Source organism: Trichosurus vulpecula, chromosome 6, assembly GCF_011100635.1.
Source record: "Trichosurus vulpecula isolate mTriVul1 chromosome 6, mTriVul1.pri, whole genome shotgun sequence".
NCBI classification, from domain to species: Eukaryota; Metazoa; Chordata; class Mammalia; order Diprotodontia; family Phalangeridae; genus Trichosurus; species Trichosurus vulpecula.
The window spans coordinates 217,381,906-217,520,663 of NC_050578.1; the positions used below are offsets into that span (position 1 = coordinate 217,381,906).

Below are 138,758 nucleotides of genomic sequence, written 5' to 3' on the forward strand. Positions count from 1 at the left end.
TGCGTTTCTCACTCAGGGCGGGCGGCACCAGGAGGCACGAGGAGGAGCTATTTTCGCTTCCAGTGACACACCGCCCTCGGGAACTTATGGGGGGTGGGGGGAGGGAGGGAGGTTGTGATGTGCTGAGGGGTGCCCTGCTGCAGAGGGTAGATTCAGGCTCGTGGAAGCTGCTCAAGTGAGGGAACCTCAGGTTCACACTTGAGCCCCATGGTACAAGGGTCAGTAAGCCTAGATTTGGGTCCTGGCTCTGGTACTGATTCACTGTGTGACCTTGGGTAAGTCCCTTAATCTAGATGAGCCTCAGAGTCCTCTCCTGCAAAAGGGAGATAAGACCTCTTTACTTGCTTCCTGGATTTGTAGAGCTTTGTAAATATAAAGTGCTGTTCAAATGTAAGCCAAGGTAATGCTCATTGCCATACAGGGCTCTGATTGTTTCTCCAAGCCTTGTATCACCCCATTTTCATCCTGCAGAGGGCAGAGATTGTTACTTAATTCTAAAGAGGAAGAAACTATGGCCCAGAGGACTAGCTCAAGTCAGTCAATGATAGGACCAGAGCTGGTGGTCAAGGTCTTTCCCCTTTGCACTGGAATATTTTTAATGCATGTAGACTTCCCCAACTATCTCATAGAATCGTAATGTCATCTCAGAGGCCATGTAGTCCAACTCTTACCTGAACAGAATAGCCCTGAAATGTGACCATCTAGGCTTTGCTTAAATACCTCCAGTGATGGAGAACTTACTACCTTCCAAACCAGCCCATTCCATTTTTGGACAGCTTGGTTGTTAGTTTTTCCTTATATTTAGCTGGAATCTGCTTCCCTGTAATTTTCACTCTGCCCTCTGATACCAAGCAGAACATGAAAGCCCTGCAAGTACTTAAAGAATCCTGTTGTATCTCTAAGTCTCTTTTTCTCCGCAAGAAATATCTCTCTTTTCTTCTATCCAGTACTCTCCCTCTTGATTCTGATCATCCCTTTCTGCATGTCCCCTAGCTTGCCCATGTCCTTTCTCAAATGAAGCACACACATAGTCAATCTCCTTGAGTCCCAAGTCTTGGATACTCATTGAATCTCCAACCTAGAAGAGACCTCCAAGGTCTCCAGAACATCAAATACCTGATCATCCTCCATATAGTTACCAAAGGGATTTTCCTAAAGCATAGGTCTAAGCAGGTCACTTCCTACTCAATAAACTCCACTGGTTTCCTATCACGTCTAAGAACAAACCCTCTTTTTGGTGTTCACAATTTTCCATAATCTAGTCTTCCCCCCGCTTTCCACCACTTTTCTAGTCTCCTTACAATTCATTCCCTTCCATATACTCTTTGATCCAGTGGCACTGGTCTTGGCTCTGGGCATTTTCACCGGCTGTCCACCATACTGGGAATGAATTGGCAATTTAATGGGAGAGACAGCATGCAAACAATTAATTTATTTCTACATAGTTGTTTGCAAGTAGTTGCCTCCTACTAGATTGTGAGCTCCTTGAGGGCAGCACTGTCTTTGTATTCCCAAGACTTAGCACAGTGCCTGGCATGTAGTAGGGGCTTAATAAATGTTTATTGACTGATTGACTCATATCCATGTATCAATCAACAAGCATTTATTAAGCACCCATGTTGAGCCAGACACTATGCTAAGAACTAAGGATACACAGATAACAGCAAAACAGCCTGCCCTCAAGGAGCTTATATTCTAAAAAGGAAGACAGCCTATCCATATATGGGTATATAAACATATGTGAAAGGTAGATATAATACAATGGTGGGAGAGGCTCTAGTAATTAAGAGGTGGGCATGGTTCGGATGGGCCGAAGCTAGGCTTGAACTGAGTCTTGAAGTAAATGAGAGATTCCAAGAGATGAGGAAGGAGGGCATTCCACACATGGAGAAGAGCCAGTCCAAACACATTGAGGTGTGAAACTAGAGTGTCACATGTGAAGAATAGTAAAATGGTCAGTTTGGCTGCCCACAGAAAGGGAGTAACATGTAAGACTGGAAATGTTAGGCAGGACTGAAGCAGTTAGGTGTTACAGTAGATAGAGAGCTGGGCCTAGAGTCTGGAACACCTGAGTTCAAATTCAGCCTCAGATATTTACCAGCTGTGTGACCTTGGACAAGTCACTTAATCCTCTGCCTCAGTTTCCTTATCTGTAAAGTAAGGATGATAGTTGAACTTAGCTCCCAGGGTAGCTGTGAGAATCAAATGAGATAATATTTGTATAGCACTTTGCACAGTGCCTGGCACATAGTAGGTACTTAATAAATGCTTGTTTTCTTCCTTCCTTAAATGTTAGGTAGGAAGTTTGAATGGTACCTTTGAGATAATGTGAGAAGAATTGGGGATTTTAGTGGATTGTAAAATCTGTGTGAGTCAACTATGTATCATAACGGCCAATAAACTAATTTGATTTCTGGCAGCTTGAAGAGAAACAGTGACTGGAGCAAGGGAGATGTTTTTTTCTGCTCTCTTCTTTTTGGGCGAGAGCAAAAAAGCCTTTATTAAATCTATTTCCCTCACTTTCTTTGTCCCTAAAACAACTGGGATGGTATTGTGACCTTTCCATTCCTCTCTTTCTCTTGAAGGTCTGTAAAAGTCCTCAACTTCTTTGCTCCTAAAAAAATGTTTCATAAAAGTCTTTTGTTTTTATATATCAGAGTCACCTCCAAATGTACTCCACCCACCTGGTCTTGGTGGGTATGTTGTAATGATGATTCTTGTTCAGGTGTGGCTAGAGCTAGATAACCTCTAACTTTCAAGGCTTTGCTTGGGGAGTGACCTGCCACCCACAACGGCAGTCTGTTATATTTTTTACCTACAGCAAGTTCTTTACATCTAGGATAAATATACTTCTTTGTGACTTTCATCCTTTGCTCTTGGTTCTATCTTCAGGGACCAGGCAGAATAAATTGAATTTCTTTTCCAGGTGACAGTCCTTCAAAGTGTTGAATACAGCTACCATGTCTCCCTTAAGTTTCCTCTTCTCCAGGCTTAACATCCATGGGTCTTTCAAACAATTCTCATATACCTTGAACTTCACCATCCTCATTACTCATTATCTTTCCCCCTAAACCCTCCCCCTCTCCTACCTCCCCTATTACTGTCAAGGGCAACATCACCCTCCTAGTCCCTCAGGCTTGCAACTTAGGAGTCATCCAGGATTCCTCAGTACTTCTCACCTCCCATATCCAAGCTATTGCCAAGGCCTGTCGATTTTACCTTTGTGATGCCTCTTAAATATATCCCTTTCTCTTCTCTGACCCTGCCACCCCTCTGGTACAGGCCCTTATCACCTCACACCTGGATTATTGAAATAGCTGCTGGTAGGTCTGCCTGCCTCAAGTCTCTCCCTACTCCAACCCATCCTCCATTCAACTACTAAAGTGATGTCCTAAAGCACAGGTCCCATCAAATCATCCTCCTACTCAGTAAATTCCAGTGGCTCCCTATTGCCTCAGGGAATAAATATAAAATCCTCTGTTTGGCATTCAAAGCCCTTCATAGCCCAGTCCTCTCCTACTTTTCCAGTCTTCTTACACCTTACTCCTTGACTTGTACTCTTCGATCCAGTGACATTGGCCTCCTGGCTATTCCACGAACAAGACACTTCATTTCTCTTCTCCAGGCATTGTCTCTGGCTGTCCTCCATGCCTGGAATGTTCTTCCTCCTCCGGTCTGATTACTGACCTCCCTAGCTTCCCTTAAGTCCCAGTTAAAATCTCATCTTTTATAGAAGTCTTTCCCAACCCCTCTTAGTTCTAATAACTTCGCTCTGTTAATTATTTCTTATTTATCTTGTATATTGTTTGTATATATGTTAGTTTTCATGTCTTCTCCACGATAGATTGTAAGCTCCTTGAGGGAAGGTACTGTCTTTTGGCTCTTTTTGTATCTCCAGTCCTTAGCACAGTATTGTGCACATAGTAAGTGCTTAATAAATATTTATTGAGTGTTTGATTGCCTTTCTCTAAATGCTTTCCAGCTTATCAATTTCCTTTCTATAAGGTGGCACACAGAAATGAACACAATAGTCTAGATGTGGTCTGACCAGGGTAGAAAGCAGCAGGGTAGACCATTGTCTCCCTACTCCTAGACAACATACCTCTCCTAATGCAGCCTAAGATGACATGAGTTTCCTTGGCTGCCACTGTTGATTGTACTAAACTTTCAGTCTACTTCAAACCCAGGATCTTTTTCTGACAAGCTGCTATTTAGCCAAACTTTTCTTAGCTGAGACATGAAATTGACTTTTTGAACCCCAGCATAAGACTTTACATTTATCCTTACTTAAATTTAACCTTATTAGATCCAGCCCACTATTCTAGCCTGTCAAGATCCTTTCAGATCCTGATTGTTGCCATTCAACAGCTTTGCTGTCTTTCCCAGCATTGTGTCATCTGCAAATTTGATTAAAATACAATTCTGCTTTTATATATCATTGATAAAAAATGTTATATAGAATAGTGTCATGAAAAGATCCCTGAGGTACTCCATTAGAGACTTCCTTCCAAGTTTATACTAAACCATTAACTCTCTCAGGTTTGGCCATTCAACTCATTTCAAATCCACCTAACTGTATTATCATCTAGCCCTTGAGACTTCATCTTTTCCATAAGAACAGCATGAGTGACTGTCAAACTGCTAAAATCTAGGTAAACTATATCTTTACCATTTTTCCTATCTACTGATCTGGTAACCCTTTCAGAATGGGAAATATTATTAGTATGTTATGTCTTCTTCTTGATCAGTTTATGCTGATTTTTGTGATCGCTTCTTCCTTTTCATTTATCATTCCTTTAATAATACGTTCTAGATAATTTTATCAGGCATTGAGTCGAACACACTAGCCTCTAATTTGCAGACTGTTCTCTTCCCTTTTTTGAAACTCTAGACTTCTTCTTCTTCAGTCTTTTAGTACCTATGCCATTCTCTACAGTCTTTCAGAGATGACGGACAGTGGCTCAGCATTTACATGGACCCATTCTTTCAGTAACTCTCAATGTAGTTCTGGGTCTGGGAGCTTGAACTCATCAAGGTCACTTTGCTGTCTTCTTACTTTCTATTTACCAGGGATATCAACTCCTTATTAGCCAGTTTTTATTCTGTCCTTTCTAGTCCAAAGATCATTCACCTCGGTATGGAAAATAGAAGCAAGATAAGTTGACAGCTCTGTCCCCTCTCATCATCCCATCCCCATTCTCCCAGAGCCATCATCACAGAGAACTGACCTGAGAAAGGCACTGATAAAAATAGCTCACCCATAAGGTGAGAGTGACTGATAATGGCTTACTATATGACTTCCCCCTCTGAGAGGAATTTGCATTTAACCCTTGCCTAGGTGAGAAACTACTGAACCCAAAAGAATTATGTACCAATGGGATAATTTCTGGCACTGTGACAAGCTGCTAGGAAGATATTTGGGTTTGTGGCTTTCCTCAGCAGCTTCTGACTTCCTGTTCCCATAGATAAACCTGCAGATCTCAGTGTACCCTAGATCCAACCAGATTTTTTTCAAAACCATAAAAAGTCAGACTTAAGAGGAGCCATGGGACTGATAGATGAGGCTATGCTTAGTGGATCTGCCAGAACCTTCGAGACAATCTTTCTGACCTTGACCTCTTGACTCTCCAGACTTTTCCACCCCTGCCCCAGCTCTCACTCTAAAGATGTCTTCACCTCTGTGTTCAGCCTTCTCCTCCCATTGGTGAGTACCTGTCTGGAACCTCCATTTGAGGATGTGCCAGGGCCAGCCACAGTTGGGTGAGTAGATGGGAGTATAAACCTACAGTCTTCTCACCTCATCCTCTTTCTAGCTCCCTTTTCTTTGTTATTTTCTTCCGTTAGACTGGTAAGCTCCTGGAAGGTAGGGACTGTCTTTCTTTTTGCTTGTGTTTATATCCCCAGGGCTTGCTTAGCACAGTGCCTGACATATAGCAAGTGTTAATAAATATTCTATCTATCTATCTGTCTGTCTGTCTGTCTGTCTATCCATCTATCCATTGGATAACCCAAGACAATGTGCCCTAATAAAAGTCTGAGGAAAGTCTTCATTGTCTTGTTCAGTCAATTCTGGGGAGATGGACACCTAATGCTATGACATTTGAATTGAGTAGGAAAACACCTGAATCAAATGATTCTACCTCGTGGTACAAAATGAGCTTTGTGGACAAACACTGTCCTTCTACATACAAATACCAAATACCCACCTGGGGAAGGGTTTTCTTAAGCCAGGGCTGAATAACTCAGTAGGATGGGTTCCTGTTGTTAGTGAAATCTTAATGCCAAATTTTACATAAATGCTTTGAATTAATGATCATCTGAATGCATCTGCAGTGCCTGCCATATGTTTGCAGGGACGTGTGATTCAACATTGTAGGAAAGGAAGTCTTTTTTTGTTTCCAAAATATAGTTTCCTCAAACACTCCAAAGTATCAGCCTTAACAGACACAGCTTGTACCAAGGATGGAACGAGGTCCTGTGAGTGTCTCTAAGTGAGGAAGAACACAAATGGGTGGCATGATCCTGTGTTGTGAAGGGTGTCAGGAGCACTAAAACCAAGAGCAAGCTGAGGCTGGAAATGCATTGCAAAGACAGAGAGAACAAAAAGGGCTTTTAAAAAAAGCTATGTGGAGTTCTAGAGGAAAATAACAAGGATAGCCCTTCTGCTTTAGGTGCAATGGAAATAATGGAGGATAAAGAGAAGGCAAGGTACTCTAGCCTTATTTTGCTTCTGTTTTCTTTACCAAAGAAACTGGAAAAGATAGAACCGAAATGGGTAGCAGGGAGCTGAAACTCATAACAAGTGAGGAAATAATAAGAATGCCTAGCTTCCCTGAGCAAGTTCAAGTTGGTTGACCCAGATGAACTACATCCTACATGATGAAGGAAAAAAGGATCCTTGTATCACAATTCAGTTCAACAAATATTAAGTACCTACTGTGTGCAGAACTCTTCATACTAGGGGAGATGAAAAAGGTACTGAAATAATTGGGAGATATGAATGTAGAACCCCTCACTATCAACAGTCTGTGTAATAGGGAACAGAAAGTTCTCTATTCTAATTGAGGCCAGACTATTTCAGGTTCTCATCATGTAGCATCTGAACTATTTGCAAAAACCTTCAAACTGGCCCCTCTTGCTAGTCTCTCTTCACTCTGCTCTTCATAGAGTGCTTGAAGGATCTGCCTAATGTATGGGTCCAACCATATCATTCTTCCCCTTGATACTCCATTGTCCCCAAGATGAAGTCCACATTCTTTGGCATGGAATTCATGGCCTTCCACAACTTAGCACCAACCTATCTTGCCAGCTTCCTATCACACAGTCACAGGACTAGAAATGGGCAAATATTGTCCATTTTTTTTAAAAAAAAGGTAAAATATTCTGGAGCTTGTAGACCAGTGACCTTGCTATTAGCTCACTGTCAAATTCTAAAATGAATGTTAAAGAAATGGTTTGACACCACTTAGAGGAGCGGTGGCGATCTCTATGATCCAGTGTGGATTTACTGAGAAAAAAGCATGACAGCCAGACAAGATTTATCATCTCCTGTGTTGACAAGTGGAAGAAATAGAATAGGATAATAGTATGGCTAGATGAATTCAGGAATCCGTATCGACCTGGAGGGATGTCACTAGTCAGTAAGGACCTTCTCCTTGGGCCTGACACTTCACTTTTTATCTTTTCAAATGAAGTGATCATGTTTGTTGTGTACAATAGTCATCTGTGAATTATGTCATTAGTACTTTATCATTAGGATTACAGTTATTTGTGTGCATACATCATTATTGTGTGGTACAGTTATCTATGTTTGTATTATATTCTCCTACTAGAGACCCCATCTTCACTAAACTTTTTATCTCCTCCGATACACAGAGCTCTACACACAGTAGGTGCTTAATAATTGTTGAATAGAGATGCAAAGATCCTTTCTTCCTTCCCTCTCTCCTGCCCTCCCTGCCTTCCTTCTTCTCTCTCTCTTCCTTCCACAAACATTCTTTTGGCTCCTACACCATGCTAAGTGCTAGAGAAAAGACAAAGAATTTATAAGACATGTACACAAATAACTATTACACAAAACAGGATATGATCAGTATAACAGACATAATCATTTGTAGAAGGAAGAGATCACTTATGAATGGGTTATTTGGGCTCATATAGGTATCATGGAAGATTTCATAGAAAAGATAAAACCACATCCACCTTTTGTCTTGCAGATGAAACCTTCCATATGACATTACAATGTTAGTTCCTTGAGAACAGGAACTATCTTTTCTATTTGCATCACCATTGCTTAGCATAGTGCTTTGCGCATAGTGTATAATAAATGCTTCATTCATTTATTCTCATAGACATAAAAGATCATTAGAACAGGCAGAGAAAGGGGTTGGGGAAAATGTATTTCAGTCATAAGCAAGCAAAGGCATGAAGCCAGGAAAACATGGCAACTATCTGAGGATGGCAAGTAGTCTGCTTTGGCAGGAAGAAATCAGGTGAGGGTTGGTAGTTTGAGAGGAAGCTGGACAGACAAATTGGTACTAAATTGTGGAAGACCATGAATTCCATGCCAAGGAATATGGACTTTTCCTCGGGGACAATGGGAAATCAAAGGTCTTTGAACAAAATGACACGGTTGGACCTATGCATTAGGGAGATCCTTCAATCACTCTATGAAGAGCAGAGTGAGGAGGGACTGATAAGGGGCCAGTCTGAAAGTTTTTGCAATAGTTCAGATGCTACCTGATGAGAACCTGAAATAGTCTGGCCTCAATTGGAACAGAGAGAAGAGCCTGGGTGTGAAGAATACCATGAAGGTAGAATGGACAGGATGTGGTAACCAGATGTTAGGGGATAAAGGAGTGGGCAATTGGACTAGAAGACCACAGAGGTCATTTTCATCTCTGAGACCCTGCTACCCAATTAACTTTTTCTGTTTACATGGTAACTCTTAGAGAAGCATAGAGTTTTGATGTGAAGTGCACCTTAAAGGTCATTTAATCCAAACCTCTCATTTTATAGAGAAGAAAATTGAGGCATAAAGTGGACAGGGGACTTGCCCAAAGTCATCTGGGAAGTGGCAGTTAGAACTTGAGCCCAAGTCCTTGAACATCTAGAAACTGGACTGACTCCTCAGTCTCACTGAGTTGATGTTATGTTTGACTATATTTTGCCATCCCATAAAGCAGCATGCAACTCCATCTGTCTTTCCTCCTTCATCAAGACAGGGAGGCAAAACTGTCACAATATTCCCTCAATTCTGCCCCAACTGTGTTATTCATTCCTGTGTTTCCAGATTTATCAAAATTCAGATTAAAGAAGTGAGAGGAAGTTTCATGGGACAGTCCCTGAGAGAAATTGTCCTCTCATAACACCTTAAAGAAAGACTTGCTACAAGAATTGGAACTTGAGAGGATGACCATCAATTGGGGAATGGCTGAACAAGTTCTGGTATATATGAATGTAATGGAATACTATTGTTCCATAAAAAAGGGTGAGCAGGCGGACTTTAGAAAAACCTGGAAAGACTTACATGGACTGATGCTGAGTGAAGTGAGCAGAATCAGGAGAACACTGTACATAGTAACAACAACATTGTGTGGTGACTGACTTTGTTAGACTTAGTTCTTCTGAGTAACGCAGTGATCTAAGACAATTCCAAAAGACTCATGATGGAAAATGCCAAGAAAGAACTATGGAATCTGAATGCAGATCAAAGCATACCATTTTCTGTTTTTTGTTATTTTTTTGTGTTTTCTTTCTCACAGTTTTTCCTTTTTGTTCTGATTCTTTCACAACATGACAAATGTGGAAATATGTTTAATATGATCATACATGTATATCCTATATCAGATTGCATGCCATCTTGGGGAGGGGGGAGTAGAGAGAGAGGGGAAATTTTAGAACTCAAAATCTTATAAAAGTGAATACTGAAAACTAAAAATAAATAAATAAATTTTGAAAATAAATAAGTAAATAAATGAAAAAAGACTTGCTGAATTGAAATTTGGTTGGTTAGAGATGTTTTGATGTTTCTGAAGCTTTGACTAGTGGGAAGAAATTGCCACCCATGTAACTTTGTAGAGGAGTGTACCTGTGACAGATCCCATGTCAACACAATGTTTGGGACTGAAAAGAACTTCACTTATTAGGAGAAATTATCTCTACTGCAGCTCCTTGAAGGCAGGGCATAAGCCTGACAGCATAGCTATGTCACTCATCATCTACTATGATTAAGAAGGCATGATTCCAGTATGGGCAACTTAAAAGAAGATATGAGGCTTTCGGAGTTGGATAGGGAAGGGTTGGTAGGATGCAGGTTTGATATCAACCATGGGTTAGGCCAGGGGGAATGGAGAGATAAGGAAAAATGGCAGCCACATCTAGATCATGCTGAGAAGATTGACAAGGATTAAAGGGTCAAGTTGATTCAGGCAAAATCAGATACAAAGGGGCATTAGCCTGGCTCAGACATCCTAGTACTCTAGGTTCCAAAAGGGTGGAACTTGCTAGCACCATGCCAAGAAGCAAAGGGAAGCGATTAAAAAGAGATACTGTTTCAGAGGGGAATTTGAACTGATGTGTCAGGGAGCCAGAGGAATTAATTGGGGGAACATTTATATCTGATTCAGCTCTTATTATTTACCTTACGTTGTTTTAATTAAATGTCTTTTGCTCTGAATTCACTGTCATTCAATTCGGTCTCACAAAAAGTCGTTGGGTGGGAGTTAGAAGTTTAGGATTTGTATAGATGCCAACTTCCAATAGCATACCCAAACTGAGAAGTATTGGCAAATTCCAACCCTGCGTGGCAGAGTGGGGGTGGGATGGAGGTGAAGGAGCTGCACCACACATTTATTTTGAAGCATTAACATTACTTGTTTATAATATATGGTGTTTCTGTCATTCCCCCAAGATCTTTCATGCTGAATCCTTTCAACAAAAGCCATCCTCAGCCTCTTTTTATGTTTTCCTTTTCCCAGAGACATTCTGAAGACACTTTTAAGTGGTGTGTGAAATGAGGTGATGCCCTAATGGACAAATCTTGGTGTCCCTGAGGCTACAGGTTCCCCACCCCTGCAGTCTAGGGACCTGGCACAGCAAGTTCACAAGAAGGCATAAGTACCATTTCCACAAATGGAAGAAGACATATACAAAGGTGCCATGTGTTTATAGCTATATTTTTCCTTTTTTCTCTCAGCACCTGACTCAAGGAAGGGCAAACACAGACAGGGATCAGAAAAGACTCACTGAATTTGCTAAGACTATTTCTTATGCCTTGGACTGTCCTCTCTTCTCCTTCTCCTCCTACCCTTCCATAAAGGCCCAACTCAAACACTACCCCTATACAAAGCCCATAATGTGGAATCACCTTCCAATTGGATATCACATAGAACTTTGCAAGGTGTAGTCTCTCTATCTTGCTGTCTGTCTTTCTTTCTCATACACATATTCACACACATGTACTTATCATATAATGGTGTGTGTGCATTATGATTATCTGTGTTTGTGTCTTCCTCTCTCCTAGATTTCAGGGTTTATGAGCACAGTGACAATGTCTTATTGAAACTGAATGTAGGGCTGTGAACACAGTAGCCACTTAATAAATGTTTGGTTGAACAAACAAACGAATGCATGAATGGATCAGAAGGCATTGAGCCAGCACACCTCGATTGTTTGATGAGTAGATCTAGCTATGAATAAGGACAGGCCCTACTGCTTCTCTCTTGGTCACAAATGTAAAATCTTCCACTCAGATAAATCAATTTTGTTAAAGGGGTAGGGGTGTTTTGGTGGTGTAGGTGGTAGCATAACTTGCAGCCTTAAGGCCCTAGTAGCTAGATTCTCAGAGGCCACCTGACCTTCCCAGCTCACTGTTCTGTTTTACCCCAGTTCTGAGCACCATGTTTTATTTTATTAATTATATTTTATTGATATTTTTTAGTTTTTTATATCATCTTCTGCTCCAAATATATTCCTCATCCCTCCTCTTTCCAGAGAACCATCCCTTGTAAGGACAAAAAAGAGAGGGGGAAAGGGGGTTCAGTAAAGCTAAACAAATATATAAACCAAGTCTGACAGGACATCCTAAAAGTCTTAGTGCAATTTGAAGCATTTGGACCCCCTGTATGTACAATGTTCCAAACCCATAGTCGCCTACTTCTGTAAAAATGAAAAAGGAAGAAGGTACGTTTTCTCCTCTTTCCTTTGGGACTAAGCTTGTCAACTCAACAATCTTAAGTTAATAGCCAGGAATCCTTGGATGGATACTTCTAAGCTCTTTTGAATGAGGAGAGCCTTTGCCTGACGCATCAATCCCTATTCATTTGTTCCCTATTCTTTTCACTTTCATTATAGCTGGTCATCCTGGTCTGGCCTCTCCTCCCTGTGTCCCCTTTCTCTCCATCTCCACACATTTAAGTCCCCGTTTGTAGATATCACAGAATCATTTTAGAGATAGAAGGCACCTCAAAGGTCATGTAGTTGGTCTGGCCTCTACCCTCTGTGTTCTTTTTCTCTCCATCTTCACACATTTAAGTCCACATTTGTAGATATCATGGAATCATTTTAGAGATAGAAGACACCTCAAAGGTCATGTAGTTGGTCTGGCCTCTAACCTCTGTGTCCCCTTTCTCTCCATCTCCACACATTTAAGTCCCCGTTTGTAGATATCATGGAATCATTTTAGAGATAGAAGACACCTCAAAGGTCATGTAGTTGGTCTGGCCTCTAACCTCTGTGTTCCTTTTCTCTCCATCTTCACACATTTAAGTCCCCATTTGTAGATATCATGGAATCATTTTAGAGATAGAAGGCACCTCAAAGGTCATTTAGTTGCAACCTCCTCATTTTGTGAGGAAGCTGAGACTTAGGGAGGTAAAAAGACCTGCTTAGAGTCACACAGCTAATAAGAGACTGAGGTTGGATTTGAACCCAGGTCTTACTGACTCCAGGTCCAGTTCTCTGTCCGCTGGGCCATGCTTACTCTCATTCTATGCTCTATTATTCTGCTTTCTCATTCTATGTTCCAGGGCTTATTCAAAAAGGGAAAGAGAACATACTAATAATAATAGCACATATTTATGTGGCACTGTCTCATTTGATCCGGGAAAATCATTAAACATTTGCATGAAAGAAAACAATTAGGCTATCCGAGAGTGGAATGGGCCGCCTCAGGAGGTAGCTGGCTTCTTATCACAAGAGGTCTAGATGACAAATCTAATTCAGTTCAACAAACAGTTATTAAATGACTAGTATGGGAAAGGCACCATGCTAGTCACTGGGGTCACAAAGACATAAACAATGCGTGCTCTTAAGAAGCCTACATTATAATGACCAATTATCACAGATGCTGCAGAAAAGGTTCTTGTTCAGGTCTGAATTGGAGTAGATGGACTTTCAAGTTCTTTCCACATTTGAGATCCTATGACAAAAATACCAACCATGCTGTCCAAATACCAGTTGAGTTGCAGCCCCAGGTCATAGCATCAGAGGATTTTAGAGTTGGATGGGGCTTACATTCAGGCCACCCTTACCTTTGGATAAAGTACTTTGTCCTTTATTAATTTCTAAACTTCCCTTATCTCTGATCCCCAGCTAGAGGCGCTGAACCTAACACACAGCAAGCAAACTCCCAGAGTTCATAAAGTCAAACTATTCTTGACAGGTTCATTTCACCAACAGCTTCACTAAGAATTGCAAATTTGGAGGGTCTTTCTGCACTCAATACAAGCTGGGGAGCAAGGAAAGACTCTTGGTATGAGAACTTTGAGGATGTCCTATATATCAGGTTGAATTATTCTGATTTTTGAGGTGATGGTCTGGCCCTGAGTTGGTAATGGTAAGGGAATGACACAATGCAATTATTCTCCAGGTTGGTTTGCTGACACAGGCTTTATTGAAAGCTACATAGAGACAGAAACACATAACCTGTTTCTAAATGACACTAAGTAATCACAGTTATTTTGAATGCCATACCTCTCAACCTCATTAGTCCTTAACTCCAAGGGTGTGCCAGTTGATGCTTGGAGTTTGCTCTGCACAGATTAAGATTTCTTTTAGAGTTGAGGGACCCATCCTTTCAATAGGTTATTTAGGCAAAGGATCACATGTGAAAAGTTGGCTCCAGCTCAGCTTGTGGTTGGTGATTACTTTCAGAATGATTTCTCCAGCCTGGGGTCAAATACCAGACACATTGTCCAGGCCAGGGTTCTCATCAGATCTTGTGCAGCTGTTTGCTTATATTTCTTTAATGCATTTTGGAGGTGAGGGGAAAGAGGTAGTCTGGACCCGTGATTTCATTGGTGAAGGCAGCACTTTGATGAGGAAACTCTCTCTACCAATGCGAAACATCAGCTGGTCTGTAACTTATAGCCCTAGAGACTTATCTGGGGCACTGAGATGGGGGCACCCACACCTGGGTCTCCTTGGTCCATAGTCAGGATGCATCAAAGGAAGGACTTCGACCAAGGCTGTCCTGATTCCATGGCCAGTTCTCTATTTGCTATACGATTCTGCATCTTTCGATGCACTTATTGTGGAATATTATGTATTGTAGTTAGCTGTGTTTGTGGCTTATTTTTTTGCTGTGGGCTTCATGAAATGAAGTACCACATCTTACCTGAATTCTGTAACTCCCATAGCTCCTATCAGAGTACTTTGAAAACAATGTTGAATGCTGAATGTAGTATGTAAAATAGCATGTAAAAACATGTATGATTGGAAAAGGAGACAGAGCCCATGTAACATATATGAGACAAACATTATCCTGAATGCTGCATTGGTACCTGGAATATCCTGTCACTTCCTACCTTTGTGATCTTGGGTAAATCACTTCCCTTCTCTGGGTCTCATTTTCTTCACCTGTAAAATAAAGAGTTTAGAATAGATTCAGTGGCCTCCAAGGTCTCTTCCAGGTCCAGCTCCACAATCCTTTCAACTGTTTTGTGGTAGAACAGGAACTAGGAGTAATACTGCATGTTGGAACTACTTTAGGTAGATCTTTTGTGGAAGGCAAATGAGCAGACATGAATAAAGATCACCCTGATATTTGCCAGGTGATCTGTGCTGACAAGACCATAATCCAATGAAGCACATAGACCCCAAATCTTTATTTTTGAGCATGACAAATTCCAAAGACTTTGTGGGTGAATTGGAAGGAGGTTGAATTACTCTCCCTTTTGTATATAGAACAGAGCTGTTATTTTTCCTGAGAACTTTGTCTTCTCCCTGATTACTTAGGAATGTGGATAGAGCCCCCAAAACTCAACAGCAGCCAATAGATTTCCTAATGTGTTGAAGTGTATACTCAAAAATAAACCACTGTGGCCTAGAGTATGTAGAGTCAGGGGAGAAAATAGAAAGAAGGAGATGGAGCAAGAATCAAACATTCAATGCTAGAAATGGCAGAAGGGAAAAGATAACTAGAAAGCAGATGTAGTACATCTTTGAGCCAGGGGAACCAGACAGGTTAAGAAGCCACTCAGGAGATGGTATTTGAGATCCTAATGTGATTCAAGGATAGCTGAAGTTTAGAAATTAGTAAAGGAAAAAGCCCTAGAAACAAAAGTGAGGGTAACCTGAACTTGTTTGGGGGGACAATTGAAGTGTCCTAGAAGCTGATATGATCAGCAAGGCCTAAGACAGAGGGCAGGATACATACTGTACAAACTGCACAAACTATCTCTTACATCCCAGGAATGAATTTGTGGGCTATTAGCACTGTACTGTCTAAGGGGATCTCTCCATACACCAAAACCCTGGATTATAACTCCTTGAAGGAAGCAGTGAAAATGGCAAGATTTCTGCTCCTGATTTTTCTGTTTCATCAGAGATCAAAAAAAGATAGATTTAGAGCTGAAAGGGGCCTTAGAGGTCATCTAGTTCAACCCCTTCGTTTTACAGTTTAGGGAACTGCAGCCTAGAGGTATAAAGTGCTCTCCACTTCTATCTCTTGCTCTCCCCTTTGCTTCTTCTCACCTAAGCTTTCCTCTTTCCTCAATGGCTTTCTCTGCTTTGTTTCTGTCTCTTTCTCCCTTTTTTCTCCTCTGTCTTCTTTCCTTTCTCTGATTTTTTTTCTTTTTTCTTATTTTTCTTCTTATGTGTCTTCTCTCACAAATTTCTTTCATTCTCTTCTCCTTTTCTTTCAGTTTCCCTCTCTTCTCTTTTTTCATATGCCTCCCGGGTATATGTGTATACCCCCTCTCTGAGAATATGGTTCGACTCTCTCTCTCTGTCTATTCTCTCTCTTTTTCTCTGTTAGTCTCCCCTTCTGTCTTTTACTCCCTACTCCCTTCTCTCTCTTCCTTTTGTGTCCCTCCTGTTTTTCCTCGGAATAAATCTTTTCTTTCCTTTTACTCTTTTTTTTCTTTGTGCCTCTCTTTCTTTTTCTCTGTATGTGCTTCTTTTCTCCCTTTCTCTCCGTGTCTTTCCCTCTCCCTCATTGTCCCCTCCCCGGCCCCTCCTCCCTTCCTGTCATGCTCGGACGCGGGAGGAAGGAGGGCGATAACTTCATGTGACTGCTCCTTCCCTGAACGCCCTTCAGCATCGGCTGCGGCTCCGGAGACACCACATGGACCGGGCTCCCCGGAGAAAGCTCCGTCACTAGCAAGACCCACAAGGAGCCCCCAGCACCGCCCGGGAAGGTAACCGACTTTCCCTGTTTATTCCCTGTCTTTCCTTCCACAGTCTAGAGCTGTCCTCTGGCATGGTGCTGAATCCTGGAACCAGAGGAAGCTCTGCTTTCCTCCCGGTCCTGGGATTTCCTTTACCGCGCCCCCTGTACTCCAGGTCCCCTCTGACCACTCCCCTGAACCTGGGGTCCTCTCTTCCCCGCCTCGTCCATACCAAGATTTGCTCTGCTTATGCCTCCCCCAACCCAGCGTGAGCTTCGCCCACATCCCCCGTATCCTGGACCCCCTCTTTCAGCGCCCTCTGCACCCCCAGGGTTCGTTCTTCCAAGGGACCACCCTACCTACTTCCCTTGCACTTCCACCTCCTCTGCCCACCTGAGATCCACTCTTCCCGTGCCCCCACTATCCCGCGACCGCTCTGCTCACTACCCCTGTGTCCTGGGTCCACTCTACTCTTACTCTCAGTACCGTGATTACTTCTGCTCATTCCCCTCCCTACCTCGGGTCCTTCTGCCTTTTCACCACCCGTACCCAGGTCCCCTTTATCCACATCCCCCATGGCCGTGGTCACTTCACTAGGGTCCTCTGCACCCCGAGCTCCCTCTCCTCCACCGGAGTCCCCCATACTTATATCCCTCTCTGCTTGCACCCAGAGCAACCGGGTCTGCTCGTCCTGCTCCAAGTCCGCCCTGGAGAACAGAGAGCGTCTATGTGTGTGTGTGGGGGGGGGGGGGCGGTGTTAGAAGCTGGGGTGGAAATATGCTGAGAGAAATATGAACAAATCGGTTCTGGTTTGTTCTGTTTGGGCAGCATGTTTTTGTTTTTATTTGGGCGGGGGGGGGGGATTGGGGGTCGTTTGTGCCAAGCAGATTCCTTGTCCCTGGGCCGAGAAGCTCAGTAGAAGGCTGTTTGGAAGTGGCTACTCGCGGGTTCTCTGCTTCCCAGAGGACATGAAAGCAGCGGGATCGAAGAAGTTTGGGAAGAAAAATACTGGACTGCAGCATAGGGCACGCGTACTGTGTGTGCGCGCGCACGTGTGCCTCTGTAGCGCGTGCGTGTGCACGAGCGCGAGCCAGAGCGCGCTGCGGTCCGCTTCTGTCCCCGCGGTTCTCTGTTGGCTGGTGTAGGGATGCGACTGCAGGGAGCCCACGTTCAGCCAATCTCCCATTTCTTCCTTCTTCTCCGTTAGAGGAGTCTCTGCAGGAGGGAAGCCGCCCCAGTAGTACTTCCATGCCCCAAGCACACACATCTTGAGGTTGGGGTCTGCCAGCCAGGTTGGATAGAGTCAGGGACCCAAGGACGGGGTCCATTTAGGAGCAGGGTCAAGGAAGAGTTGGTTGGGAAGAGAGTTTGGAACAGCGTCAGGACAAAGGCAGAGTCAGAGCAGGGAAGGGTAGGGACCCAAGTCTGCAGAGACTGGGCTGCAGAGTCCAAGCTCGGGGGTGTTGGGATTCCACGACCCCACCCGCCCCGGACCCGGAGGATGCAGACCCCAGTATTGCACCCCCAACCCCCTATGCTTCCCCCTCCTCCAGCACAGAGCCCCAGAGTGAGGCAGAGAGCTTCAGTGAAGGGGATGCCCGGGCGGGGCTACTGGGAGTCGGTACTTCCCAGGACTCTAACGCCCACGTTTGTGGAGAGGGTCGCCAACGCGTGCTGTCCACCAGCTGTGGGACTCGGGTCTGCGGCCTGCCCCAGCTCTTGCCCCTAACTCGGCTCCCCAGATCGCCCTGGAGACTGAACGACCCTAGAGCTTCCGGAACCCGCTGCGTTTCCCCAAGCGCAGCGCGAGTCACCTTCAAACGCCCCTTTCGGCACTTCCTCCCTGCTCGCTGCTGCCTCTGTCAAGCGGGAGCGCGCTCCTCGCTCCCTGCGCAGCCCCCGCCCCAAAGTTTCCTCTCCCAGTTCAATTCCCTAATCAATGACCCTGAAGGACAGAACACTTGCATGTGAAGCCAAAGGGCCTTTCAGGAAAATTGACATCCAATAAACCTGATCTTGCGGGTAGTTTCTGCAGCACTGAGAAGCCCCGCTCCCGACCCTCCGCTGGTCCCGCCCCGCCCAGGACTCCTCAGAATACCCTTCTTCCATCGGCCGTCACTAGTGATGTCCCCCCTTTCTAATCACCTTAACCAGAACTCGAGTGCCCGCACTCCTCTCATCCCTCCCCACCAAACCTGAGCCCACTGTCCTCTTCTGCCTACTCCCTTCAAACCATAGGTTCGTGAATGACCTCTTCTTTCTTACCCCCAAACCAGAATTCATCGAGCGATTCCTTCCACTCTGCCCCCAAAACTCTGGATTTGGAGTTAGAGGAACCTAACTGAATCCTGACTCTTCCACTTGCTGCCTTCTTGACCTTGGGCACGTGAATTAACTTCTTTCATCTCAGTTTCCACATCTGAAAAATAAGGAATTTGAATAGATGACCTCTGAAGTATCTAAATCTATGGTCCTATGATCCTTAGATACTGTACCCCTAGGCAGAGAAACGCCTCTCCAGTGACATCTTCTTTCTGATTCCCCAAACCAGAGCCTGACATTGACGCCCACCTCTCTGACTTGTCCAAACCCACAGAGACAAATTAGTATGTCAAAATGAAGTCAATGCCTTAACCTGTTCTCCAACCCGCAACAAACAGCGACCCCAGTGGCCAACCAATGGCTGACTGACTGCTGCTCTCTACCTTGTCACTGAGCCTGTTCGTTCGCTTAGTGACAGAGCCAGAGGGAAGGGATCTCAAGCTAGACATCTGACTTCCCAGCTTTGTCTGGGTCAGTTAACCAGGCGGAAGCTAGTTGACCCTTGTCCTTTGTTCCGGGGCTTTATTCTTTCTCTATTTTCTAAACCTTTTCCTACTTCTTTGCAACCTCTAAAGCTTGCAGGCCTTTCTAAGCTCAGGTCTGACACTCCTTAATTACCCTGATTACAATTACTTCTCCCCTTCCGCTGCAGCTTAGATCACTGAATACCAATCCTGATATCTGCTCCCTCTTTCTCTTTGTCCCTTTGTGATATATACCCTAGTATTGAGTTTTCAAAGGTTTATTCACGGGAAAAGAGAGTAAATGGATTCAAGAATAACAAGGGAATATCATTAGACGGGCATATAAAGGCAGGATGGTGGAGTGGATAGTTTATTAACCTAGCAGTCAAAAAGGTGTGGATTCTAGTCTGGCTCATTCTGGTCTATGTCGTTGTGGGCAAATCTTTTAATCTCTTAGTGTCTTAGGCAACTTTCTAAAAATCATAGATCATAGCCTCCTCTTCTCCCCCCCGTCAAAAGAAGTCCACTCCATCTTAGACTAGGTAACCCTTAAAATTCCCAGGCTATTCTATTGAATTTTTGCTTCCCAGATCTAGCTTGGCTTCATGTAAATCCCTTTACGTCCAGAGATTCCAAATCTTTCATGGTCCCTGAAGAGTTCTTCCCCAGCCCTGTAAATTGGTCCATTCAACAATGCTAGAGGACTTCTGAGTCAATCAGAAGTGGTGTGACAAGTTTTGTCCTTTATTCATATTACTGTGTAATCAATGGCTAGCTAGAACCCCTCCTCTCCCTGCCAAAGTGGAGAGGGAAACAAAGACCTGTCACCCCAACTGTAGGCTTGTACCATCACCTCAAATGTAGAACCCAGTACCCTATGAAAGAAAGAAAAGCTGGTGCATCCTCCTATGTCACCTATCCCCTTCCTTTTATGATGGCCTTCTCCTTTCCTCCTCACAGGGAACAATCCAGGACCAGTGACCTGTGAAACTTGCATGTAAAGTCTGAACCAGCCTCACACGGAATCAAAGCCATCACCATGGACTTCGTTATGAAGCAAGCTCTGGGAGGTAAGGGGGACCAATTGGAACACCCATGGTCTGTGCTTATTTTCTCCTGAACAATTGGTGCAAGCATATCTCTGTCTGTCTGTCTGTCTCTCTCTCTGTGTCTCTCTCTGTATCTGTCTCTGTCTCTGTCTCTCTGTCTCTCTCTCTGTCTCTCTGTCTCTCTCTCTCTCTCTCTCTCTCTCTCCCCTTTTGGGGCACTCTCATACTTAAACATAGACATTTTTGATTATGATGTATTGGCACAAACATTCACACCCTCCCATCTTTTGTTAGAGTACACCACCAGCACACTCAGAATTACTTCCATTTTGTTTTGTCACTGTGCACTGGCACACTCATACCAACCTTCTCATGCTATTTGTCACACTGCATTGACAGGCACTCCCACCAACACCTACCTATGAAAGTTTATACTTGTGATTATAGTCCCTCGTTGCAATCCAGCTGGGCCTGCCTTATATTTGGAATAAATATTGACACAAAAGCCCTTGTCGGCCTGTGCTGTGCAGAGATGATGGGAAGACAGACACTCCCTGATCCATTCACAACAAGGAAGAGGCAGAGATGGAACATATCCTTGGGTCTCTTGGCTTCCCTTTATCAGTGTCTATGCAGTGGCAGAGGGTGGGAGTAGGACAGTGGGAAAAGGAGGTTTGGGGAGTATATGAGTGTGTGTTTGAAAGCATGTATGAATTGGAGGAGGTGGTAAAAACAAGAGACAGCCAAGTCTATGGACTCTGAAGAGCCACCTCCTTCCCAGGTTTGGGGTGGGGTGGAAGGGTTGATCTCAGCCTGAGGAAGGCTGGATAAGACTCTAACTGCCAGGCTAAGCACTGATAGGTGCTCTAACTGTTTAGGAGAGAAAGAAGTGAGAGGGGTGGGACCAGACCTCAGGCTATGGCTATGGGCGGGGGGAGGGGGGGGGAGGGGAGGACAAGGCTATGATCTGGTTATTAGAGCCCTCTAGAAAGATCAGTCAGCTGCGCTATACACTGCCCAGAAAGAGAACGGTTTGGGTAGTCACCAGTTGTGGGCTGGTAACATCTTCAGTTCCCACTGGGTTCACTCCCTAACCCACTCTTTCCTTACAAATCCCAGAAGGGTTTTCTGAAGATGAACTGTATCCCAGGCTCTGTGACCAAGTGGCGTCTCTGGTTCCCATGGTGTTTTCTCCCCTCTCCCCCTCTCCTAGCAAAACCCCCAAAGGATTTTATGAAAGTGAGAGCTGAATTGTTTCCCAGGGCTCAGTGACTCAGGAAAAGACACGACAATGGCCCTTGAAACACAACTCCCCCTCTCCTCCCAGTTCCTTACACAAGCTGATTAACATAATGACAAAAGGCCAGCTGCCTCTGGACCTCAAAGTTACATTTTTCCCTTTAAAGGGGGAAAAAAACTTTGTAATGGAAGAAGAGAATTGTCTCATTTTAAACTTTTTCTTTATTTTCGTGGTAAGTTTATTATTTTGACATTATTTTATATATTAATATGTGGTTATATTGGAGGGGGGCCCTTGTGAATGTATTAGCTCAGTAAGTCCCCAGTATATACACTATAACCATCCTCTCTTACAGTCTATTCCCTTTCCCAACCTCCAACCTCACCTGACACCCCCCAGCCAGGGCCTAGGATGCACAGTCACAAGACACCAGAACAGTTCATCCTCCCCCCTAGTGAATGCCCTGATTTTGAGCCATTCTTAAAATGTTCAGTGCAGCACTAGATTGTCCAGGCAGGAGGCCCAGAGAAGTATGGGAGGGACGAAGGCTTTGCTCCCCTTTCTGGAATGTTTTTTTTTTCCCTGCAGATTAGAATTTAGAGCTGGAAGAGATGGTAGAGACCACTGAGTATAACTGCCTTGTTTTACAGGGGAGGAAAGAGGCCCAGAGAGGGTAATTGACTTGTAGCAGGTCACACAAAGAGTAAATAGCAATGCCTGGATTTGAAGCCAGGTGCTTTGACTTCAAATTCCTTGACCTTTAGATAGTTTCTTGAGAATACTCTGGTGACAAGTGGCTAAAATCTGAGCGGCCTCTTCTAGTTTGCTCCAGTCTGAACTTAGACAATGTAGAAGTCCAAGTATCAGGTCATGGGTAAGAGAAACCAGGACTGCAATCAATCAGTCAGGCATTAAGCATTTATTCATCACCTACTATGTACTAGACACAATCCTAAGCTCTGAGGATACAAAGAAAGACAAAAGACAGTTCCTGACCTCAAAGAGGTCATGATCCAATGGGAACAAGTACTTTGTAAAAAAAAAAACTGAAAAGGGGAAGGGAGGAGAAGGGTAAGAAGGTTGCCAGGTGCCAGGGCATGATGAAGTCCTGAAGCCAGGTACGAAATGATGAGTTGTCTGTCCCAGGCTCCTTCCTTAAATAGAGGATGTAGGAGGAGTGCTCTTCTATACACCCTTCACCCTCTTCGATGAGAGTGAGGGCAGAGGGTACTAAGGAGATAGGAGCCTGTAACAAGGCTGACTCAGCCCTGCTTCTTCTCCCCAAACCCTGACTCTTCTCCAAGACCATTCCAGTTATGAGTTTGGAGTAGAAATATCCTGGTACTTGGGCCAAACTTGGGCCAGCTCCAGATGTAGAGAACTCTTGGGAACAAGGGGGAGATGGCTGAGGTTTGACTCCTGAACTTCAGTAGCATCCTGTTCTAGGAGGATCCTGATGAATCTTCCCTATTCCCTTCTCCCAAACCCAAGCAAGCCTCTATGAATTCAGAATATTCAAGGATGTTTAGAGCTTCCACCACCTCCTCCTAGAACATCCATCCTCCCTCTCTAACTCCAAAAAAAGTAATTATCTCCTAGAATTTTGCATAAATAGGACTGAAGATACAGATTAGCAAGATTAGTAAGAATCATGTGGTGGGGGAAGAGAAAGGGGCACAGCTGCAGGCACCTTCACCAATCAAATCTATAAAATGAGGGGATTGGGCTAAAGAGAAATCAACTTGGAGTGAAGAGACCCAAGTTCCAATTTCAAATCCACCACACTGTGTGATCTTGAGCAAGTCACTGAGCAGCCTATCATTTGTAAAATGGGAATAACTCTTCCAGAACCTACCACCACAACAACTCTAATGTTGTTGAGTCATTTTTCAGTCGTGTCTGACTCTACATGATCCCATTTGGAGTTTTCTTAGCAAAGACACTGGAGTAGTTTGCCATTTCCTTCTCCAGCTCATTTTATATCTGTAAAACCTGAGGCAAACAGGTTTAAGTAACTTGCCCAGGGTCACACAGTTAGTGTCTGAGGCTGGATTTGAACTCAGGAGGATGAGTTTTCTTGATGCCAGGCCCAGCACTCTGTGCACTATGCCACTTAGCCGCCCTAACAACAATAATAGCTAGTATTTATCTAGTACCTACAATGTGCCAGGCACTGTGCGAAGAGCTTTGCACATGTTACCTCATTTAATCCTCACAACAACCCTGGGAGGTAAATGGGGTATTATTCCCATTTTAGAATTAGGGAAAGTGTACAATACAGAATTATGGGAGGTGATGTGCTTTGTAGACCTTAGCATAATATTAAATGTGTGCTGTTATCTCTTTTTTCTTTTTGGAGTGGGGAAGGCAGGGCAATTGGGGTTAAGTGACTTGACCAAGGTCACATAGCTGGTAAGTGTGTCAAGTATCTGAGATCAGATTTGAACTCAGGTCCTCCTGACTCCAGGGCCAGTGCTCTACTCACTGAGCCACCTAGCTGCCCTGGAATGTTATCTCTTAAGGCCCTTTTCTGTTCTGACATAGGTACTTTCTAGGTCTAAGGAGCTGGGATTGGCCCTGAAGGATGGTACTTAGCCTACTTGCAGAGGGTATCTGTGATATGATTTGAGTAGAGTGAGGTAAGAGTCTGCACATCTCTAAATCGATGCCTGAAATGGGCTGGAATCATCATTCCATCCTACAGCTCAGCATTTACTGTGGACCAGCTCCAGGTGGGTGCCAGGCTCCACCATGCCCCAGGGATTGCCTAGTGATTGGCATTGATCTGCACTGTTCTCCCTCCAGCACTTCCAGCTCTTTGCCTGCCCTGGGGCTCTGCAGACTTCCTCTCGTGGTAGAAGGCCTGATGAAAGATTGACAGAGCCAGGGCTTCTCCATGGTCTTCAGGGATAGTTTGGTTCATCGGGAATAGTGGCATTGCTTATCTACTTAAATTAAGTCAGAAGATTTCAAACCTTATAACAGGACCTCCCTCCTCTGGAAATTTCCCCAGGCAAAAGGACATGGAGATTTCAGGCTAATTATGAGGACTTAGGATCAATTAGAATGTCAGAACTAGAAAGGACTTTAGAGAGCATCTAATCCAACTTCCTAATTTTGCAGATGAGTAAACTGAGGTCCAGAGTGGGGGCATGACTTACAAAGACTGAGCTGGGCTTTATCCTTCAGGTTTAAATCTGGTATGGTCAAGATCTGTCCTAATGAGGCTCAGACATTACACTTGTCATTCAAATGATACATAACCGAAGCTTCATTTGGAGGTTTTGAAAATCTGACTTTGGTTTCCACACTATGGAGATGAACAGGGTAATTGTCCAATGTTTTTTTCATCTTGTGTCCCAGCACCAAGGCTGTTTCTCCAAATTACCACAAAGGGACCCCATTCTCTGGAATTTCCAAGAAGGCAGTGTACATTCTGCATATGTTGACATATGTTCCAGGTATACTCTTTAATGCCAATCAATCATCAAAAGTATTTATTAAGCTCCTACTATATACCTTGAACTGTGCTAAGTGAAGGGGATGAAAAGACCAAAATGAAGCAGTTGCTTCCCTCAAGAAATTCACTTTGTACCATCGAGATACAATTTATACACTGATAAATAAATACAGTATACATATATATGTAAATATACACACATATATATGTATACACTCACACAAAGTAAATACAAAATTATTTGGGGCAGAGGTGTGTGTAGGGAGGGAGCAGAAATGGGACTACCAAAAGGGTGATGCCAGCAGGTAAATTCCAGGAAACTTTGAATCATTGATGCTGTTATGGGACACCAAGCACTCTCTGCTTTTGTTCCTGGGACATGAATTCAAATCCTAATTTGTCCTTGAGTTGCTTTGTGACCTTGGATGAATCATTTTTTTCCTTCTCTGGACTTGTTTTTCCATCTGTAAAATGGACAGGTGAGATCAACTGATCTGTCTCTAAGTCCCTTCCAGCTCTGATGTTCTGTGGTCAATACCCTATATTGGGATAATTGCTGATGTTGGTATTGCCTTGGTGTGTTGTGCACACCCATACCCTGTGGAAAGGGAGAGTCTGGGAAAGCTCAACTCTTTGCTTCAAGAGAATGAGGGTCTCCATTGTGGCCCTTACAAAGTCATCTGCCCTTCTGGTCTGCGTGTATTACCTAATGAGCAGGAGGGAGATCTATTACCGAAAAACAAACAGAAAAAAATATCCTTCCAAAAAATAGATGTTCCCTAACAGAATACCCATCCCTTCCAGTATCTTCTTCTTCTCAGTTCATTAGTCTGTCAATGAGCCATTAATTCATCCATCATTTAGGAGAATTGTTGCTAAGGAAATCTGAGTGCATAGGTCAGAGGTCTCTGGAAAAAAAAAACATAGCTGTGAACTGGTCTCTGGTATGGGCACCACCCCAACCTCTGCTCCCATTAGGGGGCAGCCATTTCTGCTAAGCCATCAGAGAGGAATTAAACAAATATTTCATTTAACAAGCATGTTTTAAGTGCTTCTTGTATGCATAGGCTTGGGAGAGGGAGTCTACAAAGTCTCTGACTCCACGGAGCTTATAGTATAGTAGTAAAAAGGGGTAAGACTCAAACATAACTCTAATATTATATAAGAGAGGCATAAACCAAATGCTCTTTGAGGTCTAAGGAAGAAGGTTAGGTTAGAAGGTGGATCTGATGCAGGTGCCAACTTGTGCATTGACTGAGATGGAAGGGGGCAGTGCAATGGGTGATGCATGGAGGTCCAAATTCTGGTCCCTTTCACTAAGAGGTCTTCAATTAAGGGTGAATGTCCATTGGTTGGAAAGGCTGAGGTGAGCATTCACACTTCAGGTGAGAGGTTTGGGTGTCTCAGGTTCCTTCCAGCTGTGTGACCCTGGGCAAGTCTGGGCCACCATTTCCCCTCTGTCAAATGAGGTCATAGAAGCTATATCTAGAAGGGACCTCTCATTTTATAGATGGGGAAACTGAGGCCTAGGGAGGGTAAGGGACTTGCCCAAGGTCAGGTAGGTAGTAAGCATCAGAGGGGGGATTTGAACCCAGATCTTCCCACTTCAGAGCCAGAGCTCTTTCCATTGTTTCATAGACCCTCATCAGACAGAAATATGCCCTGTTTATTTTATAGGGTCTTGTTGCTTGCCCCCAACCCTCCATCTCTGCCCTGCAAAGCAAACAAACAGAAACCCACCTTTTATTTAGTGTATAGGGATAGGATTGAACTCATGATTTTCTTTTAGCACAGGGAAATCTCTGGATAATGACACTCCCTCCACCAATCAAGACAACACCTTCTCCTATTGACCTATCTTTGTACTTGCTTTTTTGTGGGCAGCTAGGTGGCATAGTGGATTGAGCACCAGGCCTGGAGTCAGGAGGACCTGAGCTCAAATCCAGCCTCAAATACTTACTAGCTGTGTGACCCTGGGCAAGTTACTTAACCTTGTTTGCCTCAGTTTCCTTATCTGTAAAATAAGCTGGAGAGGGAAATAGCAAACCACTCCAGCATCTTTGCCAAGAAAACCCCAAATTGGGTAGTGAAGAGTCAGAAATGAATGAACAAATAATCATGTTCCTCCACCCGCCCCCCCGCCCCCGCCGTGGAATGTCTGTTTTTTTTGAGCATGTGGATTGTTTAGATTTTATCTCTGCATCCCCACCACCTAGCAGAGTGCCCAATGCATAGTAGCCATTTCATATATGGTTAGTGAATAAATGAATGAATGGCTGTTGTGAGGTTCATACAAAAGGATTATTCTTTCTCCTTTCAGTAGAGAGGTGGAGACTATGGGTGTGGAATGTTTCATTTTTCGTAACTGTTACAAGGAAAGATTCATAGGGGCAGAGGGGAGAGGGAATGATAAGAAATCACCATGATAGGAGAACAAAAGACCTAAACAAAACATTTTTAAAAGGGGAACAATTTTGTGCAAGCATTTTGAACAGTCAAGATGCAAAGGATGTGCCTGACCAGGCTCCACTTTGGGAGGGATGCAGACAGAATAAAGCTCTTGGCTTGCTCTCAGCTATAGCTGAAGAAGCCCATGGAGTTTTGCATAGCTCCATTCTCTTCCTCTGGATACATCTAAATGCCAGGGGCAATGTTCCCTCAGGGAGCCTGCTGGACAGCTCCCCCTAGTGCCTTAAAACTACTGGGTCCATGTCTGTCATGTTGAATTGAATTAAGTGGACTCGGACCCATGTAGAAAGTGAATCCCATCCACCCTTTTCTTCCTTAAAAACCGTGTTAGAATGTAAGCTTCTTGAGGGCAGGCCTGTTGCATTTTGGTTTTTGTATCTTCCGTGGCTAACACTGTGCCCGGCACATAACCGGCTCTTAATAATTGCCCATCGATGGGCTGTTCCTTTTTGGAGTCTGTAGCTGTTTAATCGTCTCAGTTGTGCATGTTGTTTGTGTAGGCACTGCGGCCTCTACCCTAGGCCAGCACTGTTGTATGAAGGAATAAGCTGAGGCCTCTAGGCATCAAAGCAACCTGCTTCTGCCGCAGCCCAGCCTGGCTCCTGTGCTATTTATTCAGTCTGTTTGTTGTTCTGAGGGGAGGCTTGGGCTGATCTTGTTGGATTACATCGGCAGAACCACAGCAAACATCCTATGGCCCACTGCTGGAATTTTCGGGCTGGATGGGCTGTTGTGTGCTTAAGCCAATTCATCCTGAGAGTTCCACCAAGAGAGGCAGGATGAGAGAGGGTAGAGGCTGAAGATGGAGTGGGGGGAGGCAGGGTCAGATCCTATGGAAGTATTGGTGGAGAGAAAGGGAAGAAAAGAAAGGAGGAAGGAAGGAAGGAAGGAAGGAAGGAAGGAAGGAAGGAAGGAAAGAAGGAAGAAAGGGAGAGAGGGAGGAAGGGAGGGAGGGAGGGAGGGAGAGAAGGGGGAAGGAAGGAAGAGAAGGAGGAAGGAAGGGAAGGAGGGAGGGAGGAAGGAAGGAAGGAAGGAAAGGAGGGAGGGAGGGAGGAAGAGAGAAAGGGAACGGGGCCCAGGAAGGAATCAGCAACAGGAACCAGGTTTGAATGGCCCTCACCTCAAATCCATAGGCCCCTCATGCAGTTCATATTCTCCAAAAACAAACCAGTATCTCTGGGAATGTGGGTTTAAAATTTCTTCCTAAAATAAATAGTTCTTCTAGAGATCTGAGGATCATAGGATTTAAAGCTGGAACAGACCTTAGAACTCATCTAGTCAAATCCTCTCATTTTACAGATGAAGAAACTGAGGCTAAAGAGCTTGTCCAAAGTCACACGTAGCTAAGTTGAGATTCCTTAAGATTTTTTTTCTTTGTGCCATATCATACTTCTATAAACATGCACACCTATGCACACAAACCAGACAGACACAAACAAGTAGGTCACCTGACAGGTCAGTCCTTGAGGTACTAGTTATTCCAACTCAGGTGTCAGGATGGCCAGACCTGTATAGGCCAGTCTGTTGATTTACGTCTTTTGTGGTCTGGTCATCTCAGAAGGGTCAGATGTCCCATCCAGTTGTCTGTCCAGCTGGTTATGGCTGCATGGGGACCAGCTGGTAGAAGGGAGGGCTAAGAAAGCCTCAAATCTAGGTTATTACAGCTGACTCAGATACAACTCCCCCCCAATTCTTGTGTGTTCTCTTTTGCTCCACTTCCTGGAGAAGTCTTGTTAGCACCTCTGGAGATTTGGAGAAATACCAGTTCTCGTGATTCTCCCACAGCCTGGACCAGTGACCCTTAATGGAACTGTTCATCTAGAAATGTACAAAAGGGCTGAAGGATGACATCTGCTGCTCTGACTGGCCTTTGGCAGACATCAAATTCTGTGGTGATTTCTGGGACTGTGGGATGAGCCCCTACCTATCTTCTCTGGGGGCTTTCACTGAGATATGGTATCCAGGTTTTATGGCTGGAGGGATTTTCAACTTGGTTTTTGCCAAGTAGATGAGGAAGATGGCAGACTTGAAGCTCATGGGATAGGTACCAAGAACAAGGCTTGGATACCCAGTTACTGCATCTACCCATGTCAGCCTGGCTTTTCTTCTGCCGGATTTAGCTACCTTACATTCTCTGGGTTTCCTTTTAAGAAAATTAACAGGCTCTACCTTGATGTATTAATGTCTGGGACTTTGTATCCCCTCCTGCTCCACCCCCCACCCCCCAGTCATGAGAGCTAAGAAGAGCAGCAGGGAGAGCTATCTCCTCACTGTCCCCTTTCAGGGCCTTTCTTCTAGCTTTCAGAATGGTGGAGCCAAAAGGAAAGGAGCCTAGGGTTGGGATTGACATCGGTAATTATGTACAGGGAACAAATATTTTACTTTTATTCAAATAATGTTTAAAATGCATAGACTTACAGGTATTGTTATTTTATAATGATTCATTTCAGAATTTTCTGATATATATATATATATATATATATATATATATATATATATATGGTAGTAGTAAGGCACAATAACACGAATATAAAATACACATGTATATATAGATAACCATCTATCATTAAAAAAAACAACATAGATAAAATATTTTATAGTGTCCCATCCTCTATAGGGCAAAAACCAGCAATTGCTTCTTGATTTAAGATCATTATGGGCACAAGTACAAGGGAACTTTCTGGCAGTGGGCATGGTGTTGTCAAAAGAATTCTGGCCTTGGAGTCTGACCAGAGTTTGAATTCTGCTTCTGATGCTTACTAGCTGTGTGACCTCAGGCAAGTGACTTAATGTCTCTGAGCTTCCGTTTCCTCATTTGTAAAATTCCATTCTATGTTTATTAAGTGTCTATTGTGTATAAGGCACTGTTACAGATTCTGTGGCTATAAACTCCATAGGGCTGTTATAAGGATCAAACAATATAAAAGAAAACATTTTGTAAATCTCAAAGCATTATATAAATATCAGCTATCATTCATCGTCTTCTGCCTGCCTAAATAATCTCCTGGACCATGTGCCTCTAGCATGCGGCATCAGGAATACTTTTGTCTCTTCTAGCCCTTTGCCCCTGCCAGCTCCTCCTACATCCCCAGCTCCTGTCTTTTCCTGGACAGCTGCCATTCTTTGCAGTAGTTTGCCTCTCACAGGCTCACCCATTGAGGCCTTCCCTCTGTCCGTCCATTCATGTGTTCAGGCTTCTCTGCTTCCCTTGAACCATGTCACCCTCAGGAGACTGGGCTGACTCAAAGCCACTTGACAGATGGTCAGATGGACCATTGGTCAGACTCTGTCTTGCCTCCAGGATCCCAAATCAGATTTATTTTCCTCGGCAACCCTTAGAGCACATCTTTCAGAAGCTCAATCAGGATGTGGCTTTACCATTTTTAAAAAATCGATTAGAATTTACTGATCCATAAGCAAAAGCTGGTTAATTTTCCATGGTACAAAATGACAGTTATCTCAAAAAATTGAGACAAATAATAAAGAATAATGGAAAGAAGTAAACCAGGATGTCAGCATCCAAACACTACTGAAAATGGCCTCTCTTTCCTGGGATGTGAGAACTTTTGAGGCTCCACTGGCCAGAAAAGAAGATCATAGAATCTTAGAATTGTCAGTGACTTCAGAGGTCATCTAGTCCAAGTCCCACCTGAATAGGAATCTCTACCACAACATCTCTGAGAAGTGGCTACTTGAAAGCCATTATCGATGGGGAACCCAATACCTTTCAAGGGATGCCCTTCCATTTTTTGGACAGCTCCCAAAGTGAGGAAATTGTTCCTTAAGTTAAGCTTCAGTTTGCCTTTCTGTACTTCCCTCTTTTCACTCACCTCCTTTACTCTTAGCCATCCTTATTTCTTTTAGTCTATTCTGGAGCTCCGCATAAATTAATGGGGACCTAGAACATGGAGTCGGTTTCCTCAGGATACTAGATGGCTAGGAAATGGGTCATCCCCTACTCAACCCTTTGACCATGGCCTTGACGCAGTGAGAATGTGCCAGGCACAACACTAAGGGAATTTAGGCAGAATTATGTTTTTGCCTTGAATTATACATGTAATTGCTATTATCTTAAATCAGGCTTGAGTCTAGAGCTGCTGAGAAATCTGAAATTCTTTTCCATGTCTGGTTTTGCTTGGACCTTAATGTTCATCTCATGTTTTTTTTCTTTTGTTAATTCCCTGTTCCCTTTTATATCCTTGCATTAAGTGCACAATTTTCTTCAAACCAGCCTAGCCCATCCTTAATGTTTGTAAAAGATTATTGTGAAAGGCCTGTCATCCAGGAGCTATTAAAACTAATGCTGTTTGCTTAATCCTGACTATAATTTCTTGCCAACCAACAAAGCAAAAAATAAATGACTTTATCAGTTGAAGTATTCCCATGTTGGAGCTAAAACATTCATAATTGAGTCGCAGTTTAATCAACTAATGCTCTATCTCTACAGGAGAAGTGCCATTCTTTAGGGTTTCACAAGAAATGATGGCTTCTTTGAAGTATCCTCCCACAAGAGGGATTCAAGGTTTTAGGTAAAAGCACTCACCTTCTTTCCCTTCCATTGCTGCTCACAAAGTTTCCTTTACAATGGACTGGTGTCTTGGCTTGTTCTCTAATATATATGTTCAAGTCAAAGAATTCTATTTGAAGAGTTTTCTAAAAGCTGTGAGGTTTTAATGAATTGCCTTATAAATCTTTTGTTGAGTTTCTTGTCTGCCCAGCTCTGTTCTCCATAGCAGACAAAACAGGAAGAGCAGGCCACCCTTAGAGGGGAGGCAGGAGGAGTGAACCCAGATCCTGCTCTCTGGGAACTCATAGCCTGGAAACTAGAGATGGGTAAATGCCTGGATTTTCCATACCAGGTAGCGATGGGTGCCTTTGTGGACGCCTGGCAGTATTTCAGAGTGTGTTATCAAAGGGATGGTTTCTGAGCTTTTAGAAAGGGAAGTGTCATTTACTAAGACCCATCAAGAACAGGTTATGCCACACTAATTTCATTTCTTTTTTTGACGGAGTTAGTAGATCCATGAATCAGGGCAATGCTATAAACACAATATGCCTGGCAAAGCACGTGACAAAGTGGCTCACAATATGGCAATGTGGGCTAGGTGACACAACACTTAGGTGGCTTCAAATTTGGATGAATGGCTGACTCAGAGAACAGCTATTAATGGACTGATTTCATCCTAGAAAGAGCATCTCTAGTGGAATGTCACAGGTATGTCTGTGACCCTGGGCTGTTTTTAATATTTTTATCATTGATTCAGATTAAGTCACAGATGGTACGTTTATCAAATTTATAAATGAAACAGTGGAGAGGGATAACTAATATGTATATTATCCAATAGACAGGATTCAAAAATATCTCAATGGATTAGAATGGCAAACTAGATTCATATGATGAGATAAATAGGGTGTCTCAAAGGTCTTAGTGCAGTTTAAAGCTTATTATAACTTTAATAGCCTAAATCGATGCTAAGATTTTGGGGAGTCACTGTGGTAATGATAACTGTAAGGTCAGGAACTATGATACAAAAAAAAACAAATCAAAGGCACAAGTTCAGAGCAGTAGCAATGAATTACATTACAGAGACCTAGTTTTGTCATTTGTAAAATAGGACTGATAATAATACCAAAGATACTTATCTCACAGAGCTGAAAAGTTTAAATGAGATAATATCTGTGAAGCACTTTGGAAATCTTAAAGTATTATATAAATGATCACCTAAGAATTTCACCTGTGGGATTCAGTATCAAATGCACTAAAATGCAAATTCATAAGATTAGCCTTCAAGCTAAATTGTAATAAATATGCTAACTCCTTATTATCAACATTTAACTGAATATTGAATGAAAGGATAAATGAATGGTTCTGAATTCATCAGATATATCTTTAATTATTTCTCTTAGTCTTACATGGAAGAGAGTTCATTTTAATTCAATTGGCAAGTTTTTTGAGAAAATGAATCATCCCTGAGCTGCTTAGGAACACTGTGGGAAAGTGACGTGTGGTCACAGTCATGGGTTGGGTGGAGTGGACAGTTTGAAGAATTGTCAGGGGAATTCCATCAGTGAAGAGCTTTTGGACCCAAGGCACAGAGACAAGCCTTAACATTTTTTTAAGCATTTGGACCAACTAGGTGGCACCTGGAGTCAAGAAGACCCAAGTTCAATTTTTACCTCAGACACTGGGCAAGTCACTTAAACCTCTGCATGCCTCAGTTTTCTCTATCAGAATGGAGACAATAGTAGAACCCACCTGGAAGGGTGATCATGAGGATCGAATGATATAATATTTGCAAAGTACCTGGCACTTAGGAGGTGCTAAATACTTATTCTCTTCACTTCCCCACACAAATGTAGACTGACCAAAGCATCTTAAGCTATTATGTGTGTGTATGTATGTGTGTGTGAGAGAGGGATATTATGTAATGTTTTAGAAGTAACATCTGGGCTTGATAGGTAATTTTTTTGAAGAAGTGCTATAGTTACTTGTACACATGCCATATTCTTCTTACTGGACAATAATCTCCTTGAAGGCAAGAACTATGTCTTATTCAGTCCTTAGTACATTGTCTTGCACTTAATAAATCTTAATTGAATTGCAGAATGTAGTAGAAAGATTTCACTCCTTCCACTCCTTCATCTGTCTTATAAAAGCGTCTTGTTGATCATCCTGCTGACAGAGGAAAAGAGGATATGGGTGCAGCCATAACTATGGTTGGTCATCCAGAGTTTTACCTCAGGGCACTGAATTTGGAAGACGTTGACAATGTGATATTCTCATTTTATCTAAACTGCACTGGAAAACCAGAACGGGATTCTGATTGCCAGCCTCAGGGTCCCCATGGAGCAGCCCATGATCTGAGTCACTGTAAGCAGCTGCCAGGTGAACTTATCTAAACCATGTCACTTCTGCTCTGTATGCCTTCTGCCCCATTGGGTGGGGGGGGGGGTTGGGAAATTAAAAGCAATTAGCTTATCAATGAAAGCACTTTGCACCAGTTCTCTGCCCACCACCTTCCCAATAAAAAAAGAAAAACTATTTTGAAAATGCTCAATGTCAAAACTGGAAAGAGGGCATCAGGTAGGGACTATTCTCTAGGCCATGCTTAATCTTGAATGAATTTAACTGCATTACCTACTATTACCCTACCACTGTCCAGATGGATCCACCCATCCACGAGGCAAGGGCACAGTTAAAGAAAATTGTTGATATATTTTGTTTTGGTACCAATTTCATTTCCAAATATAGTCCTATCCTTCCTCTGCCTAGCTAGCATGCTTTGTAATAAGGAATTTTTTTAAAAAAGGAAAGAAATAAAAGAGAATAAAACAGTTTAGCAAAACCAACCAATCCACCAACCATGTCTTTGACATACCCCTCCCCCTTTCTCCAAATAAGGGAAAGAGGTGCATTTTCCTAACTCTTCTCTCGGTCCGTGCTTGCTTATTGTAATTACATAGTCTGGAGTTTCATTGTTTCGTTCTTTCCATTTATGTTGTTATATTCATTGTGTATATCATTTTCCCACTTCTATTTATTTCACTCTTTACCAGTTCTATGCCCCTGCTGCCAGGACCCATTTATTGACAGGTACCAATTACTCTAGTCTGAACCACATGGACAGCTCTTTAGCCTCAGCTGAGTATGTTCCACAGGTGAGGAGTAATGGCACAAGGCTGTGAGTGTCATTCTCAATATCTTCCTGTACCCTGCTAACACCATCCTCCCTCATAGGCATGACCCACTTCAGATTCCTTGGTGTCTGCTGAAAAACCCCTTTCTCTGTAGTTTTGAGGGATGGCATCACCTTCAGAGACCTGGTGCTCTTGCCTTGAGGAGACAACTTTAGTCTTACAGAAACCATAGACCCAAGGTTGTTTCAAAGGTAGTCACTGAGTGGCAGGAGAGTATACAGGGTTTGTGCCCTCACTAGAAAGGACCTTTGGTGCCACTGAGTCCAGTCTATACTCTCACAAGAATTTCCATACTATGTCTTCCCATGCTTCTCTAAATTCCTCATATTGGTCACATTTCATGGCACAATAATGTTAAAGGCATAATTCTATTTTCTGTTTTTTTGTTTTTCATTCATCAGGCATTTATTAAGCACCTCCCATGAACCAATCATGGTGTCAGGCACTAGAGATACAAACAAAAAGAATTTACAGTCTATTAGGAGGAAACAACATGTATACAGATAAGTAATAGTAAATAGAATTCAATGGATCTGTGATCTCATGGATGTGGCCATTCCCTTCAGTGATTCACATCTCCTTAGCTCACCATACAGAGCATACCCAATATGCTTGGAGGGGTGGGGATGACTATGAGCAACTTCCAAGAAGTCTGCAGCCATCTTTATTGGCATTGCTTTCAGAAAGGGAGTTCTGACCCAGGCTACTCTGTTATATTTAGGGACAAAAGAAAGTTGGGGAAAATCAAATGTCCATGGCTGATCTATAATCTCAGAAATCCAAGATGCCCCAGGTTCACCAGGCTGGAGCCAGGTAATTGGCAAGGGGGTCAACAGTACCTGATGCTATTTCATACAGACGTGAATACCAGTAATTCTTAAACAGTTTTTTTACTTCTTTTTTTTTTTAGCACAGTGCCTGACACATAGTAAATATTTAATAAATGTTACCTAGAAACTGAAAAAAAAAAACACATTTCTCTTTCTTCCATGGTTAGGGAATGAGACACAAGAGCTATCTGAATTTCCCTTCCTCTCAGCAAGTTCCTTAATTGAAAAGAGAAAGTGTAAACAAAATAAAGACTTCTTTTTAATTTTGCTTTAAAATGTTTATTATTTTTAACATTCTTTTCTTTTTTGAATTTTGAGTTCTTAAGTCTCTCCTTCTCTCCCATCCCTCCCCCACCCATTGAAAAGGCAAGCAATGTGATATCAATTATGCATGTGAAATCATGCAAAACATCTCAATAAAGATTTCTAATGGATGTCTATAAAATCTGAGTGAGCAGCTAGGTGTGTAGTTGATAGAATGCCAGCCCTGGTGTCAGGAAGACTCATCTTCCTGAGCTCGAATCTTGCCTCAGACGCTTACTAGCTATGTGACCCTGGGAAAGTCACTTCACCCTGTTTGCCTCAGTTTATTCATCTGTAAAATGAGCTGGAGAAAGAAATGGCAAACCACTCCAGTATTTTTGCCAAGAAAACCCCAAATGGGGTCATGGAGAGTCAGACTCGACTGAAAAATGACCAAGCAACAACAACAAATCTGGTTACATTGATGAGGCTCCCCAGTAAAACTGCAAGGAGGGGCCAGGGTGAAACTTTTTTTTCAGAAAGAGGTGACCAAAAGAGAGATATTAATGAACACTTTGGCATGGAACTGCCCCTTTTCTGGCTGCTTCAGGACCCAAGAGCCAGTAGGTCACAATTAAAACCAATCATGGCAACTCCAGACTGTTACTTATCCAAATAGTTTCCAGGTGCTGTCATTTCTCTTCTCTGAATGATTTCACAGCATTCTTGAGTAATGGGGAACATAAAACGTTGATAAGAGCTCCGGAACATCAGTCTCTAATTGACCAAATGGATGTTTATTTTAGGCAGAGAAATTTTAGAATGTTTTTCTCACCAGGCATTTTTAAAGAGTCCTTTCAACTCAGTGAGTTCTCAGTATGTAAGACCTTGGTCTTTGGCAGTTGCTCTAGGAAGAAGGAGCACTTGTTTGGGCCTGAGATGAGAATTGACAGTTCCAGAACCAGCCTTTGTTTACCCCAAAGGAGGGTTATTTTGATTGGGTCCTGGAGCAAATGCAATTGTGTATCACCCTTTCACTCTCCAAGCATCTTGGAGAAAAATGGAGAAAATTGCTCTTCAACCAACCAATTCATTGTTCTTTTCTAACAATTACAACTTGAAATACTCCAACCCTTCTAACAGATATGAGCTTTTCCTCCAGTTGAGAGATCAAGTAACCTTAATTGGAGTTCTAGGTCTTCTTAAAGTCACTTTGAGACTATCTCAGTAACTGCAGGAGAAGAGAATCTTTGATTTGAAAAATTGAGATGACTGTGTCCTGTTTTAGGTGCCACACTTTAAAAAGGGCTTGGACAGACTGGAGCAAGTCTAGAGGAAGATGATCAAGTCCTACCCTCAAGGAGCTCATGGTCTAGAAATGGGATGAGAAGGCTAGAGACCAAACCCTATGGGAATCAGTTGCAATAACTAGCTATTTTTTAGTCCGAGAAAGAAAGCGCTTAGAGAGAAGATGATGTTTGTCTCCAAGTACTCAAATAGCTGCCACAGAGAAGATATTTAGACTTTGTTCTGTTTGACCCTAGAGGATAGAAGGAAGAGCCATGGGTAGAAATTGCAGTCTAATAGGGGAGACCACATGTAAATAACCATTTACAAACAAGACATGGATGATGAGATATTCTCAGAAGGAGGGTATTAGCATTAAAGAAAGTGAGATTTTCTTGTGTTTGTCCTTCATTTTCGAAGAGGACCATAACATCAGGGAAATGATGACATGACTAGCAGTTGACGTTGATTTGAGTGAGGGAGGACTGTGCAAGGTCACCAGGCTCACTTTCTCCTCCAGAACCATCTGGATCCAGTGACTAGGTATTCATCAGGATGACTGGAGGTGACCCAGGATGCAATGGGAGATTCTGGCCCTTTTAGGCTAAGGTCTTTTCATGTACTCACTTAGAGTGAGGTAACACCCATTCAGTGAGTCAAGGGATGGCCCCTTTAATTAGAAAAAAAGAAAAAAAATCAAGCTGGGAGGGGAAGACCCTCCGAGTTCCTGTTCCGAAGAGAAACAGTTACCATTGACATTCACTCTGAGCCAGGAGGGCCCAAAATACAGCCATTAATTAAGTGGAACTTGGGCAGGGACCTATTGTGGTCCAATCTATGAGCTTCAGAGTGAACTGGGTTTAAGGAAGGAAGGAAGAAAGAAAGAAAGAAAGAAAGAAAGAAGGAAAGGAAGAAGGAAAGGAAGAAGGAAAGGAAGAAGGAAAGGAAGAAAGGAAAGGAAGAAAGGAAGGAAGAAGGAAAGGAAGAAAGGAAGAAAGAAAAAAGGAAGTAAAGAAAGAAAAGAAGGAAGAAGAAAGAAAGAAATCTAGCCAGTAAACCCCAAGTTAAGGATTTTAGCTGAGATGTGAAAGAAGGAGCAGAGATGGGACAGATTCCCAAATATTCCAGATACAAGGTAAGAGCCAGTGAAAATGTCTGGGCATGGATTGTGTTTGAGGAACAGCTGCAAGGCTGACTACACCTTGACACCTTGCTTTGATAGCTTGATAACAAGCTCATTGTTTGCGCAGATGATCCAGATGAACTGAGCAAGAGTCCTATTCATGTTAAGCCTTTAGTGAGCAGTTTCATTATGTTTTTCAGGGACAACCAAGTATTGCATTTGAATAGTATCTTCCTGGTTTTCATGATGGTCAAGAGGACCCCCCCCCCCCGCATTGTCCATCCCTGCCTCTACCTCTCCAGGTGGGCAATTAATCACATTAAATTGAGGAAGAAGTTCAGCTGGATGGGATAGGATCCAGACGCATCACTCAGGCTTGACAATGTTTATCCTGCAGGAGAAAGCCCTTTCTCATTAGCACTGAATGCTTAATTCTTCCTTCAAACTGGGGCTCTCTCTCAGACTCTCATGATCCCAGAGCACTCCCCCTGTTCCAAAACCAGTGCGGACCCATCTCCTTGTAGGGTTGTGCCCCATTTAACAGGAAAATGAAGGTTTGGTTATGTGAAGTTCCTACCTCTAAGTCCTTGGGCTAGAAAAGAGATATATGGAATTCTAGGGAAGGAGAAAGAATCCCACATCAGAGTATGAGATGCTGTCATACAGTGATGATCAGGAAGCTATACAGACAGTTCTCAGTTTAGATTAATTTGCATTATGACTTTTTGTAAAGAATTCTGAAAGAAATCTGCATTCCCAAACAAACCTATGTTAATTTCTCTGTATAGTACTTTGCTTTTTTTGTTCCTGCCCCTCAAAGGGGTGCTCCCTGGACCTCCCCACTGCCCAGAAAAAACCCTAAAAAAACCCCTCCAAGTGAAAGCAGAAGAACGGATGTACAGAGAGACTACCACACATTGCTGGATAAGGAGCTTGGCTTGAGACCTCCAGTTCTGAGACAGGGGATCTTTGCCTGCTCTCCCCAACCATCAGTATGTCTGCTCCTGAGTGTCTGTCTTCTGTCCGTCTGCTGGGGTACTGTCCTCCCCTGTCTGTGTCCACTTCTCTGTCTCCGATCCCCATGTGTCCTTGAACTGAGTGCCGGCCTCTCCCTCCTCCGGTGCACTGCTCCCTTCCTGCCTCCTTCCTTCTCTCCCTTCCCCACATCCAAGGGCAAATTGGCGTGAAGTAAATCACTTTATGTGGAGGTCTGTGGAATGGTCCAGCTATGGCTTGCTGTGTGATCTTTGGTAAATTACTTCCTGTCTCTAGGCCTCAATTTCTTCATCTGTAAAAGCATGTGCATGCCATTGTGGTTCCAGGATTTTAGGATAACACATTAGCCAGTATGTCCTTGGGCAGATGCTCCCTGGCTGCCAGAAATCCCCTAGCTGGGGTGCTGATGTGAAAGGAGAGAAAGCATGCCAGGCTTTGTGGGCTGAAAGACTTTTCATCTTGTAATTGCACAATCTGGATAGGGATGATGAAAAGGGATGAAGGAATTAGAGGGAATCTAGATCCCCAATCTGCAATGCAAGAAGGGGCAAAGGGGAGAGAAATTCACCAACACTATCTATACCTCCTGTCCACAGTGATCTAATTATCTGGATAACTGCTAGTGCTCCTGGCCTGCCTAGGCAGATGCAGGCCACATTACCATGAGCCCATGTAGTCAAGGCTGCCATACATCTGTGACTCGGGAGTGGCTTGTGGTTGGCCCCAGGCCAGAATGTGCCAAATCAAATGTTTGAATTTCCTTCTCCCCAACAGTTTGATGCTGACTTCCTAAGACAGCTTGCCTGATGTGGCCTCCTATGCCCCCAGGTGTGCTAAGACCGTTCTTGACTTCATCATTGAGAAGAGAGACAACCCTTTTCCTCTCTGCTTCTCACCCCAGTCCTCCCTCCCTCACTCTTGCTAGTCCCCTGTGGCCCTTTTCCGATCTCCCTAAACATCGACCATGAGGGTCTGACCCCAATACATGTTCAAAGATGAAAAGGAGCTATGGGGGAGAGTCTCAAACAATCAATAAGCTTTTATTAGTCAAGTCAACAAACATATATTAAGTTCCTACTATGTTCCAGACACTATGCTAGGTGCTGGGGATATAGGTACAAAACAAAAAACAGCCTCTACTTGCAGGGAAGACCACAAGTACATATCTATATCTATCTACAGCTATACATATATACAGCCTAACTAGAAAGCCAGTAAATACAAATACATACAGAGTAGTGAAATACAAGATCGTTTGGCAGAGAGGGCACAGAAAGGTTGTCAGATAAGATGTACTTTGACTATGGCTAAAAGGAAGAGAACTCCTCTGGGAGGTGGAGGTCAGGAGGGAGGAAGAAGGACACTTTAGGCACAAGGTGAAAACCAGAATGATGAGAGATGGAGTGCAAAGGATCATTTGGCTGGGTCACAGAGTGCAGGAAAGCAAATGATGTCCGGTGAGGCTGCAAAGACAGGCTGAGGCCAAGTTGCGCAGTACTCTAACAGCTAGATGAAGGGGTTTCTATTTTGGTCCTAGAGGCAATAGGGAGCCACAGCATTGATTGATTAAAGGGGTGCCACAGCTAGAGGCCAGATCTTCACTTAAGGAAAGTTCTTTTGGCAGCCTTGTGTAAAGGGAGCTGGAGTGGGGAGAGATGAATTAGGGGGACCAATTAAGAGGCTACTGCAATCAACTAGGTGAGAGGTGATGAAGGCCTAAATTAAGGTGGTAGCGGTGTGAGTGGAGAGAAGGAATCAGATGTAAGGGATGTAATAAAGGTAGATTTGGTAACTGGTTTAAGAAAATTACCCATGTCCTACAGGTCACCAGGCAATCAATCGATAAATCAGTAAACAATTATTAAATGCTTATGTGTGCCAGGACTACCATGCTAGAGGCTGTGTATACAAAGACAAAGATAAAGCAGTCTCTGTCCTCAAAGAGCTTCTATTCTACAGAGGAAGACAACACCTCGTCAAGCACACCTCAAGGATGCTTCACCAGCCCATCCTTTCCTTTTTTACACTTCTATAGCCCCTACCCTAATTCAGGTCTTTCTCTTACCTTTCAAATACATTATTTTGACTGTTTCTTAAATGGTGTCTCTATCTCTAGTCTTTCCTTTTCCAGCCCATGCTCTAAAAGTTGCCCATACATTGTAACAATGATCATATCATTCCCCTGCTCAAAAATCTTTGATGGCTCCCATTGACACCATAACTCCTTGTCTTGCCATTCAAGGCCTTCCAGAATTTGGCCTTAACCTGCTTTTCCAACTTATCTAACACCTTTACTCTTCTTACACACTATTCTCCAGTCTGACCAGTTTCTTTACCATTCCTGAGTATGCTGGGCTCAATTCCCAACTCCGGACTTTGTCTCCTGCTAACTTCCCCAGGCTAGAAAGATTTCCCCTCTTCTTTACTACTATTCACATACCTGTCTTTCATGGCCCAACCTAAATCCCTGCCATTTTCCCAGGCTGCTTCAGCCAAACCTGATTGGTCCCTGCACAGTAAGTATCAAAAACACATTAGCTTCCTCCAGTTACACTCACACATACCAGCTTTTTTCTCCTTTTCTCTTGCTTTTCTAAGAGCTCCTAACAGTTGGCTTGAATGAAGACATAGAAGAAATTTTAAAAATTAAATTCTTGGATGGCATGAAGATTGGAGGGATATAATTAGCATGCTAGAGAACAGACTGGGAATCCGAAAAGACCTAGGCCAACTAGAATGATGAGAGGAATCTAAAAAGATGAAATGTAATTGAGATAAGTGCAAAGTTCTAGCATTGGGTTCAAAAACCAGGTACAACAAGAGGGAGGTGTGGTCAGATAAAAGTTTGGTTAGAAAGACCCGAGAGTTTTAGCAGATTGCAAGGTTAATGATGAGTCAATGGTAAGGTATAGCATCCAGCAACAACAACCAAAAAAAACCTCAACCCCCAAAACCCACAACAAACCAACACCCAAACCTCCAAATTTGTAATGATCATTTCTTAATAATGTTCATTTCTTAATTTATATAATTCTTAATAATTTCTTAATAACATTAAGGGAAACATAGTTTTTGGAACAAGGGATTTGGTAGTTCTGCTGTCCTCTGCCCTGGACCGCATCTTGAGTATTGTGTTTAGTTCTGGGCTCTACAGTTTAGAAAAGGCTGGAGTATGCCCAGAGAAGGATGATCAGAATGATAGGGGTGGTGAAAACATGATATACAAAGATTGGCTAAAGGAATGGAAGTATCTAACTTAAGATTTAGGGGAGATATCTTCAACTATCTTCAGTGCTGAAATGAATAGCTGTCATGTGGAAGAAGCATTAGATGTGTTCTTTTTGGCTCCAGAAGGCAGAACCAGGTGAAACAGTTGTGAGGTGGGGTGTGAGGGGCAGATTTCAGCTCAGTGTAAATTCCTAACAATTAGATTATCTCTCCAAGTGGAAGGTGGTGCCCCACAAGAAAGGGAGCTGCCATTACTGGAGTTTTTCGATCAGAATCCCGAAGACTGTTTTCAGAAGTGGGCATTATAAATAGGACAGGAAGGGTTGGACTAGATACCTCTGAGATTCCTTCCAATTCTCTGACTCCTAGATTTCACAGCTCATTCTACTCTACCGCAGTGCCTTGAAATGACTTCAGTCTTGTAGGGCAGTAGGGAAGGCAGATACTGAAATTGAGTCATCTGGAAAAGATGGCCGTAGGGGTAGCAGACGCTAAGGCTCAAAACTGCACTACTAAACCTTTGGGCTTCAGTCTGCTCTGGGTTTAGGATACTAATGAAGGGGTCAACCCAGCAATGAGACAACTTCTTCAGGACTGAAGATCCCCATTTCCCCCCGCCTTGAGACTAATACTGGAGCAGTCTATACCTCGGAGAAACCAAGGTTTTTCAGGCAGGTTCTACTTTGTTTTTTTACAGAAGTTAACTCCATTGCTCAGATTTGACACTTGGCCGACTTAGGGATTCTCCTCCCTGACTTCCTAGGTTGGACTAAACACCAAAGACCACCCTTAAGGTCACCTGGACTTCAAATTGAGGGCAACTGAGACTCATTAGGGTTCCTGGCCTTAGGAACATGTGCTCTACATCCCAGAGCAGCTTAGCAGACTGAGTCCCCTCACTGAGGACAATGTTGGTTTCATCATACACTGCTTTATAGAAGGTGTCCCGAAAGTCTTCGTGCTATTTTAAATGCTAATAAAATTTCAGAAGTACAAACTTACAAAAACATTCTTTGAAAGTTTAATAATTTAAATTTTTTACATCTATTGGTTTTGTGAATGTTAAATAATAAATGTTTAATTTTAATTTTAACAGTATGGAGTACCCTGTCATTACGCACTGTGTATGCAACAATTTTTGGATGACATTTTCTCGCACCCGTAGATTGGGAAGGGAGGTCCTCTTGTTTGGCCTCCTTGGTCTCCCTTCAAATGCTTGTGGGGTCACATCAAAACTCACGCATGAAATGAAACCTCATCCATTGTATCATCTTAAGGCTAGAATTACAAATGCAATCCTTTTAGTCACTGAGCAGCTGCTGAAATTTTTACAAAGTTAAAAAAAATCAGCCAGAGTAATGTATAGCACAAGATGTTGAATTTTAACAAGAAACACATCAATATTTTAAATAATGAACCTTTCAAATGTTGGTTTTGGGTAAGTCTGTAGCATTTATATTTCTGAAGTTATTAAAGCTTAAAACTCCATGACTTTGGGGACATGCAGAACAGAGAAATAACTGAGGCCTGGAAATCTGATATCATTTCCCTAAGTTCACACAGTGAGGTAGGGATGCAATCTAGACTATTTGCTTCAATAAAAACCCCTGCAGCAGGTCCTCATAGGCATGCAGGTAGACCAGACTCTCTTTAGGGGTACGCTGGTGGCCTTCTCAGGGATCCTTGGCATTGCCAAGTTCATTTTCAATATGAAAACACAAGAGAAAAAAGATCTAACAAAGCGAAGAGAAAAAATGATTTGTATCGGGAGTGTTGAAAAACGTGATACAGAGGAGGACGGGAGGATGTGCTATTAGATTTTCTTAATATATGGCAGGCTCTTCCCAAAGAGGAAGGACATAGACCCTTTGAGGAGGAAGCAAAGCATGGTGACCTGGATCTCCAGGTGCTGAGAGTGGGGACCATGCAGTAATGGTCAGCAGAAGACGCCAATAGTAGAATCTAGTGACTTCCTGCTGCTGGATATACTAAAGCAGCTATTTGTTGATCACATATTAACCAAAGAATAATCTCCTCCTTCTGCCCTGGACCGCATCTTGAATATTGTGTTTAGTTCTGGGCTACTATTTACTTCTAGAGAATTCACCTGGGTAGGAATGATACCGCCAAAAGAGATAAAAAAAACCCCACCGTTAAGGACTGCAGAGTCTTAGGCCAGAAGGAAAGTGAAGGCCTGAAGAGCACAGGTGGTATTTTCATTCCTATTATCAACTGAAGGCAAGAACTTCAGAAAAGCAGGAGATTTGGAAAGTGAATAACTATTTAAGAAGATGATGAATTTAAAATCAGGATGGAAATTTCTGTGCTGCTTAGAATGCAGGCATGACAGTCTTCAAACCAGGGATGGAGTGCTTCCAATAATTAATGGCAAGAATGTATTTGGCCTGGAATCTTGCAAATCTAATTAAGAGGGACATTTAATGAAAAGGAAGGAGTGGGATTAAAATTGCCGACACAAATACACTGGCAAATTTCCAGAGAGTAGTGTTAATGAAGGAAGAAGAATATTAGGAGAAATACCTATGAATTTAGAGTAGACACAGTCCAAGAGAGAAGCAGCAACAAAAACCATGGTCTTAAATGTCTGTATTCAAATGCACAAAACAGGGGTATAATGTAGTTTAAACTAAATATACTAATACAAAGGGGTAAATTTGACTTCGCAGATATGATTAAGCTTTGGTAAGATACAGACTCATGACTGGAATGTGGCCTTGGAAGCATACACCTTATTTGAAAGAAAGAGGAGGGATAAAAGGGAGAAAGGTACGGTAGCATTTTCTAACAAAATCTTTTCATTTGGACATTTATGTAGCACAAAGAGTACATGACTTGGAGTTTGAGTTTCTTATTCTCTCCAAAGTGAAGAAATTAATATTTTTTCTCTATGTTAGTTTAATCCTTCAAAGTATGAAGGAATCATCAACAGGCATGACTATTCCCAGATCTGATACCAAGGCTATGAAGGAGCCAGCTGAGCGGGCTCTTCTGAGAGCCACTTGCTAAATTTTCAATGTAAGTGTTTATACCTCCACAATTGGCAAATGCTACAAAGCAGGGTTTGATTTATTGTTTTGTTGATTGTCCAGACTTAAGATGCTGTTAATAATACAGATTATACTTAAAAGTGGGTCATGCTTATTTTTTTTCTGGAAATCCCAGTTGTTAAACATTTGCCAGCAGACCCCTGACTGATACCCACTGACAAAGAGGAGCTGGTTGCTAAGATAGAAGTGATGGGAATGTTGGAAGGGGGGTGTAGGAGGAACTCTCCATCTTAGAATTTGGAATAGAGGGGAACAATGCCAAGGCTAGTGTGGCATGAGTCCTAGACACTGGGAGAAGAGATATTAGTGAGTTCAGAGAAAGACTAGTTAATCTTATGGACTGTATGTCACTATCGTGAATCCTATGGACTAAATTCCACCTTTTGATTGAGTAACTATATTGATAGATAAGGGAAATCCTATAAGTATAATTTGCCTTGACTTTAGCAAAGGGTTTGATAGTATTTCATGTTTATTTTGTAGGCAAGATGAAGAGATGAGCTGGACAACAACGCAGCTAGGTGTTTTCAGGACTGGTTGAATGACTGGACTCAACGAACAGTAGTCAGTGGATTTATGTCAACTCAAAAGAAGTCACTCATAGAGGGATCTATGTTTGGACTTGTGCCGCTTAACATTTTTTAAAAATGACATAACACCCGTTCACTTGGCATTCTCACGATGCAGGTTGGGTTCCCAGGAAGGCAGTTGTTACTGCAGGTTCAGAGGTGCTCCTGAAGCTTTAGCTCATGAAGCCCTCCCCCATTCAATTTCCTTTAATGATCACCCAGTAGACAGGATTAGCTCAATTTACTCAATTAGCTCAAAATGTTTACCAAGATGTAGGTAAAAATACATTCCCTTGATAAAGTTGAGGTCTATTCTCCTGCACATATAAGTGGGAAGAATGGCCATAAACTCAGAGTGCACTAGTAATGAGGCATGTTTATAGGGAGCTCAAGTGGTCAAGGTAACTCATGCTCCCAGTGCTATCCTGTGCTTTCCCTTCCAGCAGTGTCTTCATACTGCTTCCCCTGGGGTGTAATATCTCTGCTGGGCAAGCCACTCAGCTGGGTTCCCAGCATGTGTTTTTCTCCACAGCTCCCAAAATGGCTTTCTTCTCTGTGACTGCAGGGATCACATGCTTTGGAGTCATCTTCTTCAGTTGTTCAGTCGTTCTACTTGTGTCTGACTCTTCGTGACCCCATTTGGTGTTTTGGTTTTTTTGGCAAAGATACTGGAGTGGTTTGCCATTTCCTTCTCCAGCTCATTTTACAGATGAGGAAACTGAGGTAAAAAGGCTTAAGTGACTTGCCCAGGGTGACACAGCTGTGTGAGCTGTATGAGGCTGGTTTTGAACTCAGGTCTTCCTGACTCCAGGTCTGGCACTCTATCCACTGAGCCACCTAGCTGCCCGGAGTTATCTTCACTGACCTTCATTTCTCTCTGTCTCTCTTTCTCTCATCCCCCACCCCCACCCTCACCAGCAAACTAACTTTTTTGCTGTTGTTGTTGTCACAGACCACTAGAGGTATGGCTAGCTACAGCCAGCTATGGCAAACTGACCTCCAACTCCATTAAGGAAAAATTTCACAACTTTAAAAAAAGGGAGGGGGGAACACCTATTTGTGCTTCACTTAAAACATTAAAATCTTTCTGTGATTTTGTCAGTTGAGCTGGGGGGAGCAGATGGGATCAATTGTTCAGGGGCATCTCTTGACCTCCCTCCTGTAAGCTCTTAGATAAAGCTGAGCATCAAATTTTCAGATGACACAAAGTAAGGAGGACTAGTAATGCATTAGATAACAGAAATAAGTATCCTTAAAAAATCTGTCCTGGCTAGTGTAGGGCTGGATCTAACAAGATGATATTTAAATAGTATTTTCAATTGGGTTAAAATAATTGCCTTCCTAAGTACAACATGGGTGAGGCATGGTTAGATGGCAGTTCATATGACCGAGATTTGAGGAGCTGAGTGGACCACAAGCTCCATGGGTCAGCAATATGATGTGACACCCCTAAATCCCAACACTCTATTAGTCTACACAAAGAAGCACAGTGTTCAAGTCTGAGGAAGGTACAGTCCCACTGTGCTCTGACCTGGTCAGACCACATAGGAAGCATTTTGTTCACTTCTGGACATCCAAATATAGGAAGGGTATTAAGAACCTGGAAAGCTTCCAGAGAAGTTAAGTTAGGATGGTGATGGGCCTCAAGCTCATGCTACAGGAGGACCTTTTGAAGGGGGTGCTCAGCTTGGAGAAGATTTATTTGTTTTTATGATTTTATCTTTTCCAATTACATGTAAAGATAATTTTCAGCATTCACTTTTATAAGACTTTGCATTCCAAATTTTTTTCTCCCTCTCTCCCCTTCCCCCATCTCCAAGACAGAAAGCAATCTGATATAGGCACTACATGTACAATCATGTTAAACATATTTCTACATTAGTCATGTTGTGAAAGAAGAATCAGAACAAAAGAGAAAAACCACAAGAAAGAAAAAAAGAGCAAATAGTCTGCTTCGATCTGCATTCAGACTCCATAGTTCTTTCTCTGGATGTGGCTAGCATTTCCATCGTGAGTCTTTTGGAATTGCCTTGGATCACTGTGTTGCTGAGAAAAGCTAAGTCTATCATAGTTGATCATTACACAATGTGGCTGTTACTGTGTACAATGTTCTCCTGGTTCTGCTTCCCTCACTCAGCATCAGTTAATCAAGTCTTTCCAGGTTTTTCTGAAGTCTGCCTGCCCATCATTTCTTATAGCACAATAGTATTCCGTTACAATCATATACCACCACTTGTTTAGCCATTCCTCAACTGATAGCCATCCGCTCCATTTCCAATTCTTTGCCATCACAAATATTTTTGTATATGTGGGTCCTTTTTCCCTTTTTATGATCTCTTTGGGATATAGACCTAGCAGTGGTATTGCTGGATCAAAGGGTATGACCAATTTTATAGCCCTTGGGCATAGTTCCAAATTGCTCTTGGAGATGATTTAGGTGGGACATGATAACTGTCTCCAAGTATTTGAAGGGCTCTTCTATAGGAAAGATATTAGATTGTTCCCTCACATTTAGAGGGCAGGACTAGGAATAGTGGATGGAAGTTGTAAGGGGGATGATTCAAGCTCAATTTGAGGATAAACTTCCTGCCCAGTGGATTCCGTTTCCCAAAGTGGAATGGCTTACTTCAGGTTGCTGGGGCTGTGCCCTCCCCGCAGAAGTCTTCCAATACAGGCTGAATGAATGTAGTAGAAGGGCATCTTGTTCAGATACGGACTAGTCCCAAAGTCCTCTGAGGTCCAGTCCCTTCCAGCTCAGAGATTCTGTCATCTGCAGGAAAGCACAGGGCTGGCTCACTGTAACTGGAGCCATGGGGTCACTGTGGAAAGCTCTGTTGGAAACCTCACAGGGTAATGAGACAAGTCCACCACATGCCAGTGGAAGCTTTGAAAAGTAACTGAGCCAGAAAGAAGAGTGTTGATTCAGAGCCTGGGAGGTCAGAGCACTAGGCAAAGCATTCTGCCGAATCTCTCCTCAGAGCTGTGTCCCCGTCCTCCAGATACAGCCTAAACAGGTTCGCTGGTGCAGGATGTGTACCCGATGCCATTTTAAAATATCTTTTAGTGGGAGACTATGTCTCCTTTTGGCCTCTCAGTTGGATATTTCAGGTTTTGGTGCTGGAAGGGACCTTAAAAATCATCTGAAGTTCAGAAAGGGGTTCAATGTCACATGGTACCAGGGGCAGGACTTGAACCCAGGTCCTCTGGCTCCAGATCCAATGTTCTTCCTGCTACATGGTCCTGCTACGAGATGCTGAAAGACCTGCTCATGGAGAGTGGTCTGAAATCTGCATTTCTAGCAACCGGCAGTGGCCTGGCATTTCATTTGAATGACATTATCAGAGAATTTGGTCATCAACTACATCTAAGTTGAAGTTCTTGCTGAAGGCCTGTTCTTGGCTTGGGGGGGCTCAGGTGGGTTGCAGGCAAATGCAGAAGGAAAATACAGTTCCATTTTAAAAATGCCCTTTCCACTAATGTTTAGACCTTGCTTTTAGTAGTTGGAAGAACCCCAGGCTGGATATCAGGGAACCTGAATTTGTAGCTGATATTCTGCCAATTACTAGCTGGAGAAAGGCACTCTGAGCCACAGATTCTCCGGCTGCAAAACGAGTGGTTTTCCTCCATGATCTCTCTGATCTCTTCCTGTTCAGACTCTTTGTGATGCCACATTTCTAGATGAATGGATTTCTCCCACCAGTAAAGTGACATTCCCAAAGCTTTGTAACTGCCCTTTACGCAATGGCTCCTGATGGGGGAGTGTAATGACAATTTAGATTTGAAGATCTTTCCCACCCATTAATAGGCACTGACATCAGGCAAACATCCTAGGCATTATAATGCAGAGGAGATGTCTAGTTTCCAGTCTGGTGCAGACATGGCCAATGCTCCAGATTCCTCCATTGCAAGGATAGCATTGGTGGATGGAATTCTTGGTAGAGGGAAGGGTGTGAGCAAAAGCAGGGAAACAGGAAGTCACTAGCTGTGTTTGGGTAAATGTCTAGTTGCCCTGTTAAGATGGAGCACAGAGTATGGAAGCAAGAGAAGTAATGTGAAATAAGGCTAGTAAATGAGTTGGAGGACCTTGGATGGAGGACCTTGGATGGACCTTGAATGTCAAGCTAAGGAGTCTGGATTTTACTTAGTAGAGAAAACTGAAAATTTTTGAGCAAAAGGGTAATGTAATCAGAGAAGTATTTAAAGAAAATTAATCCTGGCAGCCTAATGAAGGACAGACAGGAGAGGGGAGAGACCGAAGGTAGAAAAACAAATTCAGAAGCTGTTACAATAGGATGGGTAGAAGGTGAAGAAGACCTGAACAAAGGCAGTGCAGAGGAGGGCACAGATATGAGAACTACTGTAGTAGAACCAACAGGATGTGTTTACTGACTGATGGAATACAGTCTGTCAGATGTGCTGAATTAAGCCTGCAAAGAAATAGGGGCATGCAGAAAGGAAAGTAGGGTGGTGGAATCAGAGAGGAATTATGTATCACAGCTCAGTTCATCTTGTTTCATCTTCTCCCTTTTCTCAGCTGAATCTTCATGATTTTAGATGAAAGGAGATGTGAAAATGGCTCATAAAATATGTATTAACGGCAGCGTCACCATCACCCCCTCCCCCTACACCCATATAGCTCCTCTCTCTAAAACAATGCTCATTTATTTGGTCCACAGTTTTCAACATGGTTGTTTTCTACAAGTCCATGTCTGAGCTACAAAGGCTCCCAGAAGTCATTTAGTCCTGAACTAGGATCCCACAGAATTTCAGAGTTGGGAGGGACCCCAAAGGTCTCTATTTCAATGTATATCTGAACAGTTATCCCCTCTGCAATACCCTTGAGAGGAGGATCATACTGTCTCCCTTTGAATATTTCCAGTGATGGGAACTTGCTGCCTATTGAGTCAGCTCATTCTATTCTGGGACAGCTCTAACGAGGAGGATGTTCATACTTCCTCTGAACCTCTTTTGTGTTGTCTTGTCATAAGGGGAACTTTATACACTCTGCAAAGGGGGCCAAATATTCTGATGATACATCTCCCTTCTGGTCATCTTCCTGTCTCTTCATTTCTCTCAACAGCTTCTCTTCCTCCTCCTCCTCCTCCTCAAATGTGGACATTCCCCAAAGTCCAGTTCTCAACCCTCTGCTTTTCTCTGACTATACTACTTCTCATGGGAAACCCACTACTTCTCACCACTGTGGACTCATAAATAATCTCACATCTCTAGTTCTGGCCTCTCACCAGCATGTTTGTATAGCCCTTGCTATAAGGGTTATGAAGCTGGAATACCTACATTAGTAAGATAAAATTCAAGAGAGATCAATGTAAATATCTACCATCAGGGTTCAAAAAATCAACTGCATAAATTCAGGATAGAGGAGGTATGTCTTGATACCAGAGCATGTGAAAAAGAAATGAAGGCTTTAGGGTATCACATACTCAAGATGATTCAGCAGCAGTATGACTCAGAAGCCAAAAATAGATTTAAGGATAGCATTGAAAGATGCAAAATGTCCATAGCAAAGTGCTATTTTCTGCCCTGGTCAGTGCACATCTGAAGCATTGGGTTCAGTTTCGGGTGCCACATTTTAGGAATGACATTGATAGACCAAAGTTTGGTGGCCAAGATGACAAGGACTGGAAAACATGAGGAAAGGCTGAAGGGAGAAGGAATGCTTAACCTAGAAAAGAGAAGGCATAGAGGAGACATTCAATTCAACTAATAGTTATTAAATGCCTGCCATGTACAAGGTCCTGTTTTAGAACCTATAGCAGCAATGACAAAAATGCCTGCCCTCAAGAAACAGCTTGGTCTCAGAGGGTAGGACTAGGAGATTGGGTAGAAGTGGCGAAGAAGCAGATTTTGACTCCATGCAAGGAAAAACAATTAACAGCTGCCCAAGAGTGGAACGGAGGCATGAGGAGGTAGTGAGTCCTTATTACTAGAGGTCTTCCAGTAAAGGTTGGATGACTACTTTTCTTTTTTTTAATTTAATTTAATTATTTTTATATATTATATTTTTCCCAATTACATGTTAAAACAATATTTAACATTTTTTTAAAGTTTTGAGTTCCAAATTCTATCCCTCCTTCCTCTTTCCTTTCCCTCCTTCCTCCTTGAGATGGCAAGCAATCAGATATAGGTTATATATGTGCAATCATGTAAAACATGGATGGCTACTTTTCAAGGAGGAAATTCTGTATTCAGGAAAGGCTTGGATCAGCTCTCTTCCAGCTTGGAGAGTCAGTAGTTCAAAATGAAAACTTGCTTAGGAGGGAGGTGACAGGGCAAGTCATCCTTTCTTCAGCTTAGGGCTTCAAGAGGGATTTGAAATAAATGCACCTTCATTCATGGAGTGTGATCTTGGCCTTCCATAGCACACCCCTCAGTGCCCTTGAAAGAGGTAAGAAGCATCCTGGGCTGGAGAGACCAGTGGCTAACCAGAGGAATCTGATAGACACTACAGGTCTAGAGACCTACCAGTTACATTGACGGGGACCATCAGAACACCAGAATTCAATTAATCTTCCCAGGGAGCAAGAAGAGTTAATCCCGATTTTGTGCATAGGACAACAAATCCTTCAGAGGGGAGCTGAAGTGGCAGCATTTGCTTTCAGGAAGGAACAAAAGGCATCATTCTGTGAGTGTGAGTGGCAGAGAGAACTGTGACAGCTTTGCCTTGGGAGTGCAGATTCACATCGGGAAGAAATGGAATATCAGAACAGAGCCCTCTCTGCCATCTCTGGAGCTGCAGGGACCAGGGATTTCATCTGTCAAGCAGTTCTCTCTGCTAATCACGGCAAGGTCTTTCAAGCAGACCTTGTGGGGAGCTTTGATTAGCTCACATCTCATTTTCCTTTGAAGGCAAGCCTTCAGAAAAAGGGAGCATCGATGAGGGATTGTTAGCTCCCTCCTCCAGCAGGCCTTAGGCCCTAACAGCATTGTCTAGGAGTGATATCTTTGATTTTAGCCAATGGTCTTTGATGGACACAGCTGCTATCCCATTCGGTCAGATTAGTCTGTCCTTCCAGTCATCTGATATGATCACTATCAAACTTATTGGGATCCAAGCTGGTTCGTCTCCATATCTTACTCACCTTCTTGCCCAATGAAAGCCAGAAACACATCAAGGAGAAATAGGGTATTTCCAATATAGACAATTTGAGCCCTTGGTTACTGTAACTCCATCCACCCACCCACTCATCCACCCATCCATCCACTCATCTATCCATCTGCACATCCATATTTTATTCACTCATAAGATTGACATTTCACAGGCACTCATTAGATAAACATTAACTGAGTGCCTGTTGTATACAGACTTTTGCTGGGCTCTTCCTTTAATGAGCTCACAGTCTAGTGAGGGAGGGGATAAATAAGATATAGGGACAAGTAACTATAATACTTGGAAGGATGTGATAAATGACGTATTTGGAGGGCATGGATTGGACAGAGGGATATATAAAGTATTAGGAGGTTCTGAAGATAAGATAGGCTTCATGGATTAGGTGATATTTGATCTGGGCAGTGAAGAAAAGGCAGGATTACAACAGGTGGCTATGTTGGGGAGAGTACATGGAGTCTCATGAAAACTGTAAGCACTTTGAAAGAAGGAATTGTCTTCTGCCTTTGTATCTCCAGCACTGAGTACCATGCCTGGCATATAGTAGGCACTTAATAAATATTTATTGGATGATTGACAGAGTGCTCTAGGCATAGGAAATAGCATGGGCAAAAGCCAGGAGGCAGGAGAGTGTGGTTTGTAGTTCTCTTTGACTGTAGCACCGAGTATGCATACGGGAGCAGGGGAAAATAAGGCATGGAAGACAGATTAGAATCAAATTGTGGAGAACCTTGAAAAGCATTTAGACTTTATATGGTAAGCAATAAAGAGCCCTTGGTGATTTCTGAGCAAGGAAGCATATGATAACAACAATGAATAACTGTATTCATATAGATCCTACTATGTGCTAAGGGCTTTACAAATACTATCTCGTTTGATTTTCACAACAACCTGTGGGGTAGGTGCTATTATTATCCCATTTTATAGTTGAGGAAACTGAGACAAACAGAGGTTATGTGACTTGCCCAAGGACACATAGCAAGTCAATGTCTGAGGCTGGATTTGAACTCAGGACTGCTTGACTCCAGGCCCAGGGTTCTATCTACTGTACCACTTAGCTGCCTCAGGATATGGGCAAAGGTATGCTTTAGAAAGATTCATCTGACCAAGTATGAAAGGTGGATTGGAGGGAGGGGAGACTGGAGTCAAGAGGACCAGGTAGGAGGCTTTTGCAGTAGTACAGGGGAGAGGTGGCAAGGTCTGGGCTACTGGAGTTGGAATGGAAAGGAGGAGATAGATGATATGAGATACTGGAGAGGCAGAATCGACAAACTCTGGTAATTGATTGGATGTGGGGATGAGGGAGGGAGAGGGCAACATTAAACTCTCAGAGTCAGCCTGGTTGACTGGAAGGATGGTAATACTCTGCCTCCCAAATAGTAAAATATGAAAGTTTTGGGGGGAAAGATAAAGGCTTAAATGGGGAACATGTGGACTTTGAGGATCTGAACATCTCCAGGTGGAGGTGTCCAGGAAAGAGCTGAGGATGTGGAACTGGTGGTTCATGAGAGAGATTAGGATTAGAGATCATATTTGGGAGTATTTGCTTAGAGGGGACAGCTGAAGTCATGGCCATGAATACGAGACAAGAGCAGAAGGGTGTGTGTGTGTGTGTGTGTGTGTGTGTGTGTGTGTGTGTGTGTGTAGGTACATTAAGGGAATGGAAAGAGGATAAGGAGTCCAGCCCTGTGCTACACTTTACTGAGGAGGAGTTTGGGGAGAAGCTGACCTCAGAGACATCAAAGTCTGAGGAGAAAAGACTCACACAACTCTGAATCAATGCATGACAGATTGGGACTAAGTGCTGAATTCTATAGTCTGGAACATATTGAATATGGAAACTCAGACTAGAATTACTTTCCATTCCTCTATCACTAGTCATTGAAGGCTTCCTGGAAGCTCAACTATTCATTTGGTCAACTGTTGGACATGTAAGGTAATGAGTGCCCCTCCCAAATGGAAGTATTCACCTAGCAACTTGAAGGATATGGCAAATATTCTGGGCCTTTCATGGTCCCTCCTTTATTTTTGCCCATCTGAGTAAAATTCCATATATTTATTTGCTAATTAGATGGTTTATTACCTGTCAGTGCTCTGTATTTAACAGAATAATATGGTGGCTTAAAAATAATAGGATGTGTGGGAAAGACCATGAAGGAGACAGATTCGTGACATTACAGAGCAGACATGTTATTTGTCAATAGTGTGTGTACTAATTAGTGCTGAGTATTACAGAGAGGAGAGAAGGGGGGAGGAGGAGAGGGAGGGAGGGAGAGAGGAAGAGAGGTAGAGAGAAAGGGAGAGGGAGAGAGGGAGAGAGAGAGAAAGAGAGAGAGAGAGAGAGAGAGAGAGAGAGAGAGAGAGAGAGAGAGAGAGAGAGAGAGAGAGAGGAGGAGAGGGAGAGGGAGAGGAAGAGGGAGAGGAAGAGGGAGAGGGAGAGGGAGAGAAGCCCTACAATTGGTCATCCAGCCTTTATCTGAAGACCTTCGCTGAGAAGTAATCCTTTACCTCTTGAAGCAGCCCATTTCACTGTGAGACAATGTTAATTGTTAGGAGGTTTTTCCTGCTTTCAAGCCTGAATTTGCCTTTTGACAACTCTCCCTGTTGTTCCTAGTGCTGCCTTCTAGGGCCATCCCTTTAATGGCCTTTTCCAGAACCTTCCCAGGAATCAAAAGGATTTCCCATTCCCTCCCTCTCACTGGGCTCTCATCCATTCCCTTAGTTCCAATGATCATTTCTATACAGATGATACCCAGACCTTTAACTCTAGTCCTAACCTTTCCCCTCAGCTCCACTCCTGCCTCTTCAGCTAACCGCAGGACATCTCCACTTGTACACCCACCAGCACCTTAAAGTTAACATGTCTAAAACAAACTTATTGTCTTCCTCACTAGTCTGTGAGTTGAAGACTATTCTCTTTATTTTTGGGAGGCCAAATGTCCTTTTCTTCTGTAATGTATATGGAAATGCTTGCTTGATTTGGTTCAGAATGAAAAATAAAGTGAAATGGGAGAAAAAGCCCAAGAAGCAATGTAAAGCATAAACAAATAAACATAAAGTAAATGAAGGGCTGGACATACAAATGGATGACTGAATGAATAAATATACAAAAAGGTGGATGAATGGACAGATTGATAGATGGATAGGTAGATGGATGGATGGATGGATGGATGGATGGATAGGTAGGTAGATAGATAGATAGATAGATAGATAGATAGATAGATGATAGACAGATTATAGATGGATGAGGGGCTGGACTAGATGATCTCTAAAGACCCTTCCAGCTCTAAATCTAGGCTCCAATGATCATTCTTATTACATTTAGGAATTCATCCAATGGCAAGGATAATGCTGCTGTGCTCTAACACTTGAGTAATATGCTAATTGGACTCATGTGGCATGATGCTGTGGGATAGGGCCCTTGTGTAAGAACACTGTTCATGTGGTTGATTGAACATTCTCATTGAAGTAGTGGATGGCCCTCCTGTGCCATCCAAAGGTGACTAGTCCCAATGGGACACCAGGTATGTTCAAGTGACAATTGTGTGTTAAAGCCTCCATGTGGTGTGGAGGTTGGCTCACTTGCGTCAGAAGCTAAGGAAATATTGCAAATGGTGTGTTGGGCCATTTCCTGCACTTCCCATATGCATTCCTGGGCTATTCCCTTTCTGCTGGTTAACTACCAGAGGAACAATGAAGATTTAGTCAGTTAGTTACAAGAAGACCAGGGTCTGGCAAAGCACAGCTTGCCAGCTCATTGGTCTGTCAGGTTACTGCATGCTGATCCCCTTGGGGGCTTAATTAATACAATTATTTTAGTTGGGTCCAACAAGGATGGATGTGGAACAGATACATTCTGATCCGGCAGAATCCCTGAGCCTCAGAGCTCAGGAGGGTGCCACCTTGATATACAATTGGCTCTAGTCTTCTGCCCTGATTAAAAAGCATCATTTCTTTTGAGAAGATCTTGGTGGACCTTTACTTGGAACACTGCCTCAACCTTCACTCTCTCTTCAATGTCCTATGACTTGGCTTCTTCCCTCCTCTTTCTCCTTCTGCTCAAATTGTTTTCTTAATGACCTTGGGATTGCCAAGTCCTGTCATCTTTTTTTCTGCTTTTGTCCTCTATGACCTCTCTGTAATTCCTGCCACTGACTACACATCCTAGATCGGGGTGGGGAAGCTGTGTCCTTCTAGGTCCTTGGGTCCTAGGGCCTTTTCACTGAGCCCAAGTTTTACAGAACAAATCCTTTCATTAAGGGTATTTGTTCTGGGAAGGTTGGAGTCAGTCAAAGTGCTGCACTTGAGGACCTAGAAGGCCACATGTGGCCTTGAGGCTACAGATTCCCCACCCTTGTCCTAGATATTCTTTCTTCCTTTGGCTTCCATCACACTGTACTCTTAGGGTTCTCTTCCCAGGTCCATGAACACTCCCTTCTCTTTTACTAGCTATTCATCATTCATTCCTGAAATATTAGAGTCTCCAAAGATTTTGTCTTCAAATCTTCTCTTTCTCTCCTTAAACCCCCTTTCCCTGCCCCTTTCTCTCTCTTCTCCTTTTATTTCCCCTTCCTTTCCCTCTTACTCTTTCTTGTAGGGAAGAGAGAAGAATTGAGAGGAGCAGTGGGGTGGGAAAGAGAGGGGAACTGAATGAAAAGAGATATATGAGCAGTGGGGCAAAAGAAGCAGATTGGAAGAGAAAAGGGGTCGGGGGGAGATGAAAGGCACTGAGGAAAGACTAGAGGGTGGAGAGAATGGAGATGCTAAGGGCATGGAGGAGGGGGAAAGGGAAGGAGGGAGAGACAGAGGTCCAGGGGCAGATGAAGGGGACTGAGGAAAGACTAGAGGGCAGAGAGAGTGGAGATGCTAAGGGGATAGAGGAGGGGGAAAGGGAAGGAGAGAGAAAAGATGTCAAAGTGGAGAGATAAGAAAGGGACTGGGAGCAAAGGAGACAGAGATGAGAGAGAAGAGAAAGGAAGGGTAAGGGGAGTGATAGTGGAGATGGGGGAAGAGGGGAGACACAGGGCAGGGGAAAGGGTTGGAGAGAGAGAATAAAGTCAAGGAGAGAAAAGAGGAGAGACAGACAGGGCAAAGGAGGAAGGGAGGAGGAAGAAAGAAGGGAGAAGGGAAAAACACATGGATAGAGTTAGAAGAGAGGGTTAGAGAGAGGTCTAGGGGAGAGATGAGAAAGAGACTAGGAGCAGAGGAGAGGGGAAAGAGGGCAGTGGGAGAGGAAAGAAGGGAAGGATAAGAGGAGTGATAGTGGAGGTAGGGGAAAGGGTTAGAGAGAGAGAACCAAGTCAGGAAGAGAAAAGAAGAGAGACAGACTGAGGTAAAGGAGGAAGAGAGAAGAAAGAAAGAAGAGAAAGGGAGAAAGGAAAGATAGGGTTAGAAGATAGGGTGGGGGTGGAAGAGAGAGAGAGAGAGAGAGAGAGAGAGAGAGAGAGAGAGGGATCAGGGAAGAGATGAGAAAGGGCCTAGGAGAAGAGGAGAGGGGAGAGAGGGAGGGGATAGAGGAGAGAAGGGAAGGATAAGGGGGGAGGAGGTAGGGGGATAAGGAACAGGGAAAGGTTTGGAAAGAGAGAACAAGGTGAAGGAGAGAAAAGAGGAGAGACAGGCTGAGAGTAAAGGAGGGAGTGGGGGAAGAAAGAAGGGAGAAGGAGAAGAAAAAGGGAATGGATAGAGTTAGGAGAAAGGGTTGGAGAGAGATCAGAAGAGAAAAAAGATGAGAAAGGGACTGGGGGCAGAGGAAAGGAGGAGAAGAAAAGAAAGAAGAGAAGGAAAGAGGAAATGGGAGAGAGATAGGAAGATGAGAGGGGAAGGAAGGAGAAGGAAAGGGCAGAGGGCCAAGAGAAAGGATTAGAGAGAGAAGTCGGGGGAAGAGAGGAGGAGAAGGGGACAGAGAGAGGTACAGAGGAGAGGTGATAAGGCAAGATGGGGAGCGGGGAACAGAGTTAGCTATGAGTGTCCCAGCTCCTCTTCATATCTCTAAGAATCCCTTAAATTCCCTTTTTGTTCTTTCCCCACAAACCAAGAACCAGACAGATTCGTCTCCCAAACCTCAACATTAGGGTCCAATGATACTGTGACTCCCTAACACGCCCCACCCAGTCCAGGAAAATGAGCTTGGTCATTGTACCATAGGGAGGACAAGCACCCTAGAGAGGGGACAGCAAGGGGCTGAAGCATATAATTGTGAATGGAGGTTATAGAAGTGGGATTTATTCAAGATGGAAAAGAAATTTCCAGACAAGCTAACAAAGGATTTTCAAAAAGCCTGAGAAGAGTTAGTGAAAAGGGGTGAAGAAATGGTTTTTGTGCCTTTGACTGTTTTTAAAAGCAAGAAAAAAATAACACAGAGAACAGAGCTATTTCTTTTCCGAGGATTATCTGTCTGTGTAGGGAAGATGAGCCTAGCAAGGAGAAGGAAAGGTTTGGATCCCCACCCGAATGATAGAGGTTGGGGGAGGCGGAGCAGTCCTTAGCTGGGGGGATGGGGCAAGGTAGGACATAGCTTCATTCAGGGAGGAAAGGAGAACTGCACATCTTCCTATGGTGTGGTATCCCAGAAAGAGCTCCAAGCCAGAAATGACGAGACTTGGGTTTGGGTTCTGTCCTGTCACTTACCAGCTATACTATCTTGCCTCATGCAGCTATTGTTAAGAAAAGCTTTGTGATTTGAAAAGAACTATGTAAATGAGTTATCATCATCATCTCCTGGGTGAGAGGTAGACACCCTGACCTCAAGTAGTTTATACTCTGGCTTGGGATACAAGGCACACATTCCACCAATAGGAAATACATGCAGAATTTCCTACATAATTAAAGCATCTTTTTGCTCAGTCAGCCATTGAGCTAAAAGCCATGGTGAGGTAGCCATTGGTGACCGTAGTCTTCTCCCTTCCCACCCATACCCCCAACTGCATGGCACTGCAGATCCTATGGTGAGAGAGGCCAAGGGAGGGGAAGAACATTCACACTTTGGTTCCTGCAACAGCCTCCTTCCATTGAGATCCACATCACTTCCTGGGATCCTGGCTCCATTTCTTTATCTATCCAATTAGGAGGTTGGATTAGATGACCTCTGAGGTCTCTTCCAGCTTCAGATCTGTGCTCCTAGGCTTCTATTTAGCGTGACCAGGGTCTTAGAGGTCATCTGGTCCGACCTCATCATTTTACTGATAAGGAAGCCAATACCAGAGTTGGAATAACTTGTCCAAAGTCACATAGTGGCAGGGTTAGGATTTGAACCCTGCTCTTTTGATTCCAAACAAGTGAAGGTGCTGTAATACAGTAGCAAGAGCGTTGGAGGGATTGGATTTAATAATCTCTTAAGACTGATGCTGGCTCTAAGTAAGTAATCCTATGATTCTCTACTCACCACGATCCCTGCAAGGTCTTTCTAAATCTGAGGATTTGTGATACTGTGATTAGCAGACTATTTTCTTTAAGAGAAAGATAGAAGAACAGTATTTAAAGTCCTATTGTTCTTTGAAAGAAATAGAACATAGGCATCGTTTGGACCTTGCTAATTCAGCTGGTTTCAATCTCTGCCTAACTTTCTTCCAGTTTCCCCTTTATGAGAATAGATTCAGGACTGGGGTGGGGGACCTTAGAGGTCATGTAGTCCAATCCCCTCTTTTTACTCATGGAAAAATTGAGGTCCAGAGGTTGAGTAACTCACCTAGCTTCACATAGGTACTAAGTGGCAGAGCTGGGATTTGAACCCAGGTCCTCTATTGCCAAATTCAGGTCTCTGCACTTAAGTTCCATACACTTTGTCAGTCAGCAAATACTTATTAAGTTCTTATTATGTGCCAGACATTGTGCTAACTGCCCAATACACAAAAAGAGGCAAAAGACAGTTCCTGCTCTTAAGGAGCTTACAATCTAACGGGTGAGACAACATGCAAACATATATACAAAGCAAGATATCTCTCTCTCTCTCCCTTTCTCTCTCCCTCTCTCTCTCTCTCTCTCTCTGTATATATATATATATATATATATATATATATATGTATATATATATATATACACACACACACATATATATGTGTGTGTGAGTGTGTGTGTGTGTATCTGTATATATGAATATACATATGCATACACATACATATATACATACCCACACACATGGGCAAGACATTCTCCAAACCTCAACTTCCTCAACCTGAAAAATGGGGATAATCACACTTGCCCTTCAGACCTCACAAAGACCTCACAGAGTTGTCGTGACTGAGGCTCTTTGTAGAAATGGTCGCAGTTGCTATCTAATGACCGGTGGGGTAACTAGACTTCAGGTACTTCAGGGACCCCTGCTTAGCCTTCCGTCTTATGGCTCGTTTCTCTAACCACATTCCCTCCGAGGGGAACTGGGTGTTTTGGTTTCTTTCTTCTCCTTGGTTGGAGAAGAAAGAGCTGTGAGCCCCATCCCCACCCAACCCCACACGAGCTTCTTGCGCAGAGTGTTTCTGGGATGTTTTCTTTCTCTATTTCCTTATCAATTGTTCATTAACACTGAAGCCTCTCTGACAGCTCTGCAGCTTCCCCAGTGGGGGCTGACAGTACAATATCTTAACCAGTCTCTTTTTAAAGGGGCTAGTCTTCTTCCTGTTTTCCTTTCCAAACATTTCAAACCATCTGAAGTAACAAACGTTTTGTGACACCAAGCTTCCTCACAGACTCTCAAAGCAAGCAGAAACCTTGAAAATAGCTGGCTTTGAGGCCCTCTGACACTGAAGCTTCTACCTCCTTAATTAATTCCCTTGCCTAATGTGCTCTGCTCCATGACTGTCTTTTAAACATGGTGCTGAATCTTCTTTGCACATGTTATTTCTCATAGTAGCTGTTTGTGCTGTTCCCTTAGCTCTTGTCCCATCGGGGTCCACCAGAGGAGCCACCTCTGGCACAAAACTGATTATCATCCCTCCAGCCTCTGGGCACTCTAGCAGCCTGAGTGGGTGTGGATCCAGATGTTTGAACAGCTGTCACTAGTTCTACATAGTTCAATATAGTCTGTTCCCATTGGGTTCTATTCAATACATCTTTATCAAGTGCCTAATCTCTTGTATTTAGTCATATTGTGGGGAGAGAAAAAAAAGAAGTAACATAATCTGTTCCCTCAAAAAGCTCTCTGTTGTGTTTGCGAAACAAAACCTGCTCATATGAACATGTCAGTAATACCATCAGGACCCACCTCCCCAGGCCAACAAACCTGCTCTCTGTAGAGCTCTGAGCCAAAGGATCTCCAGTGGTACCTTCTAGCCCACTTGAATAATTTTGACTAATTTGAACTCTAGAATGACCCTGGGAAAGGGAAGTCACTAGCTGTCTAACATGGACATGTACATAATTGCACTGTTAACTAGGTGGGGCATGACAGGGCTTTGCTCCAAAGACACCAACATCAGGGAAGGGAGAGGTTCACTTTTTCTTATGGTGATCACATTTTGCATCTGTATCAGCCCAAAGCACAATGAATCCACTCCTTCTCCTGGTCCTGAAGGTACCACTCTGCAAGTGGCATTACTCCTTCTGACATTACCCCCTTCCACACACCCTCTCAGGAAAGGCGATACAGTCAAGGACCAATGGCTATAACACAGTATAGGGCTTGGAATCTCTGGGAGAAAAGGCTGCCCTTTCTCTCAGCACACCTGTGTCTTCCAACCACCAACTGAATTTTTCCCAAGTCCCACATTAAAAATCAAGTCTAAAATTCTGTTAGACAGTACATGCTGGGTTCCTTACTGACTTGATGATTCTTGTTTAAAAATCAGATCTAAAATGTTACACATTCTTATGTTAAGAAGCTTGCCTTAACAACAAACCATATTTCTACTGAACTTGAAGATTTGCAAAGATCTGTCCTCACAAAGATCCTAAGATTCGTGTCATGCAAATATATGTATTCCCATTTTATAGATGAGGAAATGAAGACTCCTAGAGGTACAGTTGACTTGCTCCAGGTCACTTAGCTAGTAAGCATCAGAACTTGGATTTGAACTGGCCTCTCCTAACACCCAGTCTAGGATTCTCTCTACCAGTTGGTGTCACTTCTACTTTCATTATGGTCTTCGTAATTCTTTCTCAAGATCATGTTCTGCCTACTTTTACTCATGTATGCCTCACAACAGCTTTTGGCCAGAAACAATGACATTCTGACCTGGAAATTTGCATTAGTAAATAGCAAGATGAGTTGTATGATGTTGTAAGATGAGTATATGCCTTTAGTGTGAGTGTGGGCTGAAGGGATAGGAGGTTGGAAGGGTGCAATGTCAATATGAATTGACAACAGCATGCCATGATTATCAACAAAGACCAGGGAGATTGCACATAGTCCTTCTGTCCTCCTCCCTAACCAGACAGGGAGTATTGATTGGGTAAAAGAGTTTCAGAATTAATCAGTAAATCAACGAGATGGATGTTGATAAGCCAAGAGGCAGCATTCGTAGCATACAAAGGGCTGACAGGGACATTGGGAAGACCTGAGTTCAAGTCCAACCTTTGATACATACTGGTTGTTTAACCCTAAGCAATCATTTAACCTCTCAGTGCCCTAGGTGACCCTTTAAGACCTAAGTTGCCAAGCTATTGCTGATCTGCATTGGCTGAGGGAGTTTGCTCACCAGAGAGATGCCTGCTCTAGTGACTACCAGGTAAGAGATTTCCACCTCATGCCCTCCACAGTCCCCAAATTATCAAGTTAGAAATCATCCAAAGGAGTATGACTGGGATGATGAGAACCTGGAGACCAGCCCATGTGGGGATCACCTGAAGAACTAGGGATGCTCCTTTTGAAAAAGAGAAGACTCAAGGACAAAGGAGCATAGATCAGAGACACCATAGAAAATATTTTTTTTCCACTCAGAAGGAGATTGAACTAGGCGACCTCTAGGGCCCTTCCATCTCTAAGAGTTTTCAATGCTATGAATAACTTCAGACTGGCATAACCTGGCCCCACATACTACCAGACTTGCCAGCAACGAGGTTTGTAAGATCCACTTGTGGACAAACCCAAAGGTAAAACAGTCACTCACTAAACCAGACGACGACTAGCGTGATTGATTAAATCACTGATAAAAACTGACCTCTGTCAAATCAGGAGCCCATATTCAGGAGAGTAGGACAGGACAATAGAAGAAACTGGGCATCAGGCAGGATCAGACAGACCTCTCGGGACTTCTCAATCCCAAGAGCACAGAAGTAGTAGCCCTAGGTCTGAGACAAGTGCCCACGGCTAGTCCTGGTGCTGAGAGAGGGGGAAATGATGGGGTGGAACTGCAGAACCTCAAAGCTTAAAAGGACCAAAGAATCTGTCTACTCTATCCTACATCTAAATAGGAATCTCTTTTACAATATCTCTGATAGTCACTTATTCATAACTTGAAGACCTTAAATGAATGATACAATATTAAAACTACAAAGGGTCTCAAAGAACATCTAGTGCAATGTCCTAATTTTACAAATGGGGAAACTGAGGCTCAGTGGACCTATCTTGCCTGATCTAGGGACAGATCTCATATATGTTGGTGATGAAAGTGCACACTTCAGAATGCAGGATAAGGACAATGTACTTGACCTTGTCGAGAGCAGGATTAATTCTGTCAAGATGCTGAATGGAAATGTGTCTGTGGATGACAGCATCAGCAGCACTGTGGTTTCAGGGAAAGGACAACAGCATCTCAGAGAGCCCATGGCTAATTAGATTGTCATCCAGCCAGGGCCAGGACTGAAGGCAAATTGCAGAGGGCTCCACGCCAAGGAAGGTGAAGTAGGCTTGGCTGGGCTGTGCTGATCCTGCTCCTTTTTGCCTCAGATGAAGTCTACCCAGGACCATGATACAGCAGCAGTATCACAAGCCAGCTTGAGTAGGAGACAATCCCTTTTTAATTTTATAGAAACCTGTCTCTTCTGAGGCTCTTTGTCCTTTCCCATCATGGAGTCATCATTAAGGCTGAGTAATGAATCAGCCTGATTTCTCCCTGGGGATGAATGAGCTGATTCTCCCTCAGGATTAATGATCTTAATTCTCCCCCAGGATTAATGAGCCTCATCTTCCCACCCCTTCTTCCCTTCTGCAATTAATGAACCTTATTTTCCTCCTCTTTCTCCCTCCCATTAATGACTCCGATTCTCCCCTGAAATTGAATAAGCCTGAATTGCAGAGATGTCGATTTTAGTTCAATTTAAGGAAAAACTTCCTAACCAGTCAAAATGCCCCCAAATAGAATAGATTGTCTTGTTAGGTAATAAGTTTTCCATCCCTGGGGGTCTTCAGGCAGAAAGATTTCTATTCAGGTACTGGTTGAACTAGAAACCTCTGAGGTACATTCTAGTGCTAAGATTCAATGATTTTATGAATCTCAAATCTGGGCATTATGGAAATGAAGCATGCATTCCCCGTGTCTTTGAGCCTCCGATTCCTCATGTATAACATAGATAATCATTTCAGCCTTAAATCTATTTTCCTATAATCTCATTTATGTAGATATGCACATTCCTATACATACAATCCCTTCCATATAGCATGTACGCACTACTGTACATATACACTCATATAGTTATGAGTACCTCTCTCCTCACATGAATGTTCTCACACACACAAATATACACCCCCACACATGCAATTCACACAGAGCCGTTATTCGGTTGCCAATGATAATTCACTTTGATTAGGACTTGTTTCTGAGATCTTCTATTTTGAAGCCAAAGAAAAAGAACTGTTTAAAAAATAGAATAGGCTTTTGAAGCAAGACTTTTTCCGCAGATGAGACCATCAGACCCTACTTGACTCCCTGACCCAGAAGCATTGGGACTTGTCTTCTGTTCCCAACCCAAGGATATCTCAGTGTGTCAGGGCATCCTGTCCCCAGCCCAGGGACAGCTCAGTATGTCCAGACATCCTGTCCCCAGTCCAAATACAGCTTAGGGTGTCAAGGCTTCTATCTGTCCCCAAGCCCAGCACAGTTCTCAGGACAATTGCAGGGAGGAGCTGTCCAGACTCAGAATGAAGCAGCTTTTATGAGCTGAGGTTGATGTGAACATTTGTCAGATTCCTTTCTATAGATCTGAAATGTCTAACTCTAGTCAGCCTGAAGTATTTAGAATATTAGATCGACAAAGCTCAAAGAAACCTTAGAGGTCACTGAGTCCAACCATGACATTTTACATATGGGGAAATGGGCCAGTTATGGAGAGTAAACCTGTGCCTGCCCTCAGGGAACTCATAGTGCGGAGAGACAGGAGAAGCACACTCAGACTCTGATATCAGCTAGCTTTCAGTCCAGGTTAGGCAAAAGAAAGGACTTAAACCCTGCTCTCATGGAGTGCACTATCTAGGGGTAGTTGACAAACTCCAACATAGGACAGTCAAAGAAAAATAACCATTTTACCAAAACATAACATCAGTATCAGCCAAATGCATCATTTTAAAAAAAAAGACCTACCTTTACCTTACAGGGAGTGGTTTCAGAGGGATGAGCTTGTCTTAATCAATTTCACTTAACTCTATTCAGCTGAACTCAACCTGCCTGTAGTTAAGTACCAACCTTCTACCCAATCATGGGCCACATTGTACTACCGTGGGGATGATGGGAAAGAAGGAAATCCTAGGATCACAGAAGCTGAGATTTTAGAGCTGGAAGCACCTTAGAGACCAGCTAATCCAATCTCCTCATTTTGCAATTGAGGAAACCGAGTCTCAGAGAAATTGTGCTTTACCCAGTACTTTATCAGTTGTCAGAGCTGGGATTAGAACCCAGGTCCTCCGACTCCAAATCCAGAGTGCTTTCTACTGTACATGCTGCCCCCCAAGACAACAAGTACTCTCCACGCCCAAGCCTTGGATCTGCCCTCACCTCCTCACCAGCACATTCAGGGTTATGCATCCATAGACAGAAGTCCAATTCTATGTCCCAACTCTGGTCCAGAAAGTCTGCTGCTTCCCCTATAGCATGTCTCCCAGGATATACCATAGGACAGTTCTGAGATTTAACATGAGAAATAGGGTCTTAGAACAGAAGTCAGAGGGTCCAGAGTCCAGTCTCAACTTTGATAACTAACTCATTGTGTGCCTTCTCAAGACTTACATTTCCTATCTGTAAAATGAACATAGTGTCTGGGTGAACGCTTTGTTGGAGATGTTTGGCATTCAAAGCCCTTCACAAGCTCCCTCCCTCCTCCCTCCCCAACTCACCTTTCCAATTTACTTACATTTTAGACCCTGCCTTAATTCTTTGGTCCAGTGACACTGGCCTCCTGGCTTTTCTTCTCACAAGACCCTCCATGTCTTACCTCTGGGCATTTCTCAATGCTCTCCCTCCTTATCTCTGCCTCCTGGCTCCCTTCAAACCCTAGCTAAAACCCTACCTTCTACTGGAAGCCTTCCCCAATCCTTCTTAATTCTAGTGCCTTCCCTCCCTTATTTCCCATTCATCCTGTAGAGAACTTGTGTGTACATGTTTGTTTGCTTGGTATCCACCTCATTAGATTGTGAACTCATTGAGGGCAGAGACTGTCTTTTAAAACCTTTTTTTTTTTGGTATCCTCAATGCTTAGCATAGTGCCTGGTGCTTAACAAATGCTTATTGAGTGATTGACTGACTAATTAGCTATGGGTTGGACCGGATGCCTTCTGAGGTCACTTTCCATGCTGACATCCTGTGATTCTGATGTCTACCTTTCCAACTCTGAGTTTTTATAGTTCTGGGACTCCCAGATTTCTCCCCAGGATGACTGGGAAAATTGAGACTATGCTGGAGGAAAGATATAACAAGTTTGGGTTTGGTCAGGTGAGTTAGAGTAGCCGGTGGGACACTGGAGAAGATGCTCTACAAAGAGCTGGAAATGTAGGTCTGGAGCTTGGGAGGGGCTGCAGATATGGATTTAGGGCTGGAGACACTGCTTTCATTCCAAAGATGTCTCTGTTTCATCACAGAGAATCTGCAATAGAGGAAACTGATAAACCAGGAGGTTGCATTGGCCACTGGCTGTCAGACGAGAACTGACTCTCAATTTACTCCCCGGTACCCACAGCACAGACAGCTCTGCATTGGGACTTCATCTGATTCTAGTCACTCTGATGACACTGCAGAATCCTATACACCTTCTTCCAGGCAGAGAACTGGGAGGTGGGAATGGATTTCAGTTTTTAATAAGAGGGTGTCAACAGCAGTTAAAGCTCTCAGTGACAATCCTAAAGGAGTTATAGTTAGATATGGGGACTGTTTGTTCTCCCATCTCCTGGGGGCTTAGTACCATGGTCCTAGTTTCCAGTTCTTCCTATACACCAGCCTTCCCTTCATTTCTTGGTTGCTTTCCCCTATCTCTCAGTTTATGCTTCTTTTCCTAGCTTTGTCTATTAATTTGCCTTGGAAAGTAGTAAGTTTTCCATCATTCTGAGTATCCAAGGAGAGGTAGGATGACCATTTGTCAGGCATGTCCTAGACAGAATTCCTGTTAAGGTATGGGTTGGACTAGATGACCTTTGTGGTCCCCTCCAACTCTGAGACCCCATGATTCTGTGATACTGTCCATCACCTCTCTGCTGTCCAGATGAGTTTCTTGACATTGATAGATGTTTCAACTAAAGATGCAACATAGGCTGATTTTAAAAAGCAAAGAAAAATAATTAGAAAGGGAACATTCCATGGTCCTGCTTCTTCATTGCTATTTTGAAGGCTCGTGATTTGTCACCTTCAGAACTCTGTGCCTCTATTATAGGTGTCAATAAATGAAAATGTTGGCCAAAAAACCCCACCCCCAAACAACCCTAGATCCCTGCTGTGAAAACAAGCTTCTTCTTCTTCTTCTTCTTCTTCTTCTTCTTCTTCTTCTTCTTCTTCTTCTTCTTCTTCTTCTTCTTCTTCTTCTTCTTCTTCTTCTTCTTCTTCTTCTTCTCCTCCTCCTCCTCCTCCTCCTCCTCCTCCTCCTCCTCCTCTTCCTCCTTCTTCTTTGTAAGATTTTATTTTTTCTTATTTAATAATATTTTCCCCAATTACATGTGAAAACATTCATCTTTTGAAAGATTTTGAGTTCCAAATTTTTCTCCCTCCCTCCCTCCCTCTCCCTTCTCCAAGATGGCAAGCAATCTGATATAGGTTGTACATGTGCAATTATGTAAAACATATTTCCATATTAGTCATGTTGTGAAAGAAGAAATAGAACGAAAGGGGAAAAAAACAAGAAAAAAACAAACAAAAAAGTGAAAATAGTATGCTTTGATCTGCATTCAGACTCCATCAGTTCTTTCTCTGGATGTGGATAGCATTTTCCATGTGAAAACTTCTTAACAATTAGAGCTCTCCTAGAGTGCCAGGGGCTGCTTCGGTGGGGGGTGGGGGGGTAGTGGGTTACCTCTCCCTGACAATCTTCATTCAATGGCTGTATGACCACTTTCTGGGTCCCATTACTGGCATCACTATCTTCCCAGTCTCGCAGGCTTCCAACCAAGCTGGTATCCTTGACTACTGACTCTCTCTCATCTCACCCGCCCCCCAATCTCCTCCCCCCAATTGCCAAGACTTGTCAACCTAAGTCTTTATAACATCTACCTTTATAACATCTCTTGTATACTCGCCCTTCTCTCCTCCGACACTGCCACCACCTGGGTGCAAAGCCTCATCACCTCATGCCTGGATTATCGTAATAACCTGCCGCTTGGTCTTCCTACCTCAAGTGTCTCCTCGCTCCAGTCCCTCCTCCACTCAGCTGTCAAATTGATCTTCCTAAAGCACAGGGTTGACTATTCTTCTCTCCTCCTCCCCTCACTTAATAAACTCCAGTGGTTTCCAATTACCTCCGAGATCAAATATAAAATCCTCTATTTGGCTTCATAATCTGTCCTTCATAATCTGCCCCCTTCCAGCTTTTCCTGGTTTTTTACACTTTGCTCCTCTCTACCTACTGTTCCCTCCAATGATATTGAATTTCCTTCTGTTTCTTGCACACGATACTCCATCTCTGAACTCCTGACATTTTCATTGGCTGTCTCCTATACCTGCAATTCTCTCCCTCCTCATCTCTCCTTCCTGGCTTCTCTGACTCCTTTTAAGTCCCAGCTAAAATCCTACCTTATTCAAGAAGCCTTTCCCAATCCTACCAATTTATCCCCTCTCCATCTTGTTTGTACATAGTTACTTGTAAGTTGCTTCCTCTGAGGGCAGCGACCGGTTTTTGCCTTTCTTTGTATCATCAGGGTTAGCATAGTACCTGATACATAGTAAACCCCTTTAAAAATGAAATTTTATTTTATTTTCAGATCTTCATTTTCGTAAGTTCTTAATAAGGGCTTATTGACTTGATTATAATAATAGCTCATATTTATATGGTGCTCTGAGGTATGCAAAGCACTTTCCAGCTAGGGTTGGACTAGATGACCATGGTGGTACCTTCTCACCCTGAAATTCTGTGCTCAGGTGAAACGCCAATGCCAGCAATGGGATTGCAGGTGAGGCAAGGAGCCAGAACCCTCCTAACCACAGTGAGATTGATTATGAGCATATAGCAGAGGGGTTAGACAGAGAAACAGCTGGACCCTGGGCAAGAGCCAAGGTCAACAGCCAGGTGGGCCATCTGGAGTCTGGGGCATTTGAGCCATGGAGGTTGGAGCAAGGTGACGCGTTGAAAGCAAGCCAGCAGGCATTGGTCAAAGGGCACAGGAGGCAGAATCTGAGCCAAGCAGTGAGCAAGACCAGGCAATGAGAAAGACAGCCTAGTTGGTGAAGCTAGGTACATCAGGAAGGTAATCAGGAATAAAAAAGATGAAGAAGATTTAAGAGCGAAGCCATTCCCTCCTCTCTCCCCCTCCCAAGGCTAGCAGAGTTGGCAGGCAGAAATGAGTACCCCAGGATTGGAGTCCAGACAACAGACATAGGTACCTGAAGCTATGAGACCTTTGACTGAGGACAAGCTCAGCCCCAGCTGGAAGCTGCCTTGGGCTTCCTGATATAAATTCCTCACTTGCCTTCCAGCTGCCTCATATCAGAGAAGTCTTTGAAGGGAAGCTCAGCTCATCCTCAAGGCTCCTGGATTCCTAGAGTGTTCATACTTGGGGGGACCTTGACCAGTCTGGAGCAGCCTACAGGGGCCCAGACTCCCACAGTGTGTCTGGATAACATTTTCCTCTCAGGGGATGGGTGCCCAGTGTCTCAGAGTCATCATGGACACCAAGAATCATAGAATGTGAGGGGTGGAAGGCACCTCAGAGGCCATCTAGTTTAACTGGTGCTGGAACAAGAATTGTCTCCATCGCACCCCCCCAAAGTGGGGATCTGGCTTTTGCTTGGGGATATCTGGAAGGAGCTCTTAGCCTAGCATTCACAATCTTGTTTTTTAACATGTATATTTTATTAACTGTGTTGTGATATTATTGGTTTCTTTTGTGCTTTATGCATTTTGAAATTTGCATTATTTATAAATAATAATTATAAAATAATAGGCATTATTTTAAATATTATTCCATAGATTTCACTGGACTGCCAATGAGGTCCATCAGGATTATTATTCCTGATAATAAGAGGAAACTCATTACATACTCCAGGTTGTCTGTAATTATTGGGGAGTCTTTCTTTTTCTTTCTGAGCTTTTTGTTTGCTTTTTTCAATGAACAAACATTTATTTTTCTCCCTCTAAACCACCTCCCCCACAATGGAAAAAAAGAAGAAAAACAAAACCTTTGCGACACTTATGCATAGTTAAACAAAACAAATTAACTCATTTATTGGGAAGTTTTATTTTTTTCACATCCAACCTAAGTCTTCGACTTCCACTAGTTACTGTCGGTCCTGCTTTTTGAGTCTAAGCAGATGAAGTCAAATCCCTTGTCTGTATGACAACCTTTCAAATGAAGCCAATTATTATGTTCTCCCTTCCCCAGCTCTTATTTTCTCCAAACTAAAGTCCTACCTCCTTTAGCTTTTCCTTATGTGACATAATCCCCAAGTCCTTACATTCTGTCATCTTTGGGTGTTTTCCATCTTATCAATGCCCTATAACCACACTCACCATTCCACATGTGATCTGACCAGGGCAGAATAACAACACGTCCATCTCTCTCTACTTCTCCCTAATGTAATCTAAAGGTTATACTAGTTTTCTGGTTGCCTTATAATATAATTGATGGCAGTCCACAAAAGTCTGATAGGTCTTTTTCTTGGGGAACCACTGCCTAGCCTTACTTTCTCCACCTCCTACAAAGGAAGCTGATTTTTTGAACCCAAGTGCAGAATGTTACATTTATCTCTATTAAATATCCTCTTATTCGATTTGACCCAGTGTTCTAGTCTGCTGAGAGCCTTTTGGATCCCGAGTCCTTCATCCAATGTGTCAGCTGCCCCTTCTAGCTTCAAACTATCTGTGGATTTTATAAACAAGCCTTTATAAACATGACCTTTACTGCATGCTGGAGCTGTGGAGGCTCTTCTTCCCTCGACTCTTTTCCGAGGAACTGAGAGCCCCGCCACATGTCAATCCTGATACAGCCTCAATTCCAGATTTCATTCTTTTTTTAAGTCTCTTAACCTCTCTCTTCCAACTTATAAGAATTGTAGTGTGATGGTGTGTGTGAGCTGGTCAGCGGCCCAGGGCAAGTCAAGTGTCTCTGTCCTTGGTTTACTCTCATTTCTTCTTTGTCTTGCTGGTAGAGAAGCCACCATGTGAGACATGTACTATCAACTCACTCTTAATACTGTTTTCAGCCTTATAATTGGAGAATTGACAGTACTTTCCCCTATTACCCTTCCCTCCCCCTTCTCCTCTCTGCCAAGTTGCAGTAGTAACTTTGAAAAATAATTAAACTTAACCTTAAAACAAAAAAAAATGAAGGTTTTTGCCTTTGGTCAAGTCATTAAATGTTTAATGGTACAAGGCCAAGGAGAGATCCCTATGGTATTTCACTAAGACCTTCCTCTAGTAATGGACCAGTAATGGCTGCTCTTGGGTCCAGCCATTCAATCTATTCCAAAGACCACCTTATTGCCTGGCCACCACCTCCCCATATTTTCCACAAAAATAGCATGAGCGTATCTGACAAATGTTCTGCTTATAATACAGAGAAGATATGCTTATGGCATTGCCCAAGATCTGCCAATCAAAAAAGAAAATAAAGATTGTCAGGGATGGCGTGCTCTTTGTTTAAAAAAAAATGATTTTTAATCTAAGTCCTTTGTTTTTTCCATCCCCTACATTTCCCATCTTCTGCTCTCCACACTTCCTTTCTCTTCTCTAAGACTCCTAGGATGTGGTCCATTTGAGATAAATGACCCTCATGCTTTGTAAACTTTAAAGCCTAACTACATGTCAACCATTCCTAATCCTATTATTCTGTCTTCAGAGACCTTTAAAACTGGAAGGAACCTGAGAGATCATGTACTTCACCCTTTCTCATTTTCCAGTTAAGGAAACCAGAGCCCAGAAAAGTGAATTTACCTGCCCAAGGTCTCACAATAAAATAGTGGCAGGTTTGGGACTCAGGTCCAATTTCTGGGTACCCAGAAGGAAGAATGTTGGTTTTTGAGGCAGAGTTCCTGGCCTCAAATCCAGCCACTGACATTTACCGAATGTGTGACTTTGGGCAAGTCATATGGCTTCCCTGGGTGTCAGTGTTTTTATCTGGAAAGTGAATAGATTGGACTAGATCATCTTGAAGTCCTTTCTAGCTAGCTCTATCTTCTGATCTTTTGACTCCAAATTCAGGCCTGGTTCTGCCTCATCATACTTTTAAAAATATATAGTGGTCCATTTGACCACCTAGTCAATAACCTCGTGTACTCCTGAATTGTTTGGGGGTGATTACTGTTCTTATAGGGACAGCTAGGTGGCGCCATAGTGCAAAGACTGTGCAGGGATGGGGGGACCTGTGGCCTTGAAGCCACATGTGGCCCTCTAGGTCCTCAAGTGCGGCCCTTGGACTGAATCCAAACTTCACAGAACAAATCCAAATTCTTTTATGGTTTTACAGAACAAATCCTTTTTTTAAGGGGATTTGTTCTATGAAGTTTGGATTCAGTCCAAGGGCCATACTTGAGGACCTAGAGGGTCACATGTGGCCTTGAGGCCACAGGTTCCCCACCCCTGGTCCAAGGGCTGGACCTGGAGTCAGGAAGACTCATCTCCATGAGTTCAAATCCAGCCTCAGACACTTGCTAGCTGTGTGACCCTGGGCAAGTCACTTTACCCTATTTGCCTCAGTTTCTTCAATTGTAAAATGAGCTGAGAAGGAAATGGCAAACCACTCCAGTATCTTTGCCAAGAAAATCCCAAGTGGGTCAGGAAGAGTCAGACATGACTGAAACACTGAACATTGTTATTATTATCTTATTTTTTTATTATTGCAAGCATTTATAAAGTACTTGAAGGTTTACAAAGAGCTTGATATGTGTTATCTATCTGCGCTAAGTACCTTACATATGTAATCTCATTTGATCCTCATAATAACCCTGTGACGTAGGTGCCGTTATTGATCTCGTCTTATTGATCTCGTCTTACAGATAAGGAAACTGGGGCAGACAGAGGTCAAATGATTTGCCTAGCATTACACTGCAAGTAAGTGTCAGAGGCCAGATTTGAACTCAGGTGCTCCTGACTTCAGTGCATTATCCCCTGTGCTACCTCACTGCCCAGGGAAATGGGCCCAGGGAAGTGAGGAGGCCTTAGGCCCACCCTGGGGATCCACAAAAGATATGGAAACAGGATCCACCTCTCCTTGTTCCAACCTAGGGCAGATCTGTATGTCTACCCCCTCCCCCCTTAGCTCCTACCCCCTTGCTGCTGTTTGTCTTTTGTTCTTGAAGAGGAGATCTTGGCATCAGGAAGGTGATGCCATGACTTGCAAGTGAATTGGATTTAAGTGAGGCAGAGCTGTGCAAAGTCACCTGCCTCACTTTCTCCTCCGGAGCCATCTGGGTCCAGTGGCCAGATACAGATCAGGATGCCCGGAGATGCCCTGCCTTAGGTGGAATCTCAAGGAAAGGCCTTATGGAATCTCCTCATCTATCCTTCGCAGCCACTGACCATCTATCTCCCTGCACTCATTCCTCAATGATAAGCAAGCTCCTACCTCATCATCCTCTCCCCATCCCAGTGATTCTGAATTCCCAACTGATGCCGTACAAACCCCAATCCCCATCCCTCACCACCTAGTCCCTTACTCTAATCCCCCTCAACCTTACCTCCCCAAATGCCCCCACCCCCACAAGCAGGTAAGACCCTGAAGGCTGCCTTCATCCTGGCCCTCTTGTTGGCAGCCAGAGATTTGGGGTCAGTGTTACACAGAGACTGCTGAAGGGTTAGGATAATAAATGTTCTTCTGTTGTCCATAAATAGCTCCCCAACTGCTTTCCCCTTTGCAGGCCTCTTAACCCAGGGCAGGCCCAGCAAGGGAGGCCTCTCCAGACCTGCCACAGAAATACCCTCCATATGGTGACGGCCCCGGCAGATGTGCTGACTTGGAAGGGTTTGTGAGCGATTTTAATGAGCGTTGTTATTTTTAAAGTTATGTTTGGGGACCAGGGATGACAGATGATCAATAATGCAGAAAGTTGCTTGGAGGCTGGGAGAGCTTGGAGCTGTCAAGAGGGTTGATGGGTTTAATTGTCTCTGTGGAGATGGAGGGTGGTAGAGTGTGGGAAGGAAGAGAACTACCTTGGCCCTCTTAATTCAGTTCTAGAAGTGCTTATTAAGCACCTACTGTGTGTTAAGCATTGTGGATGGGGTCAGAGGAGTATCTGTCTCCGGCCCTGCCTTTGAGCCAGTCAGGAGGAGACAGAGCAGGAACAGACCTAGGCCCTTACCTCAGGGACCTCACAGTGTGCGGGAAATAGAATAATTTAACTGATGAAATCTCCCCCTTTACCTAGACAAATCTGCACAGGGGGGTGGGAGGGAGCAGGGAACCCCATAGGCTCTGCCTAAAAGACTTGTCCCTTCAGGGCCAATCCAGGATGTTATAAAGTATTTTTGTAGACACATCAAACGTTCTGATCCATTAACTTTCAATATGAAATACTTGAGTTCCTTTTAAAGGCATTAATTACAACATCATTCACTTCATCCATCCCTCTAACACTTATACTTAACCCTTTGCTGGATGCTAAGGGGTCTCCATTCACTCATTTGCTAAGCATTTGTTAAGCACCTACTCTGCGCTAGATGCCAGGGAAACTGTCTTGGCCCTCAAAGGGCTTATATTCTATTGCATGATTATAAAGAGAGGAGAGTAGCCAGCAGGAGGGGTGGTCAGGAATGCCAAATGTTGCAGAGGTCAAGGCAGGCGGAGTATGATAGATGAGCACTGGATCTGGCTGGGATGAGGTCACTAGTGGGAAGAGGTCTTCTCCTCTGGTCATGTCTGACTCTGTGTGACCCCATTGGGGGGTTTCTTGGCAAAGACACTGGCATAAGTTGCCATTTCCTTCTCTAGCTCATTTCACAGATGAGGAAATTGGGGCAAACAGAGTTAAGTGACTTGCTCAGGGTCACACAGTCAGTAAGTGTCTGAAGTCACATTTGAACTCAGGTCTTCCAGACGCTCTATCCGCTGCTGCCAAATGCTTGGTGACTTGGATTCAGATTGCCTACATTTGCATGAATCTTAGAAACAGTCTGATTGGCTCCCCCACTCCCTGGTTTTTCAGAGAAGAAAAGGGAAGCCCAGAAAAAGAGAAATGATTTCAAGGATAACAGATGTAAAGGACCTTAGAGTTCATCAAGTCAAACCTCATTTTACACATAAAGAAACTGAGACTTGCCCTTGGTCTCGCAGCTAGTGTCTGTGGCAGACTTTGCACTCAGGATTCCCTGAAGCTACACCCAGTGCTCTCTCCAAGGCTTTGCAGGCACACAAAGATTCAGCCCCAGGCTCTGCATGAGAGCCTATGTGTCCTGAATTTCAGTCCTGGGACTCGTTTCTTTGTCCAGTGCTGCCTCTTGGCTGATTTCTTTTGAAAGTGGAATGTCATTCGCAATGTTTACTTTTGTCTGAGTCGGCCTCTGCGGGATCGTTCTGGGTCAGCGGGTTTTCTCTCATTGGAAACAAGGCTTTGCATTTCCCCCACCACATTATCCTTTTCAAGGGCACTTGGAAATGGCTTTATTGATAAAGCAGTCAGGTCGAACTTGCAGACCTCCATTAGGAAGTCCAGAGGGAACGTTAATCTTGTTCGATAAACAGAAGGCGCAGGTCTGGCTCAGCACCTCCAGACGGTTCTGCCTGACTGAGGCGTAGGGGGTGGCTGGTGTTCAGGGCGTGCCTGCTGCCCCAGCCAAGGGGTATTTGGGATGGGACGATCCTTGGGGTGGAGGCAGAACCCAAGTGCCCACACTAGGTTTTCCCTCAACTTGACTATCTGCTCTTCTTTGCAGAAATTCATATCTGCCTCTGCACACAGTAGGTTCTTAATAAATGTTTAAAAAATGGATGAATACATATTTCCCAGTGAGGTTTCTTCATTTTCAGAACTCCCAGTTTGGCATCCCCAAGAACTGTCATCCACCTTTCTTGCCCTTGTCTTTATCAAATGAAATCACATCTCTGAGGTGTGTGACATAGTGTCTAGTAGATACTTAAATGAATGCTTATTCCTTTTCCTTTCTCTTTCCCCCTTTACCGCCTTCATCAGTTCTGTGAGTCAAATAGGGCAGACATACCACCAAGGAATTCTGAAAGACACCAAATACCCAGCTAGAGAAGACACTATCAGGGGTGGGGAACCTGCAGCCTCAAGGCCACATGTGGCCCTCTAGGTCCTCAAGTGTGGCCCTTTGATGGAGTAAGGACCACACCTGAGGACCTAGAGGGCCACATGTGGCCTCAAGGTCACATGTTCCACACCTCTGCTAGATATACAGCTGGAGCTGCCAAGAAATTTTTAGTGTCAGTGGGAACCCAAGGAGAAATCTGCATCTGAGAGAGGCAGGGCTAGCTTCCTGGAGGAGGTGGGAGAGCCTGGAGTGTGGATGTCTGTCTCCTCATCCTGTCTGAACCTCCCAACCTGTCCATATCTGTCCCTGGAGAGATGTCTTCCTAATAAGAAGCCATTTAGCTGCTTCCCACAAGCCCCCATCTTTTTGATAGAGGACCTTTCATTTTCATGTATCTGGATGCAGTCCTAGAGGAAATATGCTGACCAGAGGAAGGTCAGCATGGGAGGAAGCCTGATTGACCCTTCTAGCCCAATCAGTGGTGGCAGTGAGATCATTGTTGGTGAGGGAGGCAGATACTCAGAAAGAGCATGCTAAGTGCTGGAATTTCATTTATTATGCAAAAGGTTTTCACAGATTACTTGGAGTTCATTGAAGTTTGGATATGAGTCAGACATGACTCAGTGGAATACAGCTTTGGAAAGGACATTTCTGGGGAAATAGAGGCTAGGACAAGGAGTAAGGTCCTGGAGGAAGACATCAGCAGGGATGAAGCCCTTCCAGACCAAGGGATAACTTCAGAGGGAAGAAATGAGAATTCCGGTCTTCTGAAAAAATATGCCCATTCCAGAGTGCCACATTGAAGGAAGGATACTGACCTGCTAGAGACTGCCCAAAAGAGGGTGACCAGGACAATGAGGGAACTGGACACAGTGCCCTGTGAGAAGCTGAAGAAACTAGTTATATTTAGGGGGAAGAAGAGGAGGCAGCATCGTTGCCTTCAAAGAGCTCTAGACATGAGTCACTCTTTGTTAGACTATCTGAAGGACTGTCATGGGAAAGAGAGATTTAATTGTTCTCCTTGGTCCCAGAAGGTAGAACTGGGTGCAATGGGTAGAAGTTTCAGAAAGGCCCAGTTTGACCTGACACAAGAAAAAGATTCCTGACAATCAACTATCCTCAAGTGAAATGGACTGCCTATGAGTTCCCCCTCCCTGAAAGACTCCAACCAGAAGCTGGGTGACTACTCATTAGGCATGCTATAAGGGATGTCCTGCAATATGTAGGTGGCTTCTTAAAATGTGGAGGTGCCCTAGATTGTCAATATTGTTCTTACAACATAGCCACAGAGACACCATTAGATTTTTAAGTGTTGAGGAAACAGCAGGGAAGTGGTCCCCACTGGTACCTGGCCAAATCCAGTGGTATTTTTCATGCCTCATCCTTTACTGGCTACTAAATTTGATATTGTTGACCACTGGATCTTTCCAAAATACTTTCCAATCTCAGCTTAAGTGACCCTGTGTTCTTCTCTTGCCTCTGAGAGATACCTCTTCTATCTCCTTCACGGAAAGAGCATTGGCTTTGGAGTCAGAAAAGCTGGATTCTATGACCAGTTCTGCCAACCAACCTCACTATGTGACCTTGGGCAGGCAACTTTCCCTCTGTGGCCTCAGGTGTTCTTCTAGGCACGTGTTCCACAGCCAGAGTGTTTATAGTAGTTTTATGTTTCAATGCAAAAAAAAAAAAAAAGATTTCTGCTGCAGAAAATCATGACCAGTGTCATGAAATGTATGATGACAAGGTTTTTAGTTGAAAGAGTTTATCTGAGTGTTGAAGAAAGGTACAGGAACCCAGAAGGCAAAGCTTTGTTAGGACACCAGGTGTCTGGGAGGGAGGGAAGTGTTTTTTTTCCCATATATTCATTAGGCAGAGCCCAGGGACATACAAAGATAATTAAGACAGAACTCTGCCCTCAGGGAGCTCCCCATCTAGCAGGGGAAATGATCAGGTGGGTTAGGCATCAGTGCTCTGATTTAAATTCCACCACATTGGGAGGGAGTGACTCACATAGAGGCTTACAAACCTAGAGATGTTTACGGAATGTTATATAGGAACAGAACAACCCTGTGGTCTATTCCACTGAGCCCTGATGGATCTGCCCCCACTCAGCAATGCCTCAGTATCTTTCATGCTGAGATGAACCACAGATGCCAGTAATCAAAGGTGCATAACAACAAAAGGACGTCATCCCAAATGAGCCAGCCCGCGGTTCACTGTTGCCTGTCCCTATTAGAGTCTTCCTGGAGGAAGAAGTGTTCCCAGGGACAACATCAGCTAATACAGATCACTTGTTTTTTAAATTACATTTTTTTTTTCAACAAGCGTTTCTTTTCTTTTCTTTCCTCCCTACTAGTAAGGTGAGGGGGTGGGGAGGGGGAAGGGAAACACCCCTTGTAACAAGTTTGCATAGTTAAAACAAATTCCCAGTTGGCCATGTCCAAAACTGCTTCTCATCCTGCACTCTGAGTCTATCCTTTGTCTGTCAGGAAGTGAATAGCATGCTTTATTATTACTGCTCCAGAATCATGGTTGGTCATTGTGTTTACCAGAATTCTTAAGACTTTCTAAGTTGTTCATCTTTACAGGATTGTTGTTAGTACAAATGGCTCCCTTGGTTCTACTCATTTCATTCTGGATCAGTTCATACAAGTCTTCTCAGGTTTCTCTGAAATGGATCCCTTTCATCATTTCTTACGGGGCAATAAAATTCGATTAGATTCATATATCATAATTTGTTCATCCATTCCCCCCGCTTAGTTTCCAGTTCTTTGCCACCACAAAAAGCTGCTATGCCTATTTGTATATGTGTGTGTATGTGTATTTGTGTGTATATATAATGTATATATACACACATATATGTATATGTTTACACACATATGTACTCATATATAGTTATATACATCCATATATATGTCATTCCTTTTCTTCTTTCTTTGATGTCTCTGGGGGTATTCCAGATCCACTTGTTGATTTGGCAATGGTCAAATTTCCAAGGGGCTCCTACCTCAGTCTTCACCCCCAAGCCCACCCCACATTAGATCTCTATCCAGCATGTGTAAAGATTCCTAGGCCAATAATGAAAAGTGGATTCCTTCCTCTACTTCATTCGAGGTGGTTAGATGGGTACATTAATCAACTAATTTTGATATTATCAATTAACAGGACATGAGACCCTGTCTAAAGGGAAACAACATACATCAAAGGAGCTATCATTCCAAATAAGGGTCCACTGATAACTTCTTGGCCAGGTTTGAGCACTAATAAATCTCCCCCAACCTGAGAAAATGATTTTTCTCTCCTGACATAGTCTTGCTGGGTAATCTCTACATGGGACCTACAATGCAGGAGCTGGAGAGAAGTGGGGAGCTGCCTATCTTAGAAGGGCATAGAGGAGACTGGTTTCAGAAATAGAAATCTAAGCAGAAAATGAAAGCTTAATGTAGTGTGTATCTGTCACATAGAAGGTAAATCGAGTCAGCGGAGGATTTGGACTTTCAAGTCAATTCACAAGCCTATAATTGCTGCCCCACCCAGAAATGGACACAAATAATTGTAATGATAATGATGATGATAATGATAACAACAACAGTAATAAATTAGAAATCTCTAGAATTTATATAACGCCTACTATGTGCCAGGCACTGCATTAATTCTTCACCAATATTATCTCATTTGATCCTTACAACAAACCTAGGAGACAGGTGCTGTAATTATTCTCATTTTACAGTTGAAGAAACTGAGGCAGACTGAGGTTAAGTGACTTGCCCAGGGTTACACAGTGAGTACAAGCTAAGAGCATAAGAAAAGTGAGAACAAAGTGCTGCTTGAGACCCATTAAGAGCCCCTGAAGCCCAGACATAAATGTCTTCTGATCCACTTGGAAATGCCACCCAACACACCTGGGAGAATGTAGCTTTATGGTAAATAAGTCAACAGCATTTATTAGGCACCTATTGGGTGCTAATTCTGGCTCTGTGCTAGGGACACATTACAGGGTACTTAGAATTAAGCTCATGAACAAGTTCTTAAAGAAGCCTTCTACTAGGCACTCAGGAAATAGTGATGAAATGAACACATAGACACCTCCGTGAGTCTGACCCAGGCTGTGAGACTCCCTGAGTCTCCTTCCCCTGTCTTCTCCACACTCAGGGTACAGGTCTGCTCCATTTCTAGCTCCATCCAGAATCCACCCTGCAAGGTCATTACTACCTTCTATTTCTCCCGTCTTCCCTACATCCAAAAATTATTCTAGACTAGTACCACCCTGGGCTCAAGATAATCGTTCCCCACTCCACCCAACTCTTGCCAAGCAGAGAAAGGATTCAGGGCTGCTAGAGAATTAGTCTTCCTCCACCCGTGGACCTGCACAGTCCATATGACTCACAGTACCGGAATAAGAGCTAATAATAATAACAATAGCTAACATTTATACAGCTCTGACTATGTGCCAGGCACTATGCTAAGTACTTCAGAATCATTATCTCATTTAATTTGGTATGGGACAAGGCCCAAGTTCAGCCTTCACAGCACAGCTCTGGGCCTCATTGTTCCCCGGTTCCAGCTTCTGAAGCTCCCAGCTGGCTCCAGCAACTCATCACTTTGCTTTGGGAATTCTGCTTTTCCACCCAGTATCTGAGGCCTCGATTGCTGCCATCTGCTTCTCTTTCCTCGGGGAAGGGCTACAGCTCTTCCAGTGAGAGAGTCAGATCCCATATACCTCAGGACCAGTCAACAGAGTTCAATTGCCTATAGACTGCAGGTAGTTTAGCCTAAATGTTTGTGCTTGAATTGAGGCAAGTCATCCTGAAGAGATGTCCATAGCTGACTAGCTATCAAGGTCTATTTTTTTTCACAGAGCTTTGGGTCTCAGTGCTTCACCTTCGTTTCTGCAGCTTTTGCTCCTGGGAACCATTTCCTGGAGGATAGCTCTTTCTAGAACACTCTCTGATGCAGTGCATCGGAAGTCAGGAGAACTCAGTTCTAGTTCCAGCCCTGCCCCCATTAATTAGCCTTCTCTGCACCCTGGTTTCCGCATCTGCAAAATGGGGGTTATAGTCCCTGCACTGCAACATTCAGGATCTACTGAGACCCTTGCTAGGCGTGAGAGTCTATCAAGAATCCGAAAGCCCAACATAGACGTGCAGAGTTATTTCTATTGATTACCTACTCATGGGCCAGATGTCACCACTGAACTCATGGGCTTGTGGCTATAACCAATATCACCAGCTCAGAACCAGGGAGTCTCTGCAGATTCAGAGCCACTGGGCTGAGCTCACTTCTGCAGTAGAGATGCATGGTGGCCCACATAGCTGGGATACGTTTCTATCCCTGACCTTCATAATATGTATTTCCAAGGTGGGGATGGGGTGGGGCGGAGTAGGGAGGGAATTTGCCTTAACAGGTGTATGTAAGACGTTCAATAACCCTTCCTTCGGTGTTCTGGCAGTCTGTGGTAGCAAAGCCTCATCTCCTCCATCTGCCTGGCACCAAGCAGTTGGGTAGGCCAATTGCTTTCAAAGGACACGTGGGTAATTGGGGAGATAAAAAAGGTTGTCGGCAGAGTATTCTAAGCAAACCTGGCTGGGTGCTGCCTTTTTGAGTCTCTGCCACACAGCATTAGCATTTGAAAGACCTCTCTGTACTGGGGGGCTGGAGGTGGCATCATCCCGGCGCTGCTGCCTGGAGACCAAATAGAACATTAAGATTTTGATGCCAAGAAAATGTTTTCAAGACACGAGGGTTTCTGTTATTTTCTGTGTTTACTAATTCTAGCTCCCCAGTGACTTCCCCAGTACCATGTGGCTCTATGTGAGCTCAGTAATGATAGATGGGTGGTGGCGGCTTTTTGTGTTGAAGACACAAGAAAACTTGAAGAAGAAATCTTTGTAACAGCCTAGTGAAAGCCTCTCCTTGAAGGGATATCGTATGATCATATGATCCCTTGAAGGGGTCACAGAATTTCAAGCTGGGAGGGACCTTAGCGAGCTTTTCATTTTACAGATTGGGAATTTAAGGCCCAGAGAGAAGTGAGGTGCCCAAGGTCACCTGGAGAGCCAGTATTATTGACTGCAGGATCTGGGAAACCCTGAACCTCCATAGCAACACAGGAATCGATGGCTCCTGGGCTCCAGGCCCAGCCTGCAAACCTCTCAAGCAGGATTCCAGGTGTCCCGGGGGCCAAGGAGAACTCATGCAGCATCTCACAAACTCAGAGACAACACTGTGTCTGGTGCAAACAGAACTCTGCTGAGAAACAGCCAAGACGTAGGAGACAGAATAGAAACCAGGCAGGTGGTGTATTAGGGGGAGGAAAGAGCCCTGAGCTGGGGTGCGGGAAACCTGGGTTCTCTGCTCAGTCAACAACTTGTGATAATACCTTGGAAAACTTTCTTTTCTTCTCTGAGCCCCTGTTTCTTCTATAAAATGGGGAATTTGACCTAGAACCCTGGGGTTCTTCACCTTGTTTGTGCAACAGACCCTTTGAGTGGTCTGGTGAAGCCTATGGACTCATCCTCAGAATAATGTTTTCCAAAGCACTAAATACAAAGGAAACCAATTCTACTGAAATACAGTAATCAAATTTTTTTTCAAAATGAGTTCATGGTTTATTAATCACAATAACTAGCATGATACAGCACTTCATAAGTAATATCTCATTTGATTCTAACAACAACCCTAGGAGGGAATGTGTTATCATTGTCTCTATTTTACATATGAGCAAACTGAGTCAGGCAGAGGTTAGGAGACTTGCCCAGGGTCACACAGTAATTGTCTGAGGTGAGACTGGAACTCAGGTCTTCCTTACTCCAGGTGCACTGCTCTGGCCACTGCACCACCCAGCTGCCTCTGGCTAAGAGTCCCTGATCTTGACGAGTCCTTTTAACTCTTTTTAGTATTAAAAGTACATATATGGATGGGTTCGGCCAGGCCCGAAGCAAAAAGTACAGCATCTGTCAACCGTAGACTATTATCTTGTTGCCCTGCCTCCCATTGGACTCATCTGACATGGCTCTGCATTGCCTCTCCCATCTCCAGGCATGTCTTGAAAAAATTGTGAAGAAGATACGGGGTTCTTAGTGGAAACGGTCTCCTAACCAATCTCCCTGCCTCAGTCTCTTCCCTTTTAATTCATCTTACACGTGCTGTTTATAAATAGTCTTAGGAATAGAGCACTCTGATGTCATCACTTTCCTACTCAAAAATCTTCTGTGGGTCCCCGTCATTCCTCATTGCCTACTAAATAAAATAGAAATTCTTTACCCTGGCATTCAAAGCCTTCTATAAGCTGGCTCAAATCTACCCTTTAGCTTTATCTCATACTAACACCACCCCTATCCCCCTCCATGTATGTATTCTACATTCCAGACAGATTGGGTTATCCATTCTGGCCTAACCCCACACTGCATTTTCCTGCTTCTGAGCCCTTAACCGCAACGGTTACCTCTACTCAGCATTCCGTCTCCCTCATCTGCCCTTACTGAAATCCTAGCTGTCCTTAGGAAGTCTAGATCAAATGGCATCATTTCTTCGGCATCTTCCCTGATACACCCCAACTGGACATGAGCTCTTCCTCCTGTGAGCCGCCGTATCAATTTGTCAGGCCCTCTCTTTAAACACCAGATCTGGTCAGTACTAAAGCCCGTGGGACTTGGAGCCAGAATCATAGTGTCTTAGTCATTCAGGAAGGGGGGAGTGTCAGTAAGACCGGGGCTTAAAAGAGAATTTTGAGGACGGATCAGGGACAGAAATCTGTGTCAATGCAGGATCAGAAACCACAGGAGGTGAAGCGGGTAGGCGGGTCCCAGGTGAATAAACAAATCCAGTCTGGTACAAGCAGCAACTTCAAAGTGGGAGCTAGCTGTTGTGGAATTAATGGGATTTGTGCCTGGGGATGTCAGGTCGTGTAGTAGACATGGGGCTGAACTTGGGATCGGGGGACTTGAACTCCAATTGATTCTAACTTTTACACTTATTGCCTATGGGATGGTGGACAAGTTGAGGTGGCCTCAGTAAGGAGATTTTAAACATTAAATTTTATTTTATTTTCAGGACTGTATTCTCTTCCTCTCCCTCCAACCCCCCCATGAGAAAAAAAGACTAACAAAACTTATTATAATCAGTAGTTAAGCAAACCAAATTCCCTATTGCTTGCATCCCCCCCAAAATTTAATTGTCTCCATCTGTACTATAAATCCACCACCACCTACCTCTCTATTTGGAGGTGAGTCTCACGTTTCATCATAAGTAGGCATGTCATTAACCTCTCTGAGAATGTCTCCTCTGGAAAATGTGGCTAATAATAGCACATTACCCTACAACGAATGCTATTGTGAGGATCAGATTTTAAAATCTATATAAAATATTTTGCAAAACTTAAGGCAATATATAAATTCAGGCTATGAACACTAACTCTGTGAGCCTCAGTTTCTAAGAGGGTTAGATTAGATATTTTCCAAGACCCCTTTGAACTCTAAATCCTGTACTTTTCTGTTCTTTCAGTCTGCCCAAACGTGCTGCTGGGGACGTTTATTCCCCTTTTATCCTTTATTCACCTGGGACCCACAGCTGCTCCTTCTCTGTCTGCTCCTCAGACTGTTAGCTTCTTGAAACTTCTTGGGTGGGGCCTGGGGCTATTCTTCCTCTGCCTCCCCATAATCTGAGAATTCCTTGACTAGGAGGCCTGTGTCTTTTCCTTCTCCTACCTCTCCCCCATGGAGCCAAACTCAGTATCTGGTTTATGGTTTGGTTTATTTAGCACAATAAAAATGTGCTGCATGACTGTTTGAGACCGGGATCCTTTCTTTAGGTACTTACTCTAATCTCCTTCATCCTTTCTCCTTGGTATATCCATTAGATTATAAGCTCCTCGAGGGCAGGGATTGTCTTTTGCCTCTTTTTGTATCCCCAGGGCTTGGCACGGTGCCTGGCACATAATGAACACTTAATAAATGTTGATGGAATGGAATTAGTTCAAGTAATTAATAACTGGCATGACCTGGGCCTCCCCCTTCTTGGCCATTCATTCACACAATAAGCATTTGCATAGCGCCCAATACTTTATTAGACCCGAGGGAGCTAGAAATAAACTAGACCTGGCTCTTGCCCTGGGAAAGCTGCGGGTCTAGTAGGGAAAAGAAGACAGATACAGAAATAGAGGTAGTGTTAGAGGAGTAGAAGGTAGAAATAGAGGAGTGGAAAGAGACCTGGATTTGAAGCTAGTTGGGTTCCAAATGCAGTTCTGCCACTTACTTACTAACTACGTCTCCATGAGTAACAACCACAGCAGTAATAGTAACAGCTGGCATGTATATAGTGCCTACTATGTGCCAGGTGCTGCATTAAATGCTCGATGTCATTTGATCTTCCCAACAACCCTGGGAGGCAGGTACTGTTATTATCCTCATTTTAGAGATGGGGAAACTGAGGCAGGGATTAAGTGACTTGCCCAAGGTCGCACAGCTGACAAGTGACCGACTGAGGCCAAATTTGAACTCAGGTCTTCCTGACTCCAGCCCCAGTGCCACCTACCTGCCTCAGTTTCTAGCACTGGATTTAGAGCATGGAAGACCTGGGTGCAAATGCTATTTCCAATGTTCACTAGTTGTGTGACCCTGGGCAAGTCATAAGCTTCCTGAATTCCAGTTTCCTCATCTGTGAATTGAAAGGACTGAACTAAATGACCTCTGAGGACCCTTCCAAGATCTACACCTAGGACCCCATGTATGTACGTGTCCCTATACCCAAAGGATTGTTGAAAGGATCAGATGAGATCATCAAGAAGCATTTATCAAGCTCCTACTATGTGCCAGGCACTAGGTGAAGAGCTAGGGATATAAGGACAAAAATGGGACTCCTCTTGCCCTCAAAGAGCTTACAATCTAGCTATGCAGAGTGCTACATAATAATAATAATAAAGAACAGTTAAATAGCCCTTGAAGGTCTGCCCAGCACTTCACGGATATTCCCACTGGAATCTCTTAAACTTGTGAAGTTGGTGCTCTAAGTATTTTCAGCCCCGTTTTACAGGTGGGGAAATTGAATCTCGTAAAGATCGTGACTTGCTCAGGTTTATACCCCTGGTCATTGTTAGAGGAGGGATTAGAACCTAGGTCATTCCAACCCTATCCACTTTTGCTCTTCTTACCAGGGCAAATTGGGATGTGGATGGTGAGGGAGGTTCAGACAGGGTGCTATTGGGATTCAGAGTCAAGACATTTGACAGCCGTCAGTGGCAAGCTGAGGACTTTGGACTTTGTCCTCCGGGTAATGGGGACCCACAGAAGGTTTCTGACCATTAAAGAGGTGTGATATAGGTTTTTTCTAGAGTACAAGTCAACAAGAATTTATTAAGCACTTACTGTGTACTAGATGCTGTGTCAAGCTCTGGACAAAAGAGCTCGTCAATGACTTTTCTGTCATCATGAGTCCCTCTTGCTGGGGTAGCCATAGCCAATTGTCCAGCTCTGGGAATCTGGCTGGTTTATTCCTGGCCCTGGGGATCCAGCTCTGCCTCTTCCACATCCCCCAACTTTGGGCGCTGGGGGTAGATTCCTCCAGACCTCCCTGTTCCCAGGCAGGGGATTTCCTGCGCCAAGAGGCTGGGCTGGGTCTTGGCTGAGCCTTGGAGAGGGGTGTAATTACCCGACTACAAGGAGGGCGTTGAGGGCGGCTTGCAAGGGGCCTGTGAATCAGCTGCTCATTGGAAAAGTGGTGGCTGGCAAAGTCGGGGTAGGAGTGAGGACTCTGGCACCAGCCCCTGCAGCCCCGACCTCCACCCCCAGCGGCACAGCTCCCAGAGTCCTGAGGCTAGGGCTCAGGAATGGTCCAGTCTACTCTGTGATCACCAAGCCACAAGGCTAGAAGCTGGAGGGTATCCACTCCTGGGTTACTATCATTCCTGGCCCAAGTCTCCCTGCTTCTCCCCAAACCCAGATGTATACAACAAGAGAAACACATACACACACACACACACACACACACACGCAGAGATAAATACACTGAGTCACAAACACACATTTTCACATTTTCCCCCTGGCCCCTCAGATATACACATCAATACACAAACTCAGTTTGGCATGAGGGTAGGCAGAGACAAGAGGGGTAGAGTGAGTGAGTAGTTTTGGCATACCAAGGATGATGGAGGAAGAGGGGACAGGAAACAATCCATTACTGAGCAGTGTGGTACAGTAGAGAGAACACTGGATTTGAACTCAAGGGTCTTGGGCCTTGCCAATTACTACCTTGTGACCTTGGGCAAGGTCATATGTTCTCTGGTCCCCAGTTACCTTGTCTGTAAAAAATGAGGGAACTGGACTATATCAGGAGTTCTTAACCTGGGGCCCATGGATAGATTTCAGGAGGATCCATGAACCTAGATGGGGAAAAAATAACATTTTTATTTCAATGTATTGTCCTCCTTTGTAATCAGTCCTAGGTATTTTATTTTATCCATTTATAAATGTGATTCTGAGAAGTGGAAATAGGCTTTACCAGACTGCCAAAGATATCCATGGCCCAAAAAAGGTTAGGAACCCCTGGACTAGAGGAACTTAATCCTTCTGACTCTAACTGATTATCCTAGGATCTTAACCAGGCTTAGCAGATGGAACCAGGATGGGATTGTCATTAGAAGCCTAGGTTGGCAGTAGATGCCTGAGATCTGTTGGTCACCAGTGGGAGTGAAGTAGCCTTCTGCACGGATGTATGTTCACACTCACCATGAACACACACTAACGTTTGTGTTCACTTATACACTAAGCCCCCACTAACCCATGCTAATAACTCTGCTATTTGTCCTCAGGGGCCACCAAGGACATGGGGAAGATGCTTGGTGGAGATGAAGAGAAAGACCCTGATGCAGCCAAGAAAGAGGAAGAACGCCAGGAAGCCCTTCGGCAGGAAGAGGAGGAGAGGAAAGCCAAGTATGCCAAGATGGAGGCCGAGCGGGAGGTCATGAGACAAGGGATCCGTGATAAGGTGAGAGGGGCTAAGCCTCTCCTGCCCCAGATAATCATGGCCCAGCTCCACCCTCACTAGCCTGCAAAGATCTTGAGGGGCAGTGAGGAGGAGACAGTCTAATAGTATGAGTTCAGTCACCTTGGCCTCATCTGGCCCTGCAGCCTAGCCCTTTGGGTACACATGCTCAGGAAAAGAGGGTTCTGAAGACCAGCCTGAAAAAATGTCACCACTAGAAACAAAAGCACTCCGGAGAGCCATCACTCCTGGGCTGATGTCTCTGCTCTTTGCTGCTGGCTCCCAGGGGACACACAAAGTTGGAAGCTGGGAATGGGGGTGGCATGGGGAGATGAACAGTAGACTTTCTGTGTTAGGAGATACAGGAATGATTTTGTTTGTTTCTAAAATCCATTTTTATTCTTAAATACCCATTTCCATATACAGAGTAGAGTAGAAAAAGAGGATTGTGCATAATTATGTACAGTTTACTTATCTTATTAAGTATATAAAACAATATATTATATAATTATTCTATGTATAATGTAATAATATAAGAAGGCCAGCCTGTAGTTTTCAAAGTTATTCTGCTTGTCTGGCTGTTTTTCTGGTTTTCCTTCTGTTCTTGCTTTAGAAAAAAAAATGCCTCATTTACCCTCTTTCCTCTTCTTTTTCTTTTTTTTTTACCCTTTCTCTATCCTCCCCTTGCCCTTGCACCTCCCATCTATATGAGAGACAGGTTAGATGAAGTCTTCCTGACTAAAAGACCAACCTTTTTATCCATTAAACCATTAAACCAATTTTATAAACACATATATACATTTATATACACATATAGGTTTTAATATATCATATAAATATATTTACATGTATACATTAATATATATTCATACACACACATATAAATATACATATTTATGTGTACAGTATTATTTATGTACATATTATGTGTAGTATTATTTATATACAGATACCATGAGCATGTGTGTATAATATATGTGTGTTCATACATATATGTCTCTACATGCATATGTATGTCTATATACCCATACAGAGAGGTGGGATTAGACAAAGGCTCTCTGTCTCTAAGTACTTCTCTTCCAAGGGCATGACTGAAGCTGCTTCTGTCACACACTGATTCTGTATTAAAGCACCAGGTGCTGAATCGCCTTGCTATTTTATCGGCGTCTTCACAGGGCATTACTGAGCCTCTTCACCCCAGTCCCCGTGCATTTCCTATGTCGTCATCTGATCCAATGGCTATCCCTCCTCCCCAGATGACTATGGATTTTTGGCACCTGTCCAATGCCTTGCACTGAATCTCTAAAGGTGGTACCTCTTTTGAAAGGATGAGGCAATAGGACATCTTAATCACTTCCATCAGAGTAGGGGGTGATTAAGTGACTGATTCATCTGACCTTACCAAATAATGGGCCGGAAAGGTAGATTTGGGGCAAGTTTGTGCAAGCCTTTGAATGCCAGGCTGTGGACTTTATCCCATGAACCGTGGGGAGCTCTGAATGTTTCTGAGCAGGGGAGGGATGTGACTGGAGCCATATATTAGGAAGATTATTCTGGTAACCATCGTAGGCTGGACTGGAGGGGAGAGAGTCTGGAGACAGAGAAATTAGGAATTAATTTATGCCTTAAACCAGGCACAGACTTTGCCTGATTAGGACCATTAACGCTGCAGTCTTCCTGCTGATAGGACAGGATTAGAGCTTGTTGGCAGAGGAAGCCAGGGGAAGAAGCCCATGACATTGCAATGACCTTCGTAAGGCCTGCACCACTTGACATTACTGTTCCTAGCAGGGCTCCTGGACGTGGAGCAGTTGCCCTCCCTCTTTCCCTCACTCCCTCCTGTCCCCTGCCTTCTTATCTCAAGCCAAACCAGCAAGTGTAATCTGGAGACATTTTTCCAACACCCTCACGCAGGCTTCTCTGGCCTCTCCCCCACTCACTAGCACGGGCCTGAGTTTACACAGAAGTTGACTTCCACAGGGATCACATCCCACTTCTGGGAGCAACGTCAGAAGTCCTGTTTATTTTTTAAACCATTCAATAAATAATTAGGAAAACACCCACCAGTCACCAGCATGCAGCAGAGAGGGCTGGAGGAAGCAGCACCCCTGCCTTGGGGAAGGTTGAGGTCTGAAAAGCCCAGTTGCAAAGGAGACTAACCCGTTTGTCACTTCTTAGACAAGTGAACTTTCCCTTGTGAACCTGCTTCCTTTGCAAAAAGAAAGAGTTAGACTGGATGGTTTCTAATGGCCCTTCGCCTTCTGATTTTCTGTAATTCTATATACCCCAAAGCGGTAGAAGTGGTATCAGCTGAGGAGCGAATTGACTGAGTCAATTGGCTTCATCCTTTCATCTTACATAACCAGTGGGGGTTGTGGTCAGTCAGTCAATCAGGAAACATTTATTAAGTGCCTACTGTGTGCCAGGTCCTATGGTAAGCAATGGAGGTACAAAGAAAGGAAAAAAAAACCCAAACTAAAACAAACAAACAAACAAATAAATAAACCTTAGTCCCTCCTCTCAAGGAGTGATTATGTCCTACACAAGGGAGGTATGGCAGATGGAGAAAACCAAAGGTACAAGTCCTTTCGCTCTTAAGGTTATTCTGTCTGGGATCTAAAGGGCTCAGCTCTGGCTGACCAAAGGATCGTCCATTGACAAAGCTCCCCTCTTCTACCCTTCAAAACATAGCCAAGCACAGGGCCAGGGCACATGGGCAACCCAGTAAAAATAACTGAATTCAATTGAATACATATTTCTTTAATTCCAACTTGAATAATCAACTGATTCTAATGACAATTCAGGCTGTTGTGAGTAATTGCTGGTGTCAGAATTCAGATTGCTTTGGACATGCATGGTATGGCTACTTCTAACATCTAATAATATAGAGAGACTAGAAAGAAACCAAGTTTTGATTTTGGGGAGGAGGGTTAAGTGGGAGGTTTTTAAGTGGAAAGGTCACCAGGCTTTTTAGTGTTCTCTAGACATCTCAGTTCTTGTGATTTTCGTAGAAGCAAAGAGCACGCAGAGGGAGATCGGAAGCCATTTCCTCACCACAGTTTTACTCAGAATCTTTTGCAGTTGAAAAAGTAGCACCCTGGGAATACTTACCACAGCTGGGAAATATGATAAGTAGTAAAATGGGCTTTTAACCATAAGTCAGATGTGGTTTTTTGACCATAAGTCAGAAAAGAGTGGGTCTAAAAGAATCAGATAAGACAGTGTAGGAAAGAGGAGTTTAAAGAGTAGACATGGCTTTACCCTGGGCATCTGTTACCTTGCAACTGAGGGTAAATGATTTATAGCCATTGGCCAAAAAGGACAGCAATACTCCCCAGATGGAGACAGACTTACTTAGTCCCCCTTTCCATTGGATTGGATACAGTAGCAGAAGGCCCTCAGGATAACACTATCAAAGACTACAGCTAAAATTTAGTAGGATGTTGAAAGAGTTGTCTGAATAGGATTGTAGAGGCTTACTAACCACAACATCATTAGTGAATGGTGAATAGAATATTAGATGGCTCTGAGGATAGCTAGATTGCTGAAGACCAGGTAGAGTTGAATGATGCTCAGTGGGGAGCAATGCAGATAACAATACCCAGTTGGTGGCAGCAGAGAGCAACACAAGGAACAGCCCCAGCAGACATTGGCAGCTTATTAGGGTGCGAGACCACACATGTATTCTCTACATACTCGCTTATTCACTTGGGCACTCTAGCCATACATGTTCCCCATCTCCGTATGCCCTACATTTTTATGCATGCCTCTCTTCCCACTGAGGATGTGTAAATATGTGTGTAAGTAAGCACCAAGTTTTTTGGGGGGGAAGGAAGGGTTGGAGATAGGGAAGAACTTTTATTTTACCACTATGCTATTTCATTCATCCTTCACTTTAAACTGTGTGCCCTCTGACTGAGCAGTCAAAGTAAATATGTTGGTAGGGGCTAGTGAGCCATGATTAAGAACAGATTCTGATCCACAAAGTACCTAGCACCTTTCTGGGAGCAGACAAATAAGGTAGCCCCAGATGCTACAATAGTAAGGTGGTCACTGTGCCACTTAGTTGCCCCTAGGTATTATCTGTTATCTTGTTTGAGCCTTACACCAATTCTATGAAGTAGATAGAATAAGACTTATTTTATCAACGAAGAAATTGAGACTGGGGGTGGGGAGTGAGTTAGAATGGGCACAAGGGTATTTAGTGATGGAGCCAGGATATTTATCAACTCTTAGTCTAATGTTCTTTCACTATACAGCCCCAGATTCCTACTATAGACCCTCCCTGTAGCCTAGAAAGGGAATAGCTGGGCATCAGACAAATGGAATCCTGACCTCCCCTTTGGGGTCCTGAAAGGAAAGAGCACAGAGATCAAGCTTAAGGTAAAGGACAAGGAATTGAGTTGGATCAAAGTCAATCAGTAAGTATTTAATAAAAGGCTACTAGGAGCTAGACACTGGTGATACAGGTACAAAGAATGAAGCCATCTCTGCTTACAAGTAGCTCACATTCAAATAGGGGAGCCAGCAAGTAGATAAATAAATATACCTAGCATAAATATAAAGTGAATGCATGCAAATGTACTCAAAGTAATTAAATATAGGATAGCTTGGGAGGGAGGACACTAGCAATTAGAGAACATGGGGAAAGACTTCAATCAGGAAATGAAAAGAGAAGGCTTCCTATTGCCTCTGGGATAGGAAGAGTTGATTGAGTAAAAGAGATATTGAGTAAAAGAGACAGGAGTTGATTGAGTAAGGGAGTTGTATGGTCAGATCTGTGCTTAAGAAGTAGGACCCAAGGAAAAGGATGAGGAAATTGGAGAACAAGAGAAATGAAATCAGTTATGCTTACCCATGTGCTAACAGGATGCTAGGAAGAATAACTCAAGTTTAAGACTCACCACAAGTAATTTGCTGCAGCAGTTCTAACAGATGAATTGGTCCCAAGAACTGCCTGGGTGTCTAGCAAAACACAGAGGAAGGATCTTGCCTCCAGCCACTATGGAGAGCATGGAGAACTTTCCAGTGAGTTGTAGAGAATGGGTGATGTTTGTCTTCCTGCTCTAGCCAGATATCATCTGTGTTCCAAATTGCTAGTTGGTTTCCTTCCTAGAAGGAAAGCTATAGGGGCTTGAGGAACACCTTTCCACTCTCCAGGCTGTTAGAGCAAAGTAATCTGGTCCTTTAAAAATAGACGAGAAGCTTCAATATAAAAACAAAAAAGAAGAAAGAAGGATCTGAAGAGATAGAGGGAAATCTTTGCCCCATGCCCAGAGGTTGGAGGGTAAAAGAATGAGGCACATAGGAGAAGGGGAAGAAGAAAGACCACTGAAGATGAGGCTGATGCTCTTCCTGAAGAGGAGCAAATTGGATCCTCTGAAGAGGAAGGAGCTGCTTGTCCAACCAGGAGTGATGGTGTGGATCCACAGGTGCTATTGGATGGGAGATTATCCAATAAGGAGCAGAGGAAAAAGAGCCAAGTTGTAGTGGATGGCAACTCCCAAACAACTATGTTTGACCTGGCATTAACAACAGAGAGGACCACTGTCTTCAATGGGCCTTTCTCCAGGACATAACAGACAACTTACCACTACCTGCCAACCTGATGACTACTACCTATTCCTAGCAGTTCACCTGAGTGTAGGTAAAATTGCCAAGAAGAATATAGAAAGCACTTCTAAGGGCTATGGAGTCCCTGGCAAGAAATGGGAGACCTTTTGGGTATTTATGCTAGGAAGGACCCAGAGGGCAGATATTTTCATTGCTTCTGCTACTTCTGATTAAGGGCAAAGATGTCAGAAGAGGAATGCAACTCTGGGAAGTGAACAGCTGGTTAAGATAGTCCGTCATGACTTAAAATATGAAAATGATGGGCAGGGTATAGTATACCTACCAAATACTAGTAAAAACCATATTTATCTGGAGTCTTATGGATTTCATCAAAAGGGCTTTAAACTGAAAAAGTAAGGGGGAGGGAAAAAAACTGCCCATGTAGGCCTGACAATTCTGGTACCACAAAGAGTAGCAGGTTCAACATAGGAGGAAAACAGGCAAAAGGAAATACTAGTGATTCAAAGGCAATAAGAAGGGAGCTAATAATAAAACCCATGGCTACAAGTGTCTATGCAAATGCACAAATTATGGGTAATATGTAGGATGAATTAGAGATCCCAATTCAGCTAGGCAAATTTGACCTTGCAAGGAATAGGGACTCACAACTGTAAATTATCTCTGTAAGGGGGTAGAAGATGGGGAGGGAGATAGGATAGCATGGTATCTTGAAAAGAAATGCCCATGTGAAGAGATCCAGGAACCTCAGGGTAGAAACACAATAGTGAGCATTCGAGTGAGAATTTACACAGGCAGAAACAGAGGAAATGTTGTAGGAGGATACTCTATACCACCTAGGGAAGAGGAGGAATGAAATACAGAGTTTGGGAAACTTTCCCTGGAATCATGATATCGTAAGTGATTGGGGGAACTTCAACTATCTTGACAACTACTGACGTTCTCTCTGCCAAAAATGGAGCACTCTGATAAATTCCACACTTGCCTCAATAATTATTTCATACTTCAGAAGGCAAAAGGAGCCACAAGGGAACCGACATTCTGTAATTCTCACCTACAAAAGAGGAAGCGGTTGATGAAGGAGAAACGAAAGGATTTAAAGAAATGTCGCACAAGGGATTCTTGGTTAGATGTTGCCTAGACTCAGTGACCTCCAAAGTACCTTTCAGGTTCTTAGATCCAGCAATTCTCTGATTCTGTGAGTAAATGAGATCTACAAGGGAGACAGTCTGTATATAGAGTGAGGAGTGGTGAGGGACAGGACTGTGGGGAACACTCCAAACTTTGGAGACAAAAGGCAGAGGATGACCTAGAAAAGGAGAACAAGAAGGAATAATTAAATAGGAAGGAGGAAAGCTTTGTAGAAAGCCACATCATGAAAGCCAAGGGAGAAGAAAGCATCCACAGGGAGAGGGTGGTCAACAGTGTTAGATGTCACAGAGAAGTCAAAGTGAATGAGGACTGAAAAAAAACTCAGCAGATTTAGTGATTAAGGGGCCCTCGGAAAGAGGTATTTTAGTAGTGGAATGGGGTTAGAAGCCAGTTTGTAGAGCGTTGAGGAGTAAGAAGCAGAGAAAAGGAGTGTAGGAATTTTTTCTAGGAATTAACTGCAGAGGTGAGGAGAAAAGAGAAATATGATAGGGTCAAGGGACTTTTTAAATTTGTTTTTTGGGGGAGAGGAGAGATGTGATTCTATTTATGTGGTTGTGGTTTGTCCTTCGTTCTTGAAGAGGATCATGACATAAGGGAGGTGATGCCACGACTGGCAATTGAATTGGATTTAAGTGAGGGAGGGCTGTGCATAGTCACCAGCCTCACTTTCTCCTCTGGAGCCATCTGGGTCCAGTGGCCAGATATAGATCAGGACAATTGGAGATGACCCAGGATGCAGTGCGAGACCTTGGCCTTTTTAAGCTGAGGTCTTCCAAGTTCTCATGTTGAAGGAAGTATTGGGGTAAGGAGCCAGTGGAGAAGGAGATATTGAAAATGAGAAAGAGAAGGAATAACAGTGAATGGTTGAGTCAAGTCCAGAAGGAGAGAGAAGGGAATAGGATTAAGGGCAAGAGAGGAAGTGTTATTCTTAGAGAGGAGCACAGTCATCTCATCCTCTGAAACTGGAGGGAGGGAGGAGTAAAGGTGGCAGAAGAAGATGGAGCTTTTGAAGTGTGGAGGAGATAGGAGGGAGCACATGACCTGTGGCCTCAATCTTCCCAGCAAAGCAGAAGGTGAAGTCATTGAAAGTTTAAGACACTTAAACTCTGTTTGGAGCATCTCAACAGAAAGGAGTCTGTGTTCCTCCTGAGCAGAATGTGTTGGAAGCCAGAAGTAGGTCATTGACCTTTTGGTCTCCCGGCGATTCAACCTTCTGCAGGGCCTTCAAAGTCTTTAGCGTTGAACTTAATTCGATTCAGTTCAACAAGTCCACTGGCTGCCTGTACGGCCAGGCTTGTGTCAGGCTACACACTCGTCTTTATGGGGAGACAGAGCAGGAAGGCCCTCTGCCCTCCTCTCTGAAAGCTCCCGGTTTTGAGACAGAGAAGGAGTAGACATACCCTTCCCTCAGGGATCCTACAGTCTGGGAAATTGGAGTGGGAGGGTGAGGGAGGAGGAAAAGTCGAGGGAGGCATTGGCCTCATTTACAGGGAAAAGATAGCCCATTGCAGTGTTCAATCTAAGGCTAGAGCGTTTTTTACTGTAGTTGTTTTTTAGGGTAATAGGAGAGGGGGGGAATGTCTTCATGGATTGGAGAATGATTCAGCCAGGATGTCATTATCTTCTCAGTCATCCAGGTTCATGATCGTGGGGTCATCCTCCCCTCCTCCACATTCATTCAACTGCAAAATCTTGTCTGGGTTTCCTCCACAAGAGATTTCACATCCATCTCTCTTTTCACTCGTATAGCCACAGTCTTAATTCAGGCCCTTATCACCTCGTGCCTGTACTACTGTAATGGCCCCCTAATTGGCCTCCCTGAGCCTGGCTCTCCCCTTCCCAATCATCTTCCCACGCAGCTGCCAAAATAATCCTCCTAAGGCACAAATCTTCCCACGATGCTGCTCTCTTGCTCGGAAACCTTCAGGTTAGCCTCCAGAATTAATTATAAGCTTTTCAGCTCGATGCTGAAGGCCCTACATAATTTGACTCCAGATTTATTCTATATCATTCCCCTTCCTGTATTCTTATGTTCCAGGCAAACTGACCTCCCACCTCTGTGAATTTGCATAGGCTGTGCCCCAAGACTGGTCTGCCTTCTCTCCTCACTCCTGCCACTTAGAATCTTAAACTTTCTTTGAGGTTTAGCTAAAGTCCCCCCTTCTACTGGAAGCCTTTCGCAACCCCTTCCTTGTTAATGCTCCCTCCTGAGTCAGAGCATCTTGAATCTGTGAACATGCATTTTCTGCCAATTCCCTTACCCCCAGTAGAAATGTCTGTTTTTTGAGTAGTTAGATATATTTTGGGCCTAGACCTATGATTTCATTAATAGATGGAATTTAGTCCATGTGTGCAACTTACAGTCTTTGAGAACTGCCAGGAGCACCAAGAAGTCCCGTGCCTTGTCTAGGGTCACACTGAAGACGGTTTTTTTGGTAGGGACCATAGGTTTCCTAGGTGTGCTCGAGACCCCAAAATACCGACACACCGGGTCCTGCCGAAAGGATTTGACTCAAGCCTTCTCAGCCAAGGGAAAAGACAAAGTTTATTCACATAATGGGTTGTCTTAAGAAATCCCACCCTTTGTGACTCCTGTTTTCACAAGCGGGCCAGATTCAATCTGAGCTAGATTGAACCTGAGCACCTTCATGGAGGCAAGATGGAGATTATATACACAAAGATTGTAGGAGGGATTGAGGGGTGGTCTGGGGTGACTAGAGGAGGGGTTTAGGGAGAGTCTTGAGGAGGAGTCTAAGGAAGGCAAGATGAGGTCAGAGTCCAAGAACCAAAAGAATGGAATTAAGGGTTGGAAGTAGCTGAAGTCATGGATACTGATAGTATCAAGGGTGGGAAGTAGCTGGACAATAAAGGGTGAGACTAGGTAGAGATTTGGGCCTAATGATAATGTAAGGTTTATGGCCTTAGGGGAAGGCCAGATCTAGTTGGAAGATTCAAGGACAGTTCAAGGGGGTTCCCAGAGACTATATTCCAGATACAAGGGGGTTCCCAGAGACTGTGCTCTCATCAACACTACCATTATGTGTCAAAGCCTTAGCTTGGGCCCAGCCCATTTAGACTTCAATGTCCCTCTCTGCCCACTACTGGCACCCTATCTGTGGCTTAAGAAGTGTGATTGAACTGACTGACTGGAATAACCAGTGGCTAACCCTTGAGTTAACCATTCCCTGAGCCCCAAAGCACACCTCCGCTCACATGCAGCGGGGTTTGGATTTTGGGAAAGAGCCTGGGCTGGGAGACCAAGGAGCCCGCGATCTAGTCTCAGCTCAGTCCAACCAATTCCCCAGTCCCTTTCCTTATTATGGCCTGTTTTCCTCTTTGTAAAGTCGAAAAGAACGACAATGAAGTTGGAGGAAAACAAGCCCTGATTCGATGTGTGTGGTGGACACATGTACTAAGCTGTCCCTCCCACTTTCTTGCCATCTACAATTTTAGTAGTTTGTCTTAATTAACTATAAGCTGAAAGTAAGTCATATGACATAATAATTCTATAAATTAAGCTTATAAACTCTGTCTTTATTCAAGTTATTGATAAAAATTTCAGGACAGACCAGGGCTGTTGACAGATCTTCGTTTTTATACACACACCTATATAAAGTGCTTTGTATTTACTATCTCATTTGAGTCTCACTATAACCTTGTAAGGGGGTGTATTATGGGCATTATGCCCATTTTAGAGAAGGAAAAAAACCTGAGGTTCAGAAAGGATTTGAACTCAGGTCTCCTGGTCCAATTTCTCCTTTCCTTACACACCAACCATTCCATATACAGATTTTAATGATTGCTACCTTGCCTAGCTGTTGCTATCAGCATCGAGCAGGGTCCTGTGAAAAGCATTCTGGGAGATGAAGCACTTTGGGAGGAAACAAAGGCCCATCCCCTGCCTTTGTTCAGTGGGGCTGCTGCGCAGCTTAGTTCTTCTGTCTTCTTCAGTGGCTGGCTCCCAGGCTTGTACCAGCTGCTACCTCCATCCCCAAGCTCCTCTACAAGAGGTCGTGGCTCTGAGATCCCAGAGAGGCCGACTAATGCACGCCTGGGCAGAGAGCCCATTATACTCTTAGGAAATTCTATTTCCAATTTTATTTAATGCTATTCGAGAGTATTCCTGAGCTCAGAGAGTTGACGCAGCTTGAGAAATCCTGAAACACTAGGTTTAATGAGGAGTAAAGATGCCAAAGGATAGATGCTCAGGTCCAAAGGCCCTTGTTAGCAGCGTCAAGGCTGGAGTGGTTCATCCTGGGGAGGAAATATCACTCATGGCAGACAAACAGGAAAGGTTTCCCCACCCCACCCCCCCCCTACCCCCCCCCCCACACACCTGGACTGCAGGGTTCTTTCGAGGGTTTATTGTTTTCTTCAAGAATCAGTTTTTAATTGTGGGGCTAGGGGAATTAAATAAATACGGATTCTTATGTAATTTTCTCAGAGAAGCAAATCACTTTCTGAATTGCTGGACTTGAAGTCAGGAAGACCTGGTTCAAACTTGCCTCAGACACTTACTGGCTGTGTGACCCTGGACAAGTCATTTAACCTCTGTTTGTCTCAGTTTCCTCCTCTGTAAAATAAAGGGGTTAGACTCTTTGACTTTCAAGGTCCCTTCTATTTCTAAATTTAAATTCTAAATCCTATAGCCCCACTTGGGACCACACCACTGCTCACTTTTCATTTCCTAGCCTGAGGGAGGGTCTGTTGGACTCCCCTGAGAGTTATCTTCGAGGGTATTGAGTGATCACTCCCAGGGGTGCCTGGGAAAGGTCTCCTGCTGTCTATCAGTGACTCTTAAGGGAAAGACTGAGCCAGGATATCCTGGGCAGTTGGCCTCCACAGTGATTTCTTCCTAAGAGCAGTGATATCTATGATCACAGCATTGGAGAAAAAGCACTGACAGGGGACAGAGTAATCCAGAGAGACCCCACGTGGCAAGTATAGAAACATGCCACTTTCTATGGCCATTTTACTCAGAAAAGTCCAAGGGAGTATGTGCCCAAATATAGCTAACAGTAGCAGTTACAAATGATGTATTTTGCCAAGTCTGCCTGTCATCCTGTGGGCTTCAGCACCTTTTTCTTTCTCTAGGTATCAGAATACCCCAGGATCCACCTTGTATCTTATTTCTCAAAGGGCCTGGCTTCTGGCTACCCCCAGCTAATTCTGCTAAGGTGTTAATGGCTGAAAATAATTAGAAGTGTTCCCCTCCTATCTCTAGGGCTGTTTGAATTTTCATGGGGTCCTCCAAGAAACCAAAAACCCTTTGGAGAGAACTCTAATGAGGAAGGAATGGCACCATGTATTTTAAATCAGGGGGTAAATTGTGAAGGGTCTCGAATGCCAGGCAAAAAGGAGTTTGGACTTATTCTATTGGGCATAGGGGACCATTTTTGTTTTTATTTACATGGGTGTAACACACACAAATCAGTGTTTTTAGACAGATTAATCTGGCAATCTGTAGTACAGTTTGGATGGGAGAGACTGGGATCAGGGAGACCAATTAAAAGCTTGTGTCAATATAGTATTGGAAAGAAGAGATACTGGCCTCAGCTTGTGGTGGGCACATTATGTTAGCTGGAGGGAAAGGAAAAAAAAAAAAACAACACAAGAGACATTACCCAGGCCGAGGTTAGATTAACAGAACTTGGCAGCTGATTGCATGTGGGGGTTGAGGGAGAGGGCTGAGTCGAAGGTGAACCTGATGGTGTCACCATCAAAAGAAACATGGAAATTAAGGCCAGAGACAGCACTGGGGGGAAGGTGATAAGGTCAATTTCGGACATGTTGAGTTTGAGATAGAGATATCTTCAGGACAGTGATGAGTAATCCCGGCAAAGAACAAACAAACAAAAAAACCCTGAAGGTAAAGATGTTTTCTCCCTCCATTCTTTATTTCTTTGCCTTTTCCTCACTCACATTTCACTTTCCCAGGCATCCTAGTTAAATGGGTGCTGCTTGCCTTCTGCTCCTGAATGAGAAATTCCTGGTGAGTAGGGTCTGTATTTCATCTATCTATGCATCTCCAAACCAATCCAATTCACAAAATACATTTGCTTGTACCAGGTACTGTGTCTAGCACAGGACCTGCCTGGCACATAGAAGATGTTTCATAAATATTTATGGAACTTAGATTGAATGAAGGGCATGGGTGGTGTTTCCACCATTGCTGATGATTCATGGTAGGACTTCATAAATAGTTGTCTGGTCAGCAATTGATTGATTGATTGAAGATAGGGCTTGGTCTTCTAACGTTGATCTTCTATATTTGCAAAATTCCATTCTTACAAAAAGCCTATGAAGTAAGTGGTGCAAATATCATACTGCCTATTTTATAGAAAGAAACTGAGTCTCGAGAGGTCAAGTGACTTGCTCGGGTCATATGCCTCCCAAGTGTGTGAAGAAGGAAGAATTCAAAACCAAACCTTCTGACCCCGAGTCTACAATATGTATGCCTTTGAAAATGAGAAAGGCAACACAGAAGGATTTAAAGAGTGGTGGAGTCAGAGTCAAAAAACCTGAGTTCAAGCTTCGGCTCTATGACTATGTAACCTGGGGCAAGTGGCCTAAGTTTCCTCCTCTGTAGAATGAAAGGATGAATTAGTATCTCTAAGTCTAGTCCAGCTCTAAAATCTATGATGCTAAGGAAAGCACTAGTTAAGGAGGTGATGTCTGAGAATGGGGCTAGCTTTCTGATTCAGGGCTTTTATATGCAGGAATGACAGGCTCTTGGCCAGGGATGGAGTATGTCTAACAAGTATGTCTAAGAATGGAACTCCCCAGAGACAAACTGTTCTAATACAGATGGTTTTAAATTGAAAAAGGAAGGGAGAAAATATTCTAGATACCATAGACAAGTATTACATAGGAAAAAAAGAGAAACAGTGGGGGTACTTAATACTTTGCAGGAGTCAATAACTGGGAAGAGGAATAGAAATTATATTTATGGTCCCAGATGTTCATACATCAATGTGTGGAGTACAGATAATGAACGCGGAAGCTGAAAATCTGAATGCAAAGAGAGAAATGTGAAGCGAGGGTCCTATCGGTGATAATCTAAAAGTGAGGTATCACTGAGATGAGTGGAAGGCAGCTCATAATTGGAATATGGCAATTCAAAAGGAAATTAGCTCATTCAGTAACTCTGTCCAAAAAGGAAATAAAGTGAGTCTGACCTGACTTGTTCTTGATTCCTTCTTTGTGAACAATACTTCCTTTTCTTTTTGTGTCTGTTCAGTCGTTTTCAGTCATGTCTGACCCTTTGTGACCCCATTTGGGGTTTTTCTTGGCAAAGATACTGGAGTGGTTTGCCATTTTCTTTCCTGTTCATTTTACAGATGAGGAAACTGAGGCAAAGAGGTTAAGTGACTTGCCCACAGTTAGTAAGTATCTGAGGACAGATCTGAACTCAGGATGCTGAGTCTTCCAAACTCCAGGCCTGGCACTTTATCCACTGTGCCACCTAGCTGCCATCTTTTTCTAGATGTTCACTAGACATATCTTTAACGATCCATTCTAGAATTTTCTCAGGAATTGAAGTCAAGCTCCTTGACCTATAGTTTGCATACTTTCTTCTTCCTTTTCGGAAAATTGAGTCAGTTGCCCTTCTCCAATCTAAGGGCATCTCTCCTTTTTACATGATCTTTCAATTATTGCTAAGAGTGGTTCAGCAATCATAGCTGTCATTTTTTTTAAGACTGGAGGATATAATCCATCTGAGCCAAGTGTCTTAAATTCGTCAAGAACAACTTAAATACACTCTTACCATCCTTACTTATCTTGGCTATCAACTATTAGTCATTTTTAATATTCTGTTATTTCAGGTGTAAAGGACATTCTTCTTGGAGGGAGAAATTTCCCCAATACAGCTTTTAACAAACAAACAAACCTTTTCATTGTCCTTAGCTTCTGCCATCAGTCTCATCCTATTCTGAGCTTTAGCATTCCTGGCACTATTTTTACAGGATTACATCATTGCATTATATTCATCTTCTGTTACCTGACCTTGCTTCTACCTTCCGTACATTAAAAAACAATCTAAGTTTGTTCATGAGTACTGATCTCTTCAGACAAATCTCATTGTCGTCTTCATTGGAATTGTTTCTGTTTGTGTCCAGAATAATCACGTTCCCCTTTTTGGACAGGTTTACTAGACTGGTATTTTATCAAAGTCCTATTTGAAGTCCACATTCTCAAAAGTTACACTGTTTAAACCAGAGCTTTGGCAGGTCTTAACAAGCTGGAAACACTTCAGGAAGGTCCCTCTAGCCAATTCTTTGTCTATGACCTAAGGACTGGCCTCTCTGGGCTCAGAGACACATCACCAATAGCTTGGCCTTTTGGTGATGAATTTTTTTCAGCCATAGCACCTTATAATGACTTCCTACAAAGATGTAGATGGAAGTCTGATTTGTATTCGAAGAGGGAATTCCTACACTAATGAAATGACAGTGCCATGAAGTATTGGAATATGTACTAGAATGGTGGATAAGGGAAATAAAAGACATGATACCTCTGAATTTCACCAAGGCATCTAACAGAGTTTCTACTGGTACTCTTATGAACAAAATAGAAAGATGTAGATTTGATGATCATATGGATTAGGAACTGGCTTAATGATTTCATCCAAACAGTAGGGATCAATGGACCAATGTTGGTTTGGAGAGAGGTTTCTCTTTGGAGGGATTACCCCAGGGATCTGTCATTAGCCCTGATCTGTTCTGATGTTTTTTTATTAATAAATTGAAGGAAGGCAGAGCTGACAAACTTATTAAAATTGTGGGTGGCAAGAAACTGGAGGGACAGCTCAGTCAGGATCCAAAAGATCTCATCAAAATAGAACAAGGGAACAATTATAATATGATGAAATTAAATAGGAATGAATGTAAAAACTAGGTTAAATTTTTAAAATCACCATTCCTAATACATGGTGGGGAGTTGGGGGAGACTTGGTTGGATCACACAGTTCATGGAAAAAGTCTGTGGTTCAGTGACCTTCCAGTGCAATACGAGTTGGCTGTGGTAATAAGGCAGCCAATGAAGTTTAGGTCTCTTAGGCTGCTTTAAGAGAGGGAGTATCCTAAACAAGCATGGTGGTCATTCTGCTGTCCTTTGTCCAGGTCAGCTCGCACCTGGAATATTGTGTTCAGCACTGAGGACCACATTTTAGGAAGGACATTGATAGAGACTGATCACAAGATGGTGAGGGGACTGTTTGAAGGGACTGGAGGTGTTGGTCTGGACTCAGGGATGCATGATAGCTACTCTTCAAGCAATGAAGAGCTTACCTGTGTTCCTCCAAATAGACTTTCTCTGCTTCTCTCTGCAAGACAGAACTAGGAGCATTAAATGAGCATAAGGGGAGGCAGAGATCTCCTCCAGTAGAAGATACTTCCTTGGGAGGTGATGAGTTCCTGGAAACTGGAGGTATTCAAACAAAGAGTAGATGACCACTTATTGAGGGTATCGTAGAGGACATTCATATTTCACCTAAGGGTTGGATTAATGACTTCTGAAATAGGGCTATATGATCCTGGAGCTTGGAAGGGAGACCAAGCTCTTATGAAGGACTAGCGGAGGTATTGAATTGGACTAGAGAAAGGAGGGAGTAGACTGAATGGGAGTGGAGTGGAATGAGGTGAGGTGAAGTGAGGTGCTGAATTCTTCATTAAGAGATGTAAAATGAAATCACTTCTCTGTCTCCCTCGCACACTGGAGTCCAAACATGGGGCAGGATAGGGATGTGACCAGCTTATGCCCTTGAGAGACAAAACTCAGTGGGTGGAGGGGGTATGCTGATCATCAGTGAGCATATTTCCTGATTTGGTGAAAACATTTATATTTCCACAGTTTCTTGGGTGGTCTAAGTATGATTCCAGAATCCTGGACATTCCTCTTCTACATTCCTGTACCACCCAAAGGTCTTCTTGTTTGGGGGAATCAGATCCTAAGAAATCCTGCTCCGACCTCATCCAGTGGTCCTCTCCAAGAATACTGAAAGATTTCCCCTAAGGCCCACACCGCAGTCCATTTTGCCAGCTGAAGATGAGGTGTAGAGTGGCCACCACAAGGACCAAACCTTCTGATAAAACCAGCTGAATCTTTTAGAAGCTTGAGCCAAGAAACCTTAAGACTCCCTAAATGGGCACCCACTTAGTCTCTACAGAAAGGGGTGGTTTTAAAACAGGAAATAAAGAAAAGTCCCTTCTGATGGGTCTCTTAGAGAACAGACAAGCCCTGGGGCCTGGTGTGGTTGCTGCTTCCTGGGCCAGCCTGCTGTTTCTGCCTTTTTTCTTAGAGACCTGAGAATTCTGCATATGGGGTTGGGGGGTGGGGTAGGGAGGAGGCTATGTTGCCTCAGCCCTACAGCTGCTGCCCCTTCCTCTCCTGGCACAAAGAAAGCCTGCCTACCACTCTCCTCTCGCCTGAGGAGACATCCGGGGAGCTTTAAATAGATCTCCCTGCTTTCCACTAAAGTAGGTCGGTGAGGAGGAGAGCGTCCAGCCCATGCAGATGTGGGACTGGCAGCCCCAGGTGCCAGGCACAGTGGAGAAAGGATGTCAGTCTGAGCTGGGAGGCCTGGGCTAGGAAGGGATATTGGTAAAGTGGTGACTCAGTTACTAAGGACCATTATGTATCTTTCCATCCACTCTGACTTGACTTCTGTGTCTTTCCCATCAGTGTCTCTCTTGGCCCAGCTGTTTCTGCTTCTCTCCTGTCCCATTAGTCTCTGTATGTCTCCTGGCCTGTAAGGTTCCACAGCTCGTCCCTCTCTCTCTCTCTCTCTCCTCTCTCTCTCTCTCTCTCTCTCTCTCTCCTTCCCCCCCCCCACCTCCTTTGAATATTCCTTACTGTCTCTCTCAGACACCAAACAACTGCCTGATCTCTCCTATCCTGAACATTTCTGCCTATCTTTCTCCTGGGCCCCATCTATATCTCCTTGCAAATTCTAACTAGTCTATGATTTAGGTAAAAGATAGCAGCAAGTCACAGTAGTCCTAGTTTACCTGAATTTCTGTTATCTCTATGTCCGGATTGAGTCCAAAATTGGTAGTAAAGATTCCATTAGACTATGGATGAGTTACAGTCACAGAATCATGGAATATTGAATTGGAAGGCACCATGGTGGTCATCCAGTATAACTTCTCATCCTATACAAGGATTTCTGTACATTTATCAGTTTGCAATATGTAAGATGCCAACCCCCACCCCTCAGCCCCACATGCAGAGTCTTAGAGTTCCAGATATAAAAGGCAGAACATGAAAACAAATCAATGGAGTAGGGACTGGGGGAGGACAAGAAAGGCGGGGAGGAAGTAGAAAGAGCAGTAACAAGAGCCAGGACTCAGCGATACCATTGGAGTTCAGGGCCTGGGGCATCTGAGCCATTATGACCAACTCCAGTGGTCTCCAAAACATCCATGTTTGCAAATGCGCAGGCAGATGGTTTGGGCCGACATTGTCTTCTGGCTTAACAAATTTCAGACCTGAATTTCTGGGGCAAAGCCAGAGAAGAAATGCATTTCTCAGGCCACCAACCGATACCTGGCAGAGAGGGCTCAGGCCTAGCACATAGCCAGAAACATTTGTCTGTCCCCCTGTTAAGGATACAGCCTTGGGCTTTATGCTCCTGTTAATCTGGGTCAGCATCTCAGGGGACCAGTTCTTTAGCATCAACCGAAGGGACCTGTGCTTTCGGCCTAAGGCTTTCTCCTTCATTAGTTTCAAAAAATGGGGAAAATGAACAAGCATTTATTAAGCACCTACTATGTGTCAGGCACTGTGCTAAGCCTTTTTACATATATCATTTTATTACAATTACAAATACTATCTCATCATACCAATCTGAGACCTGACCCAAAGCCAGTTAAGGCCTCAAGCTTCCTAGACCATGCAGGGCCCATGATCCAGCAGGGCCTGAGCTTAGAGATCTGTCCCCAGCCCTGATTACTTTCTCCTTTCATGTTGCTGCTACCAACACTAGTGGCCCAACTCTGGCTTCACCTCTCTCTTTTCCTTCTCTCTCTATCTTTAACATTCCAGATCACAGAATCTGTTTCTAGGGTTAACTTACAAGGGAAAAGAGAATATACAAATTCAGAAATAATACACCAAGAAAAAGCTATTAGGTATGGAGGCAGGGGGAGAGTAAACTACTTAATCCCAGATCAAGTGGCCCTGACTTTCCTAAGCGTTCTAACTTGTTCTATCATGATTCTTTCAAGGCCAATGCCCTGTCTCCACTCATCAGGGCACTTTGGATATAGCTCATTGGTTGATTCTGCCATCACTGGCTCTCTCTCGGCTAATCAACCAATCAATAAGCATTTATTAAGGACTACTATGTACCAGGCCTGTTCTAATCACTAATCAAGAGGACTCCTTATTTATAGACAGGTTTAGAGGTGTTCTATTCACTTTCCTGCCCAATCACTGACGTTTTATAAACCCTAAAGTGCTATTAAATGGGTCATTACTGTTAATTTGTTACTTACATTTCACCTCCCTGGAAGAAAGTAAGTAAAGACAGTCCCCAATCGCTTAAATATCAGAATATTTCTACCCAGCTCATGGTTACACTCAAAGCCTCCATTTTCTTTAGGCCCCAGCCTCTATGGCCAGGCCTCCTTTCTCCTGCGGGGCCCATACAGTTTGCTTGGCAGATTTCACAGGCCATGAGGCAGAGTCAGTGGGAGCCATGTACCTCTGTTCATGCGTGCCTGTAATTGGGAAAAAGGCCTTTTGCCATGAAGGCTGCTGGTGACTCTGGGTTCTTTCCAGGCTGATTTCAGAGCCAACCCGCCTCCGCTCTGGGGGAGGGGCACCTGAAGAGGGCTAAGGAAGGAGGTGGGCAGAAAGCAATTGACTCCTTTGCTTGTCCCCAGAGGCTTCATTCTGTTCATCCCAGGCATAGAGGAGTATTCCACTATCCAATCCAGGCACAGGGGTGTGGTTTTTGCTTGTCTCATGGCATAACTGAGGAGTATTCATTCTATTCATTTGAGCAAAGAAGAACCTTCACACTGACCTCCTGCCCCCCATCCCCAGAACAGGGAGTCTTTGGGGAGAGGGTGATTTCCTAAGGCACGGGGGAGTCTTCATTCTATGTTTCACCTAGGCATAGAAGAGTCTTCACACTGACCTTCCCAAGTACGGGGAGCCTTTTTTTGTCATTTACCTGAGGCACAGGGGACTCTTCATTTTATGTCTTCATCCTAGGCATAGGAGGTCTTCACCCCGACTTTTCCAAGCACAGGGGAGCCCCTTTTTTGGTCATTTACCCAAGGCACAGAGGAGTCTTCCTTCTATTCATCCTAAGCATAGAAGAAGAGTCTTCACACTGCTCGTTCCAGACACAGGGGAATGCTTTTCTGATGGCCTCCAGGGCACAAGGGAATTCACCTTACTTCTCCATGGACAGAGGAGCCATTAGTCTGCTCACTCCGGGGATGGGGAGATCTGTACTTATCTTTGAATGATAAGATCTTTGATTTAGAGGTCACCTATCCCAACCCCCTCCTTTTAGAGATTAGCAAATTGAAGGGCTAGAGAGGTTAATTGATTCTTCTTAAGTCAGACAACTAACAAGTAGCTGAGCCTCTTTTTGTGTCACGGTCCTCTATGTCAGTCTGTGTAACCTGGACCCCTTTTCCAAATTGTTTTTAAATGCATAAGGTAAAGGAAACCAATTATATTAGAATATAATTATCAAAATATGTACCAAAAAAGTTCACAGACCACCTGTGCTAACCCATACGGTACTAACACAATATTACATTCCCATCAAACCATACATGCTCTCTTAGGCAAGGTATACAACATACACGATACCACTGAGTTATATGTAGTTCTGCTAACACACATATCAACCATCAATAAACATTAATTAAGTACCTACTATGCTAAGCACTATGGATACAAAAAGAGGCAAAAGATAGTCCCTGCCCTCAAAGAGCTTATAATCTAATCAGGGAGACAACATGCAAATAAATACATTCAAAACAAGCTATATACAGCATAAATAGGAAATAATTAATAGAGAGAAGGCACTGGAATTAAGAGGGGTTAGGCAAAGTTTCCTACAGAAGGTGGGAATTTAGTTGGGACTTAAGGGAAGCCAGGAAGGTCAGTAAGATGAGGAAGGAAAGCATTCCATGGACAGGGAACAGCCAGAGAGAACCTCTGCAGGTGAGATGGAGGGTCTTGTTCATGGCTGATCAGTGTCAGAGGAGGGAAGGGGCACATTCGGTGATGCTGCAATGGTGAAATTGACAGGCTTTAGCCACAGCTTGGCATGCTTGTAGGCAGTAGGAAATGAGCCATTAGAGAGGGAGAGATTGAAATAAGTGATAGAGGTAGTCAGAAGCAAAACATTTTTGAGGAGGGACAGGATGAAAGGAAAGAGAGAATAGAACAAGCAGGGGGCAAATAGGATGAAGAGAAATACAGCTGGCAATCATAACTGAAAAAATTTTTAATCAAGTTTCTCTGACAAAGGCCTTATTTCTCAAATATATAGAGAATTGAGTCAAATTTATAAAAATAAGAGCCATTTCCCAATTGATAAATGGTCAAAAGATATGATCAGTTTTCAGATGAAATAATCAAAGCTATCTATAACCATATGAAAAAATGCTTTTAATTACAATTGATTGGAAAAATGCAAATTAAAACAATTCTGAGGTACTGCCTTATACTAGGGCAGAAAAGAAAATGACAAATGTTGGAGGGGATGTGGGAAAATTGAGACACTAATGCGTGTTGGTGGAGTAGTGAACTGAATTCAACCATTATGTAAAGTAATTTGGAACTATGTCCAAAGGGCTATAAAACTATGTATACCTTTTGACCCAGCAATACCTAGGTCTGAACCCAAAGAGATAAAAAACAAAAAAGAAAAGGGACCTACATGTACAAAAATATTTGTAGCAGCTCTTCTCTGGTGGCAAGAATTGGAAATTGAGGGGATTGAACTGGGGAATGGTTGAACAAGTTATGACATATGATTGTGATGGAATATTGTGCTATAAGAAATGACAAGCAGGCAGAATTCAGAAAACTTGGAAAAACTTACATGAAATGATGCAAAGATGAAATGAGTAGAACCAGAAGAACATTGTACACAGTAACGGCTTTATCATAAGTTGATCAAGTTAATAACTTAGCTATTCTCAGCAATACAATGATCCGACAACTCTGAAGGACTTATTATGAAAAATGCTGTCCACTCCTCAAAAAAACTGATGGAGTCTGAATACAGATCAAACATACTTTTTTTACTTTCTTTATTTTTCTTGGGTGATGAGAGGTGAAAAGCCAATAAATTTTGGTTCGATAAAGGGATTTCAATTTTCGAACATGGAAGTGGTACATTGTGGGGGGGCAAGATCAAGAGTATGACCATCTTTGTATGTGGCTGAATGGTTCAGAGGAATAGCTCAGGAGAGGTGAGTAGGTTGAGGAACTGAGAGATTAGAGTATTTGAGGGACAATCAATATGTATGTTGAAGTCCCCTAGGAGGAGGGCAAGAGTTGGGGGGGAGAAAATTGTAAATTGGAATCAAATTCATTGAAGAAGGAAGGGGAATGACTTGGGGGTCTGTAGACAACAGCCACCATGACTTGGATTGGGTGGTAGATATGAATAGCGTGAACTTCAAGGAAGAAAGATTATTGAATTGATGGAGGAAAGGGGAGAACCTGGAAGTGGCAATGGGATCAAAAAGTGCTCCAACTCCATGCCTCTACAGTGAGCTGAGGAGATAAGTAAAGGTGCAGCCAGTGCTGGAAAGGGTGGCCAACGATGCTTTTCATCATGAAAAGTCAGGTTCAGCAATCTAGTAGATGTAGGATGGGAGAGCAATAGATGAAGGGAAGTCTATTGCATATGAAACAGGCATTCCAGAGGCACCGTAGAAGGGCTAGGTGGAGTTAAGATGACATTTGGGGGTGGGAGGGTTGAGGGGGGGAATGAGGAATTGAGTAGTAGAGGGTAAGTAGAGGGTTTGGATGATGATGAGTCATTCAGAATCATGGGTGTGAAGGGTATGACAGGTACGAGAATGTTCATCATTGAGTGGAAGACTCCACTCCTGTGCCCTCAAAGGACAGATATAGCAGGAGACAGGAGGCCTGAAGTCAAAGAGAAGGCTGTTTTCCTTGCATGGTTATCCAAATCCCATGACTATATGTGGATTTGTAATATAGCACACCGAATTCTACCAGTCCACATACGATTCTGTGAACACATGCATGTTTCCATCAGCTTGATCTAGAAACACAGACCTTATCAAGCATCATTATTTGGTTCCATTAAAACCACATGTTCAGGAAAAGAACATTTCTGGGGTCAGTGAGCTCCACAGGAAACAGACTGTGAGTGCATTCACAATGGATGATCAATTGATTCTGTTGTTAAAATGGGCTTCGTCTTCTGTACTACCAGCCTTGGTGGAGGCATTGTAACTGGGAGATGTCTGGTGGTGTACCTGTCATTCACTAAAACATGACCCACCTAATATGAGCTCATCCACTTCTACAGGGCCCACTAGATGAAAGGTGTATTCAGTGTCTGCCATGTTCCAGGCACTGTGCTAGGCACTGGGAACAGCTCTCTCCTACCAGGTGGTACAGGTTCCCACGACCTGTGTGACCAACCCCCCATGTGTGAGCTCACCAACTCCTATACAATTGCACCAGCTTTCTGTGCTTCCATTTTCCCACATGTGGTCTCACAGCCAGTTCATATAGATTCCACCACCCCATATCTGATTCCTAGTCGTATGTGATCCCACCAGGCCATACCTGATCTCACCAACTCATACCCCCACACACTACCCAGTCAGAAAGAAACTTCTCTCACTCTCGACTGACCTAGTTTTCCTCAAGGTGGCCCCCCCTCCACCGCCCACACACAGCTCCAGCCTTAGAGACAGCTCAGCCAAATGTTCTGCCAATGGCGTCTGATTCCTCCCCCAGCAAAACAATGGGATTCCTCAGGGGAGCCCCTGGCCCTGTGGCTGCCACCTGTCCCAAGGACAAATAGCCCTTCCTGCCCATTTACCCAGCAGTATTCTCCTTAATGCTCTCTTAATACCCCATTAATACCCTTCTGGCTCTTTCCATCAACGCCTGTTCTCATTACCGCTCTCCATAAAGCCCTCACCAATGCTCCCTTAACACTCCTATTAATGTCCTCATTACTGCTCCTCATTAATACTCCTATTATTGCTTCATTAGCATACTTTATAATGGTTTCATTACCATTCACATTAATATTCTCCTTAACGTTCACATGAAACAGTCATTACACTATTAATACTTTAATTAATCCTGCCATTAATATTGTCACTAGTCTATCCCATTTTTATGGTACTTTGCAGTTTACAAAGTGAAAAGTGTTTATGGTGTGGTGGGTAGACCATTGGACCTGAAATCATGAAGACCTGGATTTGAATTCCACCTCATGGGCTAACGAGTTGCATGATCTTGGGCAAGTCACTTAAAACATCTCTGTGCCTCGGGTTCTTCATCTGCACAATGTGGAGGTTAGGTTTCATGGACTCCCAAGTTCCTTTCCAGTTTAAATCCATGATTCCTTTGTTATAATAGTAGCTAGCATTTATATAGTGCCTACTATGTGCCAGGCACTGTGCTCAGTGCTTTACAAATATTATCTCATTTGATCCTTGCAAAGAGGAAACTGAGGCAAATACGATAAATGACTAGCCCAGTGGTCATTCAGTTAGTGGCTTTCGCTCATTTTGTCTTATGTTTTCAGTGTTCTAAAATCACTAGCCCTCATCTGGTTTGGGCAGGGGGCGCTCTCCCATAGTTACTCCTCTATGGGAGTTCAGCTTGTTTTGATTAAACCTTATCATTCTGGGCCCTTGGTCCTTTTCTAGAGGGGATTATGGTTCAGGAAGTAGGGGGGGGCTGGATTAAATGGTTTCTGAGGGCCGTATTATGGTCAATTTAAGCTTGTTTGTGGTAGGAGGGAGATAGAGAAAGAGGAATGTGGGAAGGAGAAGGCATGAGGAAGGGGCATGATGTGTGTATGGGGAAAGTAGAGAGAGAAAAGCCTTGGGGATAGGATGGACAGAAGAGGGAAGAAAGAGGGAGGGGAAGGGGAGAAAAGAGAAGCAGAGAGAGAGAGAGAGAGAGAGAGGAGGGAGAGAGAGAGAGAGAGAAGAGAGAGATGAGAGGGAGAGAGAGAGAGAGGAGAGAGAGAGAGAGAGAGAGATCTAGATGAGAGAGAGAGAGAGAGTCATGAAAGGGAGGAGAAAAGGCAAGATGCAGAGAAAGAAGAAGAAAAAGAAGGAAAGGAAGGGGGAAGGGGAAGGAGGATAAAAGGGGAGGGTCCACTCAGTGAAATTTGGAGGTCCCAATCTTTGCCAAGGCCTGTCGATTTTATCTTCATAACAACTTTTCTCATATGCCCACTGTCTCTCCACTGGCACTGCTGCCATCTTGGTCAAAGGCTTCATCACCATCCCCCTGGACTATTGTAACAGCCTGCTGGTGAATCTGCTTGCCTCAAGTCTCTCTCCACCCTCTAGTCAATCCTCCCACTCAGATGCCAAAGTGATCTTCCTCAAGTAAATCCCAATGGCTCCTTGTCTCCTTTAGGATCAATATAAAAATCCTCTGTTTGGTGTTCAAAGCCCTTCATGATCCGCCCTCCCTCCCATATTTCCCAGTCTTCTTATTCCTTACACTCTCTTGCCTATTCTTCAATCCAATGACATTGACCTCCTTTCTGTTTTTCAAACAAGATGCTCCATCTCCTGACCTCCAGGCATTTTCTCTAGACATCTTGCCTGCCTGGAATGCTCTCTCTTTCATCTCTGTCTGCTTGGTTTTTCCAGCTTCCTTCAAGTCCCAGCTACAAACCTATCTTCTAGGGAAGCCTTATTGCAATTCTAGAACCATAGCAGACCAACAGGTGGGACAATGGTTACAGCAATATCAGTGCCAGGGTTGGATCTGGCCCCAGGACCACAAGGTCCCCACATCTGCAGAGTGAGCAGTGTCTCAAAGCACGTTTCAGGGCATCCTGACCCTCTTGTGAATAGCACTCTGGGCCCTAGGGAGGAGACTCTCCAGAAGCTCAAGGGGTGGGGGGGGTGGGGTATGGTGGGGATAATGCTACACTCAGCCCTAACTCTGCTCCTTCTGTCCTACCCCAACAGTATGGAATCAAGAAGAAGGAGGAACGTGAAGGCAGAGGCCCAGGCCGCCATGGAAGCCAACACTGAAGGCAGCCTTACACGTCCTAAGAAGGCCATTCCACCAGGCTGGGTGATGAAGAAGAGGAGGAAGAAGGAGAGTATCCTGGACACCGTCATCAAATACCTCCCTGGGCCTCTCCAGGATATGTTCAAGAAGTAATTCCCCATGAACTCTCAGGACTGTTTCTACTATGAACAGCAAAGCATGCCGTTCCCGCCACTTGGTGGGAGCTCTCAATCTCCGCCACCCACCATGCACCCCTCTGCTCACGTCCATCTCCCCTGGCTGTCCTAGGCCCTTGGCCAGGCCTATTTGTACATAGCCCCTCTCCCCACTCTCCCCAGTAGATGCCTCCCATCCATCAGATGTCAGGAGCAGAGTGCCGCAGTCTACTCGACTTTAATTATAAGCCATAGTCTAGGTGTGTTAGGAAACTCAGCTAATCAGGCACCTCTACACTCGACAGAGAAAAGGGGAGATCTCCCAGTGGCTTCTGGCCCCAAATTGGCAGCACCACAGTCCCGGAGAGCAAGCAGAGGCTGCTTTTAAATTATCCATGGGATATTTGCCATGACCACCTATGGGCCAACCAACTGGCCTTGGTACATGGGCTTCCCCACTCCTGTAGGTGTCTTCACCATAGCTGCCCTCTCCCAGGGAAAGGGGAATTTGTCTCTCTCTGCAGGGACTCTTTGGAAAGGCAATCATTTGAAATGCAAATTTCCCATAGGAGGCCAAGCCTCCCAAGTTTTTCTTGTGTTAATACCACTGCCACCCAGGTCTCAGAATCCAGCCTAGAGTCTTGTTCCATGTAATTATGAGGAGAGGACAATATGTAAGGGAATGACCAGGGAGGAGAGAAAAAAGGGGGTTCTGGGGTGTTCCCTGTAGTTTGGTGGCTTTATGTAGAAAGCTTCTTGGAGCATCCTAGAAGAGGGTCAGGTTACCCTTCCTGTCTCCCTATTATGACTCACACACACACACACACACACACACACACACACACACACACCCCTCGGGACACAGACTGTGGAACTGTTCTCTCCCACTGTGGACCACAGGATGTTATCTGATCATCAACATCAGCATCTTGTGGGACATTCCCCCATTGCCCCGGTGCTTGGAACAAGGCTGGACTGTCTTTTTGTTTTCTTCGGTAGGGACACGGACGTATGGAGGTCAGGGAGCAGCTGGTGTTGGCTATTAGGATCTCAGAACAAGTATGAAAGGCCAAAGTTCCAATGCCATATCTTTCTTCCTGGGCACCACAGCCCCTGCATGAAGATGGAGCTATCATTAGAAGTAGGATCTTAGAGCTCATTGTTCCGAGACCTACTGTCATGGAAACCAAACTCAGGAAAGTACGGATGAAACTGTAAAGTAGAGAAACTCTCTCAGAGAGGAAGGCTGCATTGCCTGTCCCTGCCTTCCAGGGTAGATTCAGGATTCAGGATCCTCTTCCTGAGCAGGGAATACCCTCCAAGACAGGTTTAGGACATGATGGGCATCATGGTCCCTGTCCTCCACCTCACATTCTAGGATCCACCACTTCTTTACTCCCGTTTGTTTTTCTTTATAAATGGCCCTTTTCAATTTCAACAAGTGGTCTAAAACTAAGTTTCCATCATCTGCCTTTGTATTTACCCTTTATCTGTCTGTACATCATCTGTCCATCCATCCATCCACCATTCATCTCTGACTCTCTGTCACTCTCTTTCTGTCTTTCTCTCCCATCCATACCTCTCTACCTTCTCTCTCCTACAGGTTCTTTCCATTCATGTCCTAAGATATTCAGCCTGGAAGATTACTATGACAAATCTCTTCTACACTAGGCGGGAAAAATAAGTATTTTAGGGGGTAAAATGGGGAGGTGGTAAGGGAAAGAAACCAGCTCAATTATACCTTGAACAAGTATCTTTTCAAATTTCTTTCTAAGGGAATAGTACTCATGGTTGGGGGGCGAGAGAGTTGTGTCCTGGGTTGAGAAGGAGTGGGGAAGGGAGTGAGAAGTTCTGGGAGGCCTGTTTGATAGTCTGTCTCTGAGGTCTTTACCCAAGCTCCAGAGCCAAGGTTACCTCTCTGGACTACTTTTCCTACCTTCCATATTCCTCCTTATAGTCATTGAGTGGTGGGTTGTACTCCCCAGGAGGCCCCCATCAGACCATGTGGATTAGAGAGTTGAGAATGGGGAAAGGAGAGAGGCTGGTATTCAGAGGCCCAGAGTGAGGATGCATTGTTTCCATTCAAACTCTCAGTTCTGGATTACTGAGGCCAAAAATGATGAGAAGATTGAAGTGAATGGCCTGGATGTGTATTGGAAATCTTTTCTCCAAACAATTCTGAGCTCGAGAATCACACTACAGGCTTCCTGGGGTTTGAATGATCATGGTGCCTTCTGGGACAACCTGGAGCTGAGAGAGGATTGTTTGTGCAGAAAATAAATTACGAAATCCGTGTCCCTCAAGGGAGTCTGGATTTCACATTGTTCTAGCTTCATTCTCTTCCCAAACTCTGTCTCTGTCTCTGTCATACACACACACACACACACACACACACACACACACACACACCTCTGCTAGAGTTGAGGAGAATGCTACTCAACATTCTCAACAGAAGAATTGACTGTGTGCTAACTCACTTTGGAGTTTCTCCATAAGCTCTTCTCTCTCGGGTCCTTCCCATAGAAAGCAAATCTGGAGACCACCATCTGCTTTAGAAGTACTACTGGTTTCTGGCCTGTCAGTCCCCATCCCTGAAGAGTGGAAAGAAGATGAGAGTACATAGAAAGGATTTTGCCTTGTTTTAGTCACAGGGTTGACCATATTCATCACCAGATCCAAAAATGGGCCATCCATGCTGAAATAGCCCTTTGGCTCCTGGAACCAAGACTAATTTGACCCATCCCCTTATATGCTTTCTAGAATTGCAGAGACCTTTGGCTAAACCCATCTCTGTACCCTGTGCCCTGGAACTTGCCCTCAGCGAGGGACCGGAGACAGGTATAGGATTCCCAGGCTGGATTCTAACCTTAATTTTGTCCTCCACTTTCATCTGGTTTTCATATACTATGTTGAATCTCAGGTAAGTGAGGTCTTCTGTTTTTGGTGAGTCTTTATTCAGACAGTCAGGGTCCAGCCACTATGGGTGATCCACCAGACATCTGGCAAAAGCAACCTCTCTGTCCTGATAAAGGCGCTATCAAAATCTCCACTTCTAGGAGGGCAAATAGTTTAGTTTGGCACTGACCTTCATGACCTTACATCGATCCTTAGAGAAAGCCATATAATCAGACTGCAATATTAATTACGAATGCTACTTCTACATTACAGGAGAATAGACCATGTGCTAACTCAACTTTGGAGTTTCTCTGTCCGTGTTTCTAGCTCTGTGTCTTAGCCAAGTACCTCCCCCACCCCCTCCCTCTTTTCTAGCTGTAGGGGGGAGAGAGAAATAAGAATGCTGCTGACCCTGTGCCGCTCCCTTGTGTGCGTGTGACATTTTGGGAACCTGCTATTGTGACTGGCCGTGGTCGTGACTGTGACATTTGTTATCCTGTGTGTCCCTACTCTATGTCTCCGCGCATTTTATCTTGTCTCCGAGATGAAATGCATCATGTTGTCAGTCAGTAAATCATGGGAGGGTGGGGGTGGGGTGGGAGGGGAATGTCTTTCCAAAATGCTTGTTCTCGCAAACGCAAAACTTTGAGTAGACGGGGCATTTCCCAATAGCAATGAGCTTGTCCTCCCAGTTTCCAGATGCATGGAGCCCCTCCCGTGCACGGTGGGGGGCCAAGGACCACCCGTGCATGGTGGAGACATGTGGATGTCCACCCCATGGTGCTTTGCCTGCTTCTCTTCCTGCATGACGTGGTGACTAATGTGATGTTCTAATCCAATGGAATCGCGGCCAATAAAGAATTATGTGATCTCGCTCCCTGTGACTTTTATTTTCTCAGAGATGGGACTCGGGGAGATAGGAAGGCAGTCAACCAAATGCTGAGTTGCTTATATGCCTGGTCCAGGCTGTCTTCCATGCTATGGAGGAGATCTTTTAAGGGATCATAGAATGGCAGCCCCAGAACAGGGATTTTAGGTATCATCTAATCCAACTCCTTCATTTTACAGAGGAGGAGATAGGGTCCTGGACTCAGAATCCTAAAGTCAAGGGTAGGAAGCAGGACCTACCTATGGGAAAGAGAGCAGAAAACAGGATGGCATGTGATCAGTGGGGTAGTGGGCAGAACTTGGCCCCTTCTGTTGTAGCGAAAGGAAGGAGGGCTAAGGAGAGAGGAAGGATATGGGATAGCTATGCTAAAATAACCTCAGGATCATGGAATCCCTGGACCCCAGAAAAAGACCTCAGAGGGCATCTAGTTCAACCCTGGGGGAGCAAGAATGCCGCTACAACATTTCCGACAAGTGGTAAAGACCTCTTCTGATGACTCATGAACACTTGGCTAATGACAGAGTACCTAATGAGTGAAAATATATTTGTCTGGAATCCCTAGAATCTGATTAAAAGGACTTAACTAAAAAGGGAGGAGGAGGGAGGAAATAGCTACAAAAGTCTGCCAGGGCAAATATTGTAGAGATATAACAGGTAATATAGCAAGTAAAAGCAGGTAAAACAGAAGTAAGGGTAGCCCAAAAGATGGTAACTTAGACGGGAGTCAGCATTAAGATGCTTGGCCTCAGATACTGTCTTAGATTCAAGGGGCTAATTTTAAGGGTGGAAGAGGTGATCAATCTCTCTCCCACTGCCCAATACTGAGCAGCAAATGCTTTCTAAAAGGAAAGTTAAAAGGTAAACATTGCTGCCTTACCAGCTAAAAGGGAAAAGTCAACCCAATGCAAAGCTCACATATACTCCAGCTTCGGGGCCTATTGTAGGATGCTAAGCTGGCCACGTCTTAGATGGATAGTGAGTACAGAGAATATAAAAGCTGCCCCGGCTACCTTGGGTGCTTCCAGCTGTGGATCAGTCTTCTCTTAGTCTTATGCCAAAGATCAACACACTGAGACAAGGACCTAAAGTCCATTATTCGTGACAATAGGTAATTAGACAGATGACAGATAGTTAACAGAGATCTGTGTTTCATCAGTGTATGTAATAGCTCGTGAGAAAACTCCCTCTATGAATGCAGATGGGTAACTATTCTGCAACTTTGAGGTAATTATGAGCTGGCACTGAGAGTTTAAGTGACTTGCCTGAGGTCCAATGTAAATTTAAAAAAATTTTTTAATTAAATTTTTAAAAAAAATCTAGCTTTTTGATCAGCATTGATGTTTTGGGAGAGCTAATTGGTATGGGCACACAAGCCTGAGCCACAGATGGACTTTTTTGATTTCAGACTGGCCTTGAGGGCAACTCAGCCTTTAATTCAATGCTCTCAGGGGCCTGAGAAAGACTTGCTTCTTATCAGGAGGGACACCTATAATGGGCAATTTCTCATAATTAACCAAAGGATGCTGTGCACTCAGTCACCTTTGGAAGGAGCTGTTAGGTCAGGCTGGGCAACTGAGCCAGTTCAGGTACTAATAATTATCCTGAGAATATCCTAAACTCAGTATCCTGAGCTACTATAATTTAGAGCGTTGGGAACTGGGACAGAGCCAAGTCAGACAGCTTGCAGAGATACAAATGGAGAAAAAAATTGTTGAACTTTCTGCAATGAGGTTACAAACGGCTATACTTTAAAGAAAACTATTAGCTCTAAAAAATGAAAGTGAAAAATGATTATGATAAAATATACTCAGTAGAAATGTTTCTTCTCCTTAGGAAAGGAGTCTCCCCCAAATGCAGCTGCACTTGGACTCCCAGTATTTAATAAATGATAAATGAATCCAAGTCCCAGGTCGGGGACTGGTCTATTACTAAGATGTACTTTTCAAGCAGAAATTCTTACAATAGCTCTCTGAACTGTGAGAGGAGATGAGGCACAACAGTCAAATAAGTTACTGGCCACCCAGAGCAGATGTTTACATACACATGTACAATGTATGGGTGATAAGCAAGTTGAACCAGAGAATCTAACACAAAGAGGCAAATTTGACTTTATAGATACAGCTGAGACTTCATGGGATTGAACTCACCTTATTAAAAATAATAGAAAAGGGTTGATGGAATGACACTGTGTAATTAGAAGACAAAGTGGTGAAGAAATCTAGGATCTGGGGAAAGATCATTTGGGTGAGGACCAGTTGAGATTCAGAGGGGCCCCATCTTCCTCTGATCTGCATTAGCCCAATGCTCTTCTGGATCAAAACTGGGCTCAAATTGAGGCCTTATTTCTTATCCCATATATCTTGCCTTCCTCTTGGGAGGTGTCTCTAGGAACTTTTAGGCTAGACTTTTCCAAGGCTGCCTTGGTCCAATTTTTACATCTTAAAATCTCTGCCTTAGGTCCAGATGGCCTCTCTGAATTTATGTTGGATGTTGACAGGCTCTAAATCCTGATGAATCAGTTCAGAGCAGGTTCACATAGCTTCTCCCACCAATTGAACTTGTGTTTAGCTTTAAATGTAAATAAATCCTCTGGGCATGATGGTGCATGCCTCTAATCCCTACTCCTGGGGAAACTGGGGCTGGTGGATTGCTTGAGCTTGGGAGTTCTGAGCTGCAGTGGTCTAGTGCTGCTCAAGTGTCTGCATTATGTCCTGCACCAATAGGATGAGCCTCCAAGGGGCCATCAGGCTGTCTAAGAAGGGGTGGATTGGCCTAGGGAGAAAATGGAGCAGGTCAAAGCTACCATGTTGATCAGTAGTGGGATCAAGACCATGAGAGACGTCTGCACTTCCAGCCTAAGTGAGTCAGGAAGACCAAGTCTCAAAAAATATTTTAAAAAATTAATAAGTCATCTGAGTTTCCAGTGGAGGCAGAGAAGCATCAGCTTGAATAATGATTAAAATCTACCACTGAAAAATTGGATTGGAAACCAATCCTTCTCTTCTTGTCTATTCTTGCCCAGTTCCTTGGGGAGCTAGAAATTTCAAAAGAATCATTCTCTTTCCCTAGAGTTGGCCTGTATCTTCATTGACCCAGGAAGGAGCTTCAAGCCAGGTAACTACATGCATTGAAGGAGGTGGCTGAGGGATATTGCCTTCACCAAACGGGATGGCACCTTCAAACTTCCTCTGACTAGAAATCCCCTATTATGGTCACTTCTAACCATTGCCCCAGGCTGGCTACTGTCTGGTCACCATTCTCATCTCCTCTACACTTGGCTTTGACAGATGAACTTTCACCTTGTCTTGATGGGAACCAATCACCTCATGCCACCTCTCCCCCACTGATATTTTCAGTTTCTCATTATGTGTCATCTTCTCCTTTTAGAACATAAGCTTCTCGAGGACAGGGACTATCTAGCTTGTTTGTATTTGTAGCCTCAGAGTTTAGTGTAAGCAGTTAATGAATGCTTCATCTATTTATTTATCAATACCTTGGGTCACACAACAGTGATCACCTGAGGTGACTTTGAAAATAAGCATTTCCTAAAATGGAACTGAGTGAGGCCTGTTCCTCCCTCCTTCTCCTCATCCTGTTCCCAGGGATTTTCCTATGTCTTTAAGAAGTGCCAGTAAGTCAAAGACAGAAAGAAAGGCCCCAGATATACCTAAATATTTATAGCAGCATTTTTTGTGGTAGTAAAAAACTGGGAACATTGGGCATACAAAGACAAAATATGCCATCTTCCCTGCCCTCAGGGAGTTTATACTCTAATGGATGTTATACACAAATATACACAAATATACACAAATAACAAATATACACACATATACACAAATAACTGTGGTACATGGGAGAAAGATAAGTGAAATAGAGAAATGCAGGTAAAGCATATAAGAAATGTAAGGACAGAGAATAACACCAACAGATGGTACCAGCTCACAGCAAAGGAAGGGTCATTTCATCCCAGGGCCTTCTAGCCCACTCCTATTGGCACAGCAGCTATTAGCAAGACTGCCTGAATGCTCTGTCAAAAGTACAGCAATATTTCTTACCAAAATCTCTAGCAGATTGCAAATCCCTGGGTCTTTCAGATGTCGGCGCTACTGTGGCAGATGGCATCTAAGGAGTCACCCACCCACAGAATTCTTCTTGGAAATAGGAGTGTAAATTTGTCAAGAACACAGGGCTAGAGTACACACTGATTGCCTCAGGGAAGTTTTCACTCAAAAACAGACATGCTGCTCCACCAGATACACTTTTTTGGCAGGGTTACAAGACAGATGAGAAGCACCTTGGTCTAACAGATTGCCTTGATGTCAGGAAGACCAGGGTTCAAATCCGTAGGTAGCTATGTTCCTCTAACTACCTTGTGTATTGTCTAGTGTGACCACAGACAAAATCACTTAACTTCTCAGTTAATACAGGTAACTCACCGAATCTATAAGTCTCATAGGAGAGTCTCATCTGCGTTGGTGGAGGGAGTTTCCACACTGGAAGTCCCCCCAGCACTTATGTAATTGTAAGGACTGACCAAAAACAAAAACAAAAAAAACAAACCCAATCATCAACCTGGTACTTCTAACCAGTTGTTTCTATCCTGTGAGTCACAGATTGGTTAGGGAGAAGGGGCAGCGAAGAGGGTAGCAGAGTTATTGCCAGAGGTCTATAATTCACAGACTAATCCATTAAAAAAGCATGTATCTCTTTGTCTGACTGAATAATAATGTGTCTCACGCATATATATAGGTGTCACTATTTTTCAAATGTATGTATTTGCTGTTGTGGTTAATAGCGCAGAATGTAATTAGCTCATTTGAAAGTGTTAGCATTCATTAGTACATGTCTTCTCCATCTCTATGGTTTTTCCTCAAAATTGGTCATGGACTTGCATTTCCTGCCTGCCCTTCCACTTACATTACAGAGTACCCCTCAGAACCACAGCCAGGACTCCCCGACATGGTATACCAGTGTGGGTCAGGAAGAAAAGAGCCTGCCACATTTTCCAGAGAAATCTGAATCCTCGGTCTGCATGTAACCTTCCCACGATCTGTCCCATTCCTTCCTTTGATGCACCCACACATGCTCTATGCTTAGTATTTAGACCCTCGTCACCTCTCACTGGACTATGGTGATTGGAATCCCTGACTCCCTCTCACTGATCCAGTCTCCATATGTGTGCCAAATTGAAATTTCTAAAAGACAGATTTAAAAATTGTCACCCACCTATTCAAAAATCTTTGATTGTTTCCTATTCTAAGAGAACACAGAAAATGCTCAGCTGGGAATTTAAATGTACCAATCTGTACATGTGTGGTATTCCTAGGAAAATGGAAGCTCCTGGAGGGTAGAGACTTTTGAATTTTTGTCTCTAGTCTCTAGGGTTTAGGAAAGGATCTGGTATATCCCAGGTTTGTTAAACTGAATTGCAGAGATAGCATTCTCCATTCCAGCCAAACCACCCTATTGGCTGTTCCCAGCATTGTACAGGCTTTCTCCCTTTCTGGCAATGCACTCCCTCTTCATCTCTGCCTCTTCACGTTTCTTCCAAGCTTCAACTCTGGTGCCTTTTCCTAAGGGAAATCTTCCCCAACCCCCCACCCCCCTCCCGGACTTCAGTGCTTTAACCTTCCTCAAATGGCATTGCTTTTATTTGATCCACTTTCATGTTGTATCTGTCCAGTAGAAAGCCAGCCCCTTGGGAGCACTTAAATGATTGCTGATGTGAACTGAATTGCTCTTACCTTCTGTCATGTCCTTTTAAAGCTGGGGCTCAGTGGGGAGCTCTTCTTTGATGTGGAGCAGGTTCTCTCTTCTTCCTCTCTGGCATCACTCACAAGTGAATCAGTTGAAGAGCATTTTGGGAGTCTTCCATCCCCCTTTTGTAGTTCTCTGTCCCATGATCAAGTCACTCTTTTTGAGGTTTATAAAACATTTTTTTAAAAAACAAATGCTTTACTGATTGATACTTTTTTAAAAAATTGCTATTATGTCCCAATAAACCTGGCCCTCCAAGAAAACTCTCTCTTTGTTATAAAGATATAGGGGTAAGTAAAGACAAATTAATATATTAACCACATTCCACACCCATAGTCCACCACCTCTCTCCTAAGATGTGGAAGACATGTTTCGTCCTTAGTCCTCTGGAGTCAAGGCTGGTCATCACGTTGACATGAATTCTTTGGGTGTTGTTTTCCTTTATATTATCAGGGTCATTGCACATTTTGCTTCCTTGGTTCTGCCTTTTTTGTTCTTCATCAGCTGAAACAAACCTATCCTAGATTCTCTGGATTCTTCATATTTGTTGTTTCTTATTATATAATAAGAAGTCTGATACATCTGCATACCATAATTTATTCAGCCATTCCCCAATCAATGACACCAACTTTATTTCCAGTGTTTTGCTACCACACTCAAAAAGGCACTGCTGTTACTATTTTGGTATGTAAGGGACCTTTCTCTCCATTTCTGACCTCATTTAGGTACGTGCTCAGTAGTGATACTGCTGAGTTAAAGGCTGTGAAAGTTTAGTGCTTTTTCTAACATAGCTTAAATTTGTTTTTTCAGAACAGTGTGAGAATTTTTCAGAATAGTATCTCTCTGCGAGACACAAAATCAATTTGGTTTGAAATTAGGGAACATGAAGGGAGTAATTTCTAATAAGGCTGGAAAGATAGGTTGTACCAGAGCGTGAAAGAAGGAGGGTAGTAAGGCTAGGCAGATAGGTTGTGGAAGGATTTTAATGCCACACAGAGGGATTTGTAGTTGATCCTAGAGGTAATATGGAGCCATCAGAGATTATTCAGCAGTGGAGTGATTCGGGAAAATCACTTCATTAGCGGTGAGAAAGATTTAATGGAGAGGGGAGTCTCAAAGCAGGGAGATCCATTTAGAGATGTTTTTAATAGTGTGTGGAAAAGGTACTGAGGGCCTAAAGTAGGGGGGTGGTTGTGTGAGCAGGGAGAAGGGGGAAGATGAGAGACTGTGGAGGCAGAAACCGTATGACTTAACAACTGATTAGATAAGAACCTCAAGATGCTTACAGTCTACAGGGGAATATAACATGGATACAAATAAGTTTGATACAAACATAGCAAGGATTTTAGCAACTGACTAGCCTCACATACAGTCTAGGTGGGATGATCACCTCTCATCTGCTACTGGTTCATTTCCTTTATTTACCCTCCTTCCAGGTTCTAAGGTAATCACGGAGTGTTTTGATATTTCTTTATTAATTAGTAGAATTATAACACCTCTCATTAATCAGTTAGCTCTGAATTCCCTCCCTAGTTTATTAAACATTATTACTATTTAATAAAGTAGAGAAAAATTTTCCCCATAAGCTTTTGTTCATCTCTCCCACTGTGTTGAACTCCCTAATCCAGATAAAATGCTCTGGAAAACTTTGAGAGAGGGAACACTTTGAGCTGAAGCAATGAGAGAAGGCTTTGTGGAAGAGCTGAATCTTGAAAGAAGAGATGATTTCTGCAGGCAGAAATGAGGAGGAAGCATATTCCAGACCTGTCCTAATGCAGAGGTGGGGAAGGGATAGGACAAGATCAAGTGGTTTGGCTTGGCTGGAATGTAGAGTGAAGTTTTTGTTGTCACTGTCTGACTCCATGACCCTATCTGGGGTTTTCTTGGCAGATACCAGAGTGGTTTGCCATTTCCTTCTCCAGCTCATTTTACAGATGAGGGAACTGAGGCAAACAGGGTTAAGTGACTTGTCCAGGGTCACACAGTTAGTAAGTGTGTGAGGCTGGATTTGAATTCAGGAAGATGAGTCTTCCTGATTCCAAGCCCAGTGCTCTAACCACTGTATCACCAGCACAATCTAGTTAGAAGGATTTTATAATATTTCAGGCAAGAGGCAGTTCAACAATTCAACCCAACAAATGTTTATTTAAGCACCTAAAATAAGCAAGGCACTGTGCTAGGCCTGTGGGAATAAAAAGATAAAAATAAACCCATCCCTGCCCTCAAGGAGCTTACACTCTACTGGGAGATACAACACATATACAGAAGAAGAATACAAAGTAATTTGAGGAGAAAGAGAAATCACTAACAACTGTGGAGATTAGGGAAAGCTCCAAGGAGAAAGCAGGTCCTGACTTGCTCTTTGAAGGATGAGGATTCTGAGAAGTAAAGATGACAAAGGCATATATCCCCACCAGGGAGGACAGCTTCTGGTTAGATGTGGAAATGGACTTTAGGGAACATCTAGCATTACAGCTGAGCCAGAATGCAAGGTACATGAAAGGAAACAACATGAAATAATCTGGGAAGATAGGCTGGATCCAGATTCCCTTAATAGGGAAAAGAGCTTATACTTTATCTTAGAGGTGAGACGTTGAAGGTTTATGAGCAGGGGAGTGACGTGGTCAGACCCATGCCTTTGGCAGATCATTTTGGCAGCTGTCTGGAGGACAGATAGGAGGCAGGAAAGACAAGAAGCAGGGATACTTATTGGGAGGTTCTTACTATAACTCAAACGAGAGGTGAAAAGTTGGTAGGAGGGGCAGGTTTGGGGGAGAAGATGATGAATTCTGCTTTGGATGTGCTAAATTTGAGATTCCAATGGGTTATACAGCTGAAGACATCCAGCAATGTGAAAGTAAAGTCTAAGAAAAAGAAATCTGGGTTAAAGATAAAGATATGAAAATTTTGGTCATTTGAATATAGATAATTGAACCTATATGAGCCAATAAGATCACTAAGGGATGGAGTTCAGAGAAAAAAGGGGCCCAAGACAGAACTTGAAGACACCCATGCTTTTGGGGTAGGATATGGGTGATGATGAAATAAAGAACAATAAGAAATAGTCAGAAAGGTAGAAGGAGAAAGCAGAATCATGGAAGTGTGGAAGAAGCAAAGTATTCAGAAAAAGGGAGGATTTGAAAATGTCCAAAACCAAAAGGAGTTTGTATAGATTGGTGGGGTCACCGACCACATTGCAAGGACATATGAAGTAAATAGGTGAGATTGGAAGTAGTGAAGATAGATAGATAACCTTTTCTAGGAGTTTGGCAGTCAACAGTAGGGGAGGTATGGGATAGTAGCTTAAGGGGATGGCAACGTCAGCTAATGGTGGTATCTTTTTTTTTTTTAAGGATGAAGGCAGTCTGGGTTTGTAGGCAATGGGGAAAGACCCATCAGATAATGAAATATCAATGTTTGATAATATAAGCTGCTACAGAAGAGTGGGGTTAGGATCGAGAGGATGAATAGAAGGGTTGGCTTGCTAAGATGAATGTCCACCTCTCCCTCAGAACTGGGAACAGAGCAGGAACACCTTGGTAAAAATGTAGAAGGATTTGGAGGTGTGGAGTAGAGAAGGAGAGAAAGCTTGCAATAGAGGGTCTTAATTTTCTCAGTAAAAGGAGACAAAGATCTGTTAAGATAGGGATTTAGAGGGGTGTAATAGGTCAGAGTTGACCAGGCCTATCTGGTGGCTCAGGGCTGAGACTGTAATCAAATGAGACACTTGTGGTCCATCAAACAGTTAACAAAAGGAGGTGTACTTAGCCACAGCTTGGAAAGGTCATTCAGAGAAAGAAAAAGCAGGGAAGGGACAGTCAAGGTGGAGAAAGGATATTTGCTGAGGTCACAGCTGCTTTCTCATGTCACTGTTAGTCATGCTGCTGGTCTGTAGGCTGAAGCCTGAAAGAAGAGGTCCAATCTCCCTTGTCCTGGTTGTTTTTTTGTAGTTGGGTGATCAGGAAGCTACCACAAAGGCCAGAGCCCAAGGTCCCTGAGTCAACTAAATCTTAAGGAAAGTTTCAATGTCTTCTGAGAAAACAAAACAAAACAAAAATCCAACCCCCCCCCCCAAAAAAGCCAAACCAAAAACCTAGCCTGACCTGCCTCTGGTGGGTCCTTAGGATATTGTCTCCACAACGGAGGGAAATTGGGGGTGTAAGAAGAAAGCACATAGGGAGGGCAGAAAGTCAATCAGAGAAGAATAAAGATTGTCTTGTAGTCACGAGAGTGCCGTTGAGATTGGCTAACTGAATTTGTAATGGACCCACTCAGCAGAATTGAAGAGATTCATTCCAGTGATGTTCAGCAGCAAGATTGTGTGAACACAGAAAGTGAATGATAGAGGTGACCCATTACTGGTATTAGCAAGACATAAATGGTGAAAAGATAGGGGACAAGAGATTCAAAGGTAGAGGATGGTACACAGTTGGGCTGGTTAATTGTAAGTCAAGACTATAAAGGGAAAAAAGAGAAACCTGAGCAGGGATGATGGATTGGGAAGACAAAGAGGGAGGGAAGGCCAGGAGATTGATGTGAAGATGAAGAACAGAAGAAGAAGAATAAAGTAGGAGTGAAACAGAGGGAAAGATTGAATGTGGGAATTTATGCTCAGAGAGGGGTATTTCAGAGTTCAAAATCATGGAGTTAACACAGCTTTGGGTGATGGTCGGTTTTAAGGGGTGACCCCTCTGGTGGGTGGTGGAGGTGGAGTGAGGCCAGAGTGTTTGATGGGACACCAATGCCTATTCTGAATCTCCAAGTATGAGAGGAAGGACAGAGAGTGGAGAGGAAAATTGTGTTAGGTCTTGACTTCCTTGAGAAAGGACAGAGAGTGGCTTGAAGGCTGGTAGATTATAGCAGCAAGAAGTTGGACCTTGGTGTTCTAGACAGATGGAGAGGGTTTCAAAAGAGGAGAGCCTGCATTTTACTATCTTGTAACTGTGGACAAGTTATTTCACCTTTATAGGAGTTGAGGGTCTATGAGTTCCCTTCCAGCTCTAGAAGGTCTATGAGCTCCCTTCCTAGTACTTGGGCATAGTGTTCAGCACATAGTAGGTGCTTAATAAGTGCTTAGTTGACTGGCTCTAAATTAATTCTATAAGATGGGTGGCCAAGAGAGAGTCTGGAACCAGCAGTGGGAAGTGAAGAATAGTGATTCCAGTATGACATAGTGCAAAGAACAATGGATTGGGGGCCAGAGGACCTGGGTTCAAATCTTGGCTCTACTACAGGGTTATTTTTGTGACCTTGGACAAGCCATCTAACCCCTTTGAAACTCAGTTTCATTATCCGTAAAATGAATGAACTGTCTGAGGTGCCTACCAGCTCTAAATCTATGACTCCTTTCTTGTGTGTGTGTGTGTGTGTGTGTGTGTGTGTGTGTGTGTGTGTGTGTGTGCTGGGGAGGGAAGGCAGCCAGGGATGCAGTATAACTGGATTTCCATGACCACAAGAAGATGGAAAGAATATAAGAGGGGGGATCTATATGAAGGGGGCTTTGTTTATGACAGAATGCCAGGTTCCAGAGGGCATTGAAGGAAGAAAAGGCAGAAGAACATGGTGCCAAGGTGGATAGATGTGAGAGTTCTGGGCTTTTTTACATCAGCGGAAGAATATTTAATCACAGAGTTCAGAAGAGTAGGAGATAAGAACATAGGAGTTAGATAAAGGCCAGGAGAAGTTAATCCAGGGGCCCCACTCTGTTGAGTCCTGTGATCACAGAAGGGGAAGTTAGGAGATGGGTTAGGGCATCTTCTCCAACCAACATATTTTCTCTACAAACACAGGCAATCTGGGAGTGGGGATGGATGAATAGGGAAGAGAAGTGGAGTGTCTGGACCAGCAGTCACCTGGTGATTAGGGCCCCAAGGTCACTTATAGTCATGATTACCTAAAAAGGAAAGGCAGAAGAGTGGGGGAACTTCGGAAGTTGGTAGTGGTGGTGGTAAAGGCCCCTTTAAATGAGAGACTCATGTTCTATTGGTATTGTGGTACTGATCCTTACCTTACTGATGATGTGAGGATAGAGTGTGGAGGTTCTGAAGATGCAGCCCGAGCTAGGGTTATGGAGGCCACACAAATAGGGACTAGGGAACACAGTGGAGAAAGGTTATGGAAAGAGGGTCAGTGGGATTTGGCAACTGATCGGGTGATAGACACCCAATTGTTAACTGAGAATTGTCTGAGGCCATGGAGAGATTATTTAAACAGCCAGTGTGTGTGACAAGAGGGGCTTGAGCCCAGGTTCTTGACTCTATGGCCAGCTTTTTCTATGCACTATTCCCCACTGCCTCTCCTACATATGTAAGTATATAAAGGATAAATACAAGGTGGATACAGGATAGTTGAAGGAGGGAGGGCTCTGGAAAGGCTTCATGTAGAAGGTCATATGTGAGATGCAATGAATGGAGTCAGAGGGGAGGAGGAGGTGTGTTCCAGACATTGGGGGACTTTAGAATCTCCTTTTTTTCTCTTAGAGTTAGAGGTTAGATAGACGTGATCCACTGTTGAGTGAAAAGATAGGGGTAGAAGATGGTATGTAGTTGAACTAGTAATTCTGAATTAAGACTATCTTCATCTTCACATCAGTCTCCTGGCCTTCCCTCCTTCTTTGTCTTCCCATTCCACCACTTCTGCTTGGCTTTCTCTTTTTTCCCTTCATAGTCTTATGTAGTTGAACTAGTAATTCTGATGAAGAATTGAATGCTCAGAGAGGGGAATTTCAGAGTTCAAAATCATGGAGGTAACACAGTTTTGGGTGGTTATTTTTAATGGATGACCCCTCTGATGGTTAGAGTTTAGAATCTAACAGGGTCTCTCAGCCTCAAGCCTGGATGACAAAGAAAATGGTGGTACCATTAGCAGAAATATGGAAGTTGGAAGGAAGGGCATATTTAGGGGGAAAAGGACTAGTTACCAGTCCTTCCTCCTAGAGACTTTTCTTAAAGGGGTTATTTGTTTTTTTCTTCTGAACATTTTAATTGCACATTGAATTAAACCCAGCATGGTTGCAGATTCATACAGTGGCTTTCTACAAGTCATCCATTAGTTCAAACTAGGGAGCTGAGTGCCCAAGAGGCAGAGGGTGTGTCTGGATCCCATAATTCAGCCCCACAGTTAACAAACACACCTCCTGGTAACCTGTTACACCTCTGTCCCCTCCCTCCAATCCCTATTTGATCTCCTGGTCCCTGGGATGGAGGAGGATGCGCCAGTTTTTGGAAATTGGATTTTGGAAAAAAAACATTTTTTTAAAAACCATAACCATGATTTGATTGGTATAGGGAATTCGATGTTAAGATTACCTCCCACCCCTCTAACAATGAAGGGTAGCTCAGTGGAAAGAGCCCTGGGCCTGGAGTCAGGAAGACCTGAGTTCAAATCCACCCTCAGACACTTAGTAGCTACTTGATTCTGGGCAAATCACTTAACCCTGTTTGCCTTAATCCACTGGAGAAGACAATGGCAAACCACTTCAGTATCTTTGCCAAGAAAACCCCATGGACAAGATCGGAGTGCTATGGTCCTCGGGGTCATGAAGTCAGACATGACTGAATAACAACAATGAAGGTCAGCATTTGCTTCATAACTTAAAGGGAGTTTGCTTGAGGCAATGAGTGGTTGTGACTTGTCCAGGGTCACAAGCCAGTATGTGTCAGTGACAAAACTTAAACCTAGATCTTCCAGACTAAAAAGCTGGCTCTCTAACCACTACAGTGCACTGTTTAGTGAATATTAGCCCTAGGAATACTCCTCTTCACTAGCTCATGAAATAAGAGAAGGCTAGAGTTAGAACTGTGACTCTGTCATCAGACCTTTCTGATATTCATCATTTGTCTCTCCCAGGGGGGACAGACAGCTAGACGGACCACATCGATGAGCGAACATTAAGCTCTTTTTCCACTATGGGAGGAGCTGTGGTTTCCACCCTAATTCCTGTACTAAGCACATTTCAATAGAACGGGTGGTTAAAATGTTATGTTCTAATCATTAAAATAGCTAAATCTCTAAGAATTCTAACAAGAATTGAAAGGTCCGATGATTCATACTCTGGTTATGCTGATCCATCACTCAGAGACAAACCTGCCCCAGAATTGCTTCCCCAGGAGCTGAGAAATACAATTAGCACATTGCTGAGAATTCCCTGTGACTCAGCTAGGGTCGATTCCTGTCCACCCCCCCTCCTCCCCACCTTCCCTCCCACCGGCACTGGCACAGTCTGAGATGCACAAGTGACCTTTGCAAACACTTCCCACTGCTGCTGCCCTGGTTCCCAGGAAAAGAGGACGTTGGTCACTAGGCAAGGACAGGGGGGCCTGTGAAGCATCGGCTAGGTGAAATCTGGCCCTGCCTGGGTATCTGGTATGGTGTGCAGCTCAGGCCGGGCTTGCCTGCCATGCTGGGAGTTGAGAAGGGAGTGGAATCAGAGTGGTGCATGTTACTAGCTTCCTGGTCATAAAAGGTACCATTCAAGGGTTGATGAGTGGATGAGTGACAGATCAAAATGATGAGCCACTTGAATCACTCAGGACATGGCCCAGAGGACATTCGTGTCTTTAGAAACATGGAATTCTTGAATCTCAGAGTTTGGAGAGATGCCGGCGGCCATCAACATTGTCTAGCCAAACTGACCTCATCACTTAGTACTACAGAGTCTCTCAGTGTCTGGAACACACCTCCTCCTCCCCTCTGACTCCATTCATTGACTCTCACATATGACCTTCTACGTGAAGCCTTTGAAGTGCCCTCCCCCTCGACTATCCTGTATCCATCTTGTATTTATCCTTTATATACTTACATATGTAGGAAAGGCAGTGGGGGATAGTGCATAGAAAAAGCTGGCCATAGAGTCAAGAACCTGGGCTCAAGTCCCTCTTGTTACACACACTAGCTGTTTAAATAATCTCTCCATGGCCTCAGACAAGTCTTAAGTCACAGGGAAGGGGCCGACCTGCATTTGGTAGAGGTGTTCCCTATGCCAAGGAGATCACAAATCTGGTTCCATTCCATCCATCCTGACATAGGTGCACATCTGTCTCACTTTGGACTTCTTGCTATAATATCAAGACTAGCATCGCTTCAGTAAAGAGTCCATTAATTGACTGCCTTATTGCTCCACTCACCACCCCTATAACTTTCCAGACTAAAATACTCTTGACCTGGCTACCTTACTCTGTATTGTCTTCCCCTGAGAGCAGGGGCTATCTTGATTTTATAAATTTGTATCCCCAACACTTAACACAGCACCTAGAACATAGTGCTTATTAAATACTTTTTGATTCATTCACTCACTCACTCATTCAGTCATTCATTCATTCACTCACTCACTCATTCATTCATTCATTCATTTCTTTCCTTGGCTCCCCTGTTGTATTGTAGAATTTATAGCTCACTAAAACCCCTAGACCTCTGTCTTGAAAGTAACTTTAAAAGATCATAATGTAAAAAAAATATCAAAAGCTAAAATATTCACAGACATTCACGGTCATGAACATGACATTAACTTGACCTTTCGAAGGTGTCCAAGCTACCGCTCGAACCTGTTTACACTAAGTCCACTGTGACCTGGGGTTAATGTTGACATTTTGTGGGACACAGAGATGGATGCATAGTTGGGATACTAATGAGGTAGGTAAGAGAAATCCTTCGAAGGGCTCCCAGGGAGCCCTAGCCAGGTCTCAAATTCAGATTTTAGAGTTGGAAGAGATGAGGATTATTTGTGTTCAATTCTACCAGGTACGATTCCTCCTGTAGGGAATGAATCTAAACTTGTGTTCTTTAAACACCCAGCTCTGCCCAGGGACATGTCCATCAGACTTGGTCCTGTGTGTTTATTTCTAGCCCTCTCCACCTTTTTCTCTCAATAGCCTCTTTCTGGTACTTTTCCGATCTCTCTCTCAATTCACCAACCCTTCCCTAGCTCACAGTCCCTTCCTGCATTAGAGGAAATCTTCTCCTAAACTCATTCCCCCTGTACTATTATGGGGGACTCAGCCTGTGGTTTTCCATGAGGAAGTGGGGTGGGGTCACATTTTAAAGGAGGTGGGAGAGGGCAATGCTTAACCCAAAGGAACAAAGCTCTAATGATGAAAGGTTGGTAACTAAGGTAGCACTGGACCATATGGAGAATAACGATGATACCTTCTGTTTCTACAGTACCTGAAGCTCCTTCCAGCACCCTTCTTGCAGATCACCGCCATGGGTTTTCCTGTCTTATTGTCTCCTCCTTAGACTGTGAGCTCCCTGGGGGGAAGGGTCTGGGTTTCTTCCCATGTTTCCATCTAGAGGTTACCCTCATTTGTGTATATCTGGTATCAGGGAACCATGAGACAAAAGAGAAACGCACAATCTCCATGAAGCATGGGTCCCATATGTGCAGGGGAGACAGCAGTGCACAGGATGATCCTGGGGTAAATGTTGGGTCAGCAAAGACGGGACTGATTCATCCCTCTTCTATAACCTGTATCTGAAGGAAGCTGAGGGTTGGGAATCCATGTCTCATTAATTAGAAACACAGAGGATAAAATGTTTATTTTTTGAAGAAAAATCTCCCCAGGTAGATGAAGTCTGGCATCTGCCCAGCTCAGATGTGCTTAAGCTTATGGATTAGCCCAGTTCCAAAAACATCCTGCAAATGTTTGCTCAGGCGCGTTCCTGGCACAACGGCAAACATTGCTCAGACAGGGCTGGCCACCTCAAATCCTGCAAGGCAGGAAGGTCAGGGATTAACCCTATTCCACAAAAGAGGAGACTGAGGCAAGTGACTGCCCCTCAATGGTGGGGCCAAGGAGCTCCTGGGGCTGGCAATTAAGTGACCTTCCCTCAGCGTCATCACACCCACAATCTGGACAATGGAGGTCATCTGCTTTGTCACTTAATCTCATCCAATCAAGTGCCTTGGCGCAGGGGAGAAAGCATTGGACTCTGGGGATCTAGGACAACTAGGGGCACACCCCAGCTCTGTCACTAACTGGCTGGGGGGTCCTGGGCAATTCATTTTGTTTCTCTGGGCCTCATTTTTTTCACCTGTAAAATGAGTGAGGTGGACCAGATCAGGGTTCTTTTTTTCTTTTTTAAATAAGATCATGGACCCTTTGGCAGTCTGTGTGTGTCGCTGGTGCATAGACACTGGGTTTCTGTATCTTTGTGTCACTGTCGAATATCCCTGGTGCATGTGCCTTTGTTGTCTGTATCACTGGCACGTATCCCTGGTTTGTGGCCCAGACCCCAATGTTGTTGGTGTATGTACACTGGGCTTCCATCCATCCTGTATCACTAGAGCGTAAACCTGGACTCCTATGTTTGTGCATCAGTGATGCCCTTGGCCCCTATGAGTGTGTTTGTGTGTGTGTACTAAGCCCATATCAGTGTACGTTACAGGTGTACAGCCTCTGTCTCTGCTGCTCTTCTTTCCTCGGGCTTCAGGGTCGTTCCTCGAGCCACTGGTCTAAGAATGACGTCCTCTCGCCCAACTGTGGCTCGCTGTGAATGAGAATCTACAATGGAATTTAGGAATTTCGGAACTGCTAAATGTCATCGGAAAAGCCCTATGTTATAGCAAAAAGACAAGGTGAGCCACAGCCTTCACTCAGCCAGATAGATCACAGCTGTCAAGGTGGAAGGGCCCTCAGAGGCCATTGAATTCAGTGTTCTCATTTCAGAAATGAGGAAACTGAGGAAGTTAAGTGGCCTAAGGTCACAGAGGGAGTGACAGGCACTTGTTGCTCATCTCTGTAACTCATCATCCGAGGAGCCTACAAAACCCTAACCACCACGGCCCCACTCCTGCCGAGCTGTTACTGCCTGCACCCCCCAAGAACATTTGCCTAGTGCTTTATGGCTTACCAAGCACTTTCCCCAAGATCACCCTGGAGGTATGGGAGGAAAGGAGCACATGTATTATTGGCCTTCCCATTTTACAAATGTAGAGACCAAGACCTGGAGGAGTTAAGTGACTTGCCGATGGTCACATGGCCACTATTAGAACTGGTACTTGAACCCAAGACCATTAGCCCACAATTTCTTCTCTGTGCCTTGTGGACATGAAGTTTCCTAGCTGACAATGCAGAGCTGGTGTTATGCAGCTGGTCAGGAGAGGTTGCTATAATGACAAGCATCACCTTGGGTGGGATGGAGGAATTTGGACTTGGTCTAGGTTTAATTCATCAACTCATGGGTCGGTGGCCTTGGGCCAAGGTTGCATGGCAGGCAGTTCATTCTCAAGGCCCACCAGTAGAGGGAATGCATGGGGGAAGCAGTAGAGGGGGAGTCCTAACCAACACACACAATACCCACCATCAATGCAGAACATTTGAGAACACAAGTTAGCAGAGTGTGTATACCCTGAGGGCAACTGTCTCCTCTTCCTGATTCCCCAACCAGGCAGTGCCTTGGGCAAGACTGTCCTACATGAGCAGGTACTTAGAGTTATCAAGGGGAAAGAAGGCAGCCCCTTCCTAAGGGAAAAAGGGTGGGTTTTCATTAAGAATCGAGGTGAATTATCCAAAGCCCCAGTGGGCCAAGCTTCAACCTCAGAGGCATTCAGATGAAATTGAGGATTCCAGCACTGGATGGGGAGACCAGGGAGGATGAGTGAGGAGACTGGTCTCTCTCATCTGACCATGGATGTTTCATCTACTTT

The 138,758-nt window shown here is 43.7% G+C and overlaps 1 protein-coding gene across 1 annotated transcript; it reads left to right on the forward strand.

The window, feature by feature from the left end:
• Positions 1-16,608: 16,608 nt before the first annotated feature.
• CPLX1 (complexin 1) lies at positions 16,609-117,154 on the forward strand. Its single transcript, XM_036762232.1, is given in 5 exon segments — positions 16,609-16,640; positions 20,357-20,466; positions 90,285-90,460; positions 116,374-116,403; positions 116,405-117,154. Coding segments are annotated over 4 exon segments (405 nt in total). The 5' UTR covers positions 16,609-16,640; positions 20,357-20,435; the 3' UTR covers positions 116,573-117,154.
• Positions 117,155-138,758: the final 21,604 nt, after the last annotated feature.